The sequence below is a fragment of the Musca autumnalis genome, unplaced genomic scaffold (genome assembly GCF_047663935.1).
Source record: "Musca autumnalis isolate F117 unplaced genomic scaffold, ASM4766393v1 scaffold_4, whole genome shotgun sequence".
Lineage (NCBI taxonomy): Eukaryota > Metazoa > Arthropoda > Insecta > Diptera > Muscidae > Musca > Musca autumnalis.
Window position 1 is genome coordinate 197,034,091 of NW_027411977.1, and position 144,179 is coordinate 197,178,269.

The 144,179-nt window shown below is 34.3% G+C and overlaps 5 protein-coding genes across 5 annotated transcripts; 3 read left to right on the forward strand and 2 right to left on the reverse strand.

Annotated features, from left to right (window-relative positions):
* Positions 1 to 6,842: 6,842 nt before the first annotated feature.
* Positions 6,843 to 9,784, reverse strand: LOC141400693 (activity-regulated cytoskeleton associated protein 1-like). Its single transcript, XM_073980073.1, has one exon. It carries the CDS (start codon positions 9,459 to 9,461, stop codon positions 8,727 to 8,729), a length of 735 nt encoding a protein of 244 aa, XP_073836174.1. The 5' UTR covers positions 9,462 to 9,784; the 3' UTR covers positions 6,843 to 8,726.
* Positions 9,785 to 27,832: 18,048 nt separating this feature from the next.
* On the reverse strand, positions 27,833 to 28,791 carry Arc2 (Activity-regulated cytoskeleton associated protein 2). Its single transcript, XM_073980076.1, has one exon. The coding sequence runs from the start codon at positions 28,544 to 28,546 to the stop codon at positions 27,947 to 27,949; it is 600 nt and encodes a 199-aa protein (XP_073836177.1). The 5' UTR covers positions 28,547 to 28,791; the 3' UTR covers positions 27,833 to 27,946.
* Positions 28,792 to 39,219: 10,428 nt separating this feature from the next.
* LOC141400694 (activity-regulated cytoskeleton associated protein 1-like) lies at positions 39,220 to 40,702 on the forward strand. The gene has a single exon (XM_073980074.1). The coding sequence runs from the start codon at positions 39,448 to 39,450 to the stop codon at positions 40,240 to 40,242; it is 795 nt and encodes a 264-aa protein (XP_073836175.1). The 5' UTR covers positions 39,220 to 39,447; the 3' UTR covers positions 40,243 to 40,702.
* A 9,521-nt stretch (positions 40,703 to 50,223) lies between these two features.
* On the forward strand, positions 50,224 to 53,256 carry LOC141400695 (activity-regulated cytoskeleton associated protein 1-like). Its single transcript, XM_073980075.1, has one exon. It carries the CDS (start codon positions 50,637 to 50,639, stop codon positions 51,369 to 51,371), a length of 735 nt encoding a protein of 244 aa, XP_073836176.1. The 5' UTR covers positions 50,224 to 50,636; the 3' UTR covers positions 51,372 to 53,256.
* A 16,567-nt stretch (positions 53,257 to 69,823) lies between these two features.
* On the forward strand, positions 69,824 to 80,397 carry LOC141400697 (activity-regulated cytoskeleton associated protein 1-like). The gene is made up of 3 exons (XM_073980077.1): positions 69,824 to 69,908; positions 69,976 to 70,717; positions 77,543 to 80,397. The coding sequence occupies exons 2-3, from the start codon at positions 70,009 to 70,011 to the stop codon at positions 77,557 to 77,559; spliced, it is 726 nt and encodes a 241-aa protein (XP_073836178.1). The 5' UTR covers positions 69,824 to 69,908; positions 69,976 to 70,008; the 3' UTR covers positions 77,560 to 80,397.
* Positions 80,398 to 144,179: the final 63,782 nt, after the last annotated feature.

The following is a 144,179-nucleotide window of genomic DNA, read 5'->3' on the forward strand; positions in this document are numbered from 1 at the left end:
AAAAAAGTGTTTCAATTTGCACAGGCTGAGGGTATATCTCTGTCGGCAAAGCCGACTGATACTTTTTTTACTTGTTATTTTTAAAGTAAGACCCAGCTTAATCACAGATTTGTTGTTTTCAAATTTTAAAAACAACAAGTTTTTTAAAGTGGGTTAGTTAAAATTGATTTACTTTAGGGTAGGGCAGAGAATATTAGTTTCGTCCAACGCCACTTGGACTCATGAGTTCTCTTAGTTCTTTGAAAGAACTCTTCCCCAATTTTATGACGACTGGAGCTCACTTTAAAAACTTGTTTTTTAAAATTTGAGTGGAGAGTTTAGACGTTCTCCATAATGAACCAAGGTGCAACGTGTGAAGGACCATTTGGCCGACTCTACGAACAAACAGAACAACTTCACTCTTAAGTTTGATTAAATCAGAAATCAGGGTATTGACGGGAGTCATTACCGGTCATTGCAACATCCGAGATTTTTATCGGCAAATGGCAGGATGATGGCGTGGACTATTGCAGGCTCTGTGAAGATAAGGAGGAAACGGAGACTATTGAGCATATTTTATGTCGTTGCCCGATGTTAACTCGAAAGCAATATAGACTAACAGGAGTATGCTTTCCTCCAAGCTTAACCTTCTACTCAAACATGGAACCAACAATTATAAACATCATCAAAAATTTGAATTGGCTGCGACGGCGCGACCCATTCTGAATGCTTTGTATTTACATTTTGATTCAAATTTGTTCTATTTTAGATGATTTTAAAAATGTATTTTTGGAACGACCCTATTATTCAATATTTTCTTTGGCATTTAATTTTCTATAACAACAATGTTGTTTTTGTACATTTGTTAGTTGTTGTAATGCATGCATTTACCTTATATAAATATGCCTTGATTATTACTTTCCCAACCCCACCCTATTTTCTTTACTTTTCTTTATTTTCTCTTCTTTTGTCTTTTCGGGTAATTCTGAACCTTTTTTTCTTCTGATTTATGGATGATCACAATGGACTGAAAGGTCTCCGAGTGGCGTAGTCAATATATATTGACTACACATCCTCAAACCTAACCTAGTCAGTAAAGTTGCTAAATAGTACGTTCATGGTTTAATAAGAAAGGTTAGCCAAAGCTTTATGTCAATTTAAATTTTTTCATTCGAGTATGCCTAAAACTTCAAAACAATATAAACAAACTGTGTATGTGTGTGTGTGGTGTTTGAATAATATGCCAAACAATTTTAAAAATAATCGAATTCAATGATTTTTAAAATTGTTTTTAGACCATTTGTATGGAAGAAGTTGGTGAGATTTGCATTGAAACAATCAGTTTATCATATCCACAACTCGATTATGTGGAGAAAATTTAACTCTTCATTCATTTTTCGCGTTTTTTATAAAATGCTCAAAAAATGCATTGTAAACAAACCCACTTGTTGCTTTTATTTTGAAGTTTTAGGAATTCAAGAAAAACAAGGGTTCTATAGATTTTTTTCATTTAAATCTACCTCTTTACTTATACCATGCAATAGGTCTGTACGATAACCCAAAAGTTTGTGCAAATTTGCACAAACTTTTACAAAATGCTGTTCGATAACAAACTTGCAAAGTACAAGAGAGAGAATTTGGAGACAATTGTGAGAGAATATTGGAGAGTTTTGTTTACAAGTTTTTGCAAGGAAAATTTTTCTTGTAAGAACTTGCAAGTTTGATCAGCTGATTAAAATTCGAATGTTTTGTGGCGGACTTCTTGGCAAAAACATAAACAAACGTTTGGCTATAAAAATAAATACATACAGTTAGTCAACTATATTATTGCAAACGATGAATTTTTAAAAATTTAGATGTTTAATTAGGAATTACTACAAGAAATTCTTTCAATAATGTTGGGGTTCTTTGTAAATATCTGTTGATTTACCTGTTAATGACAACATCAAGCCAATAAATCCAGAAATCGGTTGGAAATAACAAAAACAACGGGCAAAAAGGGTAGGTACCCAGTTTTTGTGGTGTCAACTAAATAATTGCAAAAAGAATTAATGTGCAATAAAATAGTGGGGTTTTCCCCGCGATTTTTTGCATTTAAGGATTGTAGAGCCATAATTTTTGATCATAAATTAATTTTTTTGTGTGTAACATAGACGGTATATTCAGAAAAAACAGAAAGTCAGGTAAACGGTTTCGGAAAATATGCAACATTTGGTCTATTCCAATTAAATAAATAATGGTACATCCGATAGAGAAATCCCTAAAATCACCTCTCGTAAGCTGAGAAGTGTATACAACATCATATACCGCACCGATAAAGAAGCCAGGCTCAAACTGAGGGCGTTACATGGCAGGTCCAAAATAGTAATCACACGAATTGACTGTAGAATGATTAAAGAAATTAACGAAATAGCCCAAAGCAGCACCTGAAAATAGCTTCTTCTAATTAAAAATGATTTTGGAGTAAGTGTGTCACAAGGAAAAATCAGAAAAGTGCTACATAATAACAAGCACTCATCACGAGTGACTAGGTAAAAACCATTGCCCTCCCAATACAATATATAGAAACTATTCAGACTTGTTATAGACAACTTTTCACGCCATCTTTAGTATTGGGATGGCGTTATATTTTCTGATGGGACTATGTTGTACAATCACAATGGACCTCAAAAAGTATTGGCAAACCCCTTGAAAGCCATGGAAAACAAAAATTTAATGCATACCGTAAAGTTCGGAAAACTGTCAGTTATAGTATGGGGTTGTATACCAAGCAGTGACGTTAGTAAAATCCTGATTTTGGAAGAAACAATGACATAGGAGGTTTATTTAGATGTTTTAAGAAAATATTTAACCAAAAGCGTCAAGAAGTTTGGGCCTGCTGGCCCTGAAAATTCAAACAAATTGCAATATGAATACTACCAAGACAACGACCCTAAGCATAAATCGAATTTATGTAGGACTTGGTTGTTATACAACTGTACCAAAGTAATGTACACCCCGTTCCAGTATCTAGATAGTAATCCCATCGAAAGTTCATAGGTACACCTGAACCAAAAAAAAGTCGGGAATATGTCGCCCACTAACCTGGGGGACTCAATAAAATGCAATAAAGAAGAATGGCTAAAAAATACCATTGGAATATGACATTCCGAAACTTATTTATTAAATTCAGATACGTTTACAAGCTGTTTTTGATGCCAAATGTGGGTATACGAAATATTAGAACCAACTTTTCGAAAAATACCGTGAAGGACTGAAAAGTTGTGAATTTTGCAATTCTTTAGTTGACAGTGCAAATAATGAGTTGTACTCATTTTTCTTAATTTTAAGAAAATATTTTAGTGAAATTTAGCTACTTTTTATTTTATTATATTAATAAACATGTGTAAGAATTGTATTGTTAACAAAAATATTAATAACGATATTTATTTTTACCAATAAAATGATGTTTTATTTAAAATTTTGTAATAATTTTGGTTTTGCAATAATTAAGTTGACTAACTGTATGTAGATATAAAAAGGGATAAAATTATTAAATAAATTATGGAAAACGATAATGTAAGTAAAATAACTTATTTTGTAGTTTGTGGTGACTATTTTTTTATTTTAAAGGTATAAAATCCCAGCAAAAAGCGGTGCATCCAGGTATTCCCAACGATATCAATAAATATTTATGCCAAACATCGCACTGCGTTCCAGTATGTTTTATATTTGTGCATTGGAAAGGGAATTATAAGGTCCTCGTCACATAAGAGGCAGAAATGATTTCAGCCTTATGTACCGAAGCCAGGGCCACAACGAACAGCATCAGTATACATTTCCCAAGGATCCCAAATGTTGAACTTTTGTACCTCCGCCACAACCCTAATGGACCATTTTATAAGTTAAACGAAATTTTGACAAAATATTAGGATATCAAAAGTGTGGACCAAATTGGTTGCCCCGTTTGTGCCTACCATTTTAGTGACATTTTTTGGAACTCCTTTCCTTTACCGACCCACCGCAAAAAATTATGAAAAAAATTAGCACAGATAGTGCTTTTTATCCTAATTCCAATGATGTATTGCTTTTGTTGCGGAAATATATACTTCCCGAGATATGTGCCTCCAAAGTTCCACAATGGCCCTAGTCTAAAATTTTGGTAAATGAGATATTTTTCTCTAAATAGCGGGCCTTCGGCCGGGATTTAGGACTTTCTCCTATGGACAGAATCAAAAATCTCGGGAACGGGAACAAATTTTTCTTTTAAATTTAATATTTTTGGAGGACTATATATCGGGAAGTATACATACCCTTCAACAAAATAATACATCGTTGAAATAAGTATAAACATCACTATTTGTGGTAATTTTTTTAATAATTTTCTGCGTTGGTTTGCCAAAATTTTAGACTAGGGCCTTTGTGGAATTTTGGAGGCCCATATCTTGGGAAGTATACATTTCCGCAACAAAAGTACTATCTGTGTAAAAAGTACTATCTGTGGTAATTTTGTAATAATTTTCTGGGTTGGTTTGCCAACATTTTAGACTAGGGCCGTTGTGGAAATTTTGAGGCCTATATCTCAGAAAGTATACATTTCCGCAACAAAAGCAATACATGGTTGAAATCGGGATAAAAAGCACTATCTGTGGTAATTTATTCATAATTTTCTGAGGTGGGTCGGTAAAGGAAAGATAAGACCATTTTTTAAATATTATTGGGAAGTACCGGAAGTTGTGGACTGGTATTGCCCATCTTCGAACTAAAAATTTAATTTGGACAAAATATGACGAAGGCCAAATTTTAGACCAAATCGGTTGATCAGTTCGAGAGTTATCGTGCTCTCCAGCCTCTACGTATGGTGCCATAGAGGTTTTTACAACTTTCGGACTTGCCCCTGAAACCATCGTAATTGAGTCAGCGAATGCAAGTTGATTCAAAAAATATCAAAGTGATTCGAGAGCAGGTCTTAAAGTGAACTTATCCGAAAATTTGTGTGGAAGGAGTGGACAAATATGGTTCATATTCGAACCTGATCTATATCTGGTAGATATATTAGGATGTGTAAAGTATGGACCAAATCTGTCACTTCCTTCAAGAGTTATCGTGCGCACAATTTTTTCGAACATTTCTGAACTTTTGTGGGGAAGGTACCTGAAGGAAATGGAAAATAAAAAAATGGAAAATAAAAAAAAATGGTAGACACCTTCAACTGTTTAATTTAATCTTTTCCGCCAACTTCTTCTTGTTTGTCAAATCAGCTGACTTCTTGCAAGTTTTTGCAAATTGCTGTTCGATAACAATCTGCAAATGTTTTGCTTCGAGAGAGTAAAATTTGTGGAGAGAGGTTACTGAGAACTTGCTGAGTGCTTGCAAGTACTTTTCACTTGCGAAGTTATCGTACACACCTAATGTCGCTAACCTTCAAAATACCAAATTTGGGAGGTACCGTTCCATAGGGCTATATCAAAACGTCGATCTATACCGACAAATTTCTGGCGTAAAGTTTTTTGACTCAAAGAAGACTAAATACCAAATTTCCGATATTTCAGTAAGATAATCTGGTTAAAACCTAAAAAATACCGTAAATCAAGAGGTACGCTTCTAGGGGGGAAATAGGAAAAACGTAGACCTATACTGATAATTCTTTTCTGGAATAATTTATAACCCCATGAAAGACTAAATAACAAATTTCAGTCATTTCGGTGGGATAGTGACGTCACATCCTTCACAATTACGAAAATCGGGAGTTACCGTTCTATGTGGGCTATATCGAAACGTGGACCTATACCAACGAAATTCAGTTGGAAATGGTTTTACTTCCAACGTAGACTAAATACCAAATCTCAGCCATTTCGGTGGGTTGTTGTGGCCACAACCTTCAAAATACCGAAAATCGGGAGGTACCGTTCTATGGGGGCTATATGAAGGCGTGGACCTATACCGACAAATTTCAGGTGGAAAGTTTTATACCCCCAACGAAGACCAAATATATCTATCTTAAAAATTGCGAGCTTTATCTTGATTTCAACAGGCGCACGGACAGACGAACATTGTTATATCGACTTAGAATTTTACCCTGATCAAGAATATATATACTTTATAGGGTCTCCGATGAATATTTCGATGTGCTACAAACGGAATTACAAATTTAATTGTACCCTCCATGTTGATCTGATACAGATCACATTTTATAGGAGAAGGGACCAAAAAAACCCGCATTTGGGTTAGTATGAAGAAAGAAATCAGTAATCCCAAAAACATACATAATTGCCCAAGGTAAGGGCAAAATGCATTTATTTTTAGAGTCTTGGCCTGGTTCTTCGGAAACAAATGCTCTGTTCCAGAACCTGCAAGAAGCTACTACTTTTTACTACGGTAACATTTTTTCCTTTATGTTATCGGGAAAAATAGTAACAATTAGTAGATTCTTGCAGTACTGGAACAAACCATAAATTTTAAAAAAATTAGAAAAAATAGTAATTATTCAAGTCCCACTACCAAATAGGACTTACAATTTTTGTAATTAGTCGTAGCTTAATACAAAAAAAAAATCAGATGTATGTCAAATGAATAGCTTTGATGTGTTTTCACAATTTTATTTCTTCGCATAACTTTTCGATTTATGACAATAGTCGGAGTCTTTGTGCACTGGTTTTCTGGTGCACCTCTTTTAGGTGTGTTGTGACTCATTTCCATTTTTTTAGTACTTCCTGTAATATCGGCTCGCTTCCTTAAATGTACATCACCAGTGCGTCTGTAAGGGTTCCGAACATCCCAGGTGCAGATGATGTAAAAACCTGTTCCTCTTCTGAAAATATTTTGTAAAATTATTTCCTTCCCATTAATCTCCCAGTAAAAAGAAGTAAAAATGCAAAGTAAGATTTAGTTTCTCAATAGCATTGCTATTTGTATAGTATTTTTGTATTTAATTTTTTTGATTTTTTAAATTTTTTCTTTTTTTAAAAATTTTTTCTTAAAAACTAAATACAACAGTCTTTCCTTCACCTTGAAAATAGAGAATACAATGCTGTTTACTAAAAAATTAAAAAAACTAGAGTTTAAAAAATATAAATTAATGCAATTACAAAAGCAAACAGATTTCGGATTCCAATTACGATGGCTAATAGAAAACCCCACAAATGATTTTGATGGCCATTAAAAAACCTCCAATTGGCTCATCATTTGTGAGGTTTTTTGTATGATTACGAGTTTATGTGCGAAATGCTGTAACTTTATCCTGAAATGCCTTCATTTATAAAAAAAATTAACTCCAGTTGTTATTGTTTGTGGATTAAGGTAGCCACTTGCTAATTTGGAGGTTAGTTTTTAGCCTTGGCGAAACGCTTAATCCGAAAGTGGGATAATAGAGACAGGCGTGCCATTTTCAAAAAATTCCAAGATCTTGACTCAAGTTTTGGAATAGTTTGCGTTGGCGTGCCAATTGTACGAATGGCGTCAACCTAGCCATCGTTGTACAATTCAAGATCATAAAAATTTCTTTGTTAAAGAAGTTTTGTTTTATTTTCGCCAAAGCGAAAAAAGTTTTTTTTGCCCAAAGGCAAAAAAGGTTTTTTGTCACTTTGAACCATTTCGAAAAATTTAAACCACTTTCCACACACCAAGTCGTTGGGTAATACTTTTAAAATTTGCTACAATTTCCTCCATAGACAACCCAACAAATTTCCCGTCCGAGGAAGGGAATTTGTTTGGGTTAAATATTTCGAAAATTGCAACGCCTTAGAAAAGAGAAAACTTCACTTCTTGGTGGCAAAAATACCAGAATATTTTCAAAATGTTTCAAAGCAACGAGGGGGGTTTTTTGCTGCATTCAAAAGTTAGTTGAGATGAAGTGGGGTTGCAAAAGTACATGCATACGGAAAATTTCCTACACTATAAGCCAAACAATTTCTTGAAATGCCAAATTTTGTTCCCAATAAAGGAAAACAAAATTTGGAATTCAAGCAATTGTTTGCCTCAAAGTGATGGAAATTTCCCCACGCAGCTACTTTTAAACCCCACGACATCTCTCGTAAGCTAGTGAATACAACGGGGTGGATACTTTCCCAAACTTTGAGATAAACAATGACTTCCTAACTATATTCAAACTATGCCTCAACTTAGGCTTGGAAAAGCCCAAAAATAGGGGAATTACTTCCCCAACTTCTGAACTCAGACAAACTTTAGCCTTGCCATAGTTTGGAAAAAAGTTAAAAAACAAGTCATTACTTACCGAAAGCCAGGAAAGCAGCCGATATACTTTGCATGATTGTTTGTTTGTATGTTTGAATAGTAAGACAATAGATTTAAAAAATCCATAAACGTCTAAGTTTCGTGTGGTCCAGGCGTTCATAGCCTGTAAAGCCGGTTTTGTAAGGTAAAACACAGCGTGTACGCGGAAGGCGTCCTAAAATGTAGCCTTAACCTAATGATAATGCAGGTGAACTCCCAATTCCAAATACCCGAAACGTTCCCAACAAATCTCTTAGATTCTAGGGTACTAAAATCAAAGAGATTCATTATGGAATGGCTCCAGCATTGAAATCAAGAGAAACCTATCTGTAAATGTGTTGAAATGAGACAGTCATAACTGGTTTGGGAGAGGTACAAACAAATTATAACTGCACTCTGTGTTAGATGGGTGATGTCACTACCAAACTCTCTTAGAACTTGGTTATATAATTTGTTGAGGTTTTTTTCTGGCACTTGGGAACTGGTGTATGACATCACTTGTTGTTGATGATGTTGTTGTTGTTGCTGATGTTGCTTTATTCTTCTTCTGCCGATTTACGTTTGCGACACTGTTCTGTGGTATGACCACGGAAATTGCAATACGTACAACGTTTTGTGCCCTTGGAGCCACGCACTGGTCCCTTTTGCTCAGCTTCATCTTCCATCATGTTATGTTCAATGATGCGACCCTTCTCCAAAAGCTCACGGAATGTCTTGAAATCATGGCGTGCAATATGCTTGCGATATTTGATGTTCAACAGACCATAGACTAAATCGATTTCGGTTTCTTCATCATGTCTATCGTCAGGCAATTGAGCCAAGAGGGCCCGCTTCTGGCACACAAATGTATCAATGGCCACATGGTCATCCTGTTTCTTCTCAAAGATTTCCATATAGATTTGATAGGCTGGTTTGGTGGGTGAAAAGTGATCACGAATCAAGGCCAAAACATCATTCCATGTTTTAGCCTCTTTGCGTACACCTTGCCACCAGGTTGATGCCAAGCCATAGAAGAGCAAAGAAATACCCTTCAAGGCATCCTCGTCACTGATACATTCGATTTCCTTGTACGTTACAATTGAGGTTATGAATTCTTCAACGGCTTCATGATCACGTTGGCCACCAAAGCGAGATGGGCAATTGCTGAAACTTCCCTTCGATTTGGTTTGGACGTTTTCAGCAGCCTGGGCAGCACTGTTGGCAGCGGAGATGCGTACAGCTTCGATGAGTTGTTGCAATTGTTCGGTGGTCATCTGTACCATTTGAGCCATTTTTTAGATGTTGTTTTTTTTTTGGTTTTCACTTTTATGATGAGTAATTCGCAATGTCGCGGAGTGTATTGCTGGTTGGTTGAGTAACAAAGCCACTTGTTTTTTGTATAGCTGGCGAATGTTGAAACTTTTTTACCGTTTAACTCCGTACGAACATTGGCTGGGTTTGGTCGTTGCGTTAATCGTAGTTCGCAGTAGACTGGTTTCTCAAGGCAATGCGTTGGCCTTTTATACCCGGCAAATGGATTCACAAAGCCAGAGAGCAACACCAAAATACCCCACCACAAGTGTTGGTAGTTTTATTCTCGGCAGCAGAGAGATGAGTAATTGAATTTCATCATGTTTGAAATTCCTAATAAAAAGAGAATCATTTGGGGGTTCTCTTTCTTGGAAACAAAATCAATGGGGGATACATGCCAAGAACATACGTACGTACATTCATACTTATTCATGTACATTTACCAATATTTTTCAAAAAATTGATAAACAAACTAAATTACTGATATCATGCAACCTGATAAAAGTTATAACTCTAATTATTTATAGTAGAATTTATTGATAGTTTAGAGATGTAGATAACAGTTTGGAGGGTTATCAGGGCCCAAATTGGGGGATTTTTTTAAGAATGCATAAGTTTTCGATGACTTTCAAAGCTGCAGTATTTGATGTTTTATAAATATTTTAGGGGACACGCACAAACATATCAAATGTGGGTTTTTAATACATTTTTGAAACTTCCTTCATAGCTCCGGAAGAGGTGGAAAAATTCCAAGTACTCAGCAGTTCTATAAATACGAATCACTTTTACGACCTTTGGATCTACGTTGCATCCATCCTAAAGTCAAAGATATATATTTTTTTCCAGAAATCGTGTACTTCCCTAGATATAGGACCTGAAAATTTCACAAAAATTCTTTCTTAAGATTAAATTTACTAAACCACCCGATTGGTGTCATTATAAAACTTACGAAATATGGGCAAACATACTCTGTCCACCGTACTCATTACTTAGTAATGAATAAAGTAATTTTGCAAGTAGTTTTGACTTGTAAAATTAAAAAAAACTAATCCATTATTTTTCAGCCTAATGCTAATGCAGAAGGTAGCTTGTTTACATTACTTTCTAATGGTTTAGTTTATCCGGCTCCCAAATTTTTGCTGGACCTAATACGTGGATCCAGTTCCCCCAACAGCATAAAAAAAGCAGAATCAATTCTCTCCAGTTTGGAATAAATTGAGGATTTTTTTTGTATCATACAACTGATCCGTGAATTTGAGAAATTCCAGGAGTGGATTGTTTGTCTTCAAAAATAAATTTCTGAATATAACCATTGAAGAAAATTTTCAATGGCGCCATATACTCTATACAGTGTTTACCTTACTGTGGGTATACCCAATTTGCAGAGTGGTTAACTATGTGGGGAATGTAGCTCTCCTCCGACAATGTATCGCAAGCAGAGTTCGAAAATAAACAGTACACTAACATAGTGTACCGCTCCGAGTACAGTATCACTAAAATATTTTTAGCGTTAGTGTTCCGGAACACAAACACTAAAAAATATTTTAGTGATACTGTTCCGGAGCACAACGATAAACGTAGTGTACCACATTTTGGTACACTAAAAACGTTGGGTACCGCAGTCGGAACACCAAAAATCGTAGTGCTCCGCAGTCGGAACACTAAAAATCGTAGTGCTCCGCAATCGGAACACTAAAAATCGTAGTGCTCCGCAGTCGGAACACTAAAAATCGTAGTGCTCCGCAGTCGGAACACTAAAAAATAACGTAATGATAATGTACCACACACGAGTTTGTAATGATTTTCGAGTAAAATTAAATATTTATAAGTTTTGAGATAAGTACAGATTAAGACATAAAAACTCAGATACACCTATTAAATCCATGTATGTATACATACCCAGCAAAATGTTTGCCTCCAAAGATGCAGTTAAATGATATGTACAAGTGATCTGGATGTGCATCAAAATTTGCATTTTCACTGATGATTTTTACAAGAGCGTGACTACTGAAAGATGCACTCCAAAGCACTGCATTTTAACTAACCCTTTGGCATTGCATTTTAACTAACCCTTTTGCACTGCATTTTAACTGACCCTCTGGCACTGCATTTTAACTGACCCTTTGGCATTGCATTTTAACTAACCCTTTGGGGTAGAATAGGAGGCAGTCCAAAGCACGTGTTTGGTACAGGCATTCTGCGGAAATTGTGCAAGCCATTACAAAATATGCCAGAACAAATAAAATGCATTTATTATTTGTACAAAACAAAAATATTAACAACTTTATTACATTAACACAAATTATGAAAATTCTCCATTGAATTCAATCGCAAACATGCGTGTTTCCTCCGCTTGCATTTGTTCCAAGCTGAACTGTTTTTGCTTCATTTGCTAAATGGGTTGTCTTCCCATCACCAGTTAAGATTTCGACACGTACTCCAACAGCACTCCATTCGGAAATTTTCTTCTGGTGAGTTGCCGGAAAAATGTTCACAAATTAAATATTAAATATTATTTAGTTTGTATTAACAAATGTTTGGACATGTTAACACGCTTATCTCTTTTTGGAAAATGAAAGCCGCTGCCTGTAGAGATGTACAATCTGATTTATGTACATATAGGGATCTCTAACAACTGCTAATAAAATGTAGCGAACGGAGTGCCTTTTTCACGACTCCGTTTGGACTGCATCCGGATGCTGTTAAATTGTGAGGAATTGGAGTGCCTTTTTCACGACTCCGTTGAACTGCATCCGGATGTTGTTAAAATGTGACAAGTGGATGTGATTCTTTGAATTGCATCCAAATGCGGTTAAAATGTGAGGACTGGAGCGCCTTTTTCACGACTCCAGTTGAACTGCATCAAAACATGCCGTGACAGAACTAGTCCACATTGCACTACTTCCAATTTATTTTGCTGGGTATTAATTAATAACGTTGTGAACTTAAGTAAAAAATATGAAAAACATTGATTCGGTTGTTGTACAATGGCGCACTACAAATTGTAGTGTTCTGACTGTGGATACATGAGTTTATTAAGATTTGTGAGGAAAATTAAATATATTATAATTTTTTTTAATAAATACAAATTAAAAAATAAAATTTAATAGAACGCGTGAAAAACACCTGATTTGATTTTTGGAGTATGGATCAATAAAAAACGTAGTGTTCGGCTGCGGAGTACTAAAAATCGTAGTGTTCCGACTGCCGGATCACTAAAAATCGTAGTGTTCCGACTGCCGGATCACTAAAAATCGTAGTGTTCCGACTGCCGGATCACTAAAAATTTTAGTGTTCCGACTGCCGGATCTCTAAAAATCGAAACAATGGAACAATAAAAATCGTAGTGTTCGGCTGCGGAGCACTAAAAATCGTAGTGTTCCGACTGCCGCATCATTAAAAATCGTAGTGCTCCGACTGCCGGATCACTAAAAATTTTAGTGTTCCGACTGCCGGATCTCTAAAATATCTAAAATATTGTAACTAATTTTAAGTACATGGATATAACATGCTCATCTTAATTTGTATTTATTAATTTTTACTTGACCCAAAAGCCATCAAATATTTAATTTTCCTCATAAATTATAATAAACAGATGATTACCTAAACGTCGAACAGTAAAATTTTTACTGCTCCATTGTCCAAAAACCAGTCAGATGTTTTTCACATTTCCTACTAATTTTTATTTCTTAATTTGTATTTATTAAAAACAAAAAACATAAAATATTAAATTTTCCTCACGAATCATAATAAACTCATGTGCGGTACATTACCTTATTGTATTGCACGTGGTACACTACGATTTTTAGTTATCCGGCAGTCGGCACACTACGATTTTTAGTGATCCGGCAGTAGGAACACTACGATTTTTAGTGCTCAATTGTCTAAAAATCAAATCTGATGTTTTATACATTTTCTTCCAATTTTTATTTATTAAATAACTAGCTGACCCGGTCCGCGTTGCTGGCCCGTTGTTTGGGTTCTCCGTGTAAACTTTAGTTATCTATCCAGCATTGATACAGCCATAATTAGGCATCCCTCTAGAAACTTCATAATATAAATCAATGTTTTGACATAAATTCCATGTAATAGTATCCCCCAAATTTAAGATATAAAATCTCTTTTATTATACCCTTCACCATAAATTGACAGTTTAAAGCACTTTGTGACCCACATATAATGATCGGTGCACGTCAATTAACATTGCTATATATTGGATTGTTGGTCTCGGTTGGGGTCGTAATTATTACTGCAGAGAATTGTCAGTATAGGTCCACGTTTTGATATAGCTATTTTTGAGCATTTAACATCATTATCACACCGAAATGGCTAATATTTGGTTTTAATGTAATTTAAAGAGGAGAGCATAAATATTCGTATCGACCGAAAGACACGCCTTTTTATTTGCGCTCGGTATGCAACAGTTATAGGTTCACGTTTTGATATGGCTCCCATAAAGCAGTACCTCCCGATTTTCGATAGTTTGGAGATATAGTCACTTTTGGGGGTCGTAAACAGTCTTGCAGAGAATTTTCAGTGCACGTCCTCGTTTGATATAGCTCCCATAGAAGGGTGGCGCCTGATTTTCGCTATTTTTGGTGGATTTAACCTCTGGATAGTGACATTTCAAGTTATCGGGATTTTACTGTATTCCAAAATGTGGAGTTGATCGCACTATCCCACTTATTGTTTAGTGTTCAGCGTTTATAGCATTTTTTAGGCACGCAAAATTATGTATATTATCTGAAATAATAACTGTTTGAACATTTTGTGATGACCGCGATATTTCACTTCCGCGAAGACCATTCAGGGTCAAGACGGTAATTACAGTAGTATTGCAAACAATCTGTAAACAATACGTTCAAAAATATCATGGACTTTAAAAAAAATTGAAGGAGAACCTCCGGTCACTACACTTAGCCATTTTAAAATAGCTCACGACCGCGCTATCCCACTTGCTCAAGCTATTGTTCATATCATTTTTGTGTCACGCTTACTAAAATTATTAATTGAAATAATACATTTTTGAAAACTTTGTGATGACCGCGATCATTCAGGGAAAACAATCTGTAAACAATACGTTCAAAAATATCAAAGATTTCTGATTTTCTTAAAAACATTGTGGGGGGACCACCGGTCACTATTCTTAGCAGTAAAAAACAGCTTACGACCGTTCTAATAACCTGAAATAATACATTTTTGAAAATTTTGGGATGAACGCGATATTTCCCTTCCGCAACGACCATTCAGGGTCAAGACAGTAATTACCATAGCAATGCAAACAATTTGTAAACAATATATTAAAAAGTATCTTGAATTTCGCGGTTTTCTTAAACAATTTGTGGGGAGGACCACCGGTCACTGCACTTAGCGGGATAAAAAAATAGATTACGACCTATTCTCAGACCTAAAAACTCCACACACAAAATTTCATAAGATTTCCCAATCGATTTTTCGGAATTCTTATATAGTGACATCTCATGCTATCAGGATTTTACTGTATTCCAAACTATGGCGTTGACCGCGTTATCCCACATATTGAAGCCAGTGTTATAGCGGTTATGTTGTCACGCTTACTAAAATTAGGTATATTATCTGAAATAATACATTTTTGAATAATTTGGGATGACCGCGATATTTCACTTCCGCGAAGACCATTCAAAAAAATATATAGCCTATTTTCACCACCGGTGTTCCCAGTACATTATCTGAAATTTTCAAGAAAATCTATTCAGCCGTTTTTGAGTCTATTCGGAACATACAAACATACTAACATACACACATTGCCTTTTATATATTAGATAATTTAATAAATAATAAATAAATACATATTTGTTTATCCTAAAAACATAAAATATTTAATTTTCCTCACATAATAAACTGACGATTATCTTAACATTATTTTTAGCGTTTCGGCTCGTCGTACGCTACTATTTTTAGTGTTCCGACAGTCGGATTTACTACGATTTTTAGTGCCCCATTGTCCAAACATCAAATCAGATTTTTTTCACATTTTCTTTTAATCTTTATTTATTAAAAATATATATAAAGTATTTAATTTCCTCAGAAATCATAATAAATTCATGTATGGTTCATTACCTTATAGTTTCAAAACGTGGTACAAAACAATTTTTAGTGCTCCGGCACGAAGATTTTTGTGCTTCATTCCACAAAAACTAAATATTATTTTTTCATAATTTTGACCAAATTTCGCAATGGGTTTAACTAATTTAAACATACATGGATGTAACAGTCTATCTTAATATTTATTTGATCAAATTTAACCAAATATTTAATTTTCCTAAGAAAACATAATACCTTTATTATTTTTTAGTGTTCCAACACGTGGTGCACTATGATTTTTAGTGATCCCGCAGTCGGAACACTAAAATTTTTAGTGCTCCGCAGTCGGAACACTAAAATTTGTAGTGTTCCGGCAGTCGGAACACTAACATTTTTAGTGCTCCGCAGTCGGAACACTACGATTTTTAGTCCTCCGCAGTCGGAGCACTACGATTTTTAGTCCTCCGCAGTCGGAGCACTACGATTTTTAGTGCTCCGGCATGCGGTACACTACGATTATAGTTGTGTTCCGGTACAGTATCACTAAAATATATTTTAGTGTTTGTGTTCCGGAGCGGTACACTATCGTAGTGTACCTATCCACCTTGGTACGGTACAGAACGGTACGGTACGATACCATAGTGTTTATTTTCGAACACTGATCGCAAGCCTGAAAATAAAAAAAAATATGTAAATTATTAATCTCGTTTTATAAAAAAATGCTTTTATACATACCTTCCACCAATCTGTTAATAACACTATGCAACACGAAAATTATTAACCATATTCTGACACCGCAGCGTGATAGAAGACCAAAAAAGGCGGAATCCTAAAATTAGGAGTAGTGATTACTGTTGGAGTATAGGATTGTGGTAGTTTTGGAAATTCGTACTTATGGGTACAAAAAGTTCTAAACTGTTCTAAATTTGGTACAATTTGGATTTGAGTGAACGGATAGAGCTGCAAACCGGAAATTTGGAACTACGATTACTGTTGTAGGGTTGGATTGAGTCATGGAAATATAGCTTTGGAAAATTGTACTTATGTGTACGAAAAGTATTAAATGGTAATAATGGTAATAAATTTGGTACAATTTCGATTCGGGCGAACGGATAGAGCTGGGAACCTAGAATTTGTAATAATAATTACTGTTGGAGTACAGGATTGAGGTAGGTTTGGAACTTCGTACTTATGTGTACGAAAAGTATCGTGAAATTTGGAATTATGATTACTTTTGCGTGTAGGATTGAGGCAGATTTCGGAAATTCGTATTTTTTACATATAAGTACGAATATTTGAAAGGTACTAAATTTGGTACCATTTGGATATGGGTACAATATGGTACTATTTGGAGTGGAGGATTGAGATAGTTATTGAAATTCGAACTTTCGTACGAAAAGTATTAAATGCTATACGAATAACGGTGGAATTCTGAAATTTGGTATTATTGTCGCTGTTGATGTGTAGGGTTGAGATAAGCAATGAACGGAAACAAACAAAACGATTCCCGTACTAATCACACAAAGCCACAAACTTTTCAGCTTCTCTGAATCGTTTCATTCTCACAACCAAAACAAAAACACAAACTTTTCAATGTAAAAAGATGGAAACCGTACGATTGCTGAAATGTAACTTCGGCTATGCTTTGCCGAGTTGTTTCATTCACCACCGAAACGACTAGTATTTTTGGGAAACGTTTGCCTGCCGTGCGTATTGTCAATGCCACACTCAGACACACACACACATGTGATTGCTTAACAACCAATGGTGAGCAAAATAGGAAAAGAGAAAATTTAAGGGATTGTCCATGTCTAGATAACTTTTCGACCAATATAAAGTTAGTCGAAAAGTTATCTAGAGATTAACCACTCTGAAAACAGAAACATGTACCGTCTGCAAAGTATTGGTGTTTGTCGAAGAAATAAGGCACAAATGTATAAATAATTCGCACTTGCTTTTTCTTAATATTCTTCGTATAAATGCAGCATCCAGTTATAGAATACAGTGTTGATGCACTGAACATATTCGTACATATTACTGGAATTAAAAAGAAACACAAAGGAAATATACAAATTTGCCCCTTCTTCTCTCTAACAAAAAAAAGAGAGAGAGACAAAGAGAGGGAGAGAGAGAATATGAAAAGTCAAAAATAAAAAAACACACAGAAACAAAAATTGTTTTTTTCACATTATGTTTTAAACTGACTAAAAATAGGCAAAAAAAAGTTAGTTTATTATCAGTCGAAAAGTTATCTGGCGTTGGACAATACTGACCACTCAGGCGCTCATCGCCTTGTAAAATTAGTCAGTTGGCATAAGGCAAAATTATCGATAAAATGCCACTTATGTTTAAAAAAAAGCTAGCTTTATGTGAGCTTTAAATCGGCCACAGTCCCTACAGGGTTTTTCTGTTCAAAGTGGTTCATCTCTAGATAACTTTTCAGCCAGTTTTTAGTCAGTTTAAAAATTATCGATCTATTATCAATCATTTTATTAACTGGTTCATAAAAGTCCGACAGGGAAGCAATGACAAATGAGAAATAAAGAGAGAATACGTGTGGTTTGTTTTTACTATACGGTAAGGAAGTGATCACCAACGGTTTAGAACTATTCCGTTTTCTATCTGCTCTTGTGGAGTTGAGTACTTTTCGCTTTGTTCGCACTCACGAATGTAAACAAAACAAAACTAAACAGCGAGCTCGGCCAACGTGGGTTATGTTTCGTTTTGTATTGTTCCTATGGAAAATACGAAACGAAACGATTGGAAATGTTATTTAAAGTATTTTTACGTACGCTGGAGATAAGTGAACGAAAATTACTGAACGCCACAAAATTTGGTTAAAATATTCAGAATAAATTGTAAATAAGTATCGCGATTGGGATATCGCGATGTTATTTTTGAAACGAAACCTATTATAAGTACTTAATTTGGTTGTTTGTTGGTTTGTTGGTGTTCTGATAAGGAGTTTTTGAAATGCATACAAATTCTGAAATTAGGTATGGAGGTTGCTAAGGACTGAATTATTGAGTTGGTATTGGAAATACAAAAAATACAAAATAGTACGAAATTTGGTGTTGGGTGATGCTGGAATTTTATAGTTAGTGTGCGCAGAGTACGAAAGTGCAATAAATTTTATATTGGGCTAAGGAGAAGTTGTCAGTTTCACTGTTAGAGGTGTTAGTACAATAAGTGTACTAGAAGTATTAAATAGTACTAAATATTGAAGCACTGGTATTGAGAATGTCTATAAAAATCCGCATTTAAAATGTATGCAATGTTTCTGTTAAAATTGTATCGAATAGTGTGCTAATGATTTAATGTTAACGCTAAGGTGGTTTCTAAATTTTCCACTGAAATCAAACAGTCAAACGTATCTTTTGAACAAAATTGTTTATTTTTTTTATTCTGGACGTTTTAGAAAATACAACTATTGTTTTGCAATAAGGTTTTTATACCCTGTGAACAAAAAAGTCTAAATTAAAATGTGTAAAAAATAACTGTTATATAGGGGCCATGTCAAACAAAGCGTGCGCATTAAGTAACATTTTTTTGAATAAAGGTTTTCTACATGTTGATATCATAAATGCCGAAATTGCAGATTCTTCGGTTAGAAAATATGAATAAAATCTTTAAACTACCCCTACTGTTCTAATAAAACATGGACTGGAATTTAAAATGGGTAAATGGGTAATGGAAATTCAAACTATAGATATATGAACAATACTTAAAAGAAATTAAATATCAATTAAAATAGGTATTAGTACATCAAAATTTTCAGTGTCCACCATTTTCATATGAAATATTGTTTATTTGTATATTATTCCCTTTCCGCATACGAAGTAGCGGGCATTTGCTAGTATATATATAATTGTTCCACAAACATCCCAGGGGGACAGGGGGGGGGATTCATATTAGCTCAATGATATGGACCTACTGTTTATCGCCGAGTCCGAACGACGTGTTTAAGACACCAGTTGTAGAGAAGTTGTACAAGGCTGAAATAATCAGAAAATGTCGCCAACATTACTGAGGGGTATTTTGCCACCGTTGAAAAGTGTTTGATGTTGACTGGCCGGGGAATCAAACCCACGACCTTAAGCGTGCAAGGCGGGTGTGCATACCATTGCACCACGGTGGCACCCCTCAAACATTGGTTAAATGGTATTAAAATCTGCTGTAATTTCGGCCTTTAGGCTAACGATAAAAATGTACCTCATCGAAATAATGGCCTTTGACTTCTCATATGTTTCGACAAAAGTCGCTTCAAATAATTTGACGTCGATTTAGCCCAGTTCGTTCGTCTCTCTGGCTCGAGCGCATGAGAACTCTCGAACGGATCAACCGAACTTTAAGTTATATCAGTTCATTCCTTTTTTCCCATAGATTACGTTTGAATATGGATTATATCGGTTCACTCCTTCAGGTACCTCCCACACAATATCCGATTTCACCGAAACATTGAACATCCTAAAATTACTTCCGGACGTACATATGTATGTATATCAAGTATCAAGAGGGTCTATATGCGACAACATCTTCGGATACCTCCCTCACAAACTCCATTGGATATTTTGACCAATGCTACTGCTTTAGGTCTTGGTTACAGCGATATTCTATTTTTTGTGGGTAAGTCCATGCTTCCTGACATTAGGTTCAAAAGCTCTAAATCTTAGCATGACCAACTAAAATAACGGCATGACACCATAACTATCAAAAGGAATGACTTCCAAAATTAGGTCCACTTCCAAAATGCACCATTCTTTCAGGTATCTTCTCCACAAAAGTGCAAAACTTTTGCGCTCTTATCGAAATCAAATTTATGAGCTCAACATAAGCATTTATTCGCAACGCCCACAATCTTGAAGTTTTATACCCAAATGTTTCGATATTTTTGTCGGAAAGTTTATACGTCCAAGAAAGGTCACGAAATTCTGAAACTCCCTGACTACACAATTTTTAGGACAAAGATTTGGTTATGAAGCCCGTATTCGATCTGTTCATAGATAAAAGTTTCAACTCACACAAACTGAGGGTATATCTATGTCGGCAACCCGACTGATACATTTTTACTTGCTTTCGAGAAAACAAAAGTTATGAATTTTCATAAGTTTGCCTCCGCTGTGCCGACAGAAGTCATAGTCCTTGGAAAGTTTTAAATGTCATCGAGTACATAAACATCTAATCGTACAATGAAGATAGAAATATTGCGGAACAACAACCATTGGGATATCAGCAGGGCTATTCTTTAACTCAATTTTTGAATTACCGACAATTGTCGGTAAAATTAAACTGCTCATAATTTCGGTAATTGCCGATTTTTCGGTAAGTTAGCGACGAATAAAAAGCAGTCGTAAAGTTCTACCGATAGTAAGACTTGTGTAAACTTTTATTGAACTTTTCATTCATAATTTTGTGTTTAAATTTTACGGATTTTTGTCGGTAACTCAAAAATGTTTTAGAGAATCGCACTACTGATTGAGTTTTTCGACTTAACCTATTTTAAAATTTTGCCGAGACCGAATGTGGATTTCGTAGTCTCAAACAGTACTGCGAGTAGAATTCGGAGTCTATGAGTCTATGTTAGTATCGCCCGACTCCGGATAAAATTGTTTTCTCTTTTTTCTAAATGCCCGTTCCAGAACCTGCAAGAATCTACACATTTTTACTACTAAAAATGAGTAGGTTCTTGCAGTACTGGAACAGACCAAAAATGTAATTTTCTGAATTTTTTAGTTGGCCTGCATGGACTCTATCACTTCTGATAAAATAGTAAAGTTTTGGTGTTTTTATGACATAATATAATATTATTTTCTTAAAATATTTCGGTACAGGTCCAATCTGTACTCGTGGATTCGAGTTACTCTTTTTGTGGAGTTATTTATTTCAATTAATTAATGGTATACAAATAACATTAATAGGTTTTTAGATAAATCTTCTTATCAGAATCAGTCCTCTTGGTAAAAATGTGTTCAATTGATAACTTAATAAGGCAAAAATAAGACAAAACTTTTTTAATGGGACTGAAGTTAATGTGTGATATATGGATATGTACTTTAAAGAAGAAGAAATACTGAAAATCTTTTAAATAGAATCGAAAATGCCAAATAAGATCTACTGTGATTTAAAATTCTGGAATACATTAAAACGTAAACCTACATGGGTAATATTCATTTGAAAGGTTTTTAGTTATTGCGGCAATTCTGTTGGAGAATTTGGTTTAAAATCTTTAAAATACCAGGCGGAATTTTTGTATGGGGACTATACTGAACCTGATATTGTTCATTTCAATTCTAAACATCCAAAGACTAGTTTATTATACTCTGTTCCAAATTTCAAAGTTATATCTAAAATATTGTAAACTCTCTCTATTGAAATTATATACTTTGTGTCAATATTCCATATAAAATCAACTAAAAACCATATACAATATCCTTATGTAACGCTACACAACATTTTTTAATTTCATAATTTTTGGTCAAGGTGACCCCCCCCACCGAAATGAAATTCTGCGTACGTCCCTGGTTATAACCGATATGACGTTATAAACGACGACGTTAAAAGCGATTTCGACTGTAATCAAAATGTTTTTTATGTACATTTTTTATTTTATAATTACTGCCCCCTTTTTTTATACATAGTAGGTTTTTTTTGAGTACTTTTAATATCCCTCCCTTGTTATATTTAAGCTTTTTTATATAATATTAAATTGAACATTATACAGTAGTATACAGCCTTAAGGTAGAAAAACTGGGGATATGAAAATTGAAATAAATAAATAAAATAAAAATGTACCTTAGATGTCAATAAACATATTTTTAGAACATACGAACTCTGTATAAACGGTTCTTAAAGGTCAAAATAGCAAAGCAAATGGGATTTTTATCCTGTTTTCTCTGGTTCTGGTCCACAGATACTAAACCGTTCAATATTCCAAACAGAGTCAACTACAATAATGTAGCAAAGATATCAGTAAACAAATATCTGGAACATAAGAACTGTCTGCGAAAGGTTCTTAAAGGTCAAAATAGCAAAACACTTTAGAAAATGTTCGATTTTCATACTTTTTTCTCCGATTCTGGTCCATAAATATCAAATCTTCCAACATTTAAGAATACAGTCAACTACAAAAATGTACCTAAGATTTCAATAAATAACTTTCCAGTGGAATCAATTATTGAAAAGTTGTTAAAATTTCTTTTGTTTTTGTAACAACTACAAAACAAACAAATGAAATTGTTGTAAAATAAACAATGAGTAAAGTTGTTAAAAAGTTACAGAATAGGCCCAGGAAAGAATGATCAAATATAATAGAACTTTGAGCTCAAAGGACCGTTCCTAGAAGTTCATATGTTCTAGAAAGTAGTTTACTGAGATCTTAAGCAGATTTTGTAGTTGACTCTATTCTTAAATTTTGGACCAGTAGGCCTATTCTGTAAGTTTTTAACAATCCGACAATCGACAACGTTGTCGACACAAGAAATTGTTTGCAGTAACGATTGTGCTATTCTGTAAAAATGTAGACAAGTTGTCTATAAACTTTCAAAAGCTTTCAATTTAGAATGTATTAATAAACAAAACATACACACATACCAAAGCCAAATCCAATATTGAAAATTTTTGTCGATTTTTTAACAACGACTATTTTGGTGTTGTTTTCATAACGACGTTTTTTTTTAAAAAAATTGTTAAAATTTGTTTACAGAATACAAAGGTTTTAATTATGTTGTTAAAATGAGTTTCTCGAAAAAATAACAATATCGACTGTGGTTAAAAAGTTACACAACTAAAGAAAAGGGGATAAAAATGATATCTGTAGACCACAACCCAAGAAGAAATTTTAAAAGAAATTCGATCTTCCCGACTTTGACCTTGCAGATGATGTTTGATGAATTTTATGCATTCACAATTTTTGTTCTTTAAGACAAGGGCTACAACTGAGAATAAATTAAATTTCTTAGCAGTTTGGAAGATATGTTCCTGACAAACTTAGGCCTTTTGACGTCAAATCCTCAAACCATTGGAGGCATATAACGGTGAAAGTTGATGAGAAAGGGAAAAACGACGAGACACGTGTATTTTTTTTTTAGTCTTCTATCACACTGTGGTGTCAGAATATGATTAATAAAACATAACTCAAAAAATTACATACAGTGTAATTGTAGATCCAGGTTTAATATATTTTTTGATGAGGAGCCGTAGGATTTCTTTGGATAAATCTGTTACTGGAAACATGAAACTTTATAATATCCTTGCTCAGCACCACTGAATACCGACTGACCCTGGATTCTACAATTTAAAAAACCAGTAAGGAAGGGATCAAAGTCGGGCGAGGCCGACTATATGATACCCTACACCACTGTGAATAGGTAAAATATATATGGGAGCTAAATCCAAATGTGAACAGATTACGATATAATTTGGCACATATATTTCCAAATTCCATCAAAATTAGACATACATAGCGTCTTTGGTGCATCAAATACCTCAAATCGGCCGAAAATATATATGGGAGCTATATCCAAATTTGAACCGATTTTCACCAAAAGCAATAGCGTTCTTTATTAGTCTAAAAAATGATCATCCCCAATTTTCAGCCAAATCGAACAATACACAGGGTGGTGTAGGGTATAATAGATTTCTGAATTTAACCATTGAAAAAGATTTTCCCCGAATTGATATTTTCAAATTATGGATTCAGGTTTAGTATATTTCTTTATGGTGGGTAGTTTTCTTTTATCGATCTTTGACTAAAAGCATGGAACAATCCTTGCTCAGCAACACTGAATATTGGCTGCCACTCAACTACATGTCCTCGGTGGTATTTGCGTTTTCCAACTATGAATTCTAATATCTCAACATATCTATCTCAAAAATGTTTTTCGGGGCTCTGGTTATACAAACTTCTCTACAGAAGGTGTTCCAGTCCACCTCTTCCAGAACGCCGGGTAACGCAACCTCCTTCACAACACGAAAGTGATATCGTCACATAAATGCCCAAAGACGTAAACCACAAAACCAAAACTTTACAGGAAAAGCAAAAAACGTTATAAAATTAAAAATATTTTTTATAGAATATCAATCTTATGAGAGCGAGTATTTGGAGTATTATCAATCATGTACGAATGGGTGTAAGTAGTGAAACTAAAACCGCGAAAACGCTTGATTTTGGGATCCGTCATTACAACGATATCTGCAATTTTATCCCATTTTCCGAAATGCCATTTCTTGAATTTTTGAAGGTAGAAGCTTGAAGCCGATCATGTATTTTAGCTTTATGTATCAGATTCAATCGAAAAACGAATTTCGATTTTCATATATCGATATACATATATCTCGTATATTCATATATTTTACATATTCACAGTGGTGTACGGTATCATATAGTAGTAGGCCGCGCCCGACTATGATCCTTTCCTTACTGGTTGTATGCCTACAAAATTGTTTTTTGATTTGTTAAAAATCTCAACTCGTTTCCCTGTTATCAACGTTTACATTTTTTATTTCAGGCTACATCATTTTCAGTGACAGTTACTGATCGTTCTACAAATAAACATCCAGTGATTATAGCTCTGACTCAATATGACTAATACCAGATCTAGACTAGCTGTATTGTCATCCGATACAAAGGTTATAAAAATATCAACCATAACGTCACTATTTAAAAACATTTAATTATATTTTTTTCTCCCTGAGCTAATGACCCCATTTAAGACCCAATACGTAAATAAACAAGTAAAAAAGCATTAAGTTCGGCCGGGCCGAACTTTTCATACCCTCCACCATAAAATATTCATTCCTGTCCCCAACTTTAAGTGAGTACGCTAAAATGTCAGATAATGTACATAAAATGCTTCATTTCCTTTTTTATGGTGCCTATATCTAACTGTTGACAATTTTTGGTGGGCTAGAAATTGGGAGGTACTGTTATATAGGGGTTATAATAAAACATGGGCCTATGTTGACAGTTTTTGATGGGAGCCTTTAATGTCAAATAGCTCCTAATTCGGTTAAAAAATATAGCTAGAGTCCTCAAAATATCGAAAATCGGTACACAACGTGGGAACTTCAAATGTCATTAACAGCTAGTTCGGAGGTATCTGGGCTATACGAAAATATGAACTTAAATGAACAAATTACAGAAAGTTCGTCCAAAAAATAAAGCTAAGGTACGGAAAATCGGGAGGTTTGTTTTGTGGCTATACAAAAACATGGACCTACGTTCGGTTAAACATTTTAAGTAAAATCCTCAAAGTGCCGAAAATCGGGAAGTATCGTTATATTGGGGCTATGTTGAAAATTGTTGATACAGAAGTGTGGTGACCACTACAACCTTCAAATGTCAAATTACAGTTGGTTCTGTTAAAAATTGTAGCTAAAATTGTCAAATTACTGAAAATTGGGAGGTACCGTTACATGGGAGCTATATCCGAACGTGGACCTATGTTGAACATTTTTGATGGAGAGGTGTTGTGACCACTAAGAACTTCAAATCAAATTACTGCTAGTTCCGTTTTATATTGTAGGTAAAATCATCAAATTACTGAAAATCGGAAGATACCGTTATATGGGGGCTTTCTTGACAATTTTTAGTGAAGAGGTAAGGTGACCACTAAGAATTTCAAATGTCAAATGTTCAAATTACAGATAATTCGGTTAAAACTTGTAGGTAAAATTCTCAAAATACCTGAAATCGGGAGGTAGCGTTATATGGGGGCTATTCCAAAACATGGACCTATGTCCGCTAGTTATAAATGTTTATTGACATTTAAGAACCCTAAATGTCAATGGATAGCTAAATCGGTCTGAAAATGTAGATAAAAACGTCAAAATGCCGTAAATCGGGGGTACCGTTATATGGGGGCTATACCAAAACGTAGACCTATGTCCACAAGTTTTGTCACAGAAGTCTATTGACATTTAAGAACTTCAAATGTCAAATTATAGCTTCATCGTTCTAAAAATGTAGCTAAAAACGTCAAAATACCGTAAATCGGGGGTACCGTTATATGGGGGCTATACCAAAACGTGGACCTATGTCCACAACTTTTGTTGTATAAGTTTATTGATACTGAAGAACCCTAAATGTCAAATTATAGCTATATCGGTCTGAAAATGTAGATAAAACCGTCAAAATACCGTAAATCGGGGGGTACCGTTATATGGGGGCTATACCAAAACGTGGACCTAGGTCCACAACTTTTGTTATATAAGTTTAGTTACACTTAAGAACCCTAAATGTCAAATTATAGCTATATCAGTCTGAAAATGTAGCTAAAAACGTCAAAATACCGTAAATCGGGGGGTACCGTTATATGGGGGCTATACCAAAACGTGGACCTATGTCCACAACTTTTATTGTATAAGTTTATTGATACTTAAGAACCCTAAATGTCAAATTATAGCTAAATCGGTTTGAAAATGTAGCTAAAACCGTCAAAATACCGTAAATCGGGGGGTACCGTTATATGGGGGCTATACCAAAACGTGGACCTATGTCCACAACTTTTGTTATATAAGTTTATTGACATTTAAGAACCCTAAACGTCAAATTATAGCTACATCGGTCTGAAAATGCAGCTAAAAATGTCAAAATACCGTAAATCGGGGGCTACCGTTATATGGGGGCTACCGTTATATGGGGGCTATACCAAAACGTGGACCTATGTCCACAAATTTAGTTATATAAGTTTACTGACACTTAAGAACCCTAAATGTCAAATTATAGCTAAATCGGTCTGAAAATGTAGCTAAAACCGTCAAAATACCGTAAATCGGGGGGTACCGTTATATGGGGGCTATACCAAAACGTGGACCTATGTCCACAACTTTTGTTATATAAGTTTATTAATACTTAAGAACCCTAAATGTCAAATTATAGCTGAATCGGTCTAAAAATTTAGCTAAAAACGTCAAAATACCGCAAATCGGGGGGTACCGTTATATGGGGGCTATACCAAAACGTGGACCGATATAGCCCATCATCGAACTTGACCTGCCTGCAAACAAAAGACGCATTTTCCCAAAATTTCAGCGTCCTATCTCCATTTTTGTGGATGCTAGAGTGATTACCACAGACGGACGGACGGACGGACGGACGGACGGACGGACGGACGGACGGACGGACGTGCTCAGATCGACTTAGAATTTTACCCTGATCAAGAATATATATACTTTATAGGGTCGCAAATGAGTATTTCAATGCGTTACAAACGGAAAAACAAACTTAATATACCCTCCATACTATGGTGGAGGGTATAAAAACGAGTTTTATGTTTAATAATTAATTCCATTATTTTATTTATTTTTATCTTATGTAGTTATAAAATTAACATTAAATTACAGCTAGTGAGCAAATTATAAAAATAATATTTATAAAATCTTGAACACAATCTTAAATCTAATTTTACCGAGTCCTTTCCATAGTTCTACCCTTTTCGAGTAGATCTCTAAATGACTTAATTTCATGGCGGGGAATTTTTTGACGAAATTTGTTATTCAAAAGACCATAAATAAAATCTAATTCAGTCTCTTCATCGTGACGACCCTCCGGTAATTTGGCAAGTAAAGCTCTCTTTTCCAGAATAAATGGATCGATGGGTTCACTATCTCCCTGTTTTTTCTCAAAAATCTCCAAATAAATTTGATAGGTTGGTTTTGTTGGTGAGAAATGTTCTCTCAACAAATGCATGGCGTCATCCCATGTCTTGGCCTCTCTTCTCACACCTTTCCACCATGTCGATGCCAATCCATTGAAAAGTAGCGGTAGACCTCGTAGGGCATCTTTATCGGATATTTGTTCCATTTCTTTATACGTTTCAACGGCATCTATAAAAACTTCAACGGCATCGCTGTCACATTGTCCCGAAAATCGGGTGGCACAATTGGCAAAACTTCCCTTGGATTTGATTTCATCGATAACTTGATTTTGTTGTTGTGGCGCCAGGGAACGTATTGTTTCGATTAGAACACGAAATTGCTCCTCGGACATTTGTGTTGCTGCCATTTTGATGATAACGGAGTGGAGTGTGGCGGTATTTTACCCACCGACCGGCCGGCAATATGTTCAGTTGTTTACGTTAGTCAAAGAGAAACTAAAAGGCAATAACGGAATGTTTTTCAAAGTATTTTATTTTCGTTGTGAAATAAAAAACAAGAAATGCCCACAAACAAAATTATATGTAGATACGAATGTTACTGTGCGTCTTTTCAGTGGTTCTCAGCTGTAGGTTGGGTGATTCGTGAATGAGTCATTTTTTGTTTTGTTTGCCATATTAAAAGAGCTAGTTCAAGAGATTTATTGAAAAATTCTCACGAGATGACAGAAGAGGGAAAATATTTATTTTTTAAAAGAGAAATAGAGAAACAGTTTGAACGAACTATGGGGCCATATGATGGAGACCAAACGATGCGTGTTTTTGCTTTTTAAGTTTTTTTTGTTGTTATTTTGGTGTTAGTGGGGTTCCCCATATGCAATAAGGCCATACTATGTATGTATGTATATAAAACTATTACAATCTAAATTTGTGTTGAAGCTAAGCGTTGTGAAGTGACGCATTTTTATAGCGAAGACAAACTAAATTATCTATTAAAAATGAATAAAATTACTAAAATTACTGAGAAATTCCGCTCAACAAATTCGGAACTAATTGCCTATTAAGACCGTCTCGTCTCTCAGAAGGCGAACCAAGCTCCGCGGCAAAAAACTGTGAAACGTGTTCGACCCTTCGACCTAGAAGACAATTGTTTCTGATGCAGTCACCCCATCTATCTCCTATGCACCAGCAAGTCATAGTCGAGTCCGAACTATCGAAGATGAACAGCTGATTGACAGAATAACTAATCACACAAGAATTCGGTGGGCGATCAACAGTTTCCAGCCTTATAAATCACCGGGACCAGATGGTATAATACCGGCAATGCTACAGAATGTGGCTGAGTCGGCGCTATCAATCCTGGTAGACATTTTCAAGGCTTGTTTATTGTTATCGTACATACCTGGTCTGTGGAAGGAGGTTAACGTGACCTACATCCCTAAAGCGGGGAAGCCAAGTCATACTCTACCAAAAGACTACAGACCAATTCGACACCTCCAAATAATAGTATGCTAAGTCTAAAAAGTGAGTTTTGCAGGAGAAGCTCTCAAAGTTTGAAAATTTTTTTGAACTTCAGTACTATGCTAAGTCAATATTTTATAATATGTTTATAACTTCTGTTCGGATTGACCGATCATTACCAAAATTAGACAGAATATAAGTTAAAGGACGTTCGACACCTCCAAATAATAGTTTGCTAATTCTGAAAAGCGAGATTTGCAGGACAAGCTCTTAAAGTTTGGAAATTTCTTTGACCTTCAGTACTATGCTAAGGAAATATTTGTTTATAACTTCTGTTCGGATTGTCCGATCATTACCAAAATTTGACAGAATTCAAGTAAAAGGACGTTTAATATAAAAATGTAAAGAACTTGAAAACATGCTAAGTCGACTTAGCATACTATTTTTTGGAGGCGTCGAATTAGTCTTTCTTCCTTTCTCTTAAAAACATTAGAAAGGTTACTGGATCATGAAATTAGAACACAATTAAACCCCATTAACATCAGTAAATCACAACATGCCTACACTAAAGGCAAATCAGTGGAGACTGCCTTGCATGAGGTGGCTTCACGTTGGCGGCGTTCCTCGATATATAGGGGTCTTTCAATAACGTGAAGCTTGAATCAATCCACAATGCTCTCAGCAACACAGGCATTTCCTCCATCCTTGTGGAATGGATTGATGAAATGCTGAAGAGTAGAATCATCAACTCATGCATAGGACAGAGTCCCGTGAGGAAATATGTTTACAGATGCACTCCGCAGGGAGGAGTTCTTTTACCCCTGCTTTGGCTTCGGGTAATAAATTAAATACTTGTGTGTTTCGACCGGCTGAAGATCAAGGTGGTTGCCTATGCCACTTATCAGCGGCGAATTCCTGCCAACCCTGTCTGAGCTCATGCAAAGAGCCTTAGCACAACTTGCAAACTGGGCCCAGAACAACAGTAAGGGATTAAACCCGAAAAAAACAGAGCTTGTACTATTCACTAAGAAACGCAAAATTCCCAATTTCGAGCCTCCAGTCCTGGACGGGGTGGCCCTGGTATTTTCTACGGAAGCTAAATACCTCGGCACTATTCTGGACCATCGCTTGTCATAGAAAAGAAATGTAGAGGAGCGAACGAAGAAAGGACTAATGACACTCTATTCCTGTAAGAACTCCATCGGGAAAAGCTGGGGATTGAGACCACAGATCATACACTGACTCTATGTAACCATGGTCCTGCCCATACTTATCTATGGTGGACTGGTCTGGTGGCAAGCTCATGGGAACAAAGCATTACTTTCCAAATTATCGAGTGTACAAAGAACCGCGTCACTGCTGATTACCGGATCGATTAAAATCACTCCTCAAGCTGATTTAAACGTCATACTGGATCTCCAACCTCTGGACATCCTAATCCCGTTTCAGGCGGCGAGAACTGCTTTTAGACTCCGGGAGTCAGGGTGTTGGCGTGGTTCACACTTTGGATACTCGAATGTCCTAAAACTAGTTGATAGTCGACTTGAGTTAGGTGACAATGGTTGCGTAAGCGATTATATATATGTATACCTACCTCATTCAAGTTTGACTCCTTAACTGTTATCTTCCCAAGCAGAGACGCATGGGCTAAGTACATATCACCTCTGGACGGTCTGGCAATTTACGCAGACGGGTCCAAGAAGATACTGGCGCTGGCGTCTGTGCGAGAATCCACTAATTAAAAACTCATATAAGCTTGACGATAATTCTAGTGTTTTTCAGGCGGAGATTCTTGCTATCAAGACAGCAGCTGAATTGTTGAAATGGCTTGAAGGTAGTCTTACAGGACCGGTGACTATATATGTCGATAGTCAAGCGGCCCTCAAGGCTCTCAAGTCACGGACCATAAATTCAAGAGCTATTCTTGATTATAGGAGAGCTCTGCAGGATATACACGATATCGTAAAGCTATGTTGGGTTCTGGGTCATAGCAACATCATGGGAAACGAGGTAGCAGATGAACAGGCTCAAGGTGGCTCTAGGTCTATTGACTTATCAGTTGAAACCGTCCGGCCACCGATGTGCCACTACATCGGCAAACTTCGGGAGATCTTCAATGAGAAAGCACATCAAAGATGGCTATTGGAACCTGGTTGTAGGGTATCCAAGGTAAACTGGCCTGTGTTTTCTCGTCGAAGAACGGCTTCCCTCCTCTCACTTGATAAGTTAGGGATGAAAATCGCGGTGGGACTTATAACAGGTCACTCCAGAGTGAGATCTCTAACCTCAAAATGGGATGGCAGTGGCATTGACTACTGTCGAACATCTGCTTTGTAGGTGCCCTTGTTGCAAACAAGGAGATACCGAACATTGGTTAGATATGAGATATATGCTCTGACCTTCTTGTCTAACATAGATCCCATTGTTCTACTCAACTTTGCCAAACATCTATCATGGCTTGGCAAGGGTCCATTACAACTAAATACTAACAAATTTCTTCTATTTTCCAGTACATCATCTCTAGCTGGTTTCAGGAGGAATTATTCGACAGACGATAATGTGTACAACCTGGCCCCAATAGTAAACTTTAAATTATCAGCGAGAAAGTGCATGTATTTTTCGTGCATTTCAAGGCCGCATTTGATCATTTTAATCGGAGCCTTTTAATTTACAAACTACATAAAATAGGAATATCCTACAAGTTTGTGAAGATGATAGAAACCATATATCAAGATCCAAATCAGCGGTATTGGCTGGAGAGGAAAGATCTGATAATTTTGGCACGGTACGTCCCGGGCCACACTAGAGTAATTGCAATTAAATTTTGACATGAAACTCTGTATTTTTTGGGAAAAATGCATCATTTCAAGAAACTAGTGTACACGGTTTAATGTGTTCTGCAATTTTGCTTTGTTGCAATATTCGTATGAAACAAACAGCCCGTTTTATTTTACATTTTCTTTTACTTTCATGTCAAAATTTCAGGAGACAAGTTTAATAGATCGATAGGTATCAAATAGTAAAGCTCAAAATGTACAGAGGGCTCTTCAAAGTAATTTCCTATCTATAAGGACTTAGACCTAACACGAGGTGTATTATATTTTGATGAGATCTACAGTCGACAAGAGATTTCCCAGATATTTAAGGCTAGATGTAACCTTATCGTGCTTAATGGAAGTCACAATATACCAGAATCAGACGGAAATAATTGTACGATTTGCAACCTTCGCGAAAAAGGAACCTTGCAACAGTTTTTGCGAGTCGATACTCTCTAAGGACCTCAAATCCATTGGGAGTATAAAGAACTCAGATGGTATGTGGGCAGATACTGATCTTGAGACCCTAAACCCCCCAGCCTGGACTTATTTCCCAGGCTGCAAGGACGTCGGAATCCTTCACAAGTTCTTGCAAGTACTTCTCAGATCTCTTTTACTGAACACTTATCTTATCGAACTGCATTTTGTAAAAGTTTGTGCAAATTTGTGGGTTGTCGAACAGACCTTTAATATTAGGCGACAGATAGTACTATCAACTATCATGTGATTTGAAGATATTGATGTCGTTAACCGGAATAAAAATTACTGGAGCCGAAGTAAACCTCGTCTGGACGATCTATCTATTTATACATTATCACCAAATATCATGTGGACATATGTATGTACAATAGGGTGGGGCGATTTGAACGCCACCACGGGCGACTGGATTTTCTGATTATTGGGATTGTACAGAGCAAAAAAGTCCACTAGACCATATGTCTACGGTGAAAATCGAGCCCCCGGATTTTGACTTGAAGTTTTTTTCAAGGTTTTTTTGGATATTTTGGCATATATGTAACAGCCAAATCACTGAGATTTTCGATCCAACACAAAGACAAAAATTGTAGCCAAGACAATAATTAAGAACTCTCTAGTACAAAGCAAAAGCATTGGAACGCTCCTTCAGGCAGTTATGGCCCCGAGAATGTGCACATTTTCCGGAAAATATCGACAAATTACACTGTGCTATAAAATTTGACTCAAAGTCAGTGGGTGGAAATTTCCTTTTGGAGATGAAAGCCCTTGGTGAGTGTACTAAGAACGCAAAAGGAAATTTTCAGGATAGGTCAAGTTTCTCAGATGTGGTTTGGCCAAAATATCCTTGAAAAAAAATTCAAGTCAAAATCCGGGGGCTCGATTTTCACCGTAGACATATGGTCTAGTGGACTTTTTTGCTCAGTACAATCCCAAGAATCAGAAACTCCAGGCGCCCACTATCACTTTTTTCCTTGCATAAAAATCGCCCCGGCCTAATGTACAAACTATTCGAACACCATACTCGACTTAAAAATACTTGTTCGACAATTTATTACATTTTGATAAGAAAGTGCAATTTTAAATCACCATCATGGTTTTCAGTTGTTATTTTATTCGAGTCAGGCAAACAAGAATTTGCAAATTTCACAATATTACAAAAGTACATAAATATGTATGCGCATATGTATGTATGTGTTGAAAGTCATTACAAGAACAATTTGGTTCAATGCGATTAATGTCTGCTTCGGTTTTATTATTACGCTTCGTTGCCATTATGGTATTTTATAGAGAAACTTGTCACAAATATGACTAAAAACTTCAAAATAGAACAGAATTGTAAATACAAATAAGCAATGCGGTGACTAAATGTTTTTCCGGACATGCAAACAATTCTGCAAATACCACATAAATGCATTATTCGCCTATTTGCCATAAATAGAGGGGCGTACTTCCTAATTTCTGTGCACATTCAGAAAATCAACAAAAAATAAAACAAGTGAGAACGGCGTTAACTTCGGCCGGGCCGAACTTGTTATACCCTCCACCATGAAGTATTGAAGTAAAATGGAACAATTAGTTTGCTTTCGTTTATGAAAAAGACTAAATACCAAATTTCAGCAATTTCAAATTTCGGGAGGTACCGTTCAATGGGGGCTATATCAAAACTTCGATCTATACTGACAAATTTCTGACGGAAAGTTTTTAGACTCAAATAAGTCTAAATACTAAACTTCCGATATTTCGATACCGAAAAACAAGAAGAATATAGGAAGACGTGGAACACTAAATAACAAATTTCAGTCATTTCTGGGATATTGACGTCACAACCCTCAGAATTACGAAAATCGGAAGGTACCGTTCTATGGAGGCTATATCGGCTATACCGACGAATTTCAATCGGAATGCTTTTTCCCTCCAACTTAGACTAAATACCAAATTTCAGCCATTTCTGTGGCTGATTTTCGGTATTTTGTGGCCGCAAACCATCAAAATACCAAAAATTTGTATGTACCGTTCTATAAGTGCAATATGAAGGTGTGGATCTATACCTAAAAATTTCAGGTGGCAAGTTTTGAACCCCCAATGAAGATTAAATACCAAATTTAAGTCATTTCCGTGGAATATTGAAGCCAAACCCTTAAAAATATCGAAAATTGGGATGTACCGTTCTATGGGGCTATACGAAGGCGTGAACCAATACCGACAATTTAGAGAATTTAGAGAACGAAGACTAAATACCAAATTTTAGCCATTTAACCAAAATACCGAAAATCGGGAGGTATTGTTCTATGGGGGCTACATGATGGAAATGGAAAGTTTTGTACCCCAAATGAAGACTAAATACCAACATTTCAACAATTTCTGTGGAATATTGATGCCACAAACTTCAAAATACCGGAAATCCGGAGGTACCGTTCTATGGGGGCTTTATGAAGGCGTTGACCTATACCGACAAAATTCTGGGGGAAAGTTTTGTACCCCCGACGAAGACTAAGTTACAAATTTAAGCCATTTGGGTGGATTATTGTAGCCACAAACTGCAAAATACCGGAAATCCGGAGGTACCGTTCTATGGGGGCTATATGAAGGAGTGTATCTATACCGACAAAATTCTGGGCGAAAGTTGTATACCCCCAACGAAGACTAAGTACCAAATTTAAGCAATTTCGGTGTGATAATGAAGTTAAAACCTTCAAAATACAGAAAATATGGTGGTACCGTTCTATGGGGGCTATATCAAAACGTGGACCGATATAGCCCATTTGCACTACCAAAAATCCTAGGAGTAATAGAAACTTCTATAGCAAATTACAAAACTCTATCTTAAAAATTGCGATCTGTATCTTCATTTCAACAGACGGACGGACGGATGGACGGACATGGTTATATCGATCTAGAATTTTACGCTGATCAAGAATATATACTTTACAGGGTCTTCAATGAATAATTCGAGTGTTACAAACGGAATGACAATTTTAATTATACCCTCCATATTACTCGTATGTTGGAGGGTATAAAAATCTTGAAGTAAATCCATATTACCCTGTCCCATAGTGTGTACAAACCTCTAAATTATAAATTTGAAATATCCACAGAATCTAGACAATGCATAGAAAAATATGAAACCAAATTTATAGTGCATAAATTGTATATTATAGCAACAATAAAAGAGAAAAACTTATTGTTGGAATATTGTTTCAAATATATTTTTTGGTTTGTTTAGAAAAATTAGGAAAAAGTATTCTCCAACTATTTCGCTAAGTTGATGCGCATCCGCTTTTGGATACAGCGAATCAATATCTTACAATATGTATTTATGCATATTTCGATGATACACTCATTACAGTCGTGCGGTTGCGCGTCCAGATTATTAAAAAAATTCAAAAAACCCCGAAATTCCGGCTTCAAAATGTCAGCATCACTTTTATCGAAAAATCATACAGTAGTGTCATGTTGCCCATGGAGTATTCTTTGAGTCTTTCCTTGGGCATAGGTCTATTAAATATAAGTTTAAACCAGAAATCGGAAGGGAACTTAAAAAAGCGTGTTGGCTTCAAACCATTTTTCTACATTGATGCCAACACAGCTTTTCATTTCATTTTAAATAATTTCAGTCAGTTCGGGAATTCTGAAAGGGTGAAACTCGGATTCATCGATTGTAAAACATTTTTGGTTTTACCATATACAATCGAACCATAGCATTTTGAGAACTATAATTTCCGGGGAGAGTTCTGTAGGGAAGATAGTCACCAGAGGCGCCCCGCTGGAAGGAGTTCTATCATCATTACTGTAGCTTTTGGTGATGAATGAAACACTCATGTAGTTTAGGAATGTCCCGGTCGTTTTAATAAGAGGAACATTTTGTCGGACCTAATGCATGGTGCTTTAGTATAACTTTCTCGGCACAAGCTAACGGCATTGCTGTGAATCTAGCCAAAAAAGAAAATATGGAAGACTTCCTGCCGCTAATACTGGATGGTGTGCAACTAAGCCTTTCCACGGATGCGAAGTACGCCGGTGTGCTGCTCAATCAACAAGTAATATAGAAAAGGAACACTGTAGAGTACACAAAGAGAGGTTTGATTGCGTGAGATTGAGTGAGATCTTCATGGGCAAAAGCTGAAATAGCTATCCAGTTGTCGATCATCAGCATGGATTCCGTAAGCAGTACAGAGACTGCCGTGTGAGAGAATGAAAGAATGGTCGCGCTTGACTTATCAAAAGCCTTTGGTACTGTCAGCCACTCTACGCTGTTTGAGGACATAGAGAAGACAACCATCCGACATAATTTGAAACTTTGGATAATCAATTATATGTGTGGACGCCAGTCGTACGTGGAATATAGGAACAAGAAGTCCAGACCCCGAAGAGTGAAACAGGGAGTTCCCCAAGGTGGCGTGATATCTCCGGAAATGTAACCTCTCCGGTTAACCTCTGCCTTTCCTGTATTCCGCCCCCTCCATATGGCATTTAGATCGTAACGTATACGGACGATTGTACGATCTTGGCGTCAGGTACGTTCCCTGATGACATTTGTGAAAGACTGAATTTCTTAACCCATCGTACCACCTTTTTTACGCGAGGAGTATGCAGATGTCGGCCACTAAATCTACGGCCTCTGTAGGAACAAAGTCATCAAGTCCCTAGCCGGCAGCACTTGGGGTGCAGATAAAGAAACCTTGTTGACCACATATAACGCGATAGGTAGGTCTGTGGTAAGCTATGCGCAGTATTGACCGCAAATATAAATGCAACTCGATGGAAAAATATTCAAACCTTCCAGAATGCCGCCCATGTTCCTCATGTCTTCAGTGGACCAAAGATTCTTCCAGTAGAGCAAAACAATGGTATAATTTCGTTGCAGTACTTGCTTGAGTATTACCGAAAGATCCATCCTAATCACCATATGGTGGATAGGACCCCCCACCAAGGCATGTCAGAAGGGATTTTCAAGATCTAAAATGAGAAGTCCATCATTCAAAGAGAGAACCTCTAGATAAACAAGCCTACCAAGCAGGTTTGGATAGCATTCACACGGGTGCAGTAGCAGATGCCATAAAAACTATCGCGTGAATTCGGTCCTCGGAGAACAGCTCCCATCTATCACATAACTAACGAATTAAGGATCTGATTTGGCAGAAACTATGCGGACATAATAAACGGTTTTCCAAACGTACATCAATTTCCAAGAAGGTATATATCGTACAACACCTTCGGGGATCTCGCTCACAAAAGTTCATCATTTTCGCTTAAGTGCAGTTTAATGGCTTCAAGCAGCGTTTTGACGCTCTAAAAATCTTATGGTGACCAACTAAAATGACTGGTTGAATTGAGTATCATCGAAATAATGGTTTTAGACCCCAAGTATGTTTGGTCGAAATCCTTTTCAGACAATTTGGAGTTGATTTAGCCATGTCCGTCCGTCCGTCTGTCTGTCTGGCTGGAGTGTACGATAACTCTCAAACGGATAAACCGATTCGGTTCAAAATTTGCCTTTCGTATTATTTTGTCCAAACCAATTATCGGTATACCAATGTGGTCGAAACTTTAACTTCTAAAATAGCCCATATCTCCCCCAAAAAAGTTTAACATTTGTGTCTAAGTGATTTTTAGGGTCTGTTCGAAGATCCTTTGGAAATGTATACCGATGCTGTTCGTTGTGGTCCTGTTTACAGCGATATTATGCTTTCCGTGGATAAGTCCATGCTTCCTGGCATACTGGTGCAAAAGTTATACGATAACCCACTGAAATGACTAGTGGGCTCGATATCCATCGAAAAGATATGACTCCCAAAATAAGATCCATTTTCACAATGGACTATATCGGTCCATTCCTTTAATTACATCCTCCGCAACACTTTTCAACTTTAATCCTAACCCACATTTTTGTCGGCAAATTCAAATATCCCCAAAAGGGCCACAAAATTCTGAAAAGACCCTAAATACATTCGATCTGTCCGTAGATTAAAGTTTCATTTGACTTGCTTAATTATATTTTCGAGGTGATTTTTTTATTGCAATTGAATAATATTTTCAGTATACATTGTATATATGTATGTATGTTGGTATATTAAATCAATATGTAGTTAATATTATCTTTACAATGCATAGTTTGAATGGAAGTTAGTCATGCAATTTTTAATTTCGAAAATTGTGAAATAATTCAAAAAATACTGGATTCTCTTAATGTCGAAAATTTATTGAAATCATTCCACGAGAACTCTTTAGCTCACTACTATCTAGGTCTGCAGAATAATTGTGCGAGTTCTCTTTGCCAAACGAATATAAAAGCAGAGACAACAATTGCCTAAGCAATCAGTCGCCAGTCGACCATTGCGTATCGTTCGATAGCAACAACTACTATCATCATATGTTGTTCAAAGCTTCGAACGACCAGAATCAAAGAAAAACTCACAAACTTGGAAATAAAATTGGCAAGAAACCAGCCGACCACTTCATTATTGGCAAATTTCCATAAAAAAATAAGCACTTTAGATTTCCCTGACCTTCTAAGCGAATAACTCCAACAAACAACTAGCAACAAAAGTCACTTCAAAATGGCTCAACTGATACAAATGTCCACGGAACAGTTGCAACAACTCATTGAGTCTGTACGCACAACAGCCACCAGTAGTGCAGCTGCTGCCAGTGCTGCTGCAGCAGCAACCACATCCACAAAATCCAAAGGCAGTTTTAGTAATTGTCCCTCCCGTTTTGGGGGTCAGCGTGACCATGAAGCTGTAGAAGAATTCATTACCTCAATGACAACCTACAAAGAAATCGAATGCATCACCGATGAAGATGCGCTGAAAGGTGTTTCTTTACTCTTCTATGGCATGGCTTCCACTTGGTGGCAAGGTGTACGCAAAGAAGCTAAAACGTGGAATGATGTTTTATCTCTAATACGAGATCACTTTTCACCCACTAAACCATCATATCAAATTTATTTGGACATTTTCGAAAAGAAACAAGATGACAGCACAGCCATTGACACTTTTGTGTGTCAAAAGCGGGCATTGTTGGCCCAGCTGCCCGATGGCCGACATGATGAAGAGACTGAAATAGATTTGACCTATGGTCTATTGAATATTAAATATCGTAAACATATTGCCCGCCATGATTTTAAGACATTTCGTGAATTGCTGGAGAAGGGTCGCATTATTGAGCGTAACATGATGGAAGATCTCAGCCAAACGGAATTTAGAGGACCAATACGTGGTGCAAGGGGTGTCAAACGTTGTACATATTGTAATTTCCGTGGTCATACTACTGACCAGTGCCGTAAACGTAGAAACCCCGAGGGTGGAGTAAGAGGTGGTGCTGCTGCTGTTGCTCAAGAACATGTACAGTAATGAATGGCGACAACGACGGCGATGATGATGAATATGAAAATTCCATGAATTCTTTATTTTCTAGATAAACCCCTTAGAAAGTTTTAGAGCTAATAAGAAGAACTACTTTATTAATTTGTCACTTTTTAATAATTTCAAAAGCCATAATTCCCTAACCCAAACAAATCAACTTTAGTTAATTATTTTGCATTTAAGTTGTAGTTTTATAAGTCATTTATAGAACTTCTCATTAGAACAGAATATTATACACATCTTAACCATAACTTAATACATACCTATATATGTATGTATAATGCTTATGCACCCATATATTTAAAAAATATGTTCAATAAAATCGGTTTAACTTTTTATGTCTTGCATTTCGGTATACTTTACCACCTAAAACAACTTCAACGTTTTATACGAGGCTTTTTGTTTCATCTTATCTTGAAATTCCATAAGTTGGCCTGGTCGACTTACACCCAGAATGACTGACTTCGAGTCCCAGACCAATCAACATCAAATTTATGTGCTATGGTTGAAAATTCCCCCCTTCCCCGGAAGGCGTGGAACTATAAGCACCACCTTCGAATTTCATATAATATTCGAAGAAATATTATAATATCTAAAGTGTGGACGAACGCAGTATTCGGTTCGAGCTCTCCAGCCACTACATATGGTGCCATACGGGTTTGTACAACTTTCGGGATGTTTCTCAAGAAGTATGGACTTGCCCCTGAAAAATCTTTTACTGTCGTAATTGAGGCAGCGAATGCAAAAATCAAAGTGATTCGAGAGCAGGTCTTAAGGTGAATTTATCCAAAATTTTGTGTGGGAGGTACCCGATGGAGTGGAGAAATATAGTCCATATTCGAACCTGATCTATATCTGGTAGATATATTAGGATATGTGAAGTATGGACCAAATCGGTCACTCCCATGAAGAGTTATCGTGCGCATAATTTTTCCGAACATTTTTGAGCTTTTGTGGGGGAGGTACGTGAAGGAGTGGACCGATATTGCTTATCTTCGAACTTAAACTAAGTTTGCACAAAATATTACGAAGACCACATTTTGCACCGAATCGGCAGATTCATTCGAGAGCTATCTTGCGCTCCAACCACTACACACGGTGTTATAGGGTTTTTTTTGCACCTTTCAGGCTATTTTCTCAAGAACTATGGACTTGCACCTAATGAGACTTATAACGTCGTATGGGGGGCAGTGAATACAAGTTGCTACAATAAAAATCAAAGCGAATCGAGAGCAGGTCCTAAACTGAACATTTCCGAAATTTTGTGTGGGAGGCACCCGAAGGAGTGGACCCATTGGGTCCATATTGGAGCCTCATCTAAGTCTGGAAGAATTTTCACGATGTGCGAACATTTCCGAACTTTTGTTGGGGAGGTACCGGAAGGAGTGGACCGATATAACCCATCTTCGAACTTAAACTAAGTTTGGACAAAATATTACGAAAGCTACATTTGGACCGAATCGGTTGATCCGTTCGAGAGTTATCGTGCGCTCCATCCAATCAGCCAGACAGACAGACATGGCTAAATCCCCCCTTCCCCGGAAGGCGTGGAACTATAAGCACCACCTTCGAATTTCATATAATATTCGAAGAAATATTATAATATCTAAAGTGTGGACGAACGCAGTATTCGGTTCGAGCTCTCCAGCCACTACATATGGTGCCATACGGGTTTGTACAACTTTCGGGATGTTTCTCAAGAAGTATGGACTTGCCCCTGAAAAATCTTTTACTGTCGTAATTGAGGCAGCGAATGCAAAAATCAAAGTGATTCGAGAGCAGGTCTTAAGGTGAATTTATCCAAAATTTTGTGTGGGAGGTACCCGATGGAGTGGAGAAATATAGTCCATATTCGAACCTGATCTATATCTGGTAGATATATTAGGATATGTGAAGTATGGACCAAATCGGTCACTCCCATGAAGAGTTATCGTGCGCATAATTTTTCCGAACATTTTTGAGCTTTTGTGGGGGAGGTACGTGAAGGAGTGGACCGATATTGCTTATCTTCGAACTTAAACTAAGTTTGCACAAAATATTACGAAGACCACATTTTGCACCGAATCGGCAGATTCATTCGAGAGCTATCTTGCGCTCCAACCACTACACACGGTGTTATAGGGTTTTTTTTGCACCTTTCAGGCTATTTTCTCAAGAACTATGGACTTGCACCTAATGAGACTTATAACGTCGTATGGGGGGCAGTGAATACAAGTTGCTACAATAAAAATCAAAGCGAATCGAGAGCAGGTCCTAAACTGAACATTTCCGAAATTTTGTGTGGGAGGCACCCGAAGGAGTGGACCCATTGGGTCCATATTGGAGCCTCATCTAAGTCTGGAAGAATTTTCACGATGTGCGAACATTTCCGAACTTTTGTTGGGGAGGTACCGGAAGGAGTGGACCGATATAACCCATCTTCGAACTTAAACTAAGTTTGGACAAAATATTACGAAAGCTACATTTGGACCGAATCGGTTGATCCGTTCGAGAGTTATCGTGCGCTCCATCCAATCAGCCAGACAGACAGACATGGCTAAATCAACTCCAAATTGTCTGAAACACATTTCGTCCAAACATACTTGGGGTCTAAAACCATTATTTCGATGAGGTACATTTTGCCCGTATGAAAGTGTATATACCCTCGTTAGCATAAATGCTGAGGGTATAAAAACAAGTAAGAAAGGCGTTAAGTTCGTCCGGGCAGAACTTTTTATACCCTCCACCACGAACTGAATTAAAGTAAATAAGAACAATTAGTATCTTTTCCTTTATGAAAGTACAAAGCTCTTCATCATCCACGTTAAGGCTTATTCCTTGGAGGATTAAAATATATTTTATGATGGAAATCACTTTATATTTATAACTTGTAAACCCGGGTCCGCATTGCTGGCCCATCGTATTGAGTTTTAATAACAAATTTTCTATGGACTTTTTGCTTTACAATTCAAAATTGGGTATTTTCTACCTCATTTCTTCGGATCCATTGTCATCGGTGAATAACTCGGTTATTCATTGAGGATTTTAAATTTATCAACAGAGTTTGTCTGTAACCTTTCTTTTCTCTTGAGGACCTTGTCGGATTTTTTTCGCTCATTGATGCTGGTTAGTATTTATTTTTGCCCATGTCCCCTTTCTTTATCATATCGCTCATTTACTCAAAGAGTGGCATAACTCAAAAAATGGGGTTTTGTAGTTAGCAATTTCAGTTTTTTCTATGACTTTTACTTTATCTTGTGTCAAATTTTCAAGATAATATCTCAAAAACTCAACGAGTTACAGCTTACTTTCTAGAAGTTTGTCATAAATCATCATTTTCATCAATTTCACTGTGCAACACGAAAATTATTAACCATATTCTGATACCGCAGCGTGATAGAAGACCAAAAAGTAGAAGACATGTGTCTCGCCGTTTTTCCCTATCGTATCAACTTTCGCGGTTGCAGGCCTCCAAAGGTTTGAGGCTTTGATGTAAAAAGGAGTTATTTTTCAAGAGTATATCTTCCAAACCGTTATCTCAGAGACAAAGTTGTATATCTTGTCTTAAGGAACAAAAATTGTGAACGCATAAAATCCATGAAACTTCATCTACAAGGTAAAAATCGCCAAGGTCAAATTTCTTTTAAAATTTTTTCTCGGGTTTTGGTCTGCAGCTTTCAAACCGATCAAATTTGAAGCAAACAACCAACTCCAAAAATGTTCCTCAGATCCCAATAAACATCTTTCTAGAACATACGATCTCTGTATAGACGGTTCTTAAAGGTCAAAATAACAAAGCAAATGGGATTTTTATCCTGTTTTCTCTGGTTCTGATTCACAGATACTAAGCCGTTCAATATTCAAGAAAACAACCAACTGCAATAATGTAGCAAAGACATCAATGAACAACTTTCTGCAACATGCGAAAGTCTATGAACGGTTCTTAAAGGTGAAAATAGCAAAAAACATTTGAAAATATTAAATTTTTACACTTTTTTCTCCGATTCTGGTCCAAAGATACCCAACCGCCCAAAAATTTAGGATACCGTCAACTACAAAAGTGTACCTAAGATTTCAGTAAACAACTTTCTAGAATATATGAAGAATAAAACAAGGTATTTATACCCAAAAGTTACTATACTTAATATAATTTCACCTCTTTTATAAATACCGTTAATAACGACTATCGCTTATAGTGTCCTACTTTGGTGGGTCCCTTGACCGAAGTTATAAGCGATTTCGACTGTATATCGTTTTTCTTAATAGGGGAGATACCGTGCCACCTTCGGTCCGGTATTTTGGCTCCAAATATGTACCTAAGGTCGGAGACACAAACCCATTGTCTCCCAAAATTAATGCTGAAACCGATGTTGTCATATACATAAAGGCGTGGGAAGGTACTTGGGCAATTGCTTTCATGGAAATCGCTTAAGTAGTTTTGGAGATATAACATATTTAAACAAGTAAAAAAGCGATAAGTTCCGGCCGGGCCGAACTTTTTATACCCACCATGATCGGTATCGTTATATGGGGACTACAATAAAACGTGAACCATAATTTTTATTGGAGAAGTATTTTGATCGCCCTAAATGATAAATTATAGCTAATTCGGCCTGCAAATGTAGCTAAAAACCTCAAATCGGGCGGTACCGTTATATGAAGTAGTTTTTGGGTCATTGGGAACCTCGAATTTCAAATTTCAGCTAATTCGATCAGAAAATGTAGCTAAAAGCCTCAAAATACCTTAAATCTGGAGGTATCGTTATATGGGGCCTATACCAAAACGTAGACCTTTCTTCACCATCTTTGGTGCAGAAGTTTTTTGATCTCTTGAAACTCCAAGTGTCAAATTGGAAGGTACCGTTGTTTGGGGCTATATCAAATCGTGGACCTATTGTGTCATCATCGAATTTGACCTGAATATGGAAAAAAGACACTCGGTTGCAAAATTTTAGCGTTCTATCTCAATTATTGCGGACGCTAGAGTGTTTACAACAGACGGGCGGACAGACGGACATGTGTAGATCATCTTAGAATTTTATCCTGATCATATATATATATATATATATATATATATATATATATATATATGTATATATATATACTTTATAGCGCCGCAAAAGATTAATTCGAAAAAACAAACCGTTACTATGAAAGAAGGATAATATACCCACCATATTATGGTGGAGGGTAAAAAAGTAGGCGTGGTCGAGTCTTTCGGCCCAATAGAATTACCTATATTAAGACCGATAAATTCGTCATTATTGCAAATGTAGCGTTTTTTAAATATCAAACAAAATATGCAGCCTATTTTCACCAGGCGTCATACCTGTACATTCCCTGAAAATTTCAGTAAAATCGGTTAAGTAGTTTTTTAGATGTAACATATTTTGGGTCCCAAATAAGTACGTTAGGTCGGAGACACAATCACAATTGTCTCGCAAATTAATTTTCAAACAGGTACATTCATAAGTCTTGTAAATATAGCATTCTTAAAAAATAGGGTATAGGGGAGGTACCCCGCTCCCACCGAAATTCAAAATTAAAATTCCTACTTACATAGTAGTTGATTGAAGGCCATTACAAGAACAATTTTATTTAATGGTTGCTTGGATGTTATAATTAAGCCGTAAACCACTCTGAACCTCATGATGAACTTTGCCACAAATATGATTAACAACTTGAAATTAGAACAAAATTGTTAATACGTATGTATGTATGTATAAGCAGTGCGGTGATTAAATGTTTTTCCAGACCAATAAACAATTCCCAAAGATACCACAAAATGGCATTACACGCCATAAATAGAGGGCTGGTGCAATGCCCCCCTTTCTGTGTGCATGCAGAATTTTTATATTTACTTAGTAAGTATTGAGCTTTCAGTTGAGCTTTTATATTTTTAATATATGTAGCTACAAGGCATACAATTGTATATATATATATATATATATACATTTTTTTTTTTTGTAAAATAACAAATACATATTTTACACTGCACTATAGGTAATTTGGCCTGTTTTTGAGGCAAAAATTAATAGCGGTGGATATGTGGGCTTTTTATACATTTTTATTGCTTTATATGCAAAAGTAAGATAAAACAAAGAATTACAACGTAAAATTCGGATATAGCGAACATCGGTTATAAGAAACTGCGTTTATAGCGAACAAAGTTTTATGTTTCCAAAGAATTTTTCTTAATATTTGTACACACATTCAACTTTTTAAAACGACCCCGACTATAACAAACAAAAGCTGTTACCCCGCGAATAGAATTTTTTACAATTTGTTACGATTTTCAGGCCCGCTTTAAAGCAGAAGCGGATAGCGACGAATTTAAGCACTGTTTCAAATATTTAAATATATGATATTTAAAAGTAGGCTTTAATAAAAATTTTACAGACGAATACGTCTATAACGAACGCAGCATATAACGAACAACTTTTCTTTTTCCTACCCCCTATTCTCATTTTACCTATTTTATCCGTTCCAACCCAATAAAAGCGGTTACAGTAAAAGAAAAACGGTTACAATGAACTAAAGTACTGATCAGCCAAAAGATTTTTATAAACATTGATATGTTTAAAATATTTATTCGCGAAAAGATCTGTATAAATATTATATTTTTAAAGGACCAAATAAATCACGCAATCATGATCCCTAGTTAGAACTTATTACAGCTATAGTTAACAAAAATGTTGACCACAACACGTATGTACATTTTTAGAACACATGGTGAATATTTCTTTAAAGAAAATGTCTTTTTAGGTCAAATCGGATGCTTTTCCGTATTTAATATTTCCTTCACCAAACAAAAAATTAAAAAAATATATATTTTTCTGCAAGGAGGGCACCTTCAAAAAAGTGATATAACTCAAAAAACGCAAAAAATCGCACCTTGGTAATTATGTAGTTGATTCAGAACCCTTTGCTGAAGATATTCCCAATAGCAGAATCACGGCCAAATACGGCCAATTTAGTATAAGTCTATATGAAGTGAGTTTAAGAAAAATAAAATATTTATTTTTGACTTTTTGTGTTTTTCGGTCGCTACCCATAATGTTTAAGCTATATTATATATTAAATAAATTCCTCTCGCAATTACCAATCTGTTCCATTTTACATATATTTACATTTGGTTTATTTTTCCGCGGTTTTAAATACATTGAAATATGTCTTACAATATATATATTTTTTAGTTCTTCTTCGAAATTCTCACTTTGACTGCAATTTAAACCGGGATAATGCCGCTATTTTGAAATATATCATTCATATTAATAAATTTTGACATGTTCTTTTTTTAATGCCAACTTAAAAATTATTATTATTAAAAGTTGCAAAATCGACTTTTTGCCTCAAAAACTGGGCAAATTACCTATAGTGCACTGGTATAAAATAAAAATTATATTGACAAATTTTAAAAAATTAATAGGACCTGCAATTTTTGTAATTAATCTTAGTTTAATATAGAAAAAATTTCAAGAAAATCGAAGAGCACAATCATTGATAAAAATTGATTTTTAATATTAATGGCATCCAAGCCCACAGGGCAACCTTTTCTATTTTTTATTAGAGAGCTGAAACACAAAAAAAGATTTTTTCTATTTGGAATAATATTGAAGAAGTTATGGGTATTTCTTTGCATATAGTTTTTGCTAAATTCGACTTTTTTGACATGTGATATCTCTGAAACGGTTATTTAAAAAATCTGAAAATATACTGAAATGTTTTGCTGAGGAGCAGCATCAACACCGCAAAAAATAAAGTAATTCGAAAAAATATTTTTTTTGCAAAAGTGTCCGGTTTCACTCAGAAGTCTCCATATATTAAAATTAGATAAAATTCCCAGTCCTCCGTCCGTCATTCTGTGCTCTAACAACTATCACTCTATCATCCACAAATTTTGGCAAAGTGCACCTTTTGTTTGCAGACAGGAAAATGTTCGAGTTCGAAGATGGGCTACCTCGGTCCACGTTTTGGTATAGCCCCCATATATCGATACCCCCGATTTCAGGTATTTTAAAGTGATAAGCTGAATTTGCATACCAAATTAGCTATAATTTGGCATTTAGAGTTCCTAGTAGTGATAAAAGTTATCAATGGTACCCTCCGATTTAAGGTATTTCGACGTTTTAAGCCTAATTTTTCACTCCAAATTAACTAAAAATTGGCATTTACGGTTCCCAAAGATCAAGAATCTTTTCCACCAAAAATTATGGAAATAGTTTCATGTTTTTGTATAGCAACCCCTCCCTTGCATATAATAATTCAAGCTAGTGCTCATAGACTCAAGATATTCGGACACAAAGTTTACGCTGTTCTACTATAACTACAACATGATGACTACAGTGCAAATCATTAGAGGCGTTTGAAATTACAATCTTCCAATAAAAACACAACAAGGAAAAATTGATCAATAAACGAGTAAAAATAAACGAAAAAAAATCTTACGTACTACCCAGTTCAGTTTGTGCCGTCAGGCTTTTTGGAGCGTTTGGATCATTAGCTCAAGAAGTAAGCCTCCGAAAAAAAATACTAGTTGTTACACAAAAATCAAAGAGATTCAAAGCCCAAAGTTTGAACCGATTCGGCTATACCGTTCGAGAGTTATCGTGCGCTCCAGCCGCTACACATCACGTTATAGGGGATTTTACAGCTTTTGGACCATTTTTTCAGAAAGAATGAACTTGCACCTGAAAAAATGTGTACTGTCGTAATGGTTGCAGTGAATACAAGTTGTTACAAAAAGAAGCAAAACGATTCGAGGGCAGGCCTCAAACTGCACTTTTCTCAAATTTTGGGTGGGAGGTACTCGAAGGAGTGAACCTATATAGTCCATATTCAAACCTGATATATTTCCCGTAGAGATATTACGGTATGAAAAGTATGGATCAAATCTGTTACTACCTTTCAGAGTTGACGTGCGCACCATTTGAGCGGAATGTTTTGAACATTTGTGTGAGATGTACCGATATGGCCTATCTTCGAACTTATACTAAGATTGGACACAATTTTATGAACGCCAAATTTTGGATCGTATCGGCCTCTCCGTTCGAAAGTTATCGAGCGCTCCAACCACTACACATGGTGCCGTAGGGTTTTTTACAGCTTTCGGACTCTTTTACCAGGAAGTATGGACTTGCCCTTGATTAATTTGTCGTAATGGAGGCAGCGAATACAAGTTGCTAGAACAAAAATCAAAACGATCCGAGAGCAGGTCCTAAACTGAACTTCTCCGAAATTTTGTGTGGGAGGTACCCGAAGGAGTGGACCGTTAGAGTCCATATTGGAACCTCATCTATACCTCGTAGAAATTTCACGATGTTAAAGTAGGGACCAAATCGGTTACTCCCTTCAAGAGTTGTCGTTTGCACAAATTTTCCGAACATTTTCGAACTTTTGTGGGGGAGGTACCTGAAGGAGTAGACCGATATGGCCCATCTTCGAACTTAAACTAAGTTTGGACAAAATATTACGATAGCCAAATTTTGGATCAAATCGGCTCATCCGTTAAAGAGTTATCGTGCGCACCAGCCAGACAGACAGACGGACGAACGGACAGACATTGCTAAATCGACTCCAAATTGTCTGAAACGAATTTCGTCCAAACATACTTGGGGTCTAAAACCATTATTTCGATGAGGCACATTTTGCCCGTATGAAAGTGTATAAACCCTTGTTAGCATAAAGGCCTCGACACATAAGACATTCTCGCTGAAGTCATATCTGGTAAATACCTAAAGACCAATTTCGACCTAATAAAAAGATTTCAGAATCACATTTGAATTAGGTCGAACTTGGTCTTTAGTCATTTACCAGATATGACTTAAGCAAGAATGCTATGCTTCTTATGTGTCGAGGCCCTAATTGCTGAGGGTATAAAAACAGAATTAAAATTTTTGATTACCTATTAATTTTATTTATGTTTACATTTTATGTAGGATATCTGTAATTTAGTTTGTTTATCATTTTTTATGTCTGTTTTCAGAATATGTTCCCCAATTGAATTTATTTCCAATTAAGAGAACTCCGATTGCGAAAGGTTCTCTATTATTATGTATTTCAAAAATGATGAAATTCAATTACTCATCTCACTGCTGCCGAGAATAAAAATACCAAGACTTGCGGTTGGCTATTTAGACGTTGTTCTCTTGCTTTGTAAAATGCATTGCCGGGTATAAAAGGCCAAAGCATTGCATTGAGAAACCAGTCTACTGCAAAAACGATTAAGGCAACGACCAAATCCAGGCAATGTTCGTGCGGAGTTAAACGGTGAACAAAAAGTTTCAACATTCGCCAACTATGCAAAAAAACTAGTGGCTTTGTTACTCAACCAACCAGCAATACACTCCGCGACATTGCGAATTACGTATCAACCTTAAATTTAAACTAAAAATATCAACAAAATGGCTCAAATGGTACAAATGACCACCGAACAATTGCAACAACTCATCGAAGCTGTACGCATCTCCGCTGCCAACAGTGCAGCCCAGGCTGCTGAGACGGTACAAACCAAATCCAAGGGAAGTTTCAGCAATTGTCCCTCTCGTTTTGGTGGCCAACGTGATCATGAAGCCGTTGAAGAATTCATAACCTCAATTGTAACGTACAAGGAAGTCGAATGTATCAGCGACGAGGATGCCTCGAAGGGTATTTCTTTGCTCTTCTATGGCTTGGCATCAACATGGTGGCAAGGTGTACGCAAAGAGGCTAAAACATGGAATGATGTTTTGGCCTTGATTCGTGATCACTTTTCACCCACCAAACCAGCCTATCAAATCTATATGGAAATCTTTGAGAAGAAACAGGATGACCATGTGGCCATTGATACATTTGTGTGCCAGAAGCGGGCCCTATTGGCTCAATTGCCTGACGATAGACATGATGAAGAAACCGAAATCGATTTAGTCTATGGTCTGTTGAACATCAAATATCGTAAGCATATTGCTCGCCATGATTTTAAGACGTTCCGTGAGCTTTTGGAGAAGGGTCGCATCATTGAACATAACATGATGGAAGATGAGGCGGAACAAACGGGACCAGTACGCGGCTCCAAAGGCACAAAACGTTGTACGTATTGCAATTTCCGTGGTCACACCACAGAAGAGTGTCGTAAACGTAAAACGACAGAAAAAAATTAGAGCAGCAGCAATAACAACATCATCAACAACAAGTGATGTCATATACCATCAGTCCCCCAAGTGGCAGAAAACCCAGGACAAAGTATATAGTTAAGTTCAAGGAAGATTTGGTAGTGACATTACCCATCTAACGCCCAGAGTGCAGTTATAATTTGTTTGTACCTCTCCCAAACCAATTATGGCTGTCTCATTTCAACACATTTATAGGTTTCTCTTGATTTCAATGTTGGCGACATTCCATAATGAATCTGTTTGATTTTAGTGCCCTAAAATCGCAGTGTTTTGTTGTCAATGTTGCTGGTATTTGAAACTGGGAGTTCACCTGCAGCATTATCATTAGGTTAAGGCTACATTTTAGAACGCCTTCCGCGTACACGCTGTGTTTTTCCTTACAAAACCGGCTTTACAGGCTATGAACGCCTGGACCCCTGAATTAGACTTTATTAGACTGTATATCTAATGTCTTTATATTCAATGTAATGAATATTCAAACACACAACGGATGGACATGTATGCATATCGGCTGCTTACCCGGCTTTAGGTAAGTTATGATTTGTTTTATAACTTTTTTCACGCTGTAGCAAAGGCTTAAGCTTGTCTGGATTCAACAGTTGGGAAAGAAATTTTCCAATTGTTGGGTCTTTACAAAGCCCAAGTTGAGGTATAGCTCGAATATAGTTGGCATATCATTGCTTATTCTTAATCTTGGGAAAGTATCCACCCCGTTGTATTCACTAGCTTACGAGAGATGTCGTGGGGTTAAAAGTAGCTGCGTGGGGAAAATTTCCATCACTTTGAGCCAAACAATTGCTTGAATTCCAAATTTTGTTTTCCTTGTTTGGCATCAAAATTTGGAATTTCAAGAAATTGTTTGGCTTATAGTGTGGGAAATTTTCCGTATGCATTTATTTTTGCAACCCCACTTCATTTCAACTAACTTTTGAATGCAGCAAAAAACCCACTCGTTACTTTGAAATATTTTGAAAATATTCTGATATTTTTGCCACCAAGAAGTGAAGTTTTCTCTTTTTTAAGGCGTTACAATTTTCAAAATATTTAAACCAAACAAATTCCCTTCCTCGGGAGGGGGATTTGTTGGATTGTCTATGGAGGGAATTGTAACAAATTTTAAAAGAATTACCTAATGACATGGTGTGCGGAAAGTGGTTGAAATTTTTTGAAATAATTCAAAGTAACAAAAACCTTTTTTTTCTCCTCTGGTTTTTCCTTAGGCGAAGAGAAAAACTTTTTTTAAAAAGAAACAATTATCGTCTTAAATTGTACAACGATGGCTAGGTTGTCGCCATTCGTACAATTGGCACGCCAACGCAAACTATTTGAAGATTTAAGTAAAGATCTTGGAATTTTTTGAAAATGGCACGCCTGTCTCTATTATCCCACTTTCGGATTAAGCGTTTCGCCAAGACTAAAAACTAACCTCCAAATTAGCAAGTGGCTACCTTAATCCACAAACAATAACAACTGGAGTTATTTTTTTTTATAAATTAAAGCATTTCAGGATAAAGTCACAGCATTTCGCTCATCAAATCGTAATTATACAAAATACACCTCACAAATGATGAGCCGACTGGAGGTTTTTTTAATGGCCCTCAAAATCATTTGTAAGGTTTTTCAATTTATCCAACATATTAGGAATCGGAAATCTGTTTACTTTTGTAATTGCATTAATTTATATTTTTTAAACTCTGTTTTTTTTTTATTTTTTAGTTAAGAGCATTGTATTCACTATTTTTAAGGTTAAGAAAAAGACTGTTGTATTTAGTTTTTAAGAAGTGATTTTTTTAAAAAGAAAAAAAAATTAAAAAAAAAACAATTATTAAATACAAAAATATTAAACAAATAGCAATGCTATTGGAAAACTAAATCTTACTTTGCATTTTTTTCTTTTTTGGGAGGTGAATGGGTAAGAAATATTAAAAAAATAAGTAAAACGTCGTTAAGTTCGGCCGGGCCGAACTTTTTATACCCTCCACCATAAAATAGTCTTATTTAAAATGGAATATTTAGTTTCCTTTCACAATTTTAGGTGGAGAAATGTTTCGGCCATTGGTACCACAAATGTCTAAATTATCTATTCTAATCTAAACAATGTTCAGCTAGACGAAAGGTGCCACCTACGGGTCTATATCAAAGTGTCGACCTGCACGGTGTGCCTTAACCAAATGTAAATGGAAGGTGCCCACAACTGGGAAGTTTTTGCAGATTCTGAAACTACAACGCTCATAGATGAGAAATATCAAGAAGCCACAAGTAAAAAAGTATCAGTCGGCTTGTCGACAGAGATATACCCTCAGCCTGTGTATATTGAAACAATTTTTCCCAAAATACGTATGTATTTAGGGGTTTTTAAAAATTTTGGGCGTTTGAACCGACAAAAATGTTAATTAGGATTAAAGATCAAAAGTTTTGCGGAGGAGATACTAAAAGGAATGGATCGACATTGACCTTTATGGAAGTAGATATCCAACCACAACATATGGTTCCATAGGGGGTTTTTACACTCTTTGGGCTGTTTGCTAAAGAAGTATGGACTTGCCCCTAAAAAAACTTTTACCATCGTAATTGAGGCAGCGAATGCAAGTTGCTTCAACAAAAATCAATGTGATTTGATATCAGGTCTTACAGTGAACTTATCCGAAATTTTGTGTGGGAGATACCGGATGGAGTCGACAAATATAGTCCATATTTGAACCTGATCTATATCTGGTAGATATACTCGTATTAGGATGTGTAAAGTATGGACCAATTCGGCCACTCCCTGCAAGAGTTACAGTACGAATAATTTTTCCGAACATTTTTGAACTTTTGTGGGGGAGGTACCTGAAGGAGTGGACCGATATGGCTTATCTTCGAACTTAAACTATGTTTGGACAATATATTACTGAGGTCAAGTGTTGGACCGAATCGGCAGACCCGTTCTAGAGTTATCTTGCTCTCCAACCACCTCACACGGTGTCATAGGGTTTTTGTGCAACTTTCATGCTATTTTCTCAGGAAGTATGGACTTGCCCCTAATGAAACTTGTACCGTTGTACGGGTGGCAGTGAATACAAGTTGCTAAAACAAAAATCAAAGCGATTCGAGAGATGGCCCTAAACTGAACTTTTCCGAAATTTTGTGTGGGAGGTACCCGAAGGAGTGGACCAATTGAGTCCATATTGAAACCTTATCTAAGTCTGGTACACATTTCAGGATGTGCAAAGTAAGGACCAACTCGGTTACTCCCTTCAAGAGTTATCGTGCACACAAATTTTCGGAACATTTTCGAACTTTTGTGTGGGAGGTACCAGAAGGAGTGGACCGATATAGCCCATTTTCGAACTTAAACTAAGTTTGATCAAAATATTACGAAAGCCAAGATTTGAACCGAATCGGTGCATCCGTTCGAGAGTTATCGTTCGCACCAGCCAGACAGACAGACAGACGGACGGACATTGCTCAATCGACTCCAAATTGTCTGAAACACATTTCGTCCAAACATACTTGGGGTCTAAAACCATTATTTCGATGAGGCACATTTTGCCCGTATGAAAGTGTATATACCCTCGTTAGCATAAATGCTGTGGGTATAACCCAGCAAAATGTTCGATGCCAAAGATGACATTCAATCATGGGTGCAAGTGATCTAGCATGTCATCTTTTTAGCATCTTCATCGATGAATTTTATATGAGCGTGGACCCCAAAAGATGACGTTATTTTCTGGATCCTAAGCATGGCATTTTAACCAATGCGTTGACATGTCATTTCCACCAATGCTTTGGCATGTCATTTCCACCAATGATTTGACATGTCATTTTCACCAACGCTTTGACACGTCATTTTCACCCATGCTTTGGCATGTCATTTTAACCAATGCTTTGGCATGTCATTTTCACCAACCCCTTGGCATGAAATTTTCATGTCTTGTTTGGAAAATGGAAATGCTGTATTGAAATATGGTTTTCATGAAAAACAAATCTCTTTATTAATTCAAACGAATTCATGAAATAGCTACAATTAATTTATCAGTTTAGTTTTTCAAAAGTTTACATCCAAAATTGCAATGTAATCACCACCGCTGCAACGCAAAAGATTACTTCCTCCGTTCTCCGCAACTGATATTCTTTCATCTTACAAAAGGTTTTTTCAATTATCTTCCCATCACCAGTTCAGATTTCAACATGGACTCCAAATGCACTCATTTAAGTATTTTTATTTCGTAAATTACTTTTATTTTATAATTTTGTTATTTTATAACAACATTTTGGTAATTTATACTCTTTTGTTTAGTGACGGAAATATGTAGGGATCTACAACCCGGCTTGCTTTAGGGATCTCTAAGAACAAAATGTAACGAACGGGGAGGAGAGACTTTTTATGGGAAATACCATTTATGCTTAATTAATTTATTTTTAATTGTTTCTTTCCAAAAGTAGTTTCTTCTTTATTTTCAGATTCTTGTACCTTTTCGTTTCGGACTTTTTTTCAAATTCCAAGAAGCGAGATTTGATTGATTTCATTCTATGTCAGATTTAGAACAGACAAGGGAACTTTTAAAATAGCAATGTGTGCAGTCCGATTCTATTTTTAGCTCGATGGTTGGGACTTCATATAATACCAATTGTTTAGAAGTTTTAGTTGTTTGATATGCAGGAAATGTGAGACAACATCACGACGACAATTCTAACAACTTTGGTCTGTTCCAGAAACTGCAAGAATCTACTTATTTTTACTACGATAACAATTTTTCCTTTATGTTATCGAAAAAAATAGTAAAAATTAGTAGATTTTTGCAGTTCTGGAACATACCAAAATGAAAATAAACAGGTGTGTAAATAAAAACACAAACATCATCTCTATTGGATCGATGGAATGGGTACAAATGCTGATGAAAAGATCGGATCTTTCACGACTTCCTTTGCATTGGTTCAAATCTTAATGAAACGATCGGATCTTTCACGACTTCCTTTGAACCAATGCAAAAGATGACATGAAATCACGTCATCGCAAAGAACCCCTTCCGTCAAATTTTGCTGGGTAAAAAAATCGCCGAAGGGATTTTCAAATAAATCGCGATTTAAGTTCGCATTTGTAGGTGTTCTTTAGGTTTTCACGATTTTGCTTGGAAACCGCGAGTCCTATGTAAATGGGCCTAAAGAAAATGTTGTAGCTGTGAAAATTCTCCACAAGATTGGCCATTATGATATTTTCGTAGATTTTACCGTTTTGAGATATAGAAGTTCAAATTGAGACAATGACTGCATCGCCTCCTTATAAAACTAATTTTGTTGGTTTAGTTTGGCTTTTAGGTCAGGAATAAAAAACAAGAGTTTTTGTTTTTATTTTGTTTGCTTTATTATCCAATATTTCGAACGTCCTCGACGTTCATCATCAGGGATTTTTCTTTTAAAGAATAAACAAATAATATATGTTATAACAATATATACGCAAATAATGATTATTTATTACAATTTCACTTAATTAGCTATCGGTCACAACATCTGCACTTTACAACTAATGTCCAACTGAACTGAAATTTTTGTGTTTTCCAATAATGTTTCTGTATATTTGGGCACAGAGTTCTGTGTCCATCTTATAATTCATACGTTGTTCCATTGGTACATTAATTATGTGCAACATTTCTAACATGTACCTACGTCTACTGTTGCTTTCTTGTGCTAAAACATCCACATCCTTGAAGTTTGGAGTGTGTCCAGTTTGAGCACAGTGTGCCGCAAGAGCTGTTTTTTGTTCTAGTGGTTTGTTTTTCACTTTTTGGTCCGATTTGTGACCACTCAATCTTGTCTTTAACTTATTTTTCGTCGTGCCCACATATACTTTTTGGCATGAGTTTGACGAGTCACCATTACATTTTATTTTGTAGATAACATTCGATTTGTCTTCGTTTTGTGTTTTAGATTTTGTCCGGCTGAAGAAGCTGTTATTGGTATTGTTGCTCCTCATTGCTAATTGGTAGCGTTCTTTGTCGTATAAATTTGAACCTGAGAATCTTTCAGAAAAGCCTGGTATATATGTGAACCTTTTAAACATCTTCTCTTCTTTGTGTTCATTGTTGCTCAGGGGTTTTAATGTTGCCTGTCTGATCAATTCATTAATCGTTTCATTAATCAATTCATTAAAAAAAAAAATAAGTTAAAGACAAGATTGAGTGGTCACAAATCGGACCAAAAAGTGAAAAAAAAACCACTAGAACAAAAAACAGCTCTTGCGGCACACTGTGCTCAAACTGGACACACTCCAAACTTCAAGGATGTGGATGTTTTAGCACAAGAAAGCAACAGTAGACGTAGGTACATGTTAGAAATGTTGCACATAATTAATGTACCAATGGAACAACGTATGAATTATAAGATGGACACAGAACACTGTGCCCAAATATACAGAAACATTATTGGAAAACACAAAAATTTCAGTTCAGTTGGACATTAGTTGTGAAGTGCAGATGTTGTGACCGATAGCTAATTAAGTGAAATTGTAATAAATAATCATTATTTGCGTATATATTGTTATAACATATATTATTTGTTTATTCTTTAAAAGAAAAATCCCTGATGATGAACGTCGAGGACGTTCGAAATATTGGATAATAAAGCAAACAAAATAAAAACAAAAACTCTTGTTTTTTATTCCTGACCTAAAAGCCAAACTAAACCAACAAAATTAGACAGTCCAAAGGTCAACAAAAACTACATTCGACTCCTTATAAAACTTTTGTTGAAAACCGCTTACACATGGGAAGATTTCGCGGATTCTGAAAAAGCAATGTTCATAGATAAGAAAAATAAATTAAACAGAAAAACTCGCCGGAGGGATTTTTAAATAAGTCGCGATCCAAACTCACAATTTTAGGCGTTTTTTTTGATTTTTCATGATTTTGCTTGGAAACCGCAAGTCGTATCGAAATGAGTCTAAAGAAAATGTTGTAGCTGTGCAAATTCTCTACAAGACGGACCTTTAGGTTTTTTCGTAGGTTTTACCATTTTTGAGGTCTTCAAGATTTTGCTAGGAAATTGCAAGTCATATCAAAATGGAACTAAAGAAAATGTCAAAGCTGTGAAAATTCTCTACAAGATTGGATGATTTATTTTTTCCTAGGTTGTACCATGTTCAAGATACATAAGTTTAATTTGGGAAATTGTAGTAATGACATTGTTTTATAAGGAGGCGATACAGTCAGTGCATTGTCTCAATTTGAACTTCTATATCGCAAAAACGGTAAAACCTACAAAAATACCATAAAGGTCAATCTTGTGAAGAATTTTCACAGCTACAACATTTTAAAATCGCGATTTATTTGAAAATCCCTCCGGCGATATTTTTGTTTCTTGATATTTCTCATCTATGAGCATTGTAGTTTCAGAATCTGCAAAAACTTCCCATGTGTAAGCACCTTCCACTTAAAATTAGTTAGGCGCACCGTGCCTATCTTTACAATTTTTTATCATTACAAATTTGGTGGAGAAGTTTCGGTTAAACATGGTTGCCAAAACCCTCCAAATACCAAAAATAGGGAGATACCGTTATATGGGAGCTAAATGTCAATTTACAGCTAGTTCGTTTTTGTGGTGGAAAACTATCTTGACCATTTAGAACCTCAAATGTCAAATTACAGCAAAGTTCGGTTAAAAATTGTAGCTAAAATCCTCAAAATACCGAAAATCGGGAGGTACCGTTATATGGGGGCTATACCAAAACATGGACCAATGTTGAGAATTATTGGTGGAGAAGTTTTGTGGCCACTGAGAACCTCAAATGTCAAAGTACAGCAAGATTTGTTAAAAATTGTACCTAAAATCCTTAAAATACCGAAAATCGGGAGGTACCGTTATATGGGGGCCATACCAAAACATGGACCAATGTTGACGATTATTGGTGGAGAAGTTTCATGGCCACTGAGAACCTCAAATGTCAAATTACAGCAATTTCGGTTAAAAATTGTAGCTAAAATCCTCAAAATACCGAAAATCGGGAGGTACCGTTATATGGGGGCTAAACCAAAACATGGACCTATATTGACGATTTTTGGTGGAGAGTTTCGTGGCCGCTGAGAACCTCAAATGCCAAATTACAACAAGTTCGCCTTAAAAGTGTATCTAAAATCCTCAAAATACCGAAAATCGAGAGGTACCGTTATATGGGGGCTATACCAAAACATGTACCTATTTTGACGATTTTTAATGGAGAAGTTTCGTGGCCACTGAGAACCTCAAATGTCAAATTACAGCAAAGTTCGGTTAAAAATTGTAGCTAAAATCTTCAAAATACTGAAAAACGGGAGGTACCGTTTTATGGGGGCCACTGAGAACCTCAAATGTCAAATTACAGCAAAGTTCGGTTAAAAATTTTAGCTTAAATCCTCAAAATACCGAAAATCGGGAGGTACCGTTACGGGGGCCATATCAAAACATGGACCAATGTTGACGATTTTTGGTGGAGAAGTTTCGTTACCACTGAGAACCTCAAATGTCAAATTACAACAAAGTTCGGTTAAAAATTGTAGCTAAAATCCTCAAAATGCTGAAAAACGGTAGGTACAGTTATATGGGGGCCATAACAAAACAAGGACCTATACTGACGATTTTTGGTTGAGAAGTTTCGTGGCCACTGAGAACCTCAAATGTCAAATTACAGCAAAGTTCGGTTAAAAATTGTAGCTAAAATCCTCAAAATACCGAAAATCGGGAGGTACCGTTATATGGGGGCTATACCAAAACATGGACCAATGTTGACAATTATTGGTGGAGAAGTTTCGTGGCCAAATGTCAAAGTACAGCAAGTTTTGTTAAAAATTGTAGCTAAAATCCTTAAAATACCGAAAATCGTGAGGTACCGTTATATGGGGGCCATACCAAAACATGGACCAATGTTGACGATTATTGGTGGAGAAGTTTCATGGCCACTGAGAACCTCAAATGTCAAATTACAGCTAGTTCGGTTAAAAATTGTAGCTAAAATCCTCAAAATATCAAAAATCGGGATATACCGTTATATGGGGGCCATACCAACACAAGGACCTATATTGACGATTTTTCTTGGAGAAGTTTCGTGGCCACTGAGAACCTCAAATGTCAAATTACAGCAAAGTTCGGTTAAAAATTGTATCTAAAATCCTCAAAATGCCGAAAATCGGGAGGTACCGTTTTATGGGGTCTATACCAAAACATGGACCTATGCGCATAATTTTTGGTATATAAGTTTGTTGATCTCTAGGAACCATAAATGTCAAATTATAGCTAATTCGGTTTGAAAATGTGACCAAAAACGTTTTCTTCACATAGCCCCATAGAAGGATACCTCCCGATTTTAGGTATTTCGAAGGTTTCAGCGTCATTATGAAACCGAAATGGATGAATTTTGGTATTTGATATTCGATATGGGTACAACATATTCCAACAGAGAATTATCAGTATAGGTCCGCGTACCTCGCGATTTTCGGTATTTTGAAGGGTGTGTCCTCAATATCGAACCAAAATGGGTGAAATTTGGCATTTAGTCTTCTTTGGATGCAAAAACTGTCCAACAGAAATATGTCGGTAGAGGTCCATGTATTCATATATCCCTCTCAGAAGAGTACCTTCCGATTTTTGGTATTTTGAAGGTTGTGCGCTCAATATCCAACCGAAATGGCTAAAATTTGATATATGGTCTTCGATGAGGGAATAAAATATTCCAAAAGAGAATTATCAGTATTGGTCCACGTTTTCATATAGCCCCCATAGAAGGGTACCTTCCGATTTTCGGTATTTTGAAGGTTGTGGCCTCAATATCCCACCAAAATGGATGAAATTTAACTTTTAGTCTTTGTTGAGGACAAAAAACTTTCTTCTAGACTTTCTTCTTCGGTATAGGTCCCCCTAGAATGGTCGCTACCAATTTTTGCTATTTTAAAGTTTTAGCCACATTTATGACTGAAATTTGGTAATTAGTCTTCGCTAGGGGTACAAAACTTCCCTTGCAAAAAATCAGACAGTATAGGTCCAAGTTTAAATCTGAGGGCTATATATAAGGGTGCCACCAGATTTATGATTTGTTGATGATTTGTTAATTGGAAACTCAGTCGAAAAAACCATCCACATACATATATGAAGGTTTTAGTCTAGCTCCCATGAACCAGTATTGCCTAATTTTATCTCTTTCGAGGGTGCCATACAGGAAATACGATGGATTGGGAAATGCACAACAACACCTAAAGGTGACGCGCAGTATTGCAGCTGCCATGACACAAAACATGAGGTTGGTTGCGGATTTGTAGTTGGTCGGAGGTTAAAACAGCTGGTCTCCAGCTTCATTCAGCGAATGAAAGACTTGCTACAATACGATAAATGCAAAATTCTTCAACATTAGTTTTATTTGCGCTCATGCTCCAACCGAAGAAATGGACGAACATACATACTAAAGATATATTTTAAGAGCGATTGGAAGAAACATATAACCGCTATCCTGTCCATGCCATTAAAATTATTCTTCGGAGCAGCAAACAAACATGGTAGTTAGCAGCACCAGATTTAAGCATATCGATTTAAGCAGGAAGAACGCGTATCCGGCGATTGGAACCTGGGTGTAATGTGTCCGTCCACAAGAAAGGAGATAAGACTGTATGCTATAACTGTAGGGGCATAGTATGTCTACTCCCTATTGCCTACAAGATAGTGCCAGGGATATTGAGAAAACGACTAATGCCTATGGTCAACGAAATAATTGAGTCATACCAATGCGGCTTTTGACCTGGAAAATTCGCCATTGGCCACATATTTACCCTGCGTCAAATCCTGGAGAAGACCCAAGATATGCAGACCGACACCTACCACTTTTTTTGTCGATTATAAAGCAGCCTTCGATAGTCCCCTACGCTTAAAAGTATTCCAAACAATGTCTGATTTTCGTATTCCCCAAAGCTCATTTGGCTTTGTAAGATGACTTTAACTGATAACCAACCGGTCCTCATGTTACTTGCCTATGCTGATGATATAGACATTATGGAAGTAACTGATACCTTTAAGAAAGCTAAGGGAGAATCTGCTAAAGTGGGTCTGTCGGTAAACGGCGAGACGAACAAGGTAATGGTGTCGACGCGTAATGCCCATAGAATTCGGACCAACTGTGAAAGTTGGTTCCTATAATTTGAGGTAGTTAAAGACTTCGTCTACCTCGACACCGCCATAAACTCAACAAACAATGTAAGTTGTGAGATGCGAAGACGAATTGTATTGAGCAACAGATTCTACTTTGGCTTAAGTAATAGGCCGGGGCGATTTGAAAACCTTAATGGACCCTTCGCGTTTCTGATTCCTGGGATTGAACTGAGCAAAAAAGTCCACTAGACCATATGTCTACGGTGAAAACCGAGCCTGCCAATTTTGACTTGAACCCAGCAAAAATTCGGATCCATTAGTCATTACGTAACCCATTACAAAGTAATGTAAACAAGCTTCTTTTCCCATTACAAGTAATATGAAAAGTAATGGAATACTACTTAAAAAAATCCTCACTAAGTAATGAGGACGGTGGCACAGGGAGTGTGTGTCCGACTATAAATCCTAGGGTTGTGTGTTCAACGCTCACTGTTGGCACGCGAGTTTTTTTAATTAAAAAATAATAGTTCGTGGTGCACATGTGCACTGCACATTTAAGTTCTTAAGCAACCCTTAATGTTCGTGTGCGTGGCATAGTATGTAGTGTCTTTGGCTAGAAATCAGAGGGTTCGTGTGTTCAACTCGCACAGCGAGCGAAATAAAATAAAAGTAAGAAGTGTGATGAAATTAAAAAAAAAATCTCTACATCAACTGTTCTAAAAACAGAATTTTTTTCAACTTACTTTTCAACTTCTAGTGGCCACAGAATAACTAGTTATTCTAGTGGTCATAAAATAACTACAAACTGAGTGCGACATGCCCTTGTAAAAATAATGGGGAAGAAAGTGGGTTTGCGAGTAGTTACGGCTTTCAAAAATTCCTTACAAAACCCATGATTTTGGGAGGACTTTTTTTGCTGGGATTCTTCGTTTATTTATTCCGCTTCAGTACCTGTACATACTTTGTTTGGTCAAATTCCGTCGCGTTTGGATGATAATTGGATGTGTTTGGACTTTTGACCTTTTCCTTGTACAGTTTTGTATTTTTGCAGGGACTTACGACCTTTTCCTACAATTTACGGATTTTTACAGATAAAATAATTATACTTTACACAACAATGTGGAAAGGGCATTATAAGTTTGTTTTGTCCAATGTGTAACATCGCTAAGGATTCGTCGTAGACCTCCTTCCTTTGTCATTTTTTCATATCTTGACGAGATAAAGCGATCTAGCTATGTGTGCCCGTCCGTCCATTAACAATTTTAATAAAACTCCAGGCCTCAATTATGGTCTGACCGTCACGAAATTGTGTGGAGAGGTCGACTTCCTACTAGAAGAGAACCTATTAAATGTTGGTGATGATTGTAAGGGGTGACGTGGAACAAAATCAAAAATTTTACCCGATTTTGTAGCTGTCCTGTAGGTCGAAATAATAGTCCGATCGGGGCGAAATTAAGAATGATTTGGGTTTAAGACATAGGGGAAGCTTGCAATTTAAGATGATGATCAGATAATAATTAGCGGGTTTAATGGACCAAACATTTTTGGTGAAAAGTCGTAATTTTGTTAAAAGAATATTGCATAAAATCCTTAATTTGTTTAAAAATATGAAGTAAGATATTGTTACGAATGTAACTGCAAGGTTTAAGTTAATTTATTTTTTGAAATTTTGCCTGTGAGGGCGAAGATCTTTTTAATTTAGTTTACTTTCCGTTAATTTAAAAATTTGGATTGTAACGTAAAGTTATTTTATTACGCAGTTACTTTATTTAAGCAACAACAACTACCATGTAGAATTCTCTTCATCATTCTAGTTCTTACTTTACAATTCGTAAATGTGCTTTTGTTTGTGTTGTCATAATCATGTAATTATTGTTTAGTTTGTTACTTTTTTATTTCTTGCATTTGTTTGTTGTTGTAATTACGTCATTAGTGTGCTTGTTCATTTGTATTGGTCTTCGCCCATGTATGTGAGTCTGGTTGTTCGCTTAGTGCGAATGTGCATCTGTGTGTTCGATGCACAGATTCGAGGTGTTGTTTAGATAAATTCAGGTGGAACAAGCAACGGCGAGTTAGTTGTGTTTTAAGCGTTGAACTGAACAGAGCTGCGTGCTAACTAGAGACGAGTTGCGTGCTTAGTAATTAAAGTCGCTTCCGAATAAGTGTAATAAAGTAAATAAAGCATTGTAGAAACGTAATCTAAAACGAACCCTGTTTTATTTGGTACAAATCGTACTGGGGAATAAAACAACGTCTACACGGAGATTAGTTAAATCTAATTCCGTAACAATTGGTGTCAGGAGTGAGATTACGATAATCCTAGAATGAAGTTGAAATTAAAGGATCTACGTGAGGAAGACTTGAAGAAGCAGCTATCTAATATTGGGCTGCCAACTACCGGAAGTACGGCTGAGCTACAAAAACGCCTTTTGGAAGTGTTCAAGCGCCTCAGAATGGACATCGACGAATATGAGTTTGAGATTAGGGATGAACCCTCAGAGGCGGTTGCGAGTTATAGTGAGATAAGAGAAGTGCTGACATCGAAGCTGGCGGAGTTTACAGCTACATTGATGCAGCAAGTTAATAAGAGATTGGAAGAGAACTCTATTGCAATAGATGAAAACTTCAAATGGGTGAAGGAAGAATTGGACGAAAATTCCCAAAAATTGGAAGAATTAGAGGCAAATTTTAGAAAAATTAGCGAAAGACTCGAGAATTTTACGCAAGTTATTGAAAAGCGATTGGAGGTTGTGGAAAACCATTTAAAGAAATAGGATAGACAATTTCTGGCCCACGACGAAAAAAGAAAATGTCGGAACTGGAAATCAAAGGAGGTCCAGTGCGAGTTATTGATAACACTCTGAAAATCAAGTCTCCTGAATTCGACGGATCCACATCGTTTGATATCTTCAAATTACAATTCGAGGCGGTGGCTTCGAGAAATTCGTGGAACGATAACGACAAGGCGGTACGACTACTTATGGCATTAAAGGGCGGTGCTGCTGACGTATTACAGAATATTGCCGCCGCTTCTAGAAGCAAATATGGACATACAATTGCTGCTCTCGAACTTAAGTACGGTGGCGGACATAAGCAAGAGACAATGGTGAAACATCAGGCTTGCAATGTGCGGAGGCTGGAAGTTGAGAACAGCATTCACAAGACCGTTGTCGAACTAATGAAAGATGCACCAATGCAGGTAATAGATAAAGTGAAACGAGGGGCTGGCAAAACGAGAAAGACTTGTTATAACTGTCGGAAAACTGGACATATGGCGCGAGAATGCAGATTGCGGCCCAGATCTACCTCACCGCCTTTTAAAAGCGACGACCAACTGGTGGCCAAGAATCTGGAGAGAGAGACATCAGGTGAATCAAATAAAGTGTATTCCGTCAATCACGAGGCGCCGCTGGCAGAGGATGAAAACGATGGTCCCACAATTTCTATAGCCATAGTCCAGCAGGAGAATCACAACCTAACGGTTAAAGGCTTCATCAATGGTGTTTTGCGTACCTTGACATTGGACACCGGTGCAGCAAAGTCCATTATTAGACCGGATTTGGTAAAAGCGAAGGTATTGCCGTTAAATGGAGTCAAATTGCGGACGGCCACAGGCGAGACTACAACGGTGCATGGAAAGACCTACCAAAGGCTAAGTATGGGTAGGAAATCGGTAAATTTCGATTTTATAGTGGCCGATATTGTGGACGAAGTTATACTTGATGTAGACTTCATGATTGCCTTCGATATCAATCTGGACATAAAGCACCGTGTGATGACATGGTCCAATGTGGAAATACCGGTAAGTGTGGGCTACAAAGAGAAGAAAAGCATACATCGCCCAAGGGCAGAATCCGGCGAGATCGCTGTCGATGTCCTTACGCTGAAGGTGGAAGCCGCCGACAATTGGTCCGTAGGAAAGTGGAAAAATCCGGCAACGAGGGGGAAAAAGAGAGGATGTACGTCGAGGAAAGGTACATCGAAAAGCGGCCGACAAGAAAGGACAAGTCCGAGGAAGACCAGGTGGCACTTAGGAGGGTGACCACGAAGAAAGAAGGTATAACGTCGCGATTCCTGAAGAGAGAGCAACGTCGTCCAGAAGAGCAAAAGTCCAAAGCTGACAATATCAACAAAAAACAATAAGAAGTGGATTTTTTTTTTAAATTTTTCAATTTGTGTGGTATTTGGACTCAGGGTTTCGGAGTCGGAGTCGGAGTCTACGAGTCGGAGTTGAGCAATTTTGCTGGAGTCGGAGTCTGAGTCGAAAAAAATAACTCGACTCCGACTCCGGGCAAAATTTTTTCCACGTTATAGAAATATAATATTCAATTTGGAACAAGAACATTTTTTTTTTAAATCATCATACATATATTTTAAAAGAAAGGTATAAGAAAACATATATTCAAACGGTATATTATACTAAGTTAAAGGACCATTCACAGGGTATTTACTATCCTCTGAAGTGTAGTCTATTCAACCCTATTTTGTTGATCCAATTGATTCCTTACAGTTTTGCAAACAAGAGTAAAGTTCTATGACAATAGAATTTAGATTGGACCTTTAACCTCTTTCGTCAGAAGTCTTAGTTGTCTTCTCACAAAGGTTTATTGGTATTCTCATCTTCTTTTTTTGATGAGTCATCCATGTCTTCTATTAAAGACATTATGGTCTCTATGGGAAATCTGAATACCCTGTGACACAAAATGCAAGTCAAGAAAGCCCGAATTGAGAGCCCCAAATGATCTCATAGCTGGAATTTCTGAGTTATGACAATGCATTTTTTGATCGACCCCCATCAATCATTGAGATATCATTTCATAATGTTTAGATGACATGTTTTCAGTTAAAATAGAATGAGGAACCTTTCTCTCGAATATGCTGTCCTTCTAGCTCAGTTCCTTCCACGTCCTTCTTGTTCATGAACCCAAAAAGTAAAACAAAATGAAATTTTCTACAAAAACGTTCCACCGAAAATTATATTTAGGTTTCCCTTATCCAAGAAATCGATATTGTCACGTTTTCAAAGCCCTTTATCAGTTTTACTCGTTACTTTCTCAAAAAACCGAATGTTTGTGTATATCGGTAAATTTCGCAAAATCTATTAACTATATATGAAATTCGGATGGTTACGCCTCTGAATTAGAGCATCATAAATTCGTTGTTGGTCAACGACAGATTCATCCTGCCATAACTCAGAAGTCTGACAAACGGCGAATCTTTCTTCTAGGATTCATTATATTCTCAATGAAGGCTTTAGATGCAGACATTCAAATAACCGGATCCGCCCGCCAGCATGAACGAAATTCAATTAAATACATAATCATAAAGTTTTCATAAGAAAGGATCGGGTAAAAGTGATAAAGGACAATGAAAACATGACAATATCGATTTCTCGTCCTACATATAATTTTCCTAGCAACATTTTTGTAGAATATTTTCATGCACGAAATCTCACCGTGTGCGAATTTTTCAGTTCCAGAAAACATCCATCTGCCTTCGTGCTGGATGGTGTACACAAATATTTCAATAAAATATCCACTCCACACCAACGCTAAAAATGCAAGAGCAGAATTTTAGTTTAAGGGGTAATCCCTACTTATAAATTTCAAATTTTAAAGTCGATCGGAACAATAGATTTAGATGAAGAAAAAAATCTGCCAAAAAGTTACGTAGTTTTCTCGAAAAAAATCATGAAAAATGGCTTTTATTGAGCTTTATAATGGGGTCTCCTTTTAAGGCTAAGCACACTAAAATGTTGGCTTACATCCATTCTGAAACTCGGTCATGAATTGTTTATAATTTTTATTGCATGTAGTCCTTATGATTTGTATTGCCCCTCCATTTTCAGATATTTTAAAAGTTTAAAGATTTTCTCACGCGAAAGAATTCCGTCCAGAATATACTCTTGCAAAAAAAGGAAAACCGACAAAACCTTTCTAACTTTGCTATTTTTCAATGTAATATTCGAGTGCATTCCAATGAATGCCCTTTCAAATGAATATGTAACGAAAAACTAACGCATTAGCCTATATAGGCCAATATATCGGAAAATGATAATAATTTGTGAACATTTTATTCATTTTTATTGGTATAGGAATTCAGGAATTCACACTCGGAGTCGACCCGGAGTCTGAGTCGGAGTCGGAGTCGTGAAAAAAACTCGTCTGGAGTCGGAGTCGGAGTCGAGCCAAAAATACCTCGACTCCGAAACCCTGATTTGGACACAATCATCATCTCAATTAGTATCAGAGCTCCGATTTGCTCGTTTTTACTCGCGAGTGAAAAGTATCTGGGAGTGAAAGTACTCGAAGAATACGAGTTTTTATAGAAGTATACTCTCAATTCTTTTGTTTTATTTCGGAGCAGTCGCGAATACTCGTGATTTAAAAATAAGAGTGGGAGTGAAAATGCTCAAAATAGAGTAAGAGTTTACTCGAAAAGTAAAATCGAGTGAAAAAGAGGCATGTTGAGGTTGGGGAAGTTAAGGGGGTCATGTTGAGGGGGGTGGGGGAGCAATTGAGGGTGAAGTTGGGGGTGGGGAAGTTGAGGGCTGGGAAGTTGCGAGCGGGGTAGTTGAGTTGGGGGGGGGGGGGGAGTAATTCCACCCTTAACTTGCCCTCCTCAATTTGGCCGCCTTTTCACTCGCGAGTAAAAACGAGCAAGTCTGAAATATGCTTCGCGAGTGACGAGTGAAAATAGAGTATACTCGATTTATTTTTTTACTCGCGAGAGTACTCCCGCTCGAACTCGCTTGAATTTCACTCGCGAGTAGAATTCGAGCTAGTATTTCGGAGCTCTGCTTAGTAACAATGAAAAGCCCAGAAGTCCATCTTTCATAATCAGTTCGCTTATAGAGGAAAATAGATTTCAAATGTAAATGTTCGTTGCAATATAGAAATTATCACATTTTTGTTCAAAAGTTTGGTCTACTGGCTCCGCCAAATATCATCCGATTATCATCCAAAGGTGTAGTTCTAGTTCTTTGCATTGTACCCCAACAACATTAAACATTATATCTGAACTACATTAGCTGTAGTATTTTTTTAAATATATATTTTCCTGTGGACTTACGACTTTTCCGTACTCAAATTTGTACGTTTTGTGGACTTACGGCCTTTTCCAACAAGGGCAAAATCTATAGAAAAACGCGACATTCTACATTTTTTTGCATCAAACGACGTGTTTTGACTTGTACTATCATTCTGTAACAAAAACGCGATTTCCAAAATATTGGACTTACAACCTTTTCGTGCGTAGCAGACGATATGTATGTAGCTGTGAATATTCGCAAAGTACAATAGAAGAGTACGTAGTTTTAGTTTCTGTAAAGAGAGAAATGTATATATGACGAGTAAATTGTATGAACCGAATAGTGCAAAACAAACCATTGGCCATGTCCGATTGACAGCAAAGCAAATTAAAAAAAATCGCCAAATATTGGAGGTAAGTTCGATAAATATGTATGGTTTTGTTAACAAAGCCCAATGTAAATGTTTACTTTTTACTATAGATAACAGCAGCAGCAAAAACAACAGCAACAACAATGTCTCAAATGGTGCAAATGACGACAGAACAATTGGAACAACTCATCAAATCACTGCGAATATCAACAGCCAGTGAAATAAGCAGTGCTGTGGCCGAACTTGCGAACAAATCAAACAGCGCCAGCTGCTCTATGCTAGATTGTCCCTATCGTTATGGTGGCGAACGAGATCGAGAAATTCTTGAAGAATTTATATTCTCCACTAAAACCTATAAAGATGTCCAGAGGATAAGTGATGAAGAAGCCTTGGCAGGATTGCCTTTGTTATTTTATCAAGATGCCAGTATCTGGTGGCAGGGAGTACGTCATCATTTGAAATCATGGAATCAGGCAATAGAATCGCTGCGAGAACATTTTGCTCCCTCCCGACCTGCCTATCAAATTTATTTGGAATTTTTTGAAGACAAACAAGATGACATTATAACTATTGATCGATTTTTAGATAAAAAGCGTGCCATTCTAGCTCAATTGCCCCATGGACGACATAATGAAGAGACTGAATTGGATTTGCTGTATGGTCTATTGCATTTAAAATATCGTAAATTTATTGCACGAAATGATTTCAAAACATTCGATGAATTACTGGAAAGAGGTCGCATAGTGGAATACAATATGCGCGAAGATCCCAAGGAGAAAAAGAAACTCTGTTCATATTGTAAATTTCACGGTCACACAGTGGAGAATTGTCGTAAATTGGAAAAGGATGAATGTAAGTAATATAATAAGTAAGATACACACATAAAAATAAGGACTAGTAGCGTACATTCAAAGTCGATCAGGACAATAAACAATTGTGATTTTTAAAGAAAGGACCAATGAAGCAATTATCTTGGATTTTTTAGGAATATTTCTCAGGAACCAGCAAAGCAATAAAAGGGATTTTTTTTTAAATATATTTTTTTCAATAATCGCGGATTTAAAAAAACATATATTTTCAATAATTGAGGCGTTCAGAGCACACTTCGACTAACTCCATAAAACAAAAAGTTGAGAAAATCAATGATGAAGTGTATATTGTTTTTTAAAATTCCCCTGATAATATGGATTCAAATATATAATGTAGAATGCATAATAGCAGGAATAGCTTTCATCTAACGGTATATAAAATAAAATAAAAAAAATAGTCAGTAATGGTGGAGTTAATCGAAGTGTGCACTGAAAAAAGTAATAAAGTTACGTCTTGAATTTTTTTTTTATTTTTTTATTAATGAAAAACTTAGTTTTATAAACATATATTCAGGTTTTACATACAAATTAATGTTGGCAGTTCGGTTATAAAACAATATTTGTAATTAATTCATGTTAGCTTTATGTTAGCGGCATTCTTCATGGCTAGGTTTACGACGATTCCGACGTATGTAATATACGTCAAAAATATATTTCATATACGTCATAATTTCCTAAAGCCATCTATGGTTTCAACAAAAGCCGAAAGAGCATTGAATGTACACGTTGCGAGCAGAGCTACATTTGAATGTGGAGTTAATCGAAGTGTGCACTGAAAAAAATTGCATATTATTCAGTGGTCAAAAAAAACTTGTTATTTAAAGGTGCTCATCTTTATTATTTAGAAATGATATTATAATCATAAATAGATATGGCTATATCAAAGGCTTTGACACTAAAATCTCAAATTTTTTAAAAAGTGGAGTTAGTCGAAGTGTGCACTGAGCGGCTCAATTGTGGATTTTAAAAAAATATTTTTCAATTATCGTGGAATTAAAAAAAATTATTTTTTTAATAATCGTGAATTTTTTAAGAAATATTTTTTCATTAATCTTGAATTTAAAAAAATATATATTTTTTAGCCGCGGTTTTTATAAAAAATATTTTTCTATAATTTTGGATTTTTAAAAAAATATTTTTTTCAATTTTGATTTTTTCAAAATAATCTGGCTTAATCCCATTTTTGTTGTTTTAATATTTAAAACAACTAATTTATTAGTGGAAAAGGATTGGCATTGTTTGCCAAGGGGTAAGGCAAGGCAGACTAGTTTTGATCCTCGCCACAGGATCTCATCAGTTCCCTTATTTTTTGTTTGTGGAAGTTATTTTTCAATAACTTCTTCAACAAAAAATTTTTATACCCAAACATAAATTGTCAGCTCGAAGTATAAAGATGAAGCAAGAAAAAACATCAATGAGAAGTTTTTCTTTGGCAACCTCACACAACCCCGACGAAAGTGCTTGCAAAACACAAAAATTATTTGTGTCAATAATTTTTTATTTTTTAAATATTTTTCAATAATCGTGAATTTTTTAAAACATATTTTTTTAACCGTGGTTTTAATAAAAATATTTTTTCAATAATTTTTTATTTTTTTAATATTATTTCAATAATCGTGGATTTTTAAACAATCTAGTTCCAATAACCGTAGTTTTCATAAAAATATTTTTAAAATAATTCTTGATTTTTTAAAAAGCATTATTGCAATAATTGCGATTTTTTTTTTAATTCTTTCACTTTTTTTCATATTTTCTTCAATAATTGCAGATTTAAAAAAAAACATTTTCTTCCATAATTATGGATTCAAAAAATATTATTTCAATAATCGTGGATTTTAAAAAAAAAATTTAATAATCGTGGATTTTTAAAAAATATTTTTTAATAATCGTGGATTTTTAAAAAATATTTTTTAATAATCGTGGATTAGGAGGGTTGGCGTTTTTTGTTTGGGATGACGACTTCTATTTTGTTTTTCAAAATAGTCAGGCTTAATCCCATAGTCGTTGTTTTAATATTTTATTAAAACAACTTTAATTTATTAGTGGGAAAAACAATTGGCGATGTTTACCAAGGGGTAAGACAGGGAATACTATAGTTTCAGATCTCGCCACAGATCTTCATCAGTTCCCTTATTTCTTGTTTTTCAACAAGCTAGCTCAAATAGATACGTGTGCAAAGAAACACTCTGATCGAGAATTTCTTTGGCACTACCTAAACTCTAGCAACTTCACTTGAAAACAAAACCAAATACGAACGAACGCATAGCAGTGGGAAAAATTTGGTTTTGTTTGCAAGTGAAGTTGCTAGACTTTAGGTAGTGCCAAAGAAATTCTCGATCAGAGTGTTTCTTTGCGCACGTATCTATTTGAGCTAGCAATTGACACTTGGGTATAAAAAGTTTCTTGTTGAAAAACAAGAAATAAGGGAACTGATGAAGATCTGTGGCGAGATCTGAAACTATAGTATTCCCTGCCTTACCCCTAGGTAAACATCGCCAATTTTTTTTCCCACTAATAAATTAAAGTTGTTTTAATAAAATATTAAAACAACGACTATGGTATTAAGCCTGACTATTTTGAAAAACAAAATAGTAATCGTGAATTTTTAAAAAATATTTTTAATAATTGTGGATTTAAAAAAAATATATATTTTTTAATAATCTTTGAATTTTAATAAAATTTTTTTTTAATAATCGTGATTTAAAAAAATGTTCTTTAACAATCGTGGATTTAAAAAAAATGTTCTTTAACAATCGTGGATTTTTTAAAGCATTTTTTCAACAATCGTGGCTTTTTAAAAAATATATTATTTTAATAACACTGTGCGACAAAAAAAATGACAAGGAAAACTGAGCAGATTATGAAAATAGAGCTAAAAATATGAGGCACGTGTATCGCCGTTTTTAATGTTTAGATCGGGAAGTAACCTACATACAGGTGGGCAAGCTCCGCCCATTTTTAGTTTTTTTTTTAATATTCGAGTTATGATATCTGTTAATCCTTGCATTTTGTCTTTAGCAACTTTACTTAGGAGGATGTGCTGATTTTTTTATTAAAAACATTATCCCCATAAAATGTTACTGTAGGTCTCTGAATACAACAAATCTGTAAATCTTATATAATCGCCAATATTCTCTGTCAATTTCACTATAGGTCACCAAAGAAATAAAATCTCTATTTACATTATATATCATAAAAACATCCGTATCAATTTTAACGAAAAACACGAAAATATTTCCCATTTTTATACCCTCAGCATTTATGCTAACGAGGGTATATACACTTTCATACGGGCAAAATGTGCCTCATCGAAATAATGGTTTTAGACCCCAAGTATGTTTGGACGAAATGTGTTTCAGACAATTTGGAGTCGATTGAGCAATGTCCGTCCGTCTGTCTGTCTGTCTGGCTGGCTGGAGCGCACGATAACTCTCGAACGGGTCAACCGATTCGATCCAAAATTTGGCTTTCGTAATATTTTGTCCAAACTTAGTTTAAGTTCGAAGATGGGATATACCCGTCCAATCCTTCCGGTACATCCCCCACAAAAGTTCATAAATGTTTGGAAAATTTGTGCGCACGATAACTCTTGTAGGAAGTAACCGATTTGATCCATACTTTGCACATCGTGAAATTTCTACTAAGCTTAGATGAGGTTCTAAAATGGACTCAATTGGTCCACTTCTTCGGGTACCTCCCACACAAAATTTCGGATAAGTTCAGATTAGGACCTGCTCTCGAATCGCTTTGGTTTTTGTTGCAACAACTTGTATTCATTGTTTTCAATACGACGGTACAAGTTCCATCAGGGGCAAGTCCATACTTCCTGAGAAAATAGCCTGAAAGATGCAAAAAGCCCGTGTGTAGTGGATGGAGCGCAAGATAACTCTAGAACGGATCTGCCGATTCGGTCCAAAATTTGGCCTTCGTAATATTTTGTCCAAACATAGTTTAAATTCGAAAATAAGCCATATCGGTCCACTCCTTCGGGTACCTCCCCCACAAAAATTCAAAAATGTTCGGAAAAATTGAGCGCACGATGAATCTTGAAGGAAGTGACCGATGTAATCCATACTTTACACATCCTAATATATCTATCAGATACAGATCATGTTCGAATATGGACTATATTTGTCTACTCCTTCTGGTACCTCTCACACACAATTTCGGATAAGTTCACTTTAAGGCCTGCTCTCGAATCACTTTGATTTTTGTTGAAGCGATTTGCATTCGCTACCACCATTGCTACTGTAAAAGTTTTTTCAGGGGCAAGTCCATATTTCTTAGGAAAACAGCCCGAAAGGTTCAAAAAATCCCTATGTCACCATATGTGGCGGTCGGAGAGCACGATAACTCTCGAACGGTTCAACCGATTTGGTCCAACATTTGGTCTTCGTCATATTATATCCAAACTTAGTTTCATGGGGCAATACCGGTCCACAACTTCTGGTACTTTTCCCCAATATTTAAAATAAATTCACTAAAATGCTAGGACGATATCACTTGAATGGGGAAACCAATTTGGTCCAAACTTTGGATCTCCTAATATTTTGTCAAAATTTAGTTTAACTTCTAAAATAGCCCATATCGGTCCTCCCTAAGGGTACCTCCCCTACAAAGTATCAACATTTGTGTCTTAGTGCAGTTAATTCCTAATCCATTTTGGTCGGCAAGTTCAAATGTCCAAAATGGGCCACAAAATTCTGAAGAGACCTTAAATACATTCGCTATGTCCGTATGTGAGAGTTTTACTTCACATTGGCTGAGGGTATATATCTGTCGGCAAATCCGACTGACACTTTTTTACTTGTTTTATGACATTTTCCCCTTCTTTTTTCGAGTCGTTATATGAAAGTAACATGCAACTTAGCTCTAGATGAAAAGTGTCAAAAGAACAAAAATTCTGCACAAAATTTCGCTATGAGTTTCAGAATAAACCATATATCTATGAACAATAGTTTTTAAGAAAAATACATTACAAATTTATATATTATAGGGTGAAAGTATTTGTTGAAATTTTGTACTGTTAATTTTGCATGATTCCGTATTGAGTCAAAATCTCCCAAAATCCTTCACTTTTTGAGGATATTGTTAAAAGAAGAAATGCTCCAAATCAAATTTCATTATGAGTATCTGAGCAAACATATTATTTACACATGCAATAAAACTCCCTGAAGATGGAATTCAAAGAATTTCGAAGTATTTGGAAAATAAAAAAAAAAAAGACCTCAAGCTCGAAAACTCTTTCATTTAATTTTGGTGAATATATATTTGAAAAATATATAAAAATTGCCTAATGTTAGTACTTTTTTACCTAATCAATTTTTCAATAATCGTGTATTATTTAAAAAGATTTTTTCAATAATCGTGAATCTTTTCAGAAATAGTTTTTCAATAATCGTGAATCTTTTTAAAAATATATTTTAACTAATCTTTCTCAATAAATATATTTTTTCAATAACCGTGGATTTTTTAAAATATATTTTTTTAACAATCGTTGATCTTTTTAAAAATATTTTTTTCGATTTTTTCTATAATCGTGGATTTTTTAAAAAATATTTTTCAATATTATTGGATTTTTCAAATCTTGGATTTTTTAAAAAATATTTTTCAATAATATTTGATTTTTCAAATCGTGGATTTTTTATAAAATATTTTTCAATATTATTGGATTTTTCAAATCTTGGATTTTTTAAAAAATATTTTTCAATAATATTTGATTTTTCAAATCGTGGATTTTTTAAAAAATATTTTTCAATAATTGTGGATTTAAAAAATATTTTTTCAATAATCGTCGATTTTTTCAAAAAATATTTTTTCAATAATCGTAGATTTTTTTCAAAAAATATTTTTTCAATAATCGTCGATTTTTTCAAAAAATATTTTTTCAATAATCGTGGATCTTTTAAAAAATGATCTTTCAATAATCGTGGATTGTTTAAAAATTATTTTTTCAATAATCGTTGATTTTTTAAAAAAGATTCTTCAATAATCGTGCATTTTTTAAAAAAAATATTTTTTTAGTAATCGTGAATCTTTTTGTTTTCAATAATCGTGGAGTTTTAAAAAATTTAGAAATCGTGGATTTTATTAATTAATTCTCTTTCGTGTTGACGTGTATTACCAAAGAGACACATTGAAAAATTAGGAGTCGAAATCCCACGCATCTAACCATTATGCTACGTTTCACGGTTTTTTTTCCAAAACAAAATTTTCCATAATCGCGAATTTTTTAAAAAAAAAAAAGATTTTTTCAATAATCGTGGATTTTTTAAAACTGATTTTTTCAATAATCCAGTATTAAAAAAATATAATTTTAATAATTTTAAATTTAATATATATTTTTTTAATAATTGTGGATTTTTTAAAAATATTTGGATTTTTTATTTTTTTTTTCAAAAATAGTGGATTTTGTAAAAACTATTTTTTCAATATTCGTGGATTTTTTATTTTTTTTTTCAAAAATAGTGGATTTAGTAAATGATATTTTTTCAATAATCCAGCTTTTTTAATTTGTGTGCAATAATCGTGGATTTTTTAGAAATTAATTTTTCGATAAACTAGGATGTAAATAAATATTTTTCCTGAATCGTGGAGTTTGTTTTAAATGTTTTTTTTTTTTTTAATTATCGTGGGTTTTTTAAACGTACTTTTTAATTTTCGTAGCTTTTTTTTTAAAAATAAATTTCAATAATCGGGAATTTTTTAACGAATATTTCTCAAGGACCAGCAATAAATATTCATATTTTTTAATGTATTTAATTAGTATTATTATTACTAAATATTAATATTATTTTTCTAATTTCAGATGATGCCGTGCGCTAATGAAACTACCATATACATACATATTTACACTATTAATGTACAAAAATCCTGGGATAAAGTGAAAATTTGTATGTGTTTTATACCGCTTAGTCTAAATGTTAATTAATAAATATGTATGTTTCATTTTAAAGCAAAGCCTTTAAATAGATTAAGTTTAAACGTTATCACAGCAAAAAAAATTTGGAAGTAGTGCAATTCTGAGTTATGATTTCACTACATTTTTTGATGCAGTCCACACTGTGGACTGCACTCCGTTCGATACAGTTTAGAAGTACTTGCTTGAAGATCCCTAGAAGCAAACGCCTATTTGTTGATACCTACAAAAGATGTCTCAGTCATTTTCCACACAAAAGATTGTCTATAGATTCCTCCATAGCACCACGAGAAGTATATTATATGCCAAGACTTAATAACACCTTGGAACCTATTCAAAATTTCGTCAACTTGGAACACTATGGCCCGTTTTTTGACAGTTTATTTGCTTTGTACTTATTTTCTTCTGTTTTAGAACCTCTGCTATGTCGAAGATTGACCTTGAACCCTATTCAAAATTTCGTCAATTTGGGACACTATGACCCGTTTTTTTGCCAGTTTATTTGCTTTGTACTTATTTTCTTCTGTTTTAGAACCTCTCCTATGTTGAAGATTGAAAAAATATACATAGCGATTATGAATGTTCACGCAGGGAGCTGCTCACAAATGAGCTTCAGATCACCTTTCACTTCTCGAGCTATTATAATTGAGAAGGGAGGAGCTAAAAAAGTGAAAAGTGAACAAGGGATCACAAGTTGGTACATTGAAAATAATGTCGCAACTTGTCATTTTATGAAGAAATAATTTTGCAATCATTAAATTCTTCATTTTTGTATAAATAATAAATAAATTTGAAATTAAATTAATATTTCTTACAAGAAAAATGTCAGTTATCAACAACACATTGCAAAAATAATTAAATTACTAGAGATCTTTGCATTGGTTCAAATGAGGTCGTGAAAGAACCGATTTTCAGCATTGAACGAATTCCAGGAATGGTAAATACATACAATTCGTGAAGCATCCGATCTTTCTTCAGCATTGGAATCAATTCTATGAATGCTAAATACAATTCGCGAAACATCGGGTCCTTCTCAACAATCAAAAACTGTCTTGCAGTGTAACAATTCAATCAACGACTACAGCAAAACATGAGGCTAAGTTGCTAATATTTCACAAAGATGGTTCCTATCTACGAAGAACGTAAAATGTCAAAATACAAGCAAATAGGTAAGAAGATGTGTCTGAAATCTTTTAAATATGTCATATCAACGGATGCCATCTATCCCCTGAAAGCTCAATATACCAATTTGCAGAAAAATCTATTGAAAAATTAATCTCAAATGTATAAACGGTCGCAACTTTTACATGAGCGCTATAGGAAACCGCGGGTCCATGTGGCTCATATTAAGCCCCATACTACTCACTAATATAAGAAATATTTGTGCAAAATTTTGGTAAACCACGTCCTTTACATAATAAGTTATTAGTTAAGTTCCGCTATATTTCTCATATTTCGCACTGTGTGCGGGTATGTTCTCATCTGTTTTGTTCGAAAAAAAGTTTTACAACAGGGGGCGTATGATGTGCTTTTGCCATTTGAGTGATTTACTGAAGTCAGATGTCATATACACCTTACCGAACGAATAAAACGTTGACGTTTTTCCAAAATAAGTTCTTTGCCCATTCCGACCCCTGAATATTATCCGACCATCACTAAAAGCGATAGGCTTCTTTTCCTCCGGGATCCCCATCAACAACCAAAAATTGGTGACGATCCGATTTAAATTGCGACCAGTAGCGTGATTACAATAAAAATGGAAAAATTGGATGTATTACAGAATATAGCGATATCTCCGTTGCTTGACCGCCTACGCAAACCTACTTTGCATCATTGTAAAGATTTGATTTTGTACGTTCATAGACTGGCTTTTCTTTTGGAAGGTTCCCAACCAAAGCTGTGATATTCGTCATTGCAGTTAAAATCGCAAAAATGAAAAGTTGGGTTGAATTGGCGACATCGTTAGAAAGGTGATATTTTCTACTTTCATTAGCAGGTTTTGCTTTTAGTATACCCCTTATGGAAACTGAGATATTTGCTTTGGAAAAAAACGTTGACTTTTTCTCCAAATAAGTTTTTTGTCCATTCCGAACCCTTAATTTTATCCGATCATCACCAACACCAAAAATTTGGTGACGATCCGATCAAAATTGGACCTGTAGAGTGATTACAAGGTTTAGATAGACAGATCGACTCAGCTCGTTGAGACATTCATTTTGATATATATAAGTATAGGTCTACGACCATTATTTCGATGCGTTACAAACTTTTTGGCCAAAACCAACTTATAATACCCTCCCCACAAAGTGGTGTTGGGTATTATAAAAAAGTATGTTACAGCGTTTTAGAAAAAAATTACTTTCTAGTTTTTAGTGCATCTATAAATAAAAAATTGTAATTAAATTTTTTAAATTTTTTTATTTAATTTTATTGTAGCATGGCCGTTTTATATAGCAACGTCCCCACAATTTATCTCAAAAATTGTATTTATCCAAGTCAAGAATCAAAGTTTGTGTGCAATTTTAACGAATGTTATATAATTCCATTTTTTGATGCATAAGCTATAAATATTGTTTTTACTGTCCAACACAACAATGTAACTTTAACAAAAGCTTTGTATATTTTAGAATATTTAGTACATACTTTCATATATAACCAGATTTAACCAGATTTAACAAACCCATTCGATTTCAATTTGGTATACATCAAATAAATCCTCATAAAGAAGGTTAACCCAGCAAAAAGCTAAAATATAAACAGGCTATAGGTTAGATAAAGAAATGTACATAGTCGAAACTATCTAATTCAACAACCAAAAAGCATGTCATAACTGTTTTCAAATATAATATAGCCAGAACAAAAACCACCTAAAGCAAAACCCTTTAAAAAGTCTAAACAAGCTTTTAAATCAGAGCCTCCACGGTGCTCTTGAATCAAATTTAAATGGAAGGTGCTTACACCTGGGAAGTTTTTGCGGATTCTGAAACTACAATGTTTATAGATGAGAAAAATCTAAACAAAAAAGAAAAAAATCGCCGGAGCGCTTTTTAAATAAATCGCGATTCAAGTTGACATTTTTAGGGGTTGTTTAGGTTCTCACGATTTTGCTTAGAAACCGCAAGTCCTATCAAAATGAGACTGAAGAATATGTTGTAGCTGATGATAATTCTCTACAAGACTGACCTTTACGGTATTTACGGTAGGTTTTACCATTTTTGAGATATTGAAGTTCAAATTGGGACAATGCAGTGACAGTATCGCCCCCTTATAAAACAATGTCATGAAGGGTGCGACTTAACTAACTTTTAATGAAAACCGCGTACACAGGGGAAGTTTTTGTGAATTCTGAAACAGCAATGTTCACAGATGAGAAAAATCCAAAAACAAGAAAAAATCGCTGTAGGGATTTTTAAATAAATCGCGGTCAAAATTCACATTTTTAGGTGTTTTTTAGGTTTTCACGATTTTGCTTGGAAACCGCAAGTCCAATCGAAATGGAGCTAAAGAAAATATTGTAGCTATAAAAATTCTCTACAGGATTGTCGTTTATGATTTGTTCTCAGGCTGTACCATTTTTGAGATAAGGAAGCTCAAATTACATTTTTATGTTTTTTGTTAGGGTTTCGCGATTTTGCTTGAATACGGCAAGTCTTACCGGCAGGGGACCTGAAAAAATCTTAAAGCTGTGAAAATTCTCTACAAGACTAGCTTATGTAATTTTTTCTAGGTTGTACCACTTTTTTAGATATATAAGTTTAAGAAATTGCAGTCATAACATTGTTTTATAAGGAGACGATACAGAATTGAATTTTAATTGTCCTAATTTCAACTTCCATATCTCAAAAGTTGTAACACCTACGAAAATGTCATTAAGATCAATCTTGTAGAGAATTTTGATAGCTACAACATTTTTCTTATTCCCATTTTGATAGGGCTTGTTGTTTCCAAGCAAAATCGCAAAAACCTTAACAACCCCTAAAAATGTCAACTTGAATCGCGATTTATTTAAAAAGCGCTCCGGCGTTTTTTTTTGTTTTTTTATTTTTCTCATCTATGAACATTGTAGTTTCAGAATCCGCAAAAACTTCCCAGGTGTAAGCACCTTCCATTTAAATTTGATTCAAGAGCATCGTGCCTCATTTTACTCCTCAGATAAAAAATACGAAAAAATCCTCCCCTGAATGTTTCCCATAAAAGCAAACGTTAGGTATTTTTTGTGAATTTTTAGGGTCAATGTAACGATGTAGTGGAAATAAAATAAAGATTGTATTGAATCGTGTTTAATTTTTTACAAAAGTTTTAGTAGAACTTTAATTTTTCTGATATGTCAGATTTGTCAGACACGTCAGGTTTGTCAGATAGGTCAGATATGTCAGATTTGTCAGATATGATATGTCAGACATGTCAGATTTGTCAGAATTGTCAGATATGCCAGACATGTCAGATATGTCAAATATGTCAGATATGTCATATATATCAGACATGTCAGTTATGTCAGATTTTTAAGATTTGTCAGATATGTCATATTTGTCATATATGTCAGATTTGTCAAATATGTCAGATATGTTAAATATGTTATATATGTTAGATATGTCATATTTGTCTGATCTGTCAGATATGCCAAATATGTCAGACTTTTTGGATATGTAAGATATGTCAGAAATGTGAGATATATCAGAAATGTCAGACATGTAAGGTATGTCAGATTTGTCAGATATGTCAGATATGTCAGATATGTCAGATTTGTCAGATATGTCAGAAATTTCAGACATGTCAGTAATGTCAGATATGTCACACATGTCAATTACTTCAGATATGTCTGATATGTGTCAGATATGTCATGTGTTTCAGATTTGTCAGATATGCCAGATATTTCAGGTATGTCAGATAGGTCAGATATGAGAGATATGTCAGATATGTCAGATATGTCAGAAATGTCAGATATGTCAGATATGTCAGAAATGTCAGATATGTCAGATTTGCCAGATATGTCAGATATGTCAGATTTGTCAGATATGTCAGATATGTCAGATATATCAGATATGTCAGATATGTCAGATTTCAATAAAGATAAAATAAATGTCAGATTTGTCAGATATGTCAGTTTATTTGGGAATCGTGATGATGGGGGAAGGATAATTGGTTTGAACAAAAAAAAAAAAAAAAAAAACAAAAAAATAATAATAAATAAATAAATAAAAAATGTATTTAATATTATTATTATTACTATTATTATTATTATTATTATTATTATTATTATTATTATTATTATTATTATTATTATTATTATTCAAATTCGCCTTTAATGTGAATATTAAAAAATAATATGCCCTCATAAAATTTAAAAATTGCACAATTTTTTGTTTAGTACGAGTGCAGAAATATCAACATGTGGTGCCAAACGTGGTAATATTTGCAATATAAAAACATAATTATGGAAGTAAAAATAAATAAAAATATGTCAGGTATGTCAGATTTGTCAGATATGCCAAATTCGTCGGAGATGTCAGATTTGTCAGATATGTCAGATTTGTTAGATATGTCAGATATATCAGATATGTCAGTCATGTCAGATTTGTCAGATGTGTCAAATATGTCATATATACCAGACATGTGAGATTTGTCAGAAATGTCCACTTTAGAGGTGTTTGCTTTTCCATTTCTTTTCTTTCTTTTTTGTTTGTAATACGCTGCTTTTTGGAGGAGTTGGATACTAGCACAAACCCCAACCAAAGTTTTTAACGTTGTTATGGGTGAACGCGCGGCTCACTACCCTTAACGTGTGTTGAAGTGTGTTAAATAAAGGCAGCTTCACAAGTGACACCACTGGGAGCTCAGTGTCCACTTGACATGAAACTTGGACCAAGATAAGTCCCATGTTAAAACCGGTCAGGTCCGCTGCTGGATATCTTACATCTCCTACGTCACCCAAAACGTACTATTAGTGTACTAAAATGTTAGTACATTTTCCAAAAAAAAAAACACCTTACCTTTAGATCTTAAATATCGCCTTTCATAATTGAAAAAAACTGTCGATATTTTTTTTTGTAATATTTTTAAAAGTTTATTTTTTATAACTTTATTCATCATTTGTTTTTCAGATTTTTTGTTTGTTGTGTCTTCATCTTCATATTCTTCTTGTTCTTTAATATTATCATAATTAATTATTTGTTTTCTTTTTTATTTATTTTCCATTTTGTTTTTAAATTTCTATAAAGTATATAATATATAATCTGCATTTTTCTGTTTTATTTAAATTAATATTATTTTTAATATTTTTTCTGGTTTTTTATTTATTTTTTTTTGTTTGTAGTTTTGTTAATTTTGGTGAATTTTTTTATGTTATTATTTTGTAATAATAATAATATGTTAAATTATTATTTTGTTATGTTGCTGTTTTTTTGTATAATAATATATAATTAATAAGTTAGAGTTGTTGCTCTGTGTGTGTTGTTTTTTAAATGGATTTTTTATGAGTTTTATAATTATTATTTTTTGTAATTTTTAGTTTTTAAAAAACTAATGAATATTTATTTTGTTTTTTTAGTTTATTTGGGAATCGTGATGATGGGGGCAGGATAATTGGTTAGAACAAAAAAGAAAAAAATAAATAAATAAATAAAAAATGTATTTATTATTCAAATTTGCCTTTAGTGTGAATAATCAAAAATAATATTCCCTCATAAAATTTAAAAATTGCACAATTTTTTTTGTTTCGTACGAGTTGCAGAAATATCAGCATGTGGCGCCCAACGTGGTAATATTTGCAATATAAAGAACATAATTATAAAAGGAAAAATAAATAAAAATCTGAAATAAAAAACAAAAACAATTAACTTACTATTTGTAGGTAAGTCAAGCTTAATCTCATATTTGTTGTTTTCAAATTAAAAAAACAAGAAGTTTAAAGTGGGATGTAGTTAAAATTGATTACTTTAGGGGATGGCAGAGAAGACTAGTTTTGTCCAACGCTAATTGGACTCATCAGTTCTCTTAGTTCTTTGTATTGAAACAAAGAACCCTTCCCCAATTTTATGACGACCTTTCCCACATGACATTACGACGCTACATGTCCAACCTATACAACTAATAATGTCCCCAATAGTCTGTAAAAACCAGGTCACGTAGGGCTGCAAAGATACCAAGCAACGACCCTGACCGGTTTTAACATGGCAAAGCCCAGGACTTTTCGTGGTCCCTCTTCCATCTCATGTGGACACTGACCTCCCAATGTTGTCAGCTGAGGAGCTGCCTTTAATACCAGTTATAAGTTAGTTCACTACCTTTAACTAAGAAAAGGAAAAACAAACCCTTCTAAAGTTGACGATCCCCGCAAACGTTTTATGGACAATGATCTGGGAATCTACATATGATAAACAGCTGCAGGAGTCGATTTCTTACCAGCCGAGCTGTTCAAAACCGGAGGCAACATGCTGATAATGTGTATGGATCAGCTAGTTAGCACCATCTGGCAGGAAGAGCGAGTATTCGACGATTAGAATCTGAGTATTCTCTGTCCCGTCCACAAGAAAGGAGATAAGACCATATAATTGTTCCACAAACATCCCAGAAGGGTACAAGCGGAACTTTTGTCATATGACTGAGTGCATACCGATTCATATCAGCTCAATGATTTGGGACCTACTCTTTATCGCCGAGTCCGAACGGCGAGAGAATAGAAGCTGAACATAGCTGAAAACTCAGGAAAGGTTTCCAACATTAGTGAGGGGTATTTTTGCCACCGTTGAGAATTTGATGTTGCTTGGCTGGGGAATTGAGGCCGGGCTTGCAAGGCTAGTGGGCATACAATTGTACCACGGTGGCGTCCAGGGGATAATACTATGTGCTCCAATTATAGGGGCATAAGCCAACTCCCTATTGCCTATAAGATAGTATCAGCGATATTGTGCGAACGACGATAGCATATGGTCCACAAAATAATAGGGTCATAAGACCGAAGGCCAAAGATCCCAGAGATGGAGTGGGGTAGTTGATTTCGGAGGTCTAAAGTTGATTCATACTGAAACGTAAACCACACGTTTATGGTGCTATTTATAATTAATTCCTTTTGTTAATTAAATATTGCGCAAACCATTACCATTAAAAAAATTAATGAATAAATTGCGCCCAACGTTATTAAAATTAATTAAAATTTATTAATTACAAAATTAATAAAAATTGCCTTCAAACTTTACTTCCATAATAAGTGGCGCCCAACATTCACTTCCAAATTAGGCTATATTAAAAATAATTATAAAAAATTATAATTAATGTTAATGTTAAAAAAATATTTAGTTAAAATTTATAATTATATTTTTTGATAATTTTAAATAAAAAAAAAAAAAATAAAAAAAACATAAAATAAAATAAATGGCGCCCAACGTTTTTCATCCAAATTATGCAATATTAAATATAGTTATTAATTACAAAATTAATAAAAATTGCGTCTAGAAAATGTGGCGCCCAACGTTTACTCTCAAATTATGCAATATTGAAATTAATTATGAACAATTGAAAAATATAAAATAAATAAGTGGCGCCCAATGTTTAATTAAAAAAAAAATAATAAATTACATTTTATAATTATTGTTTTTGATAATTTTAAATTAAAAAAATATTAATAAAATAAATAAATGGCGCCCAACATTTACTATGAAAAAAATAAAATTTATAATTATATTTTTTGATCATTTTAAATTAAAAAAATAAAAATAATAATAGAATAAATAAATGGCGCCCAACATTTACCTCGAAACTATAATGCAATTTTATAATAATAATTAGCATTTGCTCTAACATTATAATTTTAGGGTTATAAATTAAAATAAAAAATCTTCAATTCGAATTGGCGTCAAACGTTGATTTCGAAACCATTGCAATATTTTGTTTCTTGTTTTTTTTTCTATAATAAAAAAATGTATTTTTAAAAACAAATTATAGAGGACATTATGTTTAAATTACTTAACATTATTTCTTTTTCTAATGTTTGTTTATTGTTTAAATATTGTAATTGAATGAATTATTTTAATGATATACTGTTTAGATTATAATAATTTAAAATAATTAATTTAATTTATATGTATGTATGTAGAGTGTGTTTTGATGTTGTAATAATGTTAATGATGATAATAAGTAAGTAATAATAATATCGTTTTGTAGATTTCAGTTTTAATTTTTATAATAATTAAATTACTATTCCTTTTTTAATTATTAATTATTTTTTTAATTTAGTTTTTATGTGTTGGTATTTTTTTTATTTTTTTAATTAAATGTTAATAATGTTTAATAATAATTTTGTTTATAATAATAATAATGATGATAATAATCAATAATCATAATTTAATGCATACTTTTGGGGGTTTTCTTAATTTTTTGTGTATTTTTTCATTTTTAATCGTTACTACTATTTTTGGGGTTTGTCTATGTTAAGGAGGGGGGGGGGGGTATTATTTTTATTTGAGGGCTGGATGAGGGAGAGGTTTATTTTTTATTCTCTTGATATTTTATATGTTTATTTTTTTTTTTTCAATATAATTTTATATACAAGTAGAAAATAGTTTGACCAAATATATTTTTTGTTGTTATGGTTTTATTTATTGTTTTAATAATTTATATTTTTTTGTTAATACTTGTTTTATTATTCGGTGTTTGCTTTCATCCATTTTTTGTTTGCGTTTTGAATGCAGACGGTGTGCCTGTACAAACATGCATTCATTATGCTTTTCAACTAGTTGTTGTAATTTATTTATTTGTTATAATTAATAATAATAATAATGATAATGTTAATAATTATAATAATAATAATGTTCATAATTTAACTGTTTTTTTTAATTTATTCTTTTTTCTTTTGGTTTGTTTGTGGTTTATAAAAAACTTTATGATTTTCTTTACTTTCTTTTTAAATCCTGCTTCCTGTTGACGGTTCTATTCAATTTGTTTTGCATCTTCTTCTTCTATTTATGTATATATTTGTGATATCTTCTATTTTGTTCACGTTTTTATTCTATTACTGCTATAGCTGCTATTTTCCCTAAGGACTTCTTCTTGAAATATGGGACCGAGGGTGGCATAATCGTTTAAGGTTTATGATAATATTTTATTACAAATTATAATATGGATTTTTGTTGTTGTTATGTTTTAATACTTAAATTATGGTTGCCTTTTTTGCTTTTATTTTTATGAATACCAACAAAAATGTTTATGGTTTGTCAAAATTCCGTTTTTCATGGTTTGATTTTCGGGAAATATTAATGACAACATTAATGAGGAGCTGCACTGGTGAAGGAGTTTTATTCTCTGTGAGATTTATGAGATGATTTATTACATATCGGTATTTTTTGTAAAACATATTAGTGTTTAATATAAAAAATAAAGGGTTTTTTTTTTTGGAAAATAGCAACAGACCTCAAAACTTAAAATAGTTGTTTATTGCCTAAAAATATATTTAAAAGAATACCTCAGTTTCGGGTTTTAAAATTTCCGTCCTACAGAATGTTATGTACAAGCTATCGGCCCCATACTTTTTGTTGCATACTTTAGGGAGCTGTTATTTTGTTAGTCAATGTGATGAATTGTGTGTGTGGAAAGAAAAGCTCTCTCGAAGCAACGGTCCAAAGTTAAGATCTCACCTTGGCTTTTCATCCCTTTCATGTAGACCCTACCATCTGCTCTGTCACCTGGGATAGTTTAGCGCCTTTGCTCTGAATGTCTTCATTAACACAGGTAAATTTTTTTGAAACGCATTTAAGTGCATCGACTGTACAACCCAAATAAAAAACGGAAAAGTGGGATGTATGCCAACCATCAATAGGCTTCTTTCTCTGTTAGACCCCCATCAACCCCCAAAATTTCGTGAGGATCCGATCAAAATTTCGTAGTGTGATTGCACAAAAATGGAAAAAGGGATGCATTACCGACTATTGCTATATCTCTGTTGTTTGGCCACCTAAGACAACCTACTTCACATCGTTGTAAAGGTGATATTTTCTACTTTCCTTGCCAGGTTTTGCTTTCGATTTACCTCCTACAGAAGGGAGATATTAACTTTGAAATAAAACCTTGGTCTTTTTTTCAAATATTTTTTTTCACATTCCGACCCCTGAATAATATCCGACCATTATCAAAAATCAAAAGATTTTTTCCTCTGTGGGACCCCCAATAACACCCAAAATTTCGTGACGATCCAATTAAAATTGCGACCTGTAGCGTGATTTCCAAAAAAGTGGAAAAATGGGATGTATTACCGACTATTGCGATATCTCCGTTATTTGAATACCTACGCCAACCTGCTTTACGTCATTGAAATGATGAGATTTTTACTTTCATTGTCAGAGTTTGCTTTTGGAAGGTCCCGAACCAAAGCTGTGATATTCGTCATTATTATTAAAATCGCAAAAATCACTGTAAAGGTGGGATTTTCTACTTTCATATTCGGACTTTGTTTTTGGAAGATCCCCAGCCGAAGCTGTGATATTCGTCATTATTATTAAAATCGCAAAAATAAAAAGACCTACTTTACATCATTAGAAAGGCGATATTTTCTACTTTCATGGCCAGGTTCTGCTTTTGGTATACCCCATATTGAAGCTGAGATATTCGCTTAGGAAAAAAACGTTGTCTTTTTCTCCAAATAACATTTTTGCCCATTACGACCCCTAAATATTATCCGACCATCACCAAAATCAATAGGCTTCTTCCCCTCCGGGACCCCCATGAACATCCAAAATTTCGTGACGATCCGATCAAAATTGCGACCTGTAGCGTGATTACAAGGTTTAGATGGACAGACGGACAGACGGACGGACGGACGGACTGACGGACGGACACACATAGCCAGATCGACTCAGCTCGTCGAGACATTCATTTTGGTATATATAAGTATAGGTCTACGACCATTATTTCGATGCGTTACAAACTTTTTGGCCAAAACCAACTTATAATACCCTCCCCACATAGTGGTGTAGGGTATAACAATGAAGGTCTTTACTATGAAAAACATACAAAATCTTTTTAGACCACTAAATTCGATGACCACCACAATCCTATTAAAAAACATTGTCTGCTAATCTTCATCTGGAATATCCGGAGGACTAGCTGCATTTCAGGTCACAAGCCTAGCATTAGACTGCTATTGGTAGGGCATAACCGTCTGGTCTTGGGGGATTTTAAAGTGCTTCATGAGTTGTGGCATTCGGTTCTCGGAAACGACCAAAGGGGCTGAGCAGATTGATACCTCTACATGAGGACGCCCCTACCAAAATTAGAGGAGAGTGTCACAGTTCACCAGACATAAGCATCACTGAAAAATAACGTTACCTGGCAACTCGTAATTTCTCTTGGATCAGACCTTCTCCCCATAATTGTCTCGTTTAGCAGACCGCCCGATTTCAACAGCTCTGAACTCCGCATATTCGTTAATCATGGGGAGCTGATTTGCCGAGTTTCACAGAGTTCACTAATCACCGCTTCAGAAATCTCCCCTTAATTGTCTCATTTAGCACGCCGCCCGATTTCATCACCTCTGAACGCATTAGAAAGCTGATTGGCCGAGTTTCAGAGAGTTCAGTAATCGCCGCTTCAGAGATCTACCCATTCCTTCTGATGTTTGGGTAGCGGAAAGAAAGTTCCGAGAGATCATCACAGTTGCGGCCGCTCGCCATATACTCGAAGTGAGACCAAACTTCCCGCCAGAGTCGATGGGAATAGCAAATGAGTGTGATGAGCTTCGTCGAATCAACCCCTGTCATTTCAGAGTCAGAAATTTCGTCACCTCTGAACGCATTGGAAAGCTGATTGGCCGAGTTTCAGAGAGTTCGCTAACCACCGCTTCAGAGATGTACCTAATCCTTCTTATGTTTGGGTAGCGGAAAGAAAGTTCCGAGACATTAACACTGCTGCAGCCGCTCGCCATATACCTGCTGCTCGAATACCCGAGTGAGACCAGAGTCGATGGGATTAGCAAATGGGCGTGATGAGCTTCGTCGAACCTACCCCAGGGTCAGGGAGCTGACACTGGAAATTAACAGGTTGGTCGGCGAACATAAGCGGAACAAGTGGTTAAATCATCTGAAGACTTGCAACATTGGAGCCGGTATAAATGAATTGTGGGCAACGGCTAAAACACTCTTGAACCCTGGAAAAAGGGAATATAGGACCTCAGTGGCGTTTGATGAGGTTACATTGACTGACCCGAAGAGGTGTGCAAGTTATTTCAATCGTTGAGCACCCCGGGAGTGACAGGGCAAAGAGAAGAGTACCAAGTCACACCAGATCTCTTCCTGCTTAGAATGAACCACCAGAGTTTACAATTGATTGGTTTTGAATGCCATCAGGGACGCTAAATCATCCAAAGCGTTGGGCCCTGATGGAATCTCCATGGTAATGCTGAAAAAACTGGATGAGCCGGGAGTGGAGTATCTCACTAAAGCTCTCAATCTGTCGATAGCCACACTCAGGGTAGTTCCACTACTGAAGTCAGGCAAGGGTGCCAGCAAAAATGAATCGTACAGGCCGATTTCGCTTTTTTCGCCTGTAGCAAAGACTCTTGAGGCCTTAGTCCTTCCCAGCGTCAGAAATAGCTACATATATAGCAGCAGAGCACGACAACAGCGCTGCACGGCATCTCCACACATATTTTTCGAGGACTCAACCAGAATAACTCAACCAGAATGACAGGGCAAAGAGAAGAGTACCAAGTCACATCAGATCTCTTCCTGCCGAGGATGAGCCACCACAGTTTACAATGGATTAGTTTCGAATGCCATTAGGAACGTTAAATCATCCAAAGCGTTGGGCCCTGATGGAACCTCCATGCTAATGCTGAAAAAGCTGGATGAGCCGGGAGTGGAGTATCTAACTAAAGTTCTCAACCTGTCGCTAGCCACCCTCAGGGTAGTCCCACTACTGAAGCCTGGCAAGGGTGCCAGCAAAAATGAATCGTGAAGGCCGATTTCGCCTGTAGCAAAGACTCTTGAGGCCTTAGTCCTTCCCAGCGTCAGAAATAGCTACATATATAGCAGCACAGCATGACAACAGCACAGCACGGCATCTCCACACATATTTTTCGAGGACTCAACCAGAATGACAGAGCAAAGAGAAGAGTACCAAGTCACATCAGATCTCTTCCTGCCGGGGATGAACCACCACAGTTTACAATGGATTAGTTTCGAATGCCATCAGGAACGCTAAATAATCCAAAGCGTTGGGCCCTGATGGAATCTAAATGGTAATGCTGAAAAAGCTGGATGAGCCGGGAGTGGAGTATCTCACTAAAGTTATCAACCTGTCGCTAGCTACCCTCCCGAAGTGTGGAAAATGGATAGGGTAGTGCCGCTACTGAAGTAAGGCGAAGATGCCAGCAAAAGTGAATCGTACAGGCCGATTTCGCTTTTGTCGCCCGTAGCAAAGACCATTGAGGCCTTAGTCCTCCCCAGCGTCAGAAATAGCTATCCAGTTCCCGATTCCATGGATGGATTCCGTAAGCAGCACAGCACGACATCAGCGCTGAACGTCATCTCCACACGTATTTGTGGGGGATTTTACCAGGATAAGCCGTGTAATAGAACAGTGATGCTGGCGCTTGACTGATCAAAAAATTTGATGCTGTCAGGTACTCCAAGCAGTTTGAGGACATTGACCAGACAACTCTCCGGCCAAGTTTGAAACGTTGGATAATCAATTATATTTGTGGACGCAAGTCGTACGTCGAATTCAGAAAGAAGAAATCCAAACCCTGTAGAGTGAATCAGGGAGTTCTCCAAGGTGGGGTGATATGCCCGGAACTGTTTAATCTCTACATCTCCTGTATTATGCCCCCTCCAGACGGCATCGAGATCGTAACGTATGCGGATGATTGCACGATCCTGGCGTCAGGTATCTTTCCTGATGACATCTGTGAAAGACTGATTTCCTATTTAACCCATCTTACCATCTATTTCCACGCGAGGAATATGCAGATATCCCAACTAAATCTACGGCCACTCTATTCACCACATGGTTCAGTTCACCACGCTGGTGAGAAGAGAGTTGAATGGTAGCAGAAATCCGACCACAAACTCCCTCAAAATTCTAGGAGTCACATTCGACAGCACGTTCACGTCGTCCGCTCATGCCACAGCTATCTGCGACAAACTGAAAAGTAGGAACAAGGTTCCCAAGTCCCTAGCCAGCAGCACTTGGAGTGCAGATAAAGAAACCTTGTTGACCACGTATAACGCGAGAGGTTGTAACTGTCGGTAACAGTTTGGTCCGCGAGTTTTTGTAATATGCAATGGGGAAAGATTCAAACTTATCAGAATACCGCCCTGAGAACAGGAACAGGGTGCCTCCCCAAGTCTTCAGTGAACCATCTACATGAGGAGGCAAAGGTTCTTCCAGTACAACAACATAATGAGATACTTTCGTTGCAGTACTTGCTCAAGTGTTACCGTAATAGCCATCCGAATCACATCAAGAACGATACAGGAGAGAACCAACAAGCATATAAAGCAGGTTTAATAAGCACTCAAACGGATGCAGTTGCTAAGCCCATAAGCAATTATAGTGTGAATAAAATCCTTGGAGTACATCCCCCATCTGTCGCAGCTTAAGAGCGTCACCTGCCACGATAAACCAGAGTATTTTTGGCTCAACTACGCTCGGGATGTTGCAGTCGCCTAGATTCCTATAGGGCAAAGATCGATCGCACCGTGTAAAACATCTGCCCAGCATGCGGCAAGAGCCCGCACTACACCCTACACCTTTTCAATTGATCTGCCAAATCTACTCATCTAACTCCAGTGGATCTGTGGTTACATCCAATCGAATCAGCCACATTCCTGGAATTAGAAATAGACCCAGAGCCAAAATACAATAATAAACACTGCTACAACAACTACATTATATAGTGCCTTGGGACAGCTATTAAAAACACAAACCAAAATGATATTTCAATCTACCAACAATGACATTCTGGCCCTATGCTCCTTATAGGAGTTTAAAGGAATAAATATATAACAATGACATTGTATAGGTTCATTAATGACAAGAAACAATAAATAATGTCGTGAAATTCTAAGAATCCTCCATTGGTTTCATATCATAGAATATGATATCATATCCTGAAATATTAACGTTATCTCTTTGACTTCTCTCTAAAAGTAAAATTATGCCCTCTTCACAATCATATGAAGGACATTTCATAGTTGTAATATACCTAATGATAATAATTGCTGGTATTACAGTAGTACTTCGATAATTCGTAATCCAAGGGACCGGTCATTTTCTACGAATTATCGAGGATTTCGAAATAGCTGGGTTAAAATGCGAAGGAAATGGCTTCAAGGGACCGGCAGTTTGTTACGAATTATCGAAGATTACGAATTATCGAGGTACGAATTATCGCGGTTCTACTGTACTACAAAATGGATAAAAAATAATAAATAGTACATGAGACGTATTAGTACGGACACTATTCATACGCCACAGGGTTCGAAGCAGATGTTATTACATTATAATCAATTAATATTGAAACTTAGTTACATATAATTTCTGCATATTTTTTCGCCTCTAGCATTCATCTATTATCTGAAATGTGACTAAATATTCTGAAATCTCTCCTCAATCATTTGAATTGTATAAAATAGTCTTAGTAGCTCCGGTACTATAAATTTCTGGCGATTTCTATAAAATAGTCACTCGTCAATAATGGAAGCAGATTTTATTAGGTTGTGATGGTAAAGGTAGGTATGTGAAACTCAGTAACAAATTATTCTTCTATTCGTTTTTCCATCCCTAATAAGTTCGAAATCTAAAATCTTCTTGTCGCTTTCATCTCCTCACATGTGACTACAATATCCTGAAATATGTATCTGACTAACTTCTTCTAAAAGTCCTTAAATTTAATAATTTTTCCAACAGGTGTATAATTATGGAAATTTATCATACGCCCCAATGAAAATAGATTTTATTAGATTATAACTTTAAGGGTTGGATATTGAAACTCAATTAAAAATAATTTTCCGCCTTTAATAGGTGTAACTGATTGACTTCTATCGAAATAATAGAAATCTTCCCTCTCCTCGCTCATTGCAACGGCTTTACATAATGCCAAAATTTAATAAATAGTCGGGTATAAGTACTGACGCTACTCGAAACTTATGAACTCTCCTTTTTTAAGGCAATGCCAATTTTTTATATTTTAACGGTTGTTGCTATTTTCCTCAAAAGAAAAGAAAATAATAATATTTAAAAAATTCACAATTAATTTTTCAAAATTATTTAATTTTTTCAAACAATATTGCTGGAAAACAAATCTTTGTAATAGAAATCATATGCTCATTAATTACTTACTAAATACATTTTTTTTAATATTTTCTAAATTTATTAATAATCATAATACTTAAGTATAATTTTGTTAATTCATATTTAGTTTTTTTTTTCTATAAAATATTATGGCCTCTTCTTTTTGTTGTTAATTAATTATTTGTAATTTTGTATTATGTGTGTGTGTATGCCTTTAACTTCTAAGTAGTTAATTTTTTCTGTTTACTCAATATGTATATATGTATAATTTATTTTGTTTTCTTATTGTTCTATGTATATATCTGTATGTATAATGCTATGTAAATCTTATACATAAAAAATGTAATTGCAAATATCCCTTGCCTTCTTTTTTAATCATTATTATTATTATTTATGTAAAATTTTTTCAAACAGTTTTTATTGGATTTTTGTTTTGTGTATTTGTATTTCTAAATTTTGTGTGAAATGGTGTAAAATATGAATTTAAAAATATGTGTGTGAGAATGTAACTATGTGATGATAATAGTAATTTTAGTAAAAAATTAATAATTTAAATAATAAGTATTTTATAGATGTGTTAATGGGATCTAATTTTCATGTTTTGTCTAGAATTGTTATATATATTATTGCCTAATTTTGTAAAAAAAAAACAATCACATTGTAAACAAGTATATACAAAGAATAGAATAAAGTATATATTGGTTTAAATTTTTAGTTTGAGTATTGAAAATGAAATGAAATTTAATGAAAGTTTTAATTGCATTTACTGCACCAAATTGTGGCGTATTTTTATTTATGCCACACTTTAAAATATTGCGCAAGTGTCGTATGTATAAGTGTTAACGATGCTCATACGCCTACATTTTTAATGTCTCCCCCATAGTGAGAACGAATTGTGTTATTAAAAAGCTGACTTCAATCCCATGGCAGCGGGTTCGCTCGTACCGGCATGACCTGGAACCACACAACATACGTGTTTTGGCCAGTGGCAGCCACCTCTGTGTACATATGTTTGTATTTGTTTGGGTTGCTCTGGACTTGGGACTAAGTTTCTGCATGCTGCGTGAACACAGCCCCCATGAGTCTTCGTCTGACTACGAATCTACCCCGCAGTCCCCCCAACAGCAACAGCATTTAATACCAGCCATTATTGTTCCTTTTTGCAATTTAATTGCAATGGTCTCCGAGGTAAGATCGGAGAAATAGTTGATTTCATGAGTCGGAAGAAGATCAAGGTCGCGGCGGTGCAGAAAATCAATCTCAACAACAACTGCAGCTTAAGGCGTTGTGGTGGTTACTAGGAGAGGAGGGGGAATTAGGTTACCTATTGCATCAGTCTGTTCAATGCAGATCTATCCCGCTTGAGCCAGATCCTGTGGAACTACCGAACGTATGCATCCCACCGGTAAATAACTGTATTTCAGGTTACAAGCCTAGTATTAGACCGCTTTTGTAAGTTCAAAACTATCCGGTTTTGGGGGACTTTAATGCGCACCATGGGTTGTGGCATTCGGTCCTTGACCAGAGGGTTATGGAGCTGGCTGAGCAGATTGATAGCTCTACATTTAGTACAGTCAATGAGGACGCCTCTGCCGGAATCAGAATTGTGTAACCTGACCTGACAAATGGCGTTACCTGGCAACCCGTCATTTCTCTTGACCATCTCCCCATAATTGTCTCCTTTAGCAGACCGCTCGATTTCAACACCTCTGTACGCTGCACATTCGTCAATCATGGGAAACTGATTGTCCGAGTTTCAGAGAGTTCACTAATCACCGCTTCAGAGATATGCCCAATCTTTCTGATGTTCGGATAGCGGAAAGGACGTTCCGAGACATCAACACTGCTGCAGCCGCTCGCCATATACCTGCAGGTCGAATTCCCGAAGTGAGACTAAACTTCCAAGCAGAGGCAACGGGATTAGAAAATGAGCGTGATGAGCTTCGTCGAATCAACCCCAGATAGCAGACACTGAAAGTTAACAGGTTGGTCGGCGAACATAAGCGGAACAAGTGGTTAAATCATGTGAAGAATTGCAACAATGGAGCCGGTATAAGTGAATTGTGGGCAACGGTTAAGTCACTCTCGAATCTTAGAAAGAAGGAAGATAGAACCTCAGTCACGTTTGGCGACGTTACAAGTTATTTTAACCGACAGTTTTCGAGCATCCCGGGTTTAACAGGGCAAAGAGAAGAGTACTACGTCGCACCACATCTCTTCCTGCCGAAGATGAACCACCCAGTTTACAATTGATGATGTTGCGAATGTCATCAGGAACCATCCAACAGCGTTTGGCCCTGATGGTATATCCATGGTAATGCAAAAACAATTGGATGAGCCGGGAGTCGAGTATCTCACTAAAGTTCTCAATGGGCAAAATGAGCAGGATAGTTCCACCAGGCAAGGATGTCGGCAAAATTGAATCGTACAGGCCGATTTCGCTTTTGCCACCCGTAGCAAAGGAACTTGAGGCATAAGTCCTCCCCAGAGTTAGAAATAGCTATCCAGTTGCCGATCATCAGCATGGATTCCATAAGCAGCACAGCACGGCAACAGCGCTGAACGCCATCTCCACATAAATTGACGAGGAGTCAAACAGGATAAGCTGTGTGTGATAGAACAGTAACGGTGGCGCTTGTATTATCAAAAGCCTTTGATACTGTCAGGCCCTCCACGCTGTTTGGGGACATTGAGCGGACAACCCTCCAGGCAAGTCTAAAAACTTTGGATAAAAACTTTGGACGCCCGTCGTACCAGGAATTCATGAACAAGAATTCTAAACTTCGAAGAAGGAAACAGGGATTGTGATATCTCCGGAACTTCTACCTCTGCTCTATTCCGCCATCTCCAAACGGCATCGAGATGGTAACGTATGCGGATGATTGCACGATCCTGGTGTCAGGTATCTTCCCTGATGATATCTGTGAAAGACTGAACTCCCATTTAACCGATATTGCCAATTTTTCCACGCGAAGACTACTCTGTCCACCACATGAACGGCGCAGGTGGGAAGGGAGTTGTATGTCGTGGTCGATGGTAGCAGAAATCCGACCACAACTTGCCCCCAAAATTATAGGTGTCACATTCGACAGTCCATTCACGTCGTTCTCGCATGTCACAGCTATCTACGACAAACTAAAAAGTAGGAACAAGGTTCTTCTAGAGAAGAAGGTCCAGAGATACAAAAGCGAACCTCTAGATCAACACGCTTTTCAATTAGTTTTGAGAAATATTTATACTGATCCAGTAGCTGTGGCTTTAGAAGCCTATCGTATGAATATTGTCCTCGGAGATCATACGCCATCCATGGCAGCGGAAATCATAAGGTACCCTTATATGGAGGCTATACCAAACCCTGGATCTATGTTAAAAATTTTTGGTGAAGATGTTTGTTGACCACTGGGAACCTGAAATCTTAAATTACAGGTAGTAATTTAACATTTCAGGTTCAAAATATCGAAAATCGGAGTGTACCGTTATATGGAGGTTATACCAAAACCTGGATTTATGCTAACAATTTTTGGTGGAGATGTTTGGTGACCACTGGGAACTTGAAATATTAAATTACAGGAAGTAATTCACATTTCAGGTACAAACTAGCGAAAATCGGAGGGAACCGTTATATGGAGGCTATACCAAAACCTGGATCTATGTTAACAATTTTTGGTGGATACGTTTTATGACCAATGGTAACTTCAAATGTTAAATTACAGGTAATTCGGTTAAAAATTGCAACTAAAATCCTCAAAACACCGAAAATCGGAAGGTACCGTTATATGGGGGCTATACTAAAACGTGGGCTGATGTAAAAATATCTTTTCATGAGCTCAACAGACGTGGATTTTTTAAAAAATATTTTTTCATGAGCTCAACAGACGTGGATTTTTTAAAAAATATTTTTTCATGAGTTCAACAGTCGTGGATTTTTTAAAAAATATTTTTTCATGAGCTCAACAGACGTGGATTTTTTAAAAAATATTTTTTCATGAGCTCAACAGACGTGGATTTTTTAAAAAATATTTTTTCATGGGCTCAACAGACGTAAATTTTTTAAAAAATATTTTTTCATGGGCTCAACGGACGTAAATTTTTTAAAAAATATTTTTTCATGGGCTCAACAGACGTAAATTTTTTAAAAAATATTTTTTCAAGAGCTCAAAAACGATTATATAAGCTCAATTGTAAAAATATTTTAAAAAATATTTTTTCAAGAGCTCAAAAACGATTTAAAAAAAACGAATAAAATATTTTTTTCATGATCTCAGCTGACGTGGATTTTTTAAAAAATATTTTATGATGAACTCAACAGACGTGGATTTTTTAAAAAATATTTTCTGATGAAAATATTTAAAAAAAAAAATATTTTTTCATGTGCTAAACAGACGTGGATTTTTAAAAATATTTTTTACTGAGCTAAACAGATGTGTATTTTTTAAAAAATATTTTTTCAGGACCTCAACATATGTGGATTTTTTAAAAAATATTTTTTCATGAGCTCAACAGATGTGGATTTTTTGAAAAATATTTTTTCATGGACTTGATAAATTAGGAATTAAATACCAACTTACACCTGTAACGATGAAGAATTTTGTTTAAAATTGCCGCAACACTCTAAATCATAGGTCCTTTTATATGGCCGATGAGCCAAGTTTGGACTTATTGACAATATTCATTTATATAGTACTTACATATATCGATCTATGGTATTTTTTCTATTTATATCATGTACAAGTATTTTTGGTGTTTTCCTCCAAACAATTGAGACCACAGTAGGACGTGGTTTGAACATTGAACTACAGATTTCGAGGTATATTCTATATAAATTGATTTTTTTAATTTTTCTCTTTAAAGGTCATTTTCAATACTCATTGAAAAAATCGAATTTGAATTAAAATAAAATTTATTGAAATTAAAAACAAAGTGATAAAAAATTGTCTAATTTACAAGCGCATTTTTATTTTTTAATTTTTTCTTTAGTATTAAGAGATTTAAATTCATTTTATGTTATTGAAAATAATGTCTATGAAATGATATTTAATTAGAATATAAATGTTAAGATTTGTATTTTAATTTGCTATTTTTTTAATCTAGTGAATCTATATTTTTAGTGTTTTGTTTTTTAAATAGTTTTTTTTGTATTTTAAGCTGATATGGTTTTATAAAAGCCGCAGTATTTTTGTTCATGTTGTTAATTTTGGTTAATAAATATAATGAGAGTTTGTGATATATGAGTTTAGGAAAGAAAAAATATAATTTAAAAATTATTAAAATGTAAAACAAAAATTGGTTTGCTGTTGATTTTGTTTTTGTTTTGCGTCCCTGTGTCATATTTATTTTCATGTTTTCAATATCTATTTTGGATTTTGTTGTTGTTGTTATTCATTCATTATTAGTTGTTGTTAATATTGTAATAGTTTTGTTAGGAAATATATTTATAATCGCTTTTCCGTTTGTTCGGTTTTGTTTTTGTTGTTGTTGTAAACTATTTCATTTGTTTTTATTCTTGTTTTGGTTTTCTTTAATATCCCGTCGTTTGAATTTTATGTTTTTTCTTATTGATTTTTTTTGTTAATTTATCGAAAACTACTTTATTTTTGTTTTGTTTTTTAGCTATTTGTTTTTTGTTTAATATTTATTTTGAAACCATTTTACTAATATTTCTTTATTTTATTTACCACTTTATTGTTTGTTTTTATTATTTTTATAATTATGTGGTATTTATAGGGTTATTGTTCATTGTTTTTTCTTTTTTTAATTTTATTCTTCTTCTCAATAAAATGTGCAAAAAATTCTTTTTGTCTTATTCGGGTTTTCTATGAATTTTGAAAAATTTTTGTTTTCTATAGGTTTTTTCTTGTATTTTTAGTCTGTGTTATAAATGGAGATTTTAGTGGATTTATTTGTTTGGTTATGGTGAAGTGCGAATCTGAATGATCTTGTTGTAATAGGTGGGTTATAGTTTAGAGGAGTTCTGTTCTTTTTTCACTTTTCTTTTGCATAGTGTTTGCATATTTAAAAGACAAATCACTTTCAAAACACCTTTATTTTTTTGAAATAAAATTTTATAGAGAGAAAATTAATTTTGACAGGGCTTCTTGATTTGGAAAAAAGGAAAAAAATTGGGAAATTTGTTTATAAAAAATTTAGGACTCCTTGCCGTTGTAATAAAATATGCAAAATAATATGGAGGGTATTGCGACTAAAAGCATGTGATTATCGAAAAAATCGAGCAGTATCAATGAGGTTTTTGGCCTGGCGAGAATTGATAGTATACCAAATTTCCACTTTAGACAAATTCCAGAAAGAGGCAAAAGATGGAGATACTTTTTGTCGACTTTAAGACTACATCCAACAGTTCAACACGGTACGTATAATTATCGATACATATGGACCTACTGGCTCACACACTGAAGTATGATTTTATTATTAATATAAAAACATACCTATAAAACGGTGCAACCGTAAGACATCCCAATACGATCAAAGCTGTTAGAAGTAAAGGCCTGGGTACATAAGCTGCCTCGCCTGCTTGCCTTGCTTGCTTCTGATAAAAGAATGAAAAAGAAAAGGACAACCTAGTTAGAAATTTGCTAGACCTTCTTTATCTTTCATTTTTATTATGTCAGAAATGAAGCAGGAAAGCAAGGCAAGCAGGCGAGGACACTTATGTACCCAGGCCCTCATGACTAAGTATTCGTTATGGTACAGGGTACGTATAAGTATGGACGTAACTAATACGTACTAACACTACTCAAATTTGATTTAATTCACATATGCATGAATGCCAACTGTTCCGAGGTAGAAATCGCTACATACATAGATCTGTAGCAATTTTTATACGAACTCCGTGCGTAAACAGTGGTTTCTGACGTCAAAAATCACGACAGTACTTGGCATGCCTGCACATATGTACATATATTTCCCACGACCATCCTCGAGGAGATCAATGAGTGCACTCCGATTTCTAGAAGCTCAATGAAATGGGACCTCTTTTATCGTCTAGGCTGAACGGAGTGTCTAACGACACCACTTCAATTCCAAGCACATTGATAGCCTTACATATTAGATGGCCAGTAAGGACGCCCCTATCGGAATTAGACATAGCCGTCGTGTCCCCAGATCCAACCAATGAAGTCATGTGGCAATCCGTCGTTTCTCTTGGATCTCTCTATAATTGTTTCCATCTTCAGACTGCCTTGTTTCAAAGAGTTAACCACTTACCGCTTCAGAGATCTTTCGACCCTTTTGATAGCAGAAAGGATCTTCGGGTAGCAGAAGGGACGCTACGGGATATCATCTCTTTCCGTTCGATATATGATCGTGAAAAGCTAACTCGAGCCAGCCCCAATGACCCCATTTTTAGGGGGCTGACAATGAACGTTAGTAGGTTAGTCGGTGAGCACAGTCGGAACAAGTGGTTAGATCATCGGAAGCGTTGAAACGATGGAGCCGGAGCAAGTGGCAAACGGTTAAGTCACTGTAGAAGAAGTATCATAAGAACTAAGTTGTGTTGATCCGAAGTGTTGCGCATATTAATTAATCGACAATTTGTCGAACACTCCGAGAACGACAGGGCGAAGTGAAGTGTACTACATCACATTATATCACTTTCTGCCGGGGAGGAACCAACACAATTTCCGATGGATTATGATGCAATTGCCATTAGGAACGTTAAGACGTCCAAAGCGTTCTCAACCTGTCGCTAGCCACCCACAGTGTATACGAGGTCTGAAAAATGGCAAAAATGCCAAAAAAGGTGAATCCTACAGGCCGATTTCGATTTTGTCATCGAAGCAAAGACTCTTTAGGATTTTCTTCTCCCCATCGTCATAAATAGCTACCCAGTTGCCTATCATCAGCACACATATTTGTCGAGGATTCAACCAGGACAAGCCGTGTGAGGAATCAACACAATTTTCGATGGGTTATGTTGCAAATGTCATTAGGAACGCTAAGATATTCAAAGCGTTCTCAACCTATCGCTAACCACACACAGTGTGTCCGAGGTCTGGAATGCCAGAAAAGGTGAATCGTACAGGCCATTTTGGATTTTGTCGTCGTAGCTACCCAGTTGCCTATCATCAGCGTGAATTCCGCAAACAGCACAACACGACAACAGCGCTGCATGCCATCTCCACACATATTTGTGAATCATATTTGATTCAACCAGGCCGTGTGATAAAACAGTGATGGTGGCGCTTGACTTATTAAAAGCCTTTGATAATGTCAGGCACTCCATGCTACATATTTGGACGCCCATCGTACAACAAGAACAAGAAGTCTAAACCCCGAAAAGTCAAACAGGGAGTTCCCCAAGGTGGGGTGATATCTCCTCTAAATTTCCTGTTCTTCCTCTACATTTCCTGTATTCCATCCCCTCGATGAGGCATTGAGATCGTAATGTATGCGGATGATTGTACGATCTTGCCGTCGGGCACCTTCCCTCATGCCACTTGTGAAAAGCTCAACACCTATTTGATCGATCTTGAAACGTTTTTCCGCGCCTGCAAAGTGGCGGTCAATAACTCTAAGGTCAATATGTTCACCACATGGATTCTGGAGGTAAATTTCGGCCACCAACTACTCCAACATTCTAGGGCAGTGTTCACCAGCAACAACAAATTCAACCGCTGCGTTTGTGTTGGGCACACACACGAGATTATCTATCCCTCTCTAGATAAACATCGTGAGCGTTAATTCATTGCTAAAACAAAGAAGATGATCGGTGGTGAGAGCAACGTTCAAACTCACCACAATTGAGATTGTGTGTGTTCACACAGACACGGCTCGCGAGCCCAGTGGTGATTAACACTGTTCTAGGGTCACATTCAACAGTGTGTTCATTCCGTCTGCGCATACCACAGCTATCTGTGGCAGGCACTTGAGCGTCGAAAAAGAAACCTTGTTCACCACATCTTATCTATAGAGGGAGGTACAACGTTACAGCATAGACCCAACCCTAGATCAGCAAGTATATAAAGCAGTTTTGAATAGCAATCACACAGATGAAGTCGTAGATGCCATAAACAATTATCGTGTGTATATTGTCCTCGAAGTACATCCCCATCTTACGCAGCTGAAGAATGTAAGCTGCCACTGCAGACCAGAGTAGTTTTTGGATGGTTCAGCCCTCTAAATTTCCTACGTTATAGAAGAGAACCCATAGATCAACAGTTATATTATGCAGCAGATTTGGATATCATTCACATAGATACAGTCCTAGGTGCCATGATATAAATATATACACATAAAGCGGTGCATCTGAAGGAAACCCCAATACGATCAAAGCTGTTAGAAGTAATGTCTGAGTATGCTTTATGATACATGGTACGTATACCTATTGACGTAACTAATACGTACTAGCACACCTACAAAAATTTGATTAAATTCATATATGCATGGATAACAACTGTTATGAGGTAAAAATCGCTAAAGACCATAGATCTGTATCGATTTTTTAACCTGACATCAGGGCAAGGATTGGTGACACCGTGCAAATCATGTAACCAGTATGTGGTACAGACCTGCATCGCACACTGTAACTTTTCAACTGCCCTGCCAAATTTACTTTATTAATTCCGGTAGATTTGTGGATACGACCTATCAAATCAGCCACATTTCCAGTCCTGGTTACAGAGCCAGAGCCAAATTAAGAAAAATGCGAAAAATGTAATTTTGTTGCTTGAACGACAGTAGCACCCATTGCCTATCTATATATACCTGGCCTAGGCAACACCGCAAATTGCCAGGCGTCATTTGAATTTGTTGTTGGAAAGTTTAACAGGTTTTAGCCTAGACTTACTCAGGACAGTTTACCCTACGACCATGTTATGTGTTGTTTACAGTGACTTTGCAAAAAAAATGGAATTTACTTTGAACATTTTCGTCCAAGAATTTTTCACAATTTTCGACGTGGATAATCACCGCAAGAGTGTATAGATCAAAATAAATCTTTTTTTGTCGATAAAAGACCATCCTTCAGGACTTTGAAAAACAGGTTTAATGAATTCAACCGTGGTCGGCACTCGTCAAAAAACGAAAGTTGTGAGGGTTGCCCAAAATCGGTCGTTGTGCCAGAAAAAATATGCCGTGCATGAACGGATAATGCCAGATCGCCATGTTAAATACCGTGTGATAGAGGCATCCGTGAGCAACTAACATTTGACATTGCATAAACACCTGGCCGCAATGGATTTTTCTCCTTAGATCCAGCAAAAGTGGACAATTGCTCAAAAAACGGCTCCTGTTAATTGGTTCAAAGAAATTGTGCATAAAATCGATCGCGGTGCTTTAAACGACGTTTATAAGATCGTCACAGATGCCGAATTTAGGATCTATACTTATTAGCCTGAAACAAAGCAGGAATTGGCCGTTTGGGTCTTCGAAAGCGAGCCAAAGCAAACGAAAGTTGTTCATGTAACAAGTACTTCGAAAGAAAAGGTTGCCTGTTACTTCAGAAAAACTGACCGTGTGGCGACTATACGACTTGAGAAATATAGGACGGTTAATTCTGAGTGCTACATTATAATTTGTTTACCTGAAGTCTTCTGAGATATTCGAAAAACATCAAGAAAAAAAGGCGTGGTCAACGATTTTTATTGCTTGAAGTTACTGTAAAAGCGTTCAAAAAGCATGTTATGGAGGTGTCTCAATCGGAGTGGAAAAAGTGCTTCGCCAATAGGTCTGAGCGCATGAAAAACGGTATAAATCATGCTGGAGACTCCTTAAGAAAATAATAAAACCGTTGTTGATGGTAAATATTCGCGTTTTCATTGTTAGGCCAGATAGTTATCGTTTAGCCTTCGTATCTTCGAATCTTTCAACATCAAGCCAGATATCAGATAAGGTATGAGTCTGTCATGTGATCCCTTTACAATCCGTTGAGAACTAAGAACTAAACCTCAAACATTGTAAATGAAGTAGTTGAAGAGCTTTAAATATAAACAAGTAAAAAAGTATCAGTCGGCTTTGCCGACAGAGATATACCCTCAGCCTGTGTATATTGAAACAATTTTTTTCCAAAAAACGCATGTATTTAGGGAGTTTTAAAAATTTTGGGCGTTTGAACTAACAAAAATGTTGATTAGGATTTAATATCAAAAGTTTTGCGGAGGAGATACTAAAAAGAATGGATCTCCAGCCACTACATATGGTACCATAGGGGTTTTTTAGAACTTCAGGGATATTTGCTCAAGAAGTATGAACTTGCCCCTGAAACAACTTTTACCATCGCAATTGAGGCAGCAATGCAAGTTGCTTCAACAAAAATCAAAGTGATTCGAAAGCAGGTCTTAAAGTGATCATGTATCCGAAATTTTGAGTGGGAGGTACCGGATGGAGTGAACAAATATAGTCCATATTTGAACCTGATCTATATCTGGTAGATATATTAGGATGTGTAAAGTATGGACCAATTCGGCCACTCTCTTCAAGAGTTATCGTACGCACAATTTTCCGAACATTTTTGAACTTTTGTGGGGGAGGTACCTGAAGGAGTGGACCGATATGGCTTATCTTCGAACTTAAACTATGTTTGGACAAAATATTACTAAGGCCAAACTTTGCACCGAATCGGCAGACCTGTTCGAGAGTTATTTTGCCCTCCAACCTCCTCACACGGTGTCATAGGGTTTTTTTTTTTGCAACTTTCAGGCTATTTTCTCAGGAAGTATGGACTTGCCCCTGATGAAACTTATACCGTCGTATGGAGAGCAGTGAATACAAGTTGCTAAAGCAAAAATCAAAGCGATTCGAGAGATGTTCCTAAACTGAACTTTTCCAAAATTTTGTGTGGGAGCTACCCGACGGAGTGGACCGATTGAGTCCATATTAAAACCTGATCTAAGTCTGGTACACGCTCCACGATGGGCAAAGTATGGACCAAATCGGTTACACCCTTCAAGAGTTATCGTGCGTACAAATTTTCCGAACATTTTCGAACTTTTGTGGCGGAGGTACCGGAAGGAGTGGACCGATATAGCTCATCTTCGAACTTAAACTAAGTTTGGACAAAATATTACGAAAGCCAAAATTTGAACCGAATCGGTTTATCCGTTCGAGAGTTATCGTGCGCTCCAGCCAGCCAGACAGACAGACAGACAGACAGACAGACGGACGGACATTGCTCAATCGACTCCAAATTGTCTGAAACACATTTCGTCCAAACATACTTGGGGTCTAAAACCATTATTTCGATGAGGCACATTTTGCCCGTATGAAAGTGTATATACCCTTCATAGCCTAAAGGCTGAGGGTATAATAACTTTCTAAAAAGAAGACCTATAGAATAGGGTGACGTACTTCATGGATCTGTGATTTAAAATTGGATATCAACGATACATTTTTTACGTCGGACTCCAATTATTTGACAAAAAATACAGGCATTAAAAATTAAAATAAGTCGGTCAACACGAAGATGTGGGATTTCCTAGGCGTTCTTCCATTCAAAGCTTACCTTAAATATTTAGGTCTCATCGACAACATTTTCATGTGTCCTCCGTCCTAGCTAGCTTGTTTCCATTGATTCCGAGTGGAAATTTTGAGAACAATTGAAAAATATATACATTATTGTCTAAAAACATTGAATTTAGGCATTATATACTCAGTCGGCGCACAATGGTTCAGGAATCGATTTTCCTGGCCAAAAATCAAAATTTTGTTTTGTCAATGATATTTATTTTCTATATGGGATTCGATAGTAAACATATTGAAACTAAGGAAACCGAAAAATTAGGTCAAAATATTGGAAGGGGTGGGCGTGGTGTGACCCTAAAGACGAATATTTTCCCAATTTTTTGGGAAATACCTAATATTTGCAAATTTCTGGAGAAAGGCGTAGCTATTTCTCGGAAACTATAACAGATATTGTGTTCACTGTTTTTTGTAAGGTAGGTAGGATTGTGGACTTTAAAAATCGTGTTGGTAAATTACCGTAGAGTTTACACAACATGAGCTATTTGATTTTTCCTCATGTACTAAATTTTATGAAATTCCACATTTAGTGGACTAGAACTTTTGTGGAACAACATGAAACAATGTTCTGTTTCCACAAAAAGATGCGCGAGAGTCTCCTCTTTCAGCCCATATATACTTTTGTCCCCGTCCCGTTCCGTCCGTTTAACAATTTTTGCAATTTATTGAAATTACATAGGAAAAATGTGTGTTTTTCTATACCGTTTCTTATATGAATTACAGATTTTGACACAAACATTTTTTGAGTATATGAGTTTTAATACGAGTTGTATAAGTTTTATGAAAACCCAAGGAGTAGTTTTTTTAATTTTTGAAAAAATTTAAATTTTTTAACAAACATTTTTGTTAAAAATTTTTGAAAAAAAAATTTTCGAAATTTTTTTTTCGATTTTTTTTAAGTTTTTTTGTAATTTTATTGTTTATTAGTTAGCGTTTGACCATCTTTAATTCATAGGAAGATATATAAAGCACAAAAACTCTCATATTTTGCTGAAAAATAGTAAAAAAATCAAAAGTTTAATTTGACCGTGAATTCCTCTGCAACTACCACACCGAATTTAACTGCTTATAATTCACCGGAAAGCTGATTGTGTTATCTGTCTAACAAAAAAAGAATTATGAAAATATCTCTTTCCGTTCAAAAGTTACAGAATTTTGACCAGGAAAAATGATTCTGAACCACTGTGCGGCGTATGAGTAACGACAAAACTTATACGCAGCAACATCCGCATATCTAGGTGTATATTAATATTACGAATACTCTATTTTGAAATTTTATTCTTTGTTAGCACCTTCTATGTAATATTTGGTCTGTTCCATAACTTCAAGAATCTAATTTTTACTATTTATTGCGATAACATAAAAGAAAAATTGTTATCGTAGTAAAAATTTGTAAATTATTACATGTTCTGGAACAGACACAATATTATTTCCTGGGAAATTATTTTAGGAGATAATTTCTTAGTAAGAATTATGAGAGAATTTTTACTTGTGACTTGCCTCTATGGATTCCTTTTTATATATTTAACCTTTAAAAGGCAACGATTCTAAATTTTAAGATCACAATAATGGAAACGAATGGGTGTTGACAATACTTATACGACCTCAATGTCGAAAAAAGCTAAAAATAATATTAGGATGCTTGTGACAAATTATTACCACCAAAAAGGGAGTCCTCTCCGGAAAAGTAAACAATATTAAAACATTATTTTTAATTTGGAGTCCTCTCCGGAACAGTTAACAATATTAAAATATTATTTTTATTTTTTTTCCAAACCAATGCCCTTTTCTTTGGAAAACAAAGCAAATGTAAATACTGCTCTCAAAGATTTTAGATAATTTCTTTAAAAATACAGTTTTTCTTGTTCTGGTATCTGTGAATTCTGTATTTCAAGTTTGTATTGTGTATCATTATGTTTCATTTCTTTTATTACAAATTTTCTAAAATTCTTATTGTTCATTTAAAGGTGCTCTTTAAACATTACATTGTTGTTTGTTTGTTGATGTTGCTCTTGTTTAGTTGCTATTCTTTAAAAAAAATAGAAAGAAAAAAATTGAAACAAATTTCTAATTAAATTGAAATTTCCTTTATTTAACACGGACGGAATTTTTGAAATTAAATTAGCCATAATGTAACTCAAGAAAATCAAACATAGAAGCAAAAGAATAATTAACAAAAGAGACGTATTTTAAATTCCTTTTGTATTTTCAATTTTTTGTTTTATCATAAAAACCTGCTTTGCTTTTTGGGGGGAGATTTCTTATTATTATTTATTTATTTTTTACTTTGTTCATTTGTAATTTATCTTTATCTGTATATATAACCGTTATTAATAAATATATATTTTAGTTTGTAATTTATTTATTTATTTTTTTATATTATTATATAAGTACTTAGTTTTTATTTACAGTATAAATTCGATTACTGTTTCTTTTGTTTTCTATATAATTTTGTTTTATTTTACTTTACTAGCTGTAGTTTTCATGAAATAAAAATGTTTAAAATATAAATTTCAATTATATACAAAAACTGTGGTTATTCAAATGAATAAAAATAAAAAATAAAAATAATAAAATAAAACTTTTAAAAATTATATTTTAACACAAGAAATTCTTTCATATCCAATTTTTGTTTAATATCTCTATCTTTCCCTTCACTTGATTTATTGTTGTATAAGATATTAGTGTTGTTGTTGTTTTTATATTCTGTTAGTAAATGCACTTTCTTAGCTTGGTTTTTAACATTTTTTATTATTTAGTTGAATTTATTTTGTTTAAATTTTATTACAAGCACTACCAATTATTGTTCATGTATATATATGTTTTTTTATTCATTTAATAACCTTGAAAAAATAAAATAAAAAATAGTTATTAAAGCTAATAAAAGAAAAATATCAAGCTTATTGTTACAAAAATAATTTTGGAACTTAGGAAAGATTAATGGACATTTATTGAAAATACTTTAAAACTTGAAATCCAATTTCTATATCAACATCTTAAGCTAAAGTTCTTCAAATTTTTAGTTTTTGTCTCTTCGAAAGTTTAGACTTGAAACAATATTTAACTTGCGTATGAGTTATGTCAATACTCAACATTTTGAAATCCAATTTCTATATCAACATTTTAAGCTAATGTTCTTCAAATTTATAGTTTTTGTCTCTTCGAAAGTTTAGACTTGATATAATTTCTAACTTGCGTATGCGTTATGTCAATACTCATACGACTCAAAAAAAAAATAATAATATGAGAACTGATATAACACAAACGCAAGGTGCGTATGATGATTTTGTAACCTTTAAATTTTTAATATATTAAGTTCCCTTTAACCCTTTAACCGGAAAATTATGATTTCTTTTAAATTTAAAAAATTTCTACAAAGGTAAAGTTAAAAAAAATAATTAAAAACACCAAACTTATTTTTGTCTTCCTGAACTCCAACAAACTGAATTGATACATCAGAATCCCTGCATAATTATTTTCTGTTTTTTCAGTACAATGCCCTTTAAAAATCGAATTTTGGGAAATTGTTTACTACATTTTCTGCTATTCCCTATAACAGACATTTGTAATTTTTCTGAAATCGTACAAAATCACTGCGATCATTGATACCCAGCAAAATTTGAAGGATGGGACGTGATTTCAAGACATCCTTTGCATTGGTTCAAACGAAGTCGTGAAAGATCCGATCTTTTCATTAGAATTTGGTGTAAATGACAACCTTTGGATCCCAAAATGAATAGCATCTTTTGGGGTCCACACTCATATAAAATTCATCGATGATGATGCTAAAAAGATGACATGCCAGATGACTTGCACCCATGATTGAATAACATCTTTGGCATCGAACATTTTACCTATTCGGATTCAGAAAAATATAAGCTAAAGAAATGAGACAAGGTACGTATTAGTGTTGACAATACTAATACGCCCTCGGATTTATTCATATTCCATAGAGTGTAGCAAAGAAGGCGAAGCTAATACAGTCCACTCTATCAAAACCTAAACCTAATGATCTTCAACCTTCAATTTAGTGATCTCCATTTCAAAAGACATAAAGAATTTCGTACTACCGATAAAAATTAATCAATAAATAAATTTTATTATCAATCAATATTAGGTAACTTTTTCCAAAATTTTTTTTATTTAATATTCGAATGAAAGAATAGGTGCGTATGCGTGTTGATAATACTAATACGCACTGAGATTTATTCACATTGCAAAGTGTGTTGCAAAGTCAGCAAAGTGTATACCGTATGACTCAACGCCATAAAAAACTTAAAGATATTCATGTCATAAGATATATATAAAACTTCGTGCTTTATTACAAATATTTTTCAAGGAATTCATTTTTTGTTTCGTGTTCATTCTTCTCCCTTCCTAGTACACGAACCTTTGTTTTAATGAACAATGATTACATGACAACTGTACAAAAACAATAACAGGAGCGGGAAATCTAAATGCGGTAAGAACGAATCCTTATATATTAAAAGTTCCACATTCCCTTGTCCATCTAGAAATGGATATAAGTTTTTGAGTCATTCCCTTCGATAGTTATTGTCCAAACAGGATTTGACCATTTGCATTATTTTGCCAGGAAGCTCAAGAAAAAATTATATCGTTGTAGTCAGAATAACTGGGAGTACCTTCGATGAGAATTTAAAAAAAATAATTCTCGAACAGTTCTTAAACTGTACCTAATCTCAGTTTTCGACTTTTGTGAGGGTGACACCCGAAGATCTTTTTGGAACTTGATGTATGTTTCAGAGAAACATTACGATTTGCAAAGGTTGAAGCAATAATAGTCACACCCTTCCATCGTTATTGTGCAGATCTACCATTTTGGTTTGTCACCTTTGGAAATTTTAGAACTATGGCACTATTACGCCAACAGCAATGGACCCGTCCAGTAACTTAAATTGCACTTAAGTGCAAATTTTGAACGTTTAAACCCGAAGATGTTGCCGGATTTTATAGTTTTGGTAGAAATTTTAGGATCTGTAAGTTTCGGCCAAAACGAATACTCAATGCGTATGTTATAGTGCAAATCAGCCATTTTACTTAGGTATACAAAAACAACAACGACCTGTAGAAATAAAGACGAATACGAACACTACACAGCCCTAGGAAATGACCAGAGAGGTCTAGCGCTGCCAGATCAAATAGAAAGCTCCACATTTTGCGTCGTGATAGAAGACACACCCACCAGGGTTTGAGGAGACTGCCTGACATTTACATCGTGTCACCTGGTCTCCATTAATAGGCCACCCAACTTCATAACCTCTGAACGCCGTACAATTCTTAGCCATGGGAAAGTCAATTGACAAGGTTTCAGAGAATTCACCAACCAACCCTTTTTTTACGCCGTGGCTATGACAGATCCGAAGAGGTTCGCGATCTATTTTTGTCGACAATTTAACGAGCACCCCAATAGCGACCGGACGAAGAGGAGTGTTTTACGTTGTTTTCAGCCGAGTAGGAATCACCACAATTTACGAGGGGTGATGTTGCAGATCCGAAATCATCCAAAGTTCTTGGACCTGACGGAGTTTTAATGGTGATGCTAAAACAGCTGGACGACCCCGGAGTCGAATATTTATGCAAGGTCCTCAACCTATCGCTAGTCCCGCGGCTGAAACCTGGCAAGCATGCTATCAAAGGCGAATCATACAAACCGATCTCACTATTACACTATGCAACACCGAAAATGCAAACAACTTTTAATAGTAGGGTTTTGTCCTGTCAGATCCAGTTCGGAGTTTATGGCCTCATCTAAACCGGGCTAAATCTACACTTTTTTGCATTTATGAGGCATTTATCTCAGAAACGAATAGGAATTTGGCCTTGCTGTCTTTAGCAATATTGTAGCCTTAAACTAGTAGAACTATCTATTCAAAAAATCACATAAGAAAAACTCCATGTAGGGCATCAAAAACTATAAAATATAAAAAATTTGACATAATTGCTGAAATTCTGGTCAGTATCGGCTAAACTATTGGGAATTGAACCAAGTAACCTTTTGCAGAAATCTTCCAAATAAAGTTCTCAACAAATCTTTAGAACATTCTGAAACTGTAAAATGCTTTCATCATGTTGTTTCAGTGGTATTTTGCATCATATCTTTTACAACACGTATTTCAAACACAGTTCACACCAGCAGTTTATTCTCGCATTTTGGACTTAACTTCATTATTGACATTTTTATTAAATCGTCGTTGAAAAATGTACTGAAAACAAAGGCATAGAGGCATTTTACAACAATGACATGTTATGAAGAGTTGTATATTACATTACAGGGAATATTTTTCCAAAAGAAAATAAGCAGAAAAAAACAAGTGAGCAAAGGCTATAGTCGGGACGGGGCCGACCATGTGATACCCTACACCACTACCCCTGTGCATAAGCTTTTCAGTGGTAAATATTTATTTTTGGGAACATAATCCGACTACCACCAAACATATTTTGGTTTTTAATCAAAAAAATATGCCTCTTTCTCTCTGGGACCCACATAAGCAATCAAAATTTTGTGATCATCCGATCAAAATTTCGACCTGTAGAATGGAAGAATTGGATGCATTACCGACTATTGTGATATATCCCTTGTTTGACCACCTTCGCCAACCTACTTTACACCAATCTACAGGTAATATTTTCTTCTTCCATTGACAGGCTTTGGCGTTGAAATAACCCTACTAGAAATCGATATATTCACAAAGAATACAATTTTGAATTTGTCTCCACATGAGTTTTTCCCCATTCCTATCATTAAACATTATCCGACTATCCCGCACAAAATTCCAAAAACTTCGTGACGATCCTATCAAAATTGCGACCTGTAGCGTGGTTACAAAAAATCGGAAAATGGGATGCATTAACGACTATTGCGATATCTCTGTTGTTTGAGCAGCTACGACAACCTACTTTACATCATTGTGAAGGTGATATTTTCTACTTTCCTTGCCAGGTTTTGCTTTTAATACACCTCTTAAATAAACAGAGATATTGGCTTTGAAATAAAACGTTGACCATTCTCCAAATAAGTTTTTTGCCCATTCCGACCCCTGAACATTATCCGACCATCGCCATCTTCCTCTGTGAGACCCCCATTAACCCTCAAAATTTCGTGACGATTCGATCAAAATTGGGACCTGTAGCGTGATTTCCAAAAAATGGATAAATGGGATGTATTACCGACTATTGCGATATCTCCGTTATTTGGTTACCAACGCCGACCTAGTTTGCATCATTGTAAAGAGGGGATCTTCTACTTTCATAGGCAGGCTTTGCTTTTGGAATGTCCCCAACTAAAGCTGTGATATTCGTCAATATAATTAAAATCGCAAAAATGAAAATTGGGGTTTTATTTGCTTCTATTGTGATATCTTCGTTGTTTGATCACCTACGAGCAACTGCTTTACATCATTAGAAAGGTGATATTTTCTACTTTCACTGCCAGGTTTTGCTTTTGGTATACCCCATATAGAAGCTGAGATATTCACTTTAAAAAAACGTTGTCATTTTATCCACCTACGTTTTTTGCCCTTTCCGACCCCTAAATATTATCCGACCATCACCAAAATCAATAGGCTTCTTCCCCTCCGGGACCCCTATCAACATGCAAAATTTCGTGACGATCCGATCAAAATTGCGACCTGTAGCGTGATTACAAGGTTTAGATGGACAGACGGACAGACGGACAGACGGACGGACGGACGGACTGACGGACGGACACACATAGCCAGATCGACTCAGCTCGTCGAGACATTCATTTTGGTATATATAAGTATGGGTCTGCGACCATTATTTCGATGCGTTACAAACTTTTTGGCCAAAACCAACTTATAATACCCTCCCCACATAGTGGTGTAGGGTATAATTAACGGTTTTGGAGATACAGTGCGAAATGTATAAAAATTGTGGCATTTTTGCATATATTTTGAAATTTGAGGCAATAAATGTAGTTTTTCGAGTTCATTATTTCTCCAAATATTTTATTCTTGTCCTTACCTACAAATTTGCTTCAGAGGTCAGAAGAAGATTCGCATTGGTTTCAGAGATATAGCCACGAATTTCTTTAAAAACTCAATATTTAACCATGTATAGATGTGGCCATAAAATCCGAGCTGGATCTGACACAACAAAACCCAACTTGGGTTTCTTGTTGTTTTGGTCTGTACTTTCAAAAAATCCTCAATTCGAATTGTTTGCACAAGATCACCTTAAAAATGTTGCACAGTGTTATCACCAAAGATACTTGAGGCGTTACCTTCCCCCAGCGTCAGAGCGTGCTATACAGTTGCGGATCATCAATACGGGATCCGGAAGCAGCAACGCTGGGTCACTAACTATTTGTGTGGTCGCCAGTTATACGTGTAACTCAGAAACCCCGTAGAGTGAAGCAGGGAGTTCCCCAAAGAGGGTTGATAACTCCGGAACTGTTTAACCTTCACCTTTCTGCAATTCCACACCATCCCGACGGCATTTAGTTAATTACGTACGCGGATCATTGTACGCTCATGGCGTCAGTTTCAATCGTTGATAACATTTGTGACAGTCCGAACGCCTATCTTGTTGATCTTAGTGAGTTCTTTCACGCGAGAAATATGAAAATATCCACCACTAAGTCAACAGCTACAATGTTCACCACATGGACGCAAATGAAACTCTCAAGTAATGTGCGGGTTCAATTGTCCCGACCACAAACTACCCCAAACTCCTGGGGGTCACGTTCGATAGCATGTATAAGTTGTCCGCGTGCCGCAGTTGTATGCGATAAGATAACAAACAGCGAGAATGTCCTCAAGTCCCTAGCCGGCAGCACTTGGCGTGCGGATAATGAAACCTTGTTAATCACATATAACGCTATAGGTCGGTCTGTGGTAAGCTATGCGGCGCCAGTGTGGTTTTCTAACTGGATGTCTCCAGTTGACAATTTGCATGAGGAGTCTAAGATCTTACCGGTGCGTCGCTCAGTGTCCGATTTTCCAAAAAACCTGCCCAAAAATCGAAAAAAAACAATAAATTATGAAAATAGTTATGAGTGAGATCGAGTTGGGCTGTGTAACTTATCATTTCATAAAAAGGGAAGAGTTTTTTACCAATTCCCATCGAAACAACCTGCACATATTTGCACTTTTCGTTTTTATGTGATATTTTGTCTTGCAGATATGTACAGATTTTCTTTAAATCAGAATGTCAGAATATAGGATAGGGTCACTTTCTGGCGTTTGGTCATAATTTAGAGTTTTGATGTATTCTAAGACCTATTGTAAAATTTTATGGCGAACAAATTTCTAGAATATTTTGTTCTGATTCCATTACATTTTATAGAAGATTTTAAAGATTTTTAGAAAAAGGGACCAAAAAGACCCCTTTTATGACTCGTACGAGGGTTAATTTTTTAAGAAAAATATCCCTCGCATTCTTGTCAGTAAAGTTGCCAAAGACATTATACACCTAAAATGCAAGGATTCCAAGTGATCTTCCAAAACTGTAGAAATGGTAGAAGCTTGCAACCCTATTTTAGTTTCTTGGTATTTTGGCAAAATTGATACCGATATTTCCTTTGTATGTAACGCAAATAGAGATTTCATTTCTTTAATGACTTATAGTGAAATTTCTCTCTCTATATATATAGAGAGAACCTTCGAGATGAAGATGTATACACTCGCAGTTTGCATGGACATCGAAAGAGCGTTCAACAACGTCAGCACCGAAACGCTAATCCACTCCTTAGACGAGTTTCAGGTAAACCGGGCCTTGAGGCACTGGATAGACCACATGCTAAGGAATAGATGGATAAGCTGCGCGCTACAAGACGTAACAAAAAGAAACAAAGTTGGTCAGGACGCCACAGGGGGGAATACTATCACCTCTCCTATGGGTTACCACCATAAATAGTCTACTAAGGATCTTAACCGACGAGGGATTTGAACCCATCTGCTATGAAAACGACGTTATAATACTTCTTAGGGGAAAGAATCCAAATATACTCTGTAGAAGGGCCGAAACGGTTCTAAAAATAGCATACAACTGGGCTAGACCGAAAGGTATAAATGTCAACCCGGAAAAAACAGAACTATGTCTATTAACTAGGAAAACGAAAATAGGCGCTTACGATGAACCCGTTTTCCTAGATAAGATGATAAACATTTCTCCAACAATTAAGTACCTGGGAGTAATTCTAGACAGGAAACTTAAATGAAGAGACCATATTCAGGAAAGGGTTAATAAAGCCCACAGATGTTGGTCAACCTGCAGAAGGGTTATAGGCTCAAAATGTGGTTTCAATCCTATGATGACACACTGGTTATACAGAAGCGTAATTAGACCGATTCTAACTTACGCTTCTATGGTATGGTGGACAGCTACGGACAAGAAATGCAAATGAAAGTACTGCAAAAAGTCCAAAGAACGTGCTGCTTAAGTATTAGCGGGGCAATGAGGACTACACCAACTAGGGCTTTAGAGACAATTTTATTTGTGCACCCAATAGAAATTCAGGTAAAGTATGAGGTAGCCATCACAGCTATAAGACTTAAGTCGATGAGCGAGTGGATAAGAGACCACCAAAGCATATTACAGGTTAACGGGTGAGTCAATAGATCATATTGTATCAGACCGTATACCTTAAACAATTGAATCCGCCTTGTGTGACATTTTAATACCGAACAGGGACACGTGGATCGATGGCACCCTGGAACGGATGCCAACTGGAAGCTGTGGGTTCACAGATGGGGCCGTTCTAGGGGGGAGAACGGGTCTGGGTCTATATATCGAAGACCATGAAACTAGAATCTCCCTTCGACTGCCGGAACATAATACGATCCTACTGGCCGAAATCCGAGCGATCACAGAGTGTCTGAACTGGTTTAAAGCTAACACAAGGCCAATCACTGTAAACATCCTAACGGACAGTAAAGCAGCAATTAAAGCAATAACAAACAAGACGTTGAAATCAAAAACTGTCCTGCAGTGCAAAAAATCAATCAACGACTACTCCCACCATGGTTCGGTTAACATTATATGGGTACCAGGACATAAAGGGATTAGGGGTAACGAGATAGCTAACTCCTTGGCAAGGCAAGCCAGGGAGCAAACTACGATAAGCCTAGATAACGCTAAGCCTTTAAAAGGGGCGCGTCTAGAGTTAAAGGCATGGGCAGAAAACGCACATACATCCCTCTGGAACACTGAAGAGAAAGGGAAAAATACAAAAATCCTCTGGGGAAACCCAGACGAGGATAAAACAAAGGAACTCCTTCAAATGAATAAAAAGGACATTAGTAGACTGACAGGCATCCTTACAGGACACCTAGGGCTACAAGCACACCTGCACAACCAATTTTGCGAATGCAGAGCGGAGAGGACGACGAAACGTTGGAACACTATCTCTGTCATTGCCCAGCCTTCGCGACGCTAAGAAACCAATTTCTAAGAAATAACACTATACTAGAACTCCACCAAATTAGATCAATTCGTACAACGCAGAACATCTGCCCTGCATGCGGCACCGTTTCGAAAAATACGCTGCACCTCGTGCCATGATAGTCAACTATTCAATGTCTGGAAATGAAACTCGTGATTTGGGCGACATTTTGATTTCAACAAAACGGCCCGCTTCCCCCACATGCCATTAATCAATAGATTTATTAACAAAACACTTCGATGACAGACAATTTTACTCTTTCGGCGGATCGATTGACCGCCAAGATCGTGTGATATCACACCGTTAGAGTTTTTCTGTGGGAATATATAGTCTAAAGGCCTCGACACATAAGAAGCATGGCATTCTTGCTTAAATCATATCTGATTCAAATGTGATTCTGAAATCTTTTTGTTAGGCCGAACTTGGTCTTTAGTCTTTTATCAGATATGACTTAGCAAGAATGCCATGCTTCTTATGTGTCAAGGCCTTAAAGTGTATGCGAACAACCCCGCTTCCGTTTAGGCTTTGGAGAAAAACATCACACTAATCATTCGTCAGTTACCGGACGACATGTTCAAAAGAGTTATTGGACTCTATGGACATACCGCCGAAGACGTAGACACAGTCAACATTTGATAGACATAAACTTGAAAAAAAAATTAAATACCAAAGATTTTTTTCAAATGATAATAAACATTTCCCATTCAATTTGAATATACTGGGTTTTTTAGGAACCTCGAAATGGGTCACCTTTTTAATTCACGTAACAAGAAAATTTCAGAAAATATTGCTGGACAATCATAAGTTTTTACCTTGCTGTCAAAATCTCCAAAGAAATCCACTGAGCATTAAATTTTAAAAAATCTAAAATATAGTCAATATATACAACATTGAATTACAGCTACCTGAGGGTCATTGAAAAAATTCGATTAAATCTCTTTTGTTATTGATGGAATATTTCGACAGGCCTTACGTTTTCTGCCAAATCTGTCCAAAGTACTTGAGATCGTATAAATGTTGACAACACTCATACGCTGCATACAACAAGGGTTTTTGTTTTTTAGTTAGGAACCTCAAAATGGGTCATCCTTTACATTCACCTAACATAAAAATTTCAGAAAATACTGCTGGACAATCATAGGTTTTATACCTTCCCAGCAAAAAAAGTCCTCCCAAAATCATGGGTTTTGTAAGGGATTTTTGGCAGCCGTACCTACTCGCAAACCCCCTTTCTTCCCCAATATTTTTACAAGTGCATGTCGCACTCAGTTTGTAGTTATTTTATGACCACTAGAATAACTAGTTATTCTGTGGCCACGAGAAGTTGAAAAGTAAGTTAAAAAAAATTCTATTTTTAGAACAGTTGATGTAGAGTTTTTTTATTTTCATCACACTTCTTACTTTTATTTTATTTTATTTCGCTCGCTGTGCGAGTTGAACACACGAACCCTCTGATTTCTAGCCAAAGGCACTACATACTATGCCACGCACACGAACATTAAGGGTTGCTTAAGAACTTAAATGTGCAGTGCACCACGGACTGTTATTTTTTAATTAAAAAAAAAACTCGCGGGCCGACAGTGAGCGTTGAACACACAATCCTAGGATTTATAGTCAGACACACACTCACTGTGCCACCGTCCTCATTACTTAGTGAATAGCAAAGTAAGTAGGTTTGCCTTGTAATTTTTTAAGAAGTATCTCATTACTTTTCAGACTACTTGTAATGGGAAAAGAAGCTTGTTTACATTACTTTGTAATGGGTTACGTAATGACTAATGGATCCGAATTTTTGCTGGGTTGCTATCAAAAATACTTTGCTGTCAAAATCTCCAAAGAAATCCACTGAGCATTAAATTTAAAAAAATCAAAAATATCGTCCATATGTATACAAGGTTGAACTATAGCTACCTGAGGGTGAATGAAAAAACGTTATTAAATCTGTTTTTTTATTGATGGAATATTTCGACAGGCCTTAAGGAAATACTGTCAAATCTGTTCAAAGTACTTGAGATCGTATAAATGTTGACAACACTAATACGCTTCATACAACAAGTTAAGATAATTAATATTTAAATCAAACTGAATAATTATTGACGTCCAAATTCGAAAGCGCGGAGGTGATTGAATCACAGAAAATGTAGGATCATTGGAAACCATCTTCCAACAACTACACTCACGTAAAATGAATGAATTTCAGAAAAAAATATTGCCGGGCAGTCGTAGGTTTTATACTTTGCTATCAAAAATACTTTGCTGTCAACATCTCCGAAGAAATCCACTGACCAATATATTATAAAAAATGTAATATATCGTCAATATGTATAAATCTGCGGGTCATTGAAAAATGTCATCAAATATGTTTTGTTACTGATAAAATAGTCCGACAGGCCTTAAGGAAATACTGCCAAATCTGTTCAAAGTACTTTAGATCGTATACATGTTGACAACACTCATACGCTGCATACAACAAGTAAAGATAATTGATATTTAAATCAAATCGAACAATTTTTGACGTCCAAATTCAATAGCGCGGAGGTAATTAGATCACAGAAAATTTAGGATCATTGGAAATTATCTTTCAACAACTACACTCACATAACATGAATGAATTTCAGAGAAGAATACTGTCGGACAATCGTAGGTTTTATACTTTGCTAGCAAAAATACTTTGCTGCCAAAATTGCCAAAGAAATCCACAGACCTTAAGTAAACACTACAAAATCGTTTCAAAGTACTTGAGATCGTATAAATGTTGACAACACTAATACGCTTCATACAACAAGTTAAAATAATTAATATTTAAATCAAATCGAATAATTATTGGCGTCCAAATTCAATAGCGAGGAGGTGATTGAATCACAGAAAATTTAGGATCATTGGAAACAATCTTTCAACAACTACACTCACGTAACACGAATGAATTTCAGAAAAAAATATTGCCGGGCAGTCGTAGGTTTTATACTTTGCTCGCAAAAATTCTTTGCTGCCAAAATCGGCAAAGAAATCCTTAGGCCTTAAGAAAAAACTACAAAATCTCTTCAAAGTACTTGGGATCGTATAAATGTTGACAACACTTATACGCTGCATACAACAAGTTAAAATAATATTTAAATTAAATCGAATAATTATTGGCGTCCAACTTCAATAGAGCGGAGGTTATTAGATCACAGAAAAATTTAGGATCACTGTAAACAATCTTCAACAACTACACTCACGTAACATGAATGAATTTCAGAAAAAAACATTGCCGGCCAGTCGTAGGTTTTATACTTTGCTAGCAAAAATACTTTGCTGCCAAAATCGGCAAAGAAATCCTTAGGCCTTAAGAAAAAACTACAAAATCTCTTCAAAGTACTTGAGATCGTATAAATGTTGACAGCACTTATACGCTGCATACAACAAGTTAACATAATATTTAAATCAAATCGAATAATTATTGGCGTCCACATTCAGTAGCGAGGAGGTGATTGAATCTCAGAAAATGTAGGATCATTGGAAACTATCTATCAACAACTACGCTCAAGTAATATGAATGTATTTCAGTTGTGGGTTTTACACTTTGCTAGCAAAAATACTTTGCTGCCAAAATCGGCAAAGAAATCCTTAGGCCTTAAGAAAAAACTACAGATCTCTTCAAAGTACTTGAGATCGTATAAATGTTGACAACACTCATACGCTGCAAAGAACAAGTTAAAATAATATTTAAATCAAATCGAATAATTATTGGCGTCCAAATTCAATAGCGAGGAGGTGATTGAATTACAGAATCACAGGATCATTGGAAACGATCTTTCAACAACTACACTCACGTAACATGAATGAATTATAGAAAAAAATATTGCCGGGCATTCGTAGTTTTTATACTTTGCTAGCAAAACTACTTTGTGCCAAAATCGGCAAAGAAGTCTTTAGGCCTTACGAAAAAGGTACAGAATCTTCGAAGTACTTGAGATCGTATAAATGTTGACAACACTCATACGCCTCATAATATAAGTTAAAATAATATTTTAATCAAATCGAATAATTATTGGCGTCCAAATTCAATAACTCGGAGGTGATTGAATCACAGAAATTGTAGGATCATTGGAAATTATCTTTCAACAACTACACTCACATAACACGATTGAATTTCAGAAAAAAATATTGAAGGCAGTCGTAGGTTTTATACTTCGCCAAAGAAATCCACAGACCTTAAGGAAATACTACAGAATATCTTCAAAGTACTTGAGATCGTATAAATGTTGACAACACTCATACGCTGCATACAACAAGTTAAAATACTTAATATTTAAATCAAATCGAATAATTGTTGACGTCCACATTCAAAAGCGTGGAGGTAATTAGATCACATACAATTTAGGATCATTGGAAATTATCTTTCAACAAGGGTTTCTACAGTTAGAGACTTATGGTAAATGAAATGCTGGTTCTGTAATATCATCAATTTCCTTGTTAGAATTGCCTTCATCTTCAAATTTTATGTCTATGTAATGACATTGTCATAGAAGCAACTTATTCATCAATATCTTCTACGTGCTGGGAGAAATGAGAATGAAGATAAATTTGTTCAGAATCGTTAAAAGGACCATTGACAATCGCGCATTATGAAAACAATTAGCATTGACATATGACGATACATTTTTCCACGCTTCGTCTAACAATAATATGGCATCCAACACATTTAATTTCATACTTTGATCCTTTTCTATTCTTGCAAGGATAGTGGATATTTTCCGTTTCCGGCAATGTGATTTTAATGATTTTATTACACCCTGGTCCATGGGTTGTAAAACAGACGTGACATTGGGTGGCAAAAATTCAAGCTTAACTGACTTGAGAGTGCCTCCATGTGAGTCGTAATTTAGTTGTCCAACCCCATCTTCGGACATGTTACGCATATTGTTGTTGTTATTTGAGTTTGAAAAAATATACATACCACAAAATATTGAGAGAAAGTTTTCTTTCTCGTATGGTTCGACGTTATAACCGATATGACGTTATAAGAGATATTTATTTGGGTGGAATATAAAGGGCGATATGACGTTATTAGCGATTTCGACTGTACTACAAAATCTCTTCAAAGTACTTCAGATCGTATGAATGCTGACAACACTCATACGCTTAATACAACAATTTAAAATATTTTAATACCTATGCAACTTTAAACAATATTATTTGAATATTATAAAGTATTTTCAATAAATTTCAATTCCAAATTAGCCAGTTAAGCAATACAAATAAGCAAACTAAAATTGTTTTAGAGCAAAAGTGTGTGTGTGTGTGTTTGTTTTTACATAATTAAATACTCTCTACATTCTCTTGTCAATCTAATTTCATTAAGAGTAGGCATGTTTGTATGTGTAATAATTGCATTTAGTACCCTGTATCCTATATGTTTTTTTATGATTTTGTTTCTTTTATTTCTGTTTATTAATTTTTTTCATTTCAATTTTTGAGATTTTAAATAAAGATTTTTTTTGTGTAATAATAATTTATTTTTTGCATATTTCTTTTTCTTTAATACTCTACAATCTGTAGTCAATTTTCAGTTGGTTTGTTTGTGTTTTTAAAAAGCCTTGTTTTTTTAATGATAAAAAGGCAAAATTTGCTAAGTTTGTTTTGGTATTTTTGTGTTTTTGCAAAATTCCTTTTAAGAAAATGTTTGTTTTTCCTGTTTTGCTTGTTGTTCTTGTTGTTCTATATTAGTTGTTTGTTTTTGTATTGGTTTTTCTTTTTTAATATAAAGTGCAAAATAGTTGTAAACCTTATAATTCAGAGGCTTGTTATTGAATATTTTCTTTATCAAAATTTTATTTGCATAAAATTTTGGTTTTAATCTAAAAAAAATGCTAAATTTTAGTACTAATAGTTATTTGTTTGTTGTTGGTTGTTAAATTAGGTTAGTTTTTAGTTACTAAATAATATTTACAGTTTATAACTTTTTATTAGATATTTATTTTGTTTAAAAATGGACTAGTTTTCTGATTTTGTTCTTATGTTATGTTTTTTGGTTTTTTTATTAACATTCTATAAGAATGCTAAGTTAGCCTACAAACTATTTAATAATTATTTCTTTACTAGCATTATAATATCTTTTGCATTATAAGAGTTAATTTATTTACTTGTTTTTTTTTAATGATTATTAATAATTTATTTGTTATTTGTATGTTTGTTGTTGTGTACATTAACAATGCTGACATTGATCATTTAATTTTTGCAGAAAATTTCAAAAACAAATTATGGAATATTTAAGAAATAGAAATACTGGTCCAAAGTCTTGTCATTATTCATATCCGTTTAATCACTTTAAGTCTTTTTTTCGCAAATATTCCCAAATTTGTCTTGAGTTTACATTTAAGATATGTCAACATTGTTTTTTAAGGAACGTCAAAGATAACTGTATTGTTTGTTATTTATTTACAAACTTACAAATAGTATTTTGTTTTATAATTTTTAAAATAATAATAAATTATTTTAATTATAAAAGAAAATAATTTTTAATTCAATTTTCTTAATTTTCTCATGATAAACTAAAGAAAATAATAGTGGTTATTACAGAAAAATTTCCGAAGAAAATTCTAGTGGTAATCACTGAATTTTTTAAAAGAAAATTGAAGTTTTCTGAAACAAAAAATTCAAAAATAAACACAGACATTGTTCAAAAGACAATTCCAATGATAATTACAGAAAAATTCCCAAAGAAAGCATCAAAGAAAAAATGCCAGTTATAATTTTTTTATGATTTCCTATTCATAAAAAATATATAAATTATAAAAAATTACCAAAATTTTTTTATTAAAAACACATAACATTGATATGATCGAATAATTGTTGAAAAAAAACTTTTCTAAACCAGAGAATTTAAATTTCATTATGGCTCGCTTTTATTTGGAAACATTTGAAAGAAAACTGATTTTGGCTTATGTTTTAAAATGAAAATACAAAGTATTATTTTCCAATCAATAATATATTTTTTTATATTTTCAATCTGTTTTCATTTTTTTGTATTTAGTTGTCAATTTTATCCAATTTTTGCTAAGGTACTTTTTTTTGTTTGCATATACTATATTTTTCTTTTAGTTTAATTTTCAATCACATTTCTTTTTAACACTTCAACATCACTATCGTCGAATTGTTTATTCTTTTTTTTAGTTTTGGTTAAATTGTTCGCTGTAATTTTGATTATATGTCTCTCAATATCATGGCTTTTTATCGATTTTTTTGTCTGTTTGGATTATTAGTATTTTGAAACAAAAACATTTGTAAAACAATATGATGTGTATGTGTGTATGTATCGTTTCTTTTAAGAAATATTGGTGGACTAAGTGAAAATTCTGAATGGATTATGTTGATGCCTAGGTACATTTGTATACAAGAACTGGGACTCAATTCTGTTTTTATGAAAATGTCAAATAAAAAGTTTTATAAATGAAATAAATGTCAAATGAAAAATATTGTAAAGAAAATATTTTTCATTTAAAATTTTCATAGAACAAGAATCCATGCCTTGATTTTTCTTTTTCTTTAGAAAATATCTCTGGGATTTTATTAAAAAAAGATTTCAGTGATTATCACTAAAATGTTCTTTAAAAAGATTTCAGAGATTATCACGGGAAATTTCTTAAGACAAATTTAAGGAACTGTTTTCTACAAAAATTTCCAGTGATTATCACAGTATTTTTTTTAGAAAATTGGAATTTTCTTTAGAAAAATTTCAGTGATTATCACTGGTTTCTGAATTTGCAGTTTTCAGTGCTAATGGATTTTCCTTAGAAAAAAATTCAGTGATTATCACTGGAAATTTTCGAAAATAATTTTTTTGATTTTTTTCTATATTTTATTTTTCGAAGATTTGAACATTTTTTAACATTTTTTATTTTCTCCGTAGGACCAATACCGTTTCGATATCAAAGCATGCCATACACAGAGAACATACCTTTCTGAAGGAAATATATTCTGAGAGCAAAATAGGGTATTGCATATACATTAGGGTTATGACTTTTGACATGATATTTTGATGAGTTTTTACCTAAGATTACATAAAATCTTAATTATAAAGTGATTCGATAAAAAAGCTTTTAAAGTTTTTATTTTCAGAACTTTTGAAAAATTTTGAAGTCACTGTAAACAGATAGGGTCACACGACATAACCGTTTGTTTCTCAGTGATTTTATCATCGTAATATTACATACATATCATTTATATTATATATAACATTTTTTCATATATCATAAAAATTAAAAGTGGTTTCTACGGGACGTTCTTCAATATGTAAATGGAATTAAAGTTATTTCAGTTTTTAAAGGTAAAAGGTCATTCATTCGTGCAACAGGAAATAATTATTTGCGATTTTTTTTCACTTCATGGTATTTTTTAATTTTTTTTCAAAGTGGTTTGTGCGGAACCTTTTTTATAATAATATGGAATGAATTTTATTTTAGGCAATAATCGGCAAAAAAAATAGGCATTCTCACAACAGGAAATCATTTTTGAGAAAAAAATGGCAAAGAGTCATAACCCTAATATACATACATATCGCTCATTTACTCATTTATCAAATCTTACTTGTGGTCTGTTCTTCTATATGGAGCAGAGACTTGGACCTTAAAAGCAATAGACCAGAATAGAATCGAATACTTTGAGGCATGGATATACCGAAAAAGTACTAAAAATTCGATGGGCAGACCGATTGAAAAATGAGGAAAAATGTATGTGAATAGAGAGCTAATAAGAACTTTTAAAACCCGAAAAGTATCATATGTGTCCCATATGCGGAATAGTAAATACAAAATACTGCAAAATATTATTAGAGGAGTGATTGAAGATAGACGAACCGGAGACCGTAGAGAACTCTCCTGGCTGAAAAATATCCAAAACTGGACCGGTATTCAATATGAGAGAAACCTTCTAAATGCTACGACAAGTAGAGATCTTCAATTAATATGTTGATATCTCTAAAACTCAACGAGTTATAGCTAATATTCTAGGAGTTTGACATCAAATCACAATTTTTTTTGATATTTTGAAGAACTAAAACTCTTCAAATCATGCTCGATCTTGCACAGACGGTTAGCTCTGATATCTGGATAGCTCTTTGCAAAAAATGGTCCAAGTGGTTATTTTAATCTGTTTTGCTGCTGGCTATTCGAATTACGAATAAAATGTTTCCAATTACAAATGGAATAATGGGAATTTCAAATATAATAATTCGATTTTTAAATGTAATAATTCGATTTCAAATGAAAAAATTCAAATTCCAAAAAATTGAATTAAAAGTGGAAAAATTCAAATTAGAATAAAAATAATTCAAATTAAAAATGAAAAAAATTTACCCCCAGTTTTTGTAACTTATTTTTGTTCGTTCGTCTATATTCGTAATAATTTAGGCATTCATAGCTCAGCCTCCAGATGACATACACATCTAATTTTTCGTATACCCGTTCCATATATCGTTAAGGATTCCTCATTTAAAAATCAGCGCTCTACATTTGCTCTAAAGCGAGTAAATCGATCTACAAAATTTGACAATTCGTGTGAGAAGAATAAAAATTTTTACAAAAACTGGGGGTTAAATTATAAATGAAATAATTCGAAATTCAATGGGAATTCTCAAATTAAAAGTGAAATGTTTCTAATTATAATTGAAATGCTTGGAATAGCATATGAAAATGCCGTAGATTAGGAATCGTTCGTTCTTTAACCGTTCCTTTGTTATCGTGCGTCGATCTTTTTGAGTAATTATTAAAAATACTTTAAAAATTGAAATATGTACTAAGGTTGTATAAGTATAAATCATACAATTTAATGGTATGATATCCAAATGTAGAAATCCAATTTCTACATCAACTTCTTAAGCTAAAATTTTCAAAATTTATAGTTTTTGTCCCTTTGAAAATTTGGACTTGAAATAATTTATAACTTGCGTATGAGTTACGTCAATACTCATACGACTCAAAAAATAGTATGAGTATTGACATAACACATACCCATGGAGATTATGATAATTTAATAATTTCGCATGGTTTAAAAGTTTCATATTTAATATGTTACGTTGTGGCTAAAGCAAACAAAAATTATTTATATTTAACAGGTAACAAAATAATATTTGTCTTCAATTTAGAAATTTTCTACAAAAGAAAAGTTCCCAAAAAATCACTTTACGAAGTGATCTTAAAACGCCAAACATATTTTTGTCTTCCATGAACTCCAACAGAACTGAATTGATGTATCAGAATCCCTACATATTTCTTTAATGCAATGCCCTTTAAAATAGGATTTTGGGAATTTGTTTAATACATTTTCTGTTTTTCCCTGTAACAGACTTTTGTAATTTGTAATTGATTACATATTCGGATTCAGAGAAATATAAACTACAGAAATGGGACCAATTGCGTATGAGTGTTGACAATACTAATACGCACTTGGATTTTTTTTTTCATATTCCATAGGGTGTTTTAAGTTAAGGGTAGTTTTAATACAGTCCACGCCATCAATACCTAAACCTAATGATCTTCATCCTTCAATTTAGAGTTCCCCATTTCAAAAGAAATAATCAAATTTTGTACTAAAATATTTTTGATTTCATATTCGGATAGAGGTGCGTATGAGTGTTGACAATACTAGTACGCTCTGCGATATATTCAAAGTCAGCGTATGATTTAACACCATAAAATACAACCTAAAATATACATATATCTATATGTATATCAAACATCGTACTTTACCAAAAATATTGTCCAAGGAATTCAATTTTTGTTTCATGTTCATTCCTCTCCCTTCTCCCATTTCGGGCCCATATCTGCGGTTGCATTAGATTACCTTAGCATAAATATATATATTCAAATTTCCAATCTCCATAGTCCACCCTGGAAATGGAATTAAGTTTTCGAGTCATTCCTTTCGATAGTTTTCGTCTAAGAAATTTTATTTGGTCACAAATTCAAAATTTGAAAATACCTGACATCAGATGGTACTGTTATATGGAGGCTTTATCAAAATGCGGAATTTTTGGGGCAGAATATGTCTTACAAAACATCAATGTACAGATAATATGGTCAGAAAATGTGGGTAAAAACTTGAAAATACTAAAAGTAGGTGAAACCTTTATGGGTTATACGAAAGCGTGGATCGATATAATCCATTTTCGAACTTTACCCATCTGAAAATAAAATAACCATCTGTACAAAATCTTTGGATTACAGCAAGCGAACGAACATGTCTGTATCGATTCAGAATTTTACTTTGATCATGAATATACATATTTTATAGGGTCGCAATTAATTATTTCAATCATAATACCTGAGAACCCAAATAAATATTCCTTAAATTCTAATAGTACGTATTTTCGTTAGAATTGTATTTTTTATTATTGATGACATTGCAGCAGTTATCAAAGCAAGAAGCACCCACGAAGCACAACGGAAACTTCGACAAACTATGATCCGTGCAAAGACTTGGCTGGACAATCATGACCTAGAACTGGCGATGCAAAAAACCGAAATCATATTGCTCTCCAGGAGACATATGCCTACAGAAGTCGATATGCGTATTGGTGACCTAATAATTCCCACCAAGCGCTTCGTCAAATACTTAGGATACATACGCCAAAAAGATTGAGCATTCAACAACAAAGGCGGCAAAAATAACAGCTCAAATCAGTAGGTTGATGGCAAACACTGGTAGTCCCCTACCGATCAGAAGGAAATTACTCATGGAGGTGATAAATTGCATACTCCTATATGGATGTGAAATCTGGTCACCGACGCTGGAAAAGCAGTCGCGAGCGAGAAAATTATTATGTGTACAAAGAACTGCTGCGTTCCGCGTGACATCAGCATACCACACCGTATCAGCAGAAGCCATTCTGGTAATAGCTGGCATGATTCCCATCATTTGTAGGCAATGAAGAGACGAAAGGCTTACATCGCAAAATTAGAAAATGTAGCCCAATCAGAAGGTACACTTGTTATACCAGATGAAACAATGGATATATGGCAACTTTGGTGGACGAACGGAACGAAAGGAAGATGGACACACAAGGTGATCCCTGATATCCGATTATGGTCTAACAGAAAACACGGCGAGGTAAATTACTATAAAGGTCTTTGCAGAAAATGTTCTGCGAGAAAAGAAAATAGATCTTGATGAAAGTACTCAATGAAGAAGCGAGGGGCCTGGACGCAAGTAAAAGCATGATGAAATGGTGCACCGACACCAATTAGGGGTTCCATCTCGAAGTAATGCGAAAGCGGTTCCGAGGTGGAGGTATTCCCCGGTGTGAAAGGAGGTGGGTTTTTAGCCGGTATAAGACTCGAGTCCGGCATACGACGATTGTGAGATTGTGACGACATCGTCAGATGCGTAAAGCAATTTCCCATATCGACCCGCAAAAAAAATATTATTATTATTAGTACTATGTACTAATGTGGAACACGATACTGATTAGGAGTGAAACACCGTCGAAATGGCTTCTAGATTAATGTGGCTCCTATCCTCCGTCACACTAAAACCCTTGCAAGGATTTACAGAACGCTCTTCATTCCGTCGTCATTTAATTGGCCTTGCAGGGTCAGTTGACATAATTGTCCTGATCAGTTCCCGACCTGGCTCTGAACATAAGTGCTCATAAGGCCCTATGTCAAACCTCGAGAAGATCTCCATGTTTGCAAAAAGACCCTCAGGGTCATATATAGGGTAACTGCATTACGGGTGAAGACAGCGGATCTGAGTTGGGACCCAACAGCATAAAATGATGACAGCCGCAAAAAACTCTGAGGAAGGGGAGTTCACTTTCCGAGCTAGTTCGAGGATCATGCGTATACCAGTTAACTCGCACACAGCAGAAATAAAAGTAGGGGAAACTCCACAATCTACCCCAGCAGCAAAATATATAGTGACGACACTGAACTCTCTACAACAAGAACACATTCTCCAAATGAGAGCATCGGAAGAGGAAGCCTTGGCGAAATGCCACGATGTGCTCCGAAAAATGAGATAGGCCATCAACAAGCAGCTCAATAACAGTAGAGATGTCCAAAATCGAGTCTCTCAACTGGACGAGCTACTCGACGTGATTGCAGATTATAGAAGGAATTGGAAAATTGCCGAAAAAGAGCCATAAAGGAAGTAGTTGATGTGTTCTACGCTGCACAACAAAGAAATAACTATAGCAAACCTGTAGTACTACTCGCCACCCTAGATGCAAATAACGCTTTTAATAGCCTAAGATGGTCAGACGTGATACATGCCATGGAGACAACATTTGAAGTTCCTGCTTACCTTCTGAAAATAATCAAAAGTTACCTAAGCGATAGGGTACTTACATACATACAACACAAGCGAGGGTAAAAAGAAAAAACAGATTACGTCAGGTGCCGCATAGGACTCCATCCTAGGATCTGACCTCTGGAACATAAGTTATGATGATATTCTGAAAATAGATATGCCTGACAGCACTTTTCTAGTAGGGTATGGAGATAACATAACCGCAGTACGCAAGAACAACAGAGGATGCCCAAACGGAAACTAATGCGAGTAATGATCCGAGCCAAAACGTGGTTAGAGACCCATGGCTTAGAATTGGCTATGCACAAAACTGAACTGGTGCTATTCACTAGGCAACATATACCCGCTGAAGTCGAAATGAGAGTAAACGACGTCGTTATCCGCACTTAGAAAGCGGCCACCTACCTTGGAATACAGCTAGACAATAAACTTACCTTTTCGTCGCAGATAAACCGAGCTAGTGAAAAAGCTACCACAATCACTAGGCAGCAATTAAAAGAAAATTATTAATGGAAACATGCAATAGCATTCTTCTATACGGAGGTGAAGTTTGGGCTCCGAGTCTATCTACTAAGAGTAGACCACAAAAAATTTTTGCAAAGAACAGCGGCAATGCGAGTTGCATCTCTATACCGCACAGTTTCAGGACCAGCCGTACAGATCATAGCGAGTATGGTACCTGTAGACTTAATGGCAGAAGAGCGTCTCAAATTAAACGAAAAGAAATGTTCCCAGTATGCAGAAGCAGATATTGGGCAAATAAAACTAGAAACTTTTGGAAAATTACAAACAATATGGAACAGAGAGAATCGTGGCAGATGGACTGTTAGGCTTATCCCAGATATTAAAACATGGGTGGATAGCAGATGCTTTCCGGACATTGGTATTTCCGGAAATACTTGTTTAAACAAGGAAAATGCAACTCGCCCTTGTGTCTTTATGAAGTAGAAGATACTATAGATGATGCGGACCACACTTTTTTTGCACGCAGCCGATGGTTTAATCTTCGAGCCACAGCAGAGCAACAGACAGGCACATTATCTGCCGAAAATGTAGTAGAGAAAATGCTGATGAGCAATGAAAACTGGATCACTGTTGCAAGGTACTGTGAGGTACTACAGAGAAGCAAAAAGAGAGATTTGGACAATGCTAGTAATGGAAACTGTTATACGAAATAATGCGGAGCTTGAACGCAAGCAAGATTGAGAAGAAGGTTCTGTGGACCTGGGAGCCACCTCGAAGTAATGCTAAAGCGGTGCCGAGGTGGATGGAGCTCCCAGAGGTGGGTTTTTAGGCGGTATGAAGATCGAGTCCGACCTCCCATGTTGAGTGATTATTATTATTATTATTGTTATTATTATTATTATTATTATTATTATTATTATTATTATTATTATTATTATTATTATTATTATTATTATTATTATTATTATTATTATTATTATTATTATTATTATTATTATTATTATTATTATTATTATTATTATTATTATTATTATTATTATTATTATTATTATTATTATTATTATTATTATTATTATTATTATTATTATTATTATTATTATTATTATTATTATTATTATTATTATTATTATTATTATTATTATTATTATTATTATTATTATTATTATTATTATTATTATTATTATTATTATTATTATTATTATTATTATTATTATTATTATTATTATTATTATTATTATTATTATTATTATTATTATTATTATTATTATTATTATTATTATTATTATTATTATTATTATTATTATTATTATTATTATTATTATTATTATTATTATTATTATTATTATTATTATTATTATTATTATTATTATTATTATTATTATTATTATTATTATTATTATTATTATTATTATTATTATTATTATTATTATTATTATTATTATTATTATTATTATTATTATTATTATTATTATTATTATTATTATTATTATTATTATTATTATTATTATTATTATTATTATTATTATTATTATTATTATTATTATTATTATTATTATTATTATTATTATTATTATTATTATTATTATTATTATTATTATTATTATTATTGTTATTATTATTATTATTATTATTATTATTATTATTATTATTGTTATTATTATTATTATTATTATTATTATTATTATTATTATTATTATTGTTATTATTATTATTATTATTATTATTATTATTATTATTATTATTATTATTGTTATTATTATTATTTTTATTATTATTATTATTATTATTATTATTATTATTATTATTATTATTATTATTATTATTTTTATTATTATTATTATTATTATTATTATTATTATTATTATTATTATTATTATTATTATTATTATTAGTATTATTATTATTATTCTTGTTATTATAAAGGAGAAAAATTATTCTTTAAAATAAAATTTTTATTCTCGTTTCCGAGAATTCCACCTGTCCATACGAGAAAGTCTCAAATAAGCGGCTATTAAGAGAAACTTACGATTTTTAATTTTTTTTTGCCAACTGTCGGTAAACGTAAGTTTTTCTAAAATCTATTTAAATGAATCATCTTCGACAAGAGCGTAAAATAAACTTTCATTAATAAATTGAAATGCATTTTCACCAATTTTTCGGAATGACATTTGAATGACCTTTGATATTATTACAAAGAATAAATGAAATCACCAATCGCTATATTTTTTGTATTTGATTTGCTTATGGAACAGAATGACATAGCTACAATTTGGAACAACTTTCCTACCCCAGCTTCCTATACATCTTGTCGAGAAAACTAGTCTAAGCTCCTGTTTTTCTAAGACAATTCGAATGAATCAACTTCGGTTTTTTGAAAAATATTTGATTCATTTTTGTTTTCAAACAAACAAAAATTTCTATAATAACAGTAGTATGGTATTAATGCAAATCGTCTTAGAGAAACTGGTCATAAAACTTGAGGCGGCACATATAATGTACAAGTGACAACAAAAACAAACAAAAATATCAAATAAAAGTGATGTTCCAGATTTTTTTTCGATTTTTAGCTACCAAAACGATTTTGAGTTTTGCGGAAATAACTCCCAGAAAAAAAAATGCGGACTAACTCCCAACAATTTTTTTTATTTTCAAAATTATTTTTTTCTTATCATTGAGATTTACAATTATTTTCAATTGATATGCCAAAGAACCATTGCATATTTTAGAGAAGAAGTTAGAATTGATCCTGAATTTTATACTTCAATAAGTATAAATTGTTAGTTTAAAAAAATTGCCTATTTCTCGAAAAGTAATTGCACATTTTTACTACAACTTTCGATTTTCTTAAGTTGTGAAAATAGTTTTTTTAAAAACTAGCGCGATTTTTTAAGCAACATTTTCGCTTCTGCTGTTTTTTTAAACTTTGCATATTTTTGAATTGTGTAGAAAATTATTTTTATAAAATACGTGATATTTTCAAAAGTTTTCGCTTACTGTGCATTTCTTTTTTAAAAATCGTAATTGATGTTTTTAAAATAAATTGACTTTCTTAATTGGTAAAAACATCGCCTTATTAAATAAAAAATAAATTAAAAATTACCAAATTAATTGAAATTGTGTAGTTTTTAATCGTTTTGGAGTTATGTCACGGAACCGATTATTTCATAACGCATATTTCCTAGAAAGTTTGCTCAATCGTTCTTATCCCTTAATATGCAATGATGCGTATACATAACGGCAAAATGTATACGACCACATAATTGAAGACGTACATATACCTATATTGTCTTTGAATATGGGGTTTTTTTTATTGGTGTGCGCATTTACATGCTCCAGGCATCAACAAATCATTGGAAAAGTCGGTATACGAATGAAAATTGTATACCAAACGTCTTTTTTAAATTTGTTTGCAAATGTTTTTTTTGGTGTAATTGTTTCTATTGTGTGTTTTTAAATATTCAAATCACAGCCCATTTGTGTAGGTGTTTTGGTTTTAGTTTGTTTTTCTTTTTATAATAACATAATAGCAATTTATTACAAGAAATAAATAAAAAAGCAATACAAACCAATTGGAAAATACATGTTGCGAATATGTTGCAACAATTGATCCCTTACAAGAAGCCAACATAACAATAAAATGCCCAATTAATTTTGTCATCAGGAAGGTAGAAGAAAAAAGTAAAACAAATGTTTTTTTGTATTTTGTGGATTTTTCAAAATTTTTATTTTTTATTTATTTCTTTCGGTTTTGTTTTTCTTTTATAGTTTTTAATTTTTATAAATTAAAATTATAAATATAACGTACTTTATGATGTTTTTGGGGGTGGGTGGGGGTGTTCATGTGTGTATGTTTGGTGTATAAGTGTGATTTTAATATTTTTGTTTTTGAATATTTCTAAATAAAATTTGCAAAATTTATTTTATTTTTTTCTTTTGAATTTTATTTTGCCAAAATCAGTTTTCTTCCAAGTTTGTTTTCTTGGTTCTTGATTTGTTGTTTTCTTTCATTTTGTGTGGTTTATTAGCGGATTTCATTTTATTTGGTTTTACAAATTTTCAATTTAGTATTTATAATACAAAAAGAGAAAATATGTTTCCATTCTTCAGTTTTGTTCTCCGTTTCTTCATGTTGTTGTTGTTGTTGTTTTTTTGGTAATTTAAATATAATATAATATTTTTGTTTGTGGTTTATGTTAAGTTTAAAGTTTTGGTTTTTGTTTTTTAATTATAATAATTAACTTGAATTTGACTAGAGTGTATAACTTTGGGTTTTGTGTATTTTTTGTTTTTTTTTTTGTTATAAATTTTAAATGTTTTGTTAAAGTGTTATTTGTTAATGTCGCATAAGGGCCTTATAAAAAGTTGTTAATATTTTATTAAATATTTGTTGTTGTTGCTGTATTGAAAAAAAGTGTTTCCTTGGTTTCTTATAGGGAAGGGAGTAGATATGCCCCCTCCCCCTTTCATAATATTTTTATATAATAATATATTATTTTATTTTTAAATAGGCCTTTCTAAAAAACTACATTCTTCTGCTTCTGCTTTGTTTTTGGGATGGGGTTTCTAGAATTCTTCTTAAATAATAATTTTATAGTTTTCAGTTTTGTATTTTTTTATTTTCAATATATGTATGTGTGTGTTGGTTTTTGTTGTATATATTTTTGTGAATTTAAATTTGTTTTTAATAGTATAATTTATAATTATTTTTTTTATTTTCTTTATAAAATTGTATAATATAATAATATATAGGTTTGGTTTTTGTTTTCTAGTAGAGTTTCTTTGTTTTAGGAAAACATTGTTGTTTTTGTATTTATTTTTTAATGCTTTCCTAAGCTAAGAATAACTGCTACTTATGGGTGGTTTTAAGGGGGGACTTTCATCCGCCATTCAGTTTGCCATTATATGTACAGAGTTTGGTTTTTTCTTCATCTTCTTCTTCTTTATAATTAATTGTATGTATATATGTATAATTACTTGTCTACTTGCCAACTTAAACAAAATTTGCAAAGTAATAGAACCATGTTTTTTGTTTAATTGTGTTAAAGTAAAATAGCAAACTTAAGGCATAAGAGAGAGAACAATTTCAGATTTTTTTTTTGCTGAAAAATAACCAAAACTTGGCAAATAATTGTGGTGAAAAGTGTGAAAAGAAAGCTTAAGTTGTCTGAAAAAAATTATGGGGAGGGCAACAAATTTTTGAAGCTACGAATTTTTTTAAAAAATTAAATTTTGGTATACAGTTTTATAAACTGTTATACAAATTTAGTGGATTCCGAAGCATGTTTTTCTAAATGTTCTACAGAAACAGGGTTTATTGTAAAGATTCAAACTGTTATACCCCATTGTTTATTTTTTCCCATGACAAAAATGGGCACAAACATTAATTAAGTTTATCTTCTGTATTCCAAAGCAAAATTTAGCATTTTTAAAAGCATGCATTTTTCTAATATTTCCCACTGTTGTACACTGTTATACAAAAATCTTTTATATGTATTTCCCATAGGCATTTGTTTTGAAATTTTTGAGGACTTTCCCACGAATAAAATACGTTCTAGCTAGAAAACACATTTTTTATAATAAGTAAAACTGTTATACAACTTTTTTGCATGATTTTGCAATTGAAACAGTTGTTTCTGAACTTCCTGAAAAATTAAATTCTTGAAAAAGCAAATTTTTGAAAAAAATTAAACTGTTTTACAGTGTCATAAACTATTATACAACGTTTTCCAAGTTATGTATAACAGATTTTTTTTCAATAATTGCCCATAAACATTATTTTTAAAATATTTATGAACTTCCCTACTATTATAATACAGTTAAACTTACAAAAACGCAGTTTTTATAATATGTAAAACTGTTATACAACTTTTTCCCCATGATTTAAACTGTGTTTTGCGGACTTCTAAGAGGGAAGTTGTTTAAAATGATTTTGTTTTTGAAAAAATTAAAATTCTTATACAAATTTACAAACTGTTATACAAAATTGTAAGGATTCTCAAACAGCTTAAAAATGTATAAAATGTGAAATTTCTGTTATAAATTTTTTTCTTATAATTTGTTTGTGTGTCTTTGGGAAATTAATACTGTTGCACAGTGTTATGAACTGTTATAAAATGTTTTCAATAAACTTCCACATAAAAAATTAGCATTAAAATCTACTAAAATTATTTTTTTAATTTTTAAGAAAAACGCGGTGTTATTAATTTAAAGTAAATGAATGTTTTTTTCGAACTTCCGCAATTTGTACAATCCTCAAAATGTTAGAAATCTCAATTTTTTGCAAAAAAATTAAACTGTTATACAGTGTCATAAACTGTTATACGACGTTTGCACTTCCCGAAAAATGAAATTCATTAAAGAACGTAGTTTTTATAATACGTAAAACTGTTATACAACTTTTTCCCCATGATTTAAACAGTGTTTTGCGGAATTCTAAAAGGGAAGTTGCTTAAAATGAGTTTTTTTTTGAAAAAATTAAAATTCTTATACAAATTTACAAACTGTTATACAATTTTAAGGATTCGCAAACAACTTAAATTCTTGTATAAAATTTGAAATTTCTGGACTTCTAAATAAGCTCTCAAGAACACAGCGTTTATAATAAATAAATCTGTTATACATTTTTTTCTTATAATTTGTTTGTGTGTCTTTGGGGAATCAATACTGTTGCACAATGCTATGAACTGTTATACAATGCTTTCAAGTAACTTCCACATAAAAAATTACCATTAAAATTTACTAAAATTATTTTTTTTTTTAATTTTTAAGAAAAAACACGGTGTTTGTAAAATTTGACACTGTTATACTACTTTTTTTATTAATTTAAAGTAAAAGAATGTTTTTCGAACTTCCGCAATTTGTACATTCCTCCAATTGTTCAAAATCTCAAATTTTTGCAAAAAAAAATAAAACTGTTATACAGTATCATAACTGTTATACAACGTTTTTAATGTACTTTCTTTTTGAAAAAAGCTCATTAAAATTTTAATAAAATTAATTTTTAAAATGTGAGCTGCCCCAAGGATATAAAAATACTTTTAATAAGAAAAAATCGTGGGTTATTTTAAATGGTAAACTGTTATACAACTGTTCTTTAATTTCAAATTAAAACTGAGTTTTGCAAGCTTCCATATACATTACTTTTTGTGCATTGACGTTCAAATTGTTGCAAAAAATTAAACTGTTATACAGTGTCATGAAGTGTTATACAACGTTTTTAATAATCTTCTTTATTTAAAATTCCTAGAATTTCCACACAAATACAATCCTTTTACAAAAATAGCAAAACTCAAGGTTTGCTAAAATGTTAAACTGTTATACAAATGTTTTAAAACATTTCTGATAAAGAAAAATTGGTTTTTAAGGACTGCCATGATATGAAATATTTTTAATATATTTATTTCTATATATTTTTATTTTTGTATAACTGTTATACGGTGTTTTATACTGTTATACAATCGTTTTATTAATCTGTTATACACAATTTTTAAAACATTTCTGATAACGAAAGATTGGTTTTTAAGGACTGCCATGATATGAAATACTTTTAAACATTTATTTCTATATATTTTTATTTTTGTATAACTGTTATACGGTGTTTTTTCTACTGTTATACAACAGTTTTATAAATCTGTTATTGTGTATGGGCAAGAAACACAAAATTTACGGAAATTTGTAAAATTGAAAACTGTTATACAGTGTTATAAACTGCTACACAACACAAAATTTACAAGAAATACGCTTTTTTAAATATTTAATAATATTTTTATTAAAATTGTTATACTGTTATAAGGTTAATTTCAGTATTTTTTTTTAACTGCCAAAGAATTAAAATTAACGAACTAAAAATTTTTCATAAAAAATACAACAGTTAAAAACTGTTATACATGTCTTTTTATTTCTTGATATTAACATTGTGAGTTTAAGGGACTCTTAGATATGGGCTTTTAGATTTATAGAAACGGGTTGTTTATAATTTTGAAATTGCAATAACGTGTTATGAACCGTTATAATATATTTTACATAATTCCATCCGCTTTTACCCATGTTTTTTTTTCTTTTATAAGAGTGTTATGTTTCATCAGATGATAAGTTGTTACCTCACAAATCTATTTTATATAACAGTATAACAGTTTATGAATAGTCAAAATAAGCGCCTCGGAAATCCGAATGTTTCTCCCAGCAACATACAATTTATTTAATAATAATTTTCATTATAAGATCACCAAATTGTGGCCCTATTAACTTTAAAATTATGGTATAACAGTATCGATAATAGTGCCGTAAAATCGCTATATAGGTTTAATTCCTTAGAAAAGCCTCATCAGTGCATAACTGGTTGAATTTTGCTGATCAATCTTACGATTTTATAGTATAACAGTTTCAAATTAAGCGATTCGCTGCACCTTCCAAAGTATTAAAATAGATTTTTATTGTCAGATTGAAAAAAATTAGCCCTTATTTACCATAAAATTGTAGTATAAGCCTTTTTTCAAAATTAATCCAATCCAATGTTATAGTATAACATTTCAAGATAATGTTGATGGACAAAAATAAGCGATTTGACATGTTTTTCCCTTCATCTTGGAAATGATAAGTAAATAATTTCCATTATCATATAATCAAATTGAAGCCCTATTAAATATAAAATTATAGTATAACAGTTTCTATGCTAGGAAAAAAGTTTCCTTTTCACCTACAAAATATTCAAAAATATTCTGATATATAAAATAAGAAATTTGTATCTCTCCCTAATACGCATTTTAAAACAACTCCAAGCGTTCTTTTCTCCCATTTTGTTTTTGCTTTAAAATGTAATAATATTTTGTTCTCTTGTATGTGTGTCACAACAACAAAAAAATAATAACTTGTTTACAACGGACGGAAACCTTTGATTTTTTAAGGTTTATTTTTTATTTATTATTTTTCATATTTTTATAAATTTATTTTTTATGTAAATAAAAGAATTACAAAAAAAAAAAGAGCGAGAGAGAAAAAAATAATAGTTTAATAATATAATTAATATGTGTTAACAAATTATTGCACTTAAAATGAAATTTACAAATTTAAATAACATATGTTTTTGGTTTTTTATTTTGGTTTTTTGTTTTGTTTTAAGAAATAGCAACTTTAGTTTTTTGGGTTTGGTTTTTTTCTCATTTTTTTCAATAATGCAAAAATTCAAAAAAGTTCAATCATTCATTAATTATTATTTTGTTGTCAACAATTTGTTTTTAATAATTCTTTTAGCTTTCCTCTTCAATTGTTTTGGTTTTTTTAATAATAATATAATAATAATAATTTTGTTAATAATACTAAAATAGTTTCTGTGTGTTTTTGGTTTTCAATACTAATCATAATTTAGGTTTTTTTGGATTTTTTATTATTAATTAATAACTTTGTTGTTGTTGCTATACAATAGTAGTAATTATTTGTTCTCATAATTTTCTTATTAAAGTTATTAATTTTGTTTTTGATTTAATAATATTTGGCTTATTTAGCTGTAGATTTCCTTCATTTTGCAGCAGGATTGTAAATATGTTGCGTGGGGGCAGGGGCATGTAGATTTTCAGAAATCGAAAAAATTATTATAATAATTAAATAATTAAATTAGAAAAATTTATTTCAAAAATTTTTATAGGGAATGGTAACCAAAAGTTAAAAGGTGTAACAATGTGTTATACTGTTGGAAACATTTTGGTTATGATTAATTTTTTATGCATAAATTCGCCGGTTTTTATTGTTTTACTAACTGTTATACAAAGTCTTGTAATCTGTTCTACACCTAAAAAACTATTTTTGCATGTTTTCAATTTTGATGAATTTATAACAAAAAGATTCTTTATCAGAAGTGTTATAAACTGGCATAAACAACTTATTATTCACATAAAATGCAACAAATATTTTGTCACAAGTATTAAGTGACTACTTTAGTTAAATGTTGTCAAGTTTTTACTGTAATGCCAACTGTTATACAAAGTGTTATAAACTGTTATACAATTTAAAATAACCCAATTTTTGCAAGTATTTTCAGATTATTTAAATTTGGGTGACTTTATGACAAAAACGTTTTATCAGATGTGTAATAAACTGTTATAAATTCGTCGGCAGTTTATATAAATAATAAATTAAAACAATATTTTTGTCATAATTTTGAAGCATGTTACAAATGTTTTTAAATTTTACTGTTATGCAAAGTGTTATAAACTGTTATACAAAGTGTTATAAAGCGTTATACAACCACATACAAACTGACCGAAATTTAGTATTTGTTGATTATTTTAATTTCGACGAATTTATTGCAAACATCAGAAGTGTTATAAACTGTATTATTTATTTTTTGATTTGAATAATGAAACTGGCCGAAATTTACTATTTATTGATTATTTTTAATTTCGACGAATTTATAACAAAAATCAGAAGTGTTATAAATTGTTTTATTTATTTTTTTGATTTGAATAATGAAATAGAAACTATTTTGTCATATTTTTGAATCATGATAAACATTTTTGAAATAACAATTCTGGAAAACGCAAGTATAACACTTTTCAAAAATATTAAAATAACGTTATGCATTGAGTGACCACTTTAGTTTAATGCTGTCAAATGTTTACTGTTGTACTAACTGTTATACAAAGTGTTATAAACTGTTATACTCCTTAAAATAACCTTATTTTTGCAAGTATTTTTAAATTATTTGAAATTTTGATGAATTTATAAGAAACAAAAAATTTATCAGATGTATTTTAAACTGTAATAAATTTCTGTTATAAAACAGTTTATATTAATAATTTAATAAAAATATTTTTGTCATAATTTTGAAACCTGCGACAAATATTTTATCGATTGTTTTATTATTTGAATAATGAAATAGAAACTATTTATATCATGTTTTTGAATCATGATAAAAATGTTTGAAATAACAATTCCGTGAAATGCAAGTATAACACTTTTCCAAAAAAAAAAAAAAATAAAATAACGTTATGCATTAAGTGACCTGTTTAGTTTAATGTTGTCAAATTTTTACTGTTGTACTAACTGTTATACAAAGTGTTATACACTGTTATACAACTTAAAAAACCCTATTTTTGCAAGAAGTTTTAAATTATTTTAAATTTTGATGAATTTATAAGAAAAAAAATTTATCAGACGTATTTTAAACTGTAATAAATTTCTGTTATAAAACAGTTTATATTAATAATTTAATAAAAATATTTTTGTCATAATTTTGAAACCTGCGACAAATACTTGATTTTGTTTTTTTCTGATTTAAATAATGCAGTAGAAAATATTTTTGTCATGTTTTGAAGCATGATAAAATATTTGAAATAACAATTTTCGAAATTGCAAGTATAACACTTTTCAAAAATATTAAAATAACGTTATGCATTAAATGAGCACTTTAGTTAAATGTTGTCAAGTTTTTTACTGTTATACAAAGTGTTATAAACTGTTATACAACCAAATAAAAACTGGCCGAAATTAAGTATTTGTTGATTATTTTAATTTCGATGAATTTATAACAAAAATCGGAAGTGTTATAAACTGTATTATTTAGTTTTTGATTTGAATAATGAAATAGAATCTATTTTGCCATGT

Bases quoted from the DNA above. Each gene is read 5' to 3' on its own strand.
- LOC141400693 (XM_073980073.1), bottom strand. From the start codon at position 9,461: ATGGCTCAAATGGTACAGATGACCACCGAACAATTGCAACAACTCATC.
- Arc2 (XM_073980076.1), bottom strand. From the start codon at position 28,546: ATGGCAGCAACACAAATGTCCGAGGAGCAATTTCGTGTTCTAATCGAA.
- LOC141400694 (XM_073980074.1), top strand. From the start codon at position 39,448: ATGGCTCAACTGATACAAATGTCCACGGAACAGTTGCAACAACTCATT.
- LOC141400695 (XM_073980075.1), top strand. From the start codon at position 50,637: ATGGCTCAAATGGTACAAATGACCACCGAACAATTGCAACAACTCATC.
- LOC141400697 (XM_073980077.1), top strand. From the start codon at position 70,009: ATGTCTCAAATGGTGCAAATGACGACAGAACAATTGGAACAACTCATC.